Raw genomic sequence first — 144,179 nt, forward strand, 5'->3', positions numbered from 1 at the left:
AAGACCCAAGCCCTGACATCTTCTTCACGGGAGCAGCATCAACATCAATGTTCAGCAGGAGGCCACTTGTCCCTCCTTTTCTGCTTGCTTGTGGCCGCAATGGAGTGGAAGCCTGAGTGATATGCTGGTGTCACTGCCACAAGTTGTTGGGGCATGGATGGTCTGAATGGGGGGCCCAAGAAAGGTCAGTGTGGGGCATGTAGGGCATCTCCACCCTTCTGCCTTGTCTTATGGTTGCAGGCCTAGCATGTTGCTTGGCCGCTTGTTCCATTGCCGCCATGAATAACCTAAGTTGGCTAGTGGCCTGAGAAAGCAGGGACTTATTTCCATATATGGTGGACCTGCCCACAAATTAAGAAATTTTGGAACAAAATACGAATTTGGTTAGAGGAGTTGACTAAAACTCAAATTAGTAAAAAACCGGAAGCATTCTTATTAGGTATTATTGATCAGAAGGTGAAAAAACCCCAATACTATTTAACACTACATATCTTAACAGCAGCCAGAATTTCAATTACACAACTTTGGAAACATAAAGAACTACCAGACGATTCTATGTTGATAAAGAAAATTATAACTGTGCCGAAGTAGATATGCTGACGCTTAAAATAAATAACAAAGAAGATTCCGAGTATTATATAACTTGGAACAACTTTTATGAGTGGTTAGAAACAAGAAAAAAATAAAATTGACATATATACAGTGATACCTCATGATACGAACCCCTCGTGATACAAACCCCTCGTGATACAAACCCCTCGTGATACAAACCCCTCGTGATACAAACCCCTCGTGATACAAACCCCTCGTGATACAAACCCCTCGTGATACGAACCCGGGGTTCGGAAATTTTTTGCCTCTTCTTACAAACTTTTTTCAGCTTACGAACTCACCGCAGATCACAAAATGGCGCTCCGCTGGGCGCCGCCACCCGGCTGTCACCTTCTGAAACAGCCGGGGGGCCTCTCGGCGTTCTCCTGAACGCCGAACCCGGATGTTCGGGTTCGGGTTCCAGAGGCCGCTGAGAAGTGCCCGGCTGTTTCAGAAGGTTACAGCTGGGCGGCGGCGCTCAGCGGAGCGCCGTTTTTGCGATCAGTGGCGGCGTTTTCAGCCGATCTGGAGGCTAGAAAGGAGGTGGGGAGGTGGGGAATCCCAATAGGGAATTCCATGGGCGGAGTTTTGAAAGGTGACAGCTGATGTATTTTTGTTTTGTTTTATTCGTGTTCCTTTCCTTTTTTTTCTTTTTTGTATGTTACATTCTATGTTTTCAATGTTTTTTTTATGTTTTGTTTTTAATATAAATAACTAAATAAAATTTATTTTTTTAAAAAAACTTGCCTGGTGGCCACATAGGGTTCTGCTCAATGGGCCTGCTGGAGCTGCCATTGTGAGGCAAGGCAGGTTTTTGGGCATGGGTGGCCTGGCTACAAGGGCTCTGAGGGTAAGCCGACACAGGGCATATGGGGTAGCTCCACCCCCTAGTGGTCTCCTGCATTACTGCAAATAAGCAGCAGAATTGTACCTCCCATAAATGGGGAAGAATATAAGACATCCTCTGAAAATAAGTCCTAGTACTAATTTTGGGCCCAAAAGAAAATAAGATCCGATCTTATTTTCAGGAAGCATGGGATTTGGACAAACGTATATACAGATAGTCCTCTAGTTACAACCATAACTGAACATGGAATTATGGTCTTTAGTCATATTGGTTAAGTGGGGTCACCGTCAGGGTTCCGACTATTGCCCTAATTAAATAATAAACCTCAAGCCAAGCTTCAAAAGAAATCCAGGTGTTTATTAAGAGCTTCATGTTGGCACGGACCAAGTGAAGCCAACTCTGACTTCATTTAATTTGCACTTTGGCCCTGACCCTCCCTCCAAGATGTGTAATCAGTCACATCCCCAATGAAGCAAATTCATGGGTTGTAGAAGTGACTCACTTCAGCCATTGTGGGTCTTCATGGAAATGACCTTGATGTTGCCAGCTGGTATGTGCATTGTTTTGACTGAAATGCAAGTTCCTTGATGCAGCTACAAGGCTCAGTTCTCCACCCTCTTGCCTATGGCAACTCTAGAGCAGATCAAGAATGCTTCACAAGTCACCATATGACCTCCACCAATTTTACAATTTTTTCAGCAGTTGTTAAGTGATTTTTTTTACTCATTGACTGTTTTTCACTGGAAATCCAAAAGTAAGTATTAGGGAGCAGGATTTCCCCCCCAAATTGTGGTCACGTGACCGCAACGCTGACGATAAGATGTTGCAAACTGCCTTAAAGCTGAACACTCAAAATGTGATTATTTGACTATGGGACAATAGGCAGATCATAACTTCAAAATTAAATCCCAATAAACTTTTGATGTCATAAGTTTGATGATTGATAAGCAACTGGTCATAAGTCAAAGATTACCTATGTAGCAGCTCAAGGCTATTTTGGAGAAGTGGGATGGTAAAGAATATGTCTATTATTTGTTTGTTTGTTTGTTTGTTTGTTTGTTTGTTCGTTCGTTCGTTCGTTCGTTCGTTCGTTCGTTCGTTCGTTCGTTCGTTCGTTCGTTCGTTCATTCATTCATTCATTCATTCATTCATTTATTTATTTATTGTTAGAGTTTAAAGTGACCATGAAGGCCATCAAGTTCAACCCCCTGCCCAAGCAGGAACCCTATAGCACACCAGTCAAGTGGCAATTCAATCTTCTCTTAAAAATGTCCAGAGTGTTGGAGTTCACAACATCCACTGGTAGGTTGTTCCATTGGTTGATCGCTCTGACCGTCAGGAATTTCCTCCTTATCTCCATGTTGAATCTCTCCTTGGTCAGCTTCCAGCCGTTGTTCCTCATCCAGCTCTCTGGTGCCCTGGAGAATAAAGTGATCCCCTCCTCTCTGTGACATCCTCATACTACTTTCAGATGTGGATATATACACATGTCCCATGAAGAAAGAGATTGAGAATAATTCCCCTCACTCCCTATGGAATGAATGAAGACAGCAAGTTATGCTTTGCTTTTTATAGTCTTCCACAATAATCCTTTTTAGCTTAATTGTTCCAGATCGGTCAGTTGCTCACTATTCTAAAAATTATAAGTACAATATTTTTTGGATTATAAGGCATACCAGAGTATCCAGTAAGACACACCAAGATTTCGAAGAAAATGACAAGAAAAAAATAGCTTTTGCCCTCCCAGGCCCCCAGGAGCACTCCCAAGGCTTCTGTGCATCCCATTTTTGCAAAAAAGTGGCCAAAGTTTTTTTTGTTTTGGCCTCCCAAACCTTAGGAGCCCTCTGCAAGCCTCCCAAACCCTCCATGCATTCCATTTATGTGAAAAACAGGGCTGTTTTCACACACACACACAAAAAGCCCATTTTTGGTCTCTCAAATGCCCCACATGTTCGGTTTTTGTCCTCCCCAACTCCCGGAAGCACTCTGCAGGCCTCCCAAACCCTCTGCGTCAGAGATGGGTTTCTCCCAATTTGGACTAGTTCTTTAGAACAGTGTTTCCCAACCTTGGCAACTTGAAGATATTTGGACTTCAACTCCCAGAATTCCCCAGCCAGCGAATGCTGGCTGGGGAATTCTGGGAGTTGAAGTCCAGGTATCTTCAAGTTGCCAAGGTTGGGAAACACTGCTTTAGAACATTAATGGGAATTTTCCCCATTTGCCAAACTGGGAACAATTGCCAGTTGGCCACAAGGTCTCTCGATAGCACCATAGGTACCACGATCTTGGCTTTTGGCCCTGCACATGTGTGCTCGTGGTGCATGGGGTAGTGTGGTGTGGCTGTGCAGCACGGGAGGAAATGAACTGGCATCAAGTTAAGTTAGAACCCACCCATGTTCTTCACATCCCATTTTTGAAAAAAAACAGGGCCATTTTCCTGAAAAACAGACCCATTTTTGGCCTCCTGAACACCCTACACACCCCATTTTTGCCTTTCCCAGCCCCCTAGGAGTACTCTGCATGCCTCCCAAACTTTCCTTGCATTCCATTTTTGTGAAAAAGGCCCCATTTTTTTCAGAAAACGGGATGCGCGGGGCAGGGATTCAGGAGGCCGAAAAAATGACTGTATTCTGTGTTTAAGGTGCACTGATATTTCCACCCCATTTTAGGAAGGAAACAAGTGCATCTTATACTACGAAAAGTATGATACATGAAAATGACTTAGGTTAAAAATTGGCATTAATTTATGCCAAAATGGAGTGAAAGTAGGAACTGAAATAATTAACATATCTTTAAAGGGTCCTTGAAGTCAAGAAATACTCAGGCTAAATTATCCAAACCAGCTGCATTTGTTGCGGCTTGTTGATTCATATCTATGGGTCCAGGTTCCCAGGTACCTTGCCATGACGTAGAAGAAAGCTTACTTCACAAGTAAACTTTCCCAAATTGCTACATTTCTTTGGAAAAACTTACTGTTTATTTTCTTGTAAGGTTGCAAGACCAAAGATGTAAGCCAATAAGCTGTGTTACATTTTGTTTGGAAGAGCTTCATGTTTGTTTTGTTGCAGATTTACCAGAACAAAGACGTAAACAAAAGGAGAGGTTTCTTTCATCAAAAAGCTGCCCTTGTGAAAAGATTAGCCTAGAAATAAGTAGAGCAACACAAGGGGTAAAATGCAAAAAAAGGGATTGGAACAGATATCCTTTTCTAACCTGTTTTCTTTTAAAAATGCAACAGCTTGAGTAATACTGGAAAAAATGCAAGTCAAATTGCTTCATATTTCAGTGTTAAGTAACTGGAAACTGGTTAATAACTGCTGTTTATTTGGATGCCAGAAAACTCAGTGACAGGAGCATGTTTCCCAGATGTTCTAGGGCCCTGGTGGTAAACTATGGCACATGTGCCAGAGATGACATGCAGAGCCCTCTCTGTGGGGACCCATGCTGTCAGCCCAGCCCAGCTCCATCGTGTTTCTCTGTTATGTTTCTTGCCATCATTTGCAGTTGAGAGAGCCATCGTGGGGCTTCCAAGATCTGCCCACGTTTCACCAACATTCCGCAGTCTGCATTGGTTGCCGATCTGTTTCCGGTCACAATTCAAAGTGTTGGTTATGACCTATAAAGCCCTACATGGCATCGGACCAGAATATCTCCGAGACCGCCTCCTGCCGCATGAAGCCCAGCGGCCGATTAGGTCTCACAGAGTTGGCCTTTTCCGGGTCCCGTCGACCAAACAATGTCGGCTGACGGGACCCAGGGGAAGAGCCTTCTCTGTGGTGGCCCCTGCCCTCTGGAATCAACTCCCTCCAGAGATTCGAATAGCCCCCACCCTCCTCACCTTCCGTAAAATGCTGAAGACCCACTTTTGTTGCCAGGTGTGGGGATAATTACCATCTTTCCCCCTTTTTATTGTATGTTTGGCCTTACTGCATGATAGATTAGGTTGAATGTGACTGTATAGTTAGGGGTTTTATTATATTATTAATGTCTTTTTAAATAGATTTAATTTTTTATTATTAGATTTGTAATGTATTGTATTACTGCTATGCTGTGAGCCGCCCCGAGTCTTCAAAGAGGGGTGGCATACAAATCTAATAAACTATAACTATAAAGTGACCAGATTTTTTAACCTTTAAATATGCCCTCTCTCTCCTGCCGAGGGTTTCATCAATGGAGAGGACGCCCGGTTGTGGAGTCAAATGCTCCTTGAGCCCCCATTTCCTCACAACCGCCCCTTTCTCCCCCCTCAAAAACCCCAAATAAACCCTAAGCCTCCCTTGAATAAAGGAGAGGGGTCCCATTTCTTAGACTGGGGATGGGGAGGTGGTGGTGGTGGCTGGAACAACTCCCTCACCCACAAAGAATGCAGGAGGCTTTGAAAGTGGCACAGACACCGCTTGTGTCCAGGCAGTTGCACCCGTCTGGCTCTCTCTCTCTCTCTCCCTCTCCCTCTTTCTCTCTCTCTTTCGCACATACACACACACAGAGACGAGGGAGCGGAGGGGAAAGGTGGTGACAGTTGGAGTAAAATAAGGTAGAAACCTATTGTAAAATTCTTCCTCCAGTTTGCCAATCTAACGATTCTTTTTGAAGCAACAAAATGGCAATATGGAAAAATACATTACAGTTTAGTTAGATGTGTTCCAATTCCTAAGATTTTTGTTAGAATGAACAAAGTTTTTGTTAGATTTTTCTGACCCATTTGACTACATAATGGATAACAATACACATTTAAATTTGAAAAATCCATTTGCAATATACATATGCAATAAGAAGTTGAGGGCCTACAGTTTTGTTTGCTAGGTTTCTTCACCTAAGCATTTACACATAGTGTTTTCCTCAGGAACCAGCAACTTGGTTCCAAGATCTAAGAGAAATTTTGTGTGTTTCTCTTTCACTTCAACAGCCCTCTCCAAATCTCAATAAACACAAATGAAGATGACCTACTAGCAGATCTCTCCTCAGATGCACCAATGAACAAAAACTACAATCATAAGATGTATAGAAAAGGTTCACAGAGAATATGAACTTTTACATGAAACATTCTTTTTTTTTAAAAAGTAATTTTTATTAAATTGTATTAAAAAGTATAACCAAAAACGTACATTTGTACATTTGCAATATTTGTAATACACACAAAAAAAGAAAGAAAAAATACAAACCAAAACAAACAGAAAACATCAACAACAAAATCAAAACAAGAAAGATACAAAAATATACAATGGACAATTACAACAATACAATTAACATAAAAAATATCTCATCAATATCCTCTTGGGAGGAGGAACATTTCAATTCTTTCTAATATCAAATTATTTTCTGGTGAATAGAACCATCGGTATTCACTACTGTATTGTTCTTTTTGGTTATCAATGTCTTCCTTGTTATTATTATTTTTTACCGCCTTCTGTACACTCTTTGTTAATTAATTTAATTGCATAAAGATTTTGTCTTCACAAAACAGTTGTATATGCATCATATCTCATCTTTCTGTCAATAAATACATGTCTTAACACACTGTTATTATTGTATTTCAATTTAAACTTCTATTTCTCCTCTTAAACCAATCATAAAATAAGTTCCATGTTTTATAGTAATGGACGTCTTCTTTGTTTTTTAATTTAAGGGTTAAAGCATCAAGTTCTGCACAATCCAAATTTTTTAAAATTATTAGCGAGTCTTCCGGTGGGTTAGATTGTTTCCAGAATTGGGCTATTGCCATTCTAGTTGTAGTCAGTATATGTATTAGTAGGTAATACTTACTTTTGTCTAATTTTTGGTTTATTATTCCTAAAAGGAATGCTTCAGGTCTTCTGTTTATTTTAATTTGAAATATATCTGTTAGCCAATCTTGTATTTTAATCCAAAATTCCTTTATTTTTGGGCAGGTCCACCAAATGTGGTAATAGGTCCCCATGTGTTTATTTATTTATTTATTATTATTATTATTTAGATTTGTATGCCGCCCCTCTCCGCGAACTCGGGGCGGCTCACAACAAGGCATAACAAATCGTAACAAATCCAAATAAATTAAATATTTTAAAAAGTTTAAAAAGAACCCCAATATACTAACAAGCACACACACAAGCATACCATACATAAATTGTACATGCCCGGGGGAGATGTTTCAGTTCCCCCATGCCTGACGGCAAAGGTGGGTTTTAAGAAGTTTACGGAAGGCAGGGAGAGTAGGGGCTGTTCCTTGCATCTCCACCATTGTGGATTTATCCCGGTATACATTTGTGCTAGTCTTGCTGGAGGGAGGTGCCATCTATAGTACATTCTAAAAGCTGTTCCATTTTATCAATATTTATTTGTAAAAATGTATTCTTAATACAAATTGCAAAAAGGGTCAAAAATAAAAATAGCCAGAGTATTCTGCTGACACTTCAATTTCTGTGCCAAAAATATTTTTATTAATTAATGTAGTATTTTCCCCTATTCCTTAAGTTTGATTTTTAGTGCTCTGTTATCTGTATTCACTGCCTAATAGTAAAACATTTCATCTAGATGTTTTAGCATCCTTTTGTATGATAGGCATATTGTTCTAACGGCGGAAATATATAAACAGTGCTTCTTTTCCTTTCTTTAATTTTTTTGGCTTACTACTTTCTTTCTCTGCTTTGTGGGACATTGTTGAATAGAATAGAATGGAGTGGAATAGAATAGAATAGAATAGAATAGAATAGAATTCTTTTATTGGCCAAGTCTGGTTGGACACACAAGGAATTTGTCTTTGGTGCATATACTCTCAGTGTGCATAAAAGAAAAGATACACTTGTCAAGAATCATGAGATACAACACTTAATGATTGTCATAGGGGTCAAATAAGCTGGGTTTGGGTGAAACTTGACTTTGGTCTTCAAAACTTGCAAGTTTAAGGCTTGTGGACTTCAACTCCCATTCATAAGGTAGCTTGACTGGGAGCTGAAGTCCACAAGTTTTGAAGCTGTCAAGTTTGAAGTTTATAAAAAGTATTCTGCTACACTGGTATTTTATTAAAAAATATAATACTACATCATTTGGTTCATAATACTTTTTTCCTTGTTTTCCTTCTCTAAAATCTGGGTGTGTCTTATATACTGGTGCGTCTTATACACTGAAAAATACGGTAAATGGATTTATTCAAATCAGGGCTGGTTTTAGTCTAAGGCCAAGTAAAAGTGTACTATAGCCTAAAGCAGTGATGGTGAACCTTTTTCTCCTCAGGTGCTGAAAGAGTGCACTGATCGGCGTGCACGCTATCGCAAATGTGCAAGTGCCCACACCCATAATTCAATGCCAAGGGAGGATGAAAACAGCTTCTTCCACTACCTGAAGGCCCCCTAGAGGCTGGAAACGGCCTGTTTCCCAACTTCTGGTGACCCATGGATTCATTTTCCCCCCTCCAAAGGCTTCCCTGGAGCCAGGGGAGGGTAAAAACGCCCTCCCCATCTCCCCGGAGGCTCTCTGGAAGTCAAAAACACCCTCCCAGAGTCTGTGTGAGCCAAAAATCAGCTGGCTGGCACACACATGGATGTTGGAGCTGAGCTAGGGCAATGGCTCAAGTGCCAGCAGATATGGCTCCATGTGCCACCTTTGGCACCCGTGCTATAGGTTTGCCATCACTGGCCTAAAGCATAGTCTAAAAGAATAGCCTTAACATAGTCTGGCTATGTTCCCAAGCGTGGGGTCCTGAATGTGATAAGGGCTATATTTCCCAGCTGTATTGCCAGAAGACCAATTATGCATTTCTTTTTAATGTTTCTATTGTTTTAAAATGTTTTATTATTTTGATTGTAATATACATTACTAATTGTAAGGTGCCTAGAGTCATTAACTAGGACAGCTATAAAAACTGAATGAATGACTAAATGGATGAATGAATGAGCACTAGCTACCAAAGTTTGCAAATTCATCTAAAAATGTAAATCTTTCCATTGATAGGAGATGGTGCAAAGTGTGACCCAAGGTTACCATTTTCCCTTAAGTCAGTATTGGCACAGCCCTGTATCTCTATCAATAAAATTCATGATTTCACTTAGAATCAAATGGGATTTAAAAAAAGAATGTACTTCTTAGTTTGAATTGCTACATTTGAATTTAAGTACCCCAGGACTTCTCAACTAAATGCAGGTGCTTATTGCAAACTCACGTAGCAAAGTAAGAGCAAAATCTATGAGTTTTCTCAAGCAACTACACATGCATTTAAGGAAGCCTGATTCGATTTTGAAAAGTTGTGACTTTCTCTAAATTGATGGAGATTCACAAAGGGTTAGTAACCCACGTTTCATGAAGCCCTGCTTCGTGAAATAAGGCATAATATGACAAATATTTATGTGAATGAAATTAAATGCTGGGAAATAATTTCAGTACTGTACTCTGTTTACTGCTGCATGTGTGTGTGAAATCGAGATGGCAGATAGATGGCAGCAAAGAGACAGGGAATTCAGAATCTGTGCTGCCATCTAATATATTATATTATATTATATTATATTATATTATTATATTATATTATATTATATTATATTATATTATATTATATTATATTATATTATATTATATTATATTATATTATATTATATTATATTATATTATATTATATCATGTTACTTTATCTTATAATCTTATATTATCATATATTATTATCATAGTTTTCAGAGTATAAGGTGCATCTTTTAACCCCTTCAAAACAGTGTGAAAACGTGGGTGTGTCTTATGCACCAAATGTAGCCCCACCCCGACACCCCCTCCCTTTGGTCTCTGCTTCCAAGCAATTTACCTCCTTTCAGCAAACAGTGCAGAGCCTGATTAGCATAAGCAATTGAGTATCAACCTCCCAACACACAACTGATTCAGCACAGGCAAATGTTTTAGAACTGAAAGTGAAATTAGCTGCAAGGAGTCTAATTGCTGTGAGGTGGACTGCTGGCAATATTGGACAGCTGAAACTGCAAGGAAGGAAGTCAATAATTAAATGTCTACAGAATGTTCAAATTATTAGACTTATTTTTTAAAGACTGCTTTATTATTATTCTAGACAACTTAACAAAATGAAGCAGCTTTTAAAAATAAATGCTTGATCTGAAGAGGCCCATTGCTATTGTATCTTCTTTTAAATAGAGAAGAGCCGTTGTACCTACCTGAACAGTCTTCTCGATGCACTGGAAGGAGAGTCAAACATCTGTAGTTCTCAAGTCTTATTGGTAGGGACTGAGTTTAGATTACCATATTAATGAGGTACTGCCCTCATCTTATACACCAGTGCATCTTATACTCTGAGAAATACGGTATATTATTTACAATTTACACACACACACACACAAAGGAGAGTACTATAGATATATTTTATATATATACTGTAAATCTATATATATATATATATTTGTTTTCATAGATTTTCACGGGCATATGTATATAGATTGTAGTGAGTTCGTGTAATATTTTGAGTGTCTTTGCAACTTTTCAGTGAAATCACATTTGCCATCATTAGGCTGAAGTTATTGGCTTCGTGCTGCTTTGAATACCAAAACATTGCAAAGACACTCAAAATATTATATAGGAAAAACCGGACTCACAACAATCTACATATATACTTAATATACATTTACACACAAACACACACACATATGTATGTGTGTCTATATGTAGATTCATATGTTCTTTTGAGGCTTTTAAAGTAGTTGCATTTTTCATGTTCTTGCATCTTAAATCAATGATTTACCAAATTTTATTTTTAATCTGCTTTACAAAAGAGTGAAAATACATTACATTCACAATTATTATTATTTTTTAAGGCTGACTTTTCATATAGCTTTTAAAAATACATTTACTATTTGTTTTTTGAATTTTTGCTCTTTCCTGGATCAAATGAATTGGCTAACTACAATACCTCCATCCCCACTTCAATTAGGAATTTCATCAAGAAATTCCATTGTGATGGGAATTGTAATCTACCGCAGCTGGAGAATCCCAAATTGGTAGTGCTAGATTAGACACAGTACAGAACTGAGTATTATACTGCTTATCTCCACTGATTTCATCTTGTTACTTCTATAATAATAATAATAATAATAATAATAATAATAATAATAATGATGATGATGATTTATTAGATTTGTTTGCCGCCCCTCTCTGAAGACTCAGGGCGGCTCACAACAATAATAAAAACAATGTTACAGTGGAACAAATCTAATATTAAAAGAGAAAAAACATATAAAACCCCATCATTTAAAATCAAACAACACATACATACCAAACATAAAATATAAAAGCCTGGGGGAGGTGTCTCAGTTCCCCCATGTCTGGCGATATAGTTGGGTCTTGAGTAATTTACAAAAGACAAGGAGGGTGGGGGCAGTTCTAATCTCCAGGGGGGAGTTGATTCCAGAGGGCGGGGGTCACCACAGAGAAGGCTCTTCCCCTGGGGCCCACCAAACAACATTGTTTAGTCGACGGGACCCAGAGAAGGCCAACTCTGTGGGACCTTATCGGTCGCTGGGATTTGTGCGGTAGCAGGCGGTTCCGGAGGTACTCTGGTCCAGTGCCATGTAGGGCTTTAAAGGTCATAACCAACTCTATGAATTGTGACTGGAAACTGATCGGCAGCCAGTGCAGGCCACGGAAACATGGGCGAATCTGGGAAGCCCCACGATGGCTCTCGCGGCTGCGTTCTGCACGATCTGAAGTTTTCAAACCCTTTTCAAAGGTAGCCCCATGTAGAGAGTGTTTCAGTAATTGAACCTCGAGGTGATGACATACTGTATAACATACCGTTTATGTATGCTTGCCACAATATGAACTATTGTAATAGTCATAAGCCTTGTGGAATTCTTTTCACTTCCTTGCCAGCTTGTTGCTGGCAGTTTTCTAGGTTAATTCTTCGATGTTTTCCTCATTTCCCCCTTTTTTTGCAGGCTCTGATGATGCAGAAGCCTCACTTCCTAGCTGAACTTGTTTTCACAAGACAGGGTAGGGTGGAGTTCACATGAGCCAACTCATGACAAGTTGAGACTGGAAATCAGAAGAACTATTGCCAAGATAATAATTGCGTCACCTAAAAGTTTGCTCACAAATGCATATGCAGTGTATCCCTTCATTCTAGGGTTATGGATGGAGGAGTTGGGTTAGGGATGTATTGTTTTCTGCTCACGTGTTTACTTCTGCATGAACACTACAATTTGCCTTGTTTTGTTCAATCATTCTGATTTATTTATTTATTTTATATTTATTTATTTATTTATTTTATTGGATTTGTATGCCGCCCCTCTCCGTAGACTCGGGGCGGCTAACAACAGAAATAAAAAACATCATATAAATCCAATATTAAAACAACTAAAAAACCCTTATTGTAAAACCAAACATAACATGCATAAATTGAAAAGGCCTAGGGGGAAATAATATCTCAATTCCCCCATGCCTGACGGCAGAGGTGGGTTTTAAGGAGCTTGCGAAAGGCAAGGAGGATTGTTAGATGTAGTAAGTTCTGAGCAACTTATTTCCAACATTCTATTGAACTGGGAAGGTCAATAACAAGATAAGAAAGCAATAAAGTATCACTTCTTGGCTCTTTCCAATGGTTTATAAATAGTGGCTGTAAGAAGTGTTTCCATTTCTGTATTTCGGTGGGAAAAAAATGTGAACATTTCTTATAAATGTTTATAAATGGTTGAAAAGAGATCAAATGATGTATTGTGCATGTGAGAAGGATCTAAGGCGAATGAATGCATTTATGTTGGGTGTTTGTGTCTAAGTATGCATGTACACATATATTTGAAATACATATGAAAAATATATACCCTGATGAAATGCATTCTAGAATATTGGAGGAACTGGTTGGAGAGATTTTAATTAACTCAGAGGAATTCTGGAGACCTGCCAATGGACTGGAAGAGTAAATGTAGCATTCTCGAAGGAAAGAGAGGCTGTAATGTTAGGCCAGTAAGTTTAACATTCCCAGAAAGATGTTAGAGCAGGAAATAAAGCAGACCATTTGTAAGCATGTTGAAGGTAATGTTGAGACTGGTAAAAACCAATATAACTGTCAAAAATAGATTGCATGAGACAAAAGCTCATCTCTTTTAACAATTGATGAATGCAACACTGTTGGTGGTGCAAGTGACTTATCGGAGCAATTAGCAGCCTTCCTTGGTGGTTTCTTCATTGACTTTGCTGATGAAAAGCTGACTGTGGAATGCTGCAACCGTCAGGTGGCCAGATTATAATAGCAGGATTGCTGGGATGGCTTAGAAATCCAAATTATTTCTTGTCAAGAGCCATGGCGGCACAGTGGCTAGAATGCAATAGTGCAGGCTACTTCTGCTGACTGCCTACTGTCTCCAATTTGGCAGTTCGAATCCCACCAGGCTCATGGTTGATTCAGTCTTCCCAAGGTGGGTAAAATGAAGAGCCAAATTATTGGGGGCAATATGATGACTCTGTAAACCACTTAGAGACGGCTGTAAAACACTGTGAAGTGGTATATAGAAACATGGAAACAGAGAAGACTGACAGTAGAAAAAGACCTCATGATCCATCTAGTCTGCCCTTATACTATTTTCTGTATTTTATCTTAGGATGGATATATGTTTATCCCAGGCATGTTTAAATTCAGTTACTGTGGATTTATCAACCATGTCTGCTGGAAGTTTGTTCCAAGGATCTACTACTCTTTCAGTAAAATAATATTTTCTCATGTTGCTTTTGATCTTTCCACCAACTAACTTGTGTTCTTGTGTTCACTTTCTTATTAAAAACACTTCCCTCCTGGATCTTATTTAACCCTTTAACACATTTAAATGTTTCAATCATGTTCCCCCTTTTCCTTCTGTCCTCCAGACTATACAGATTGAGTTCATTAAGTCTTTCCTGATACGTTTTATGCTTAAGACCTTCCACCATTCTTGTAGCCCCTCTTTGGACCTGTTCAATTTTGTCAATATCTTTTTGTAGGTGAGTTCTCCAGAACTGAACACAGTATTCCAAATGTGGTCTCACCAGCACTCTATATAGCGGGATCATAATCTCCCTCTTCCTGCTTGTTATACCTCTAGCTATGCAGCCAAGCATCCTACTTGCTTTCCCTACTGCCTGACTGCACTCTTCAGCCATTTTGAGACTGTCAGAAATCACTACCCCTAAATCCTTTTCTTCTGAAGTTTTTGCTAATGCAGAACTGCCAATATAATACTCAGATTGAGGATTCCTTTTCCCCAAGTGCATTATTTTACATTTGGAAACATTAAACTGCAGTTTCCATTGCTTTGACCATTTATCTAGTAAAGCTAAATCATTTACCATATTACAGACGCCTCCAGGAATATCAACCCTATTGCACACTTTAGAGTCATTGGCAAATAGGCAAACCTTCCCTACCAAACCTTCCCCTATGTCACTCACAAACATATTGAAAAGAATAGGACCCAGAACAGACCCTTGTGGCACACTGCTTGTAACCTGACTCTGCTCAGAATACTCGCCGTTAACAATAACTCTCTGATGTCTACGCTTCAGCTAGCTACGCTTCCCCCCCTATTGTGTTGTGGCCCGTCTGTGTCCCACACAGCTGGTCATGGATCCTGAGGATCGAGATGCATGTACGCTGGTACCCTAGGCCTGTATACCTGGCAACCGAGTCTGATAGCGAGGAGGTTGGAGAGGATGTGATGTCAGAGACTGAAAGCCAACCAGAATGTTCTGCATCTTCCGAGGTGCACATGAGTGATTCAAGAGAAGAGGAGAAGCTTCTTCTTGATGCTAGTGTGTACAGAGTTGCCATAAGATATGAGTGGCTAAGCAAGAGGAGGTCTCTGCATGAATAGATCTCTCGAACAATTGGCCACGCCCTTAGGCTATTTAAGGTTGAGCCATGAGATGCTTCAGTGTGGAAGTCAACTTTCGTTACGTTCCAGAGGTCTGCTCAGATTTCTTTCTTGGGATATTATTATTTCAATGATGAACTACGAACTGGGGAGTTGGGCTCATTATCTCTGGGCTTCCTGCCAACCCAGAGTGAGTCCGTTAATGAGAGCTGTGGGATTAAAAAAAAATATATCTGTGATTTTCTGTTTCTGTTTTGGACTCTAATTAGCAGCTGGCACCAAACAAATCTATTTCTTGCTTTTTGCTGAATTTCTAAATCCAAACCTCCCTGCTCTAAAATATTAGAAGTACAAGCTTAAATCTTGTAAAATCAGTATGTGTGAGTCTATTTCTTGGGGGGCTCATCGCTGGGACAGAACACATTGCAACACTGAATGGTTGCTAAAAGCCACTATATACAATTAAACAAGGTCTACTTGTGTAACTACATGTAGTCTTCAGCTTATAAACATTGGTTTAGCAACCATTTCAAGATAAAATAGCATAGTAACCCTGTGGTCATGATCACTATTTGCAATCTTCCCAGCTAACTTCAATGGGAGAAGCCAGATTTGCTTAACTGTAGCAAAAATAAGCCATTTAAATCAAGCATGAATCACTTACCAACTTGCTTAGCAATTGAAATTCTGGCCCCAACTCAAGGACTACCTGTAATGTTCATGTTGAGAGCAACCATCTGGTCTCAAATATATTTCTACATTTTTGTAAGCTTAAGCTGCCAAGTTATATGTCAGTGACAACTTGAAAGTGGAGGCTACAAGGTACATTTGTTCAAAATGTTAAATAAATAGTATCACAGAAATCAAATCAGGCAATTTGCTATATAAACTTCCCACTTATCTTTCCAAAAGAGCTAGTTCTTTATCTTACTACAAGGTTTGAAAAGCAACAAATTAGACGCCAGTTCCTAAATTAACTGGTAGAAGAAAGGCATATTGGGAAATAAAAAGGCTGGCTTTACTTCAATGTAGGTAACAAGGCCCTCACTTATGAGTAAGTAGTTCCACTGCTATTTTCATTAAAGTGTTTTTCCAATAATTAATTTAAATCTCCCTGAAGGAAGTATAAAGAAGTGAGGAAAAACAGGCTGATAAATAGCAGTATAAAAGGTGCAAGATAGGATATGGATCCATGATAGATTGGATAAAAATGTGTAATTATGTATGTTTTTGAGATGTCTTAAGGCAGACGTAGGCAAGAGGCAGCCCGCGGGCCGCATCGGCCCACCTGCTGTCTGTGACCAACCCACCCGCTATCTGTGACCGGTCCGTGGAGGTCGGGGTCCGCTCCAGTGTGAGGATGAAAGAGCTCACTGCGTCCACCGGGACTCTTTCGGTTCCTGCTTTCCTGATGAATCATGAGGAAAGCAGGAACCAGAGGAATCCCGGCAGACGCGGTGAGCTCTTCCATCCTCGCACTCGAGCGGACCCCGACCTCCTACCAAGAGCGGCCGAGCACAGAAACCACGCAAACACTCCAGTGCAGTGACTGTGGTGCACCATGTTGCTGTAAAGCAAACAATTAGGAGTCTGTAGAGTGAGTCTGGGTGTTTAGGTCAGGCCAGGGTCTGGATCTTTACAGTATTGGGTGGAACTGAGTTAATTATATTAGTCCAGCCCTCTAAAACCATCCCAATTTCTCATGCGGCCCCAAGGCAAAATTAATTGCCCACCCCTGTCTTAAGATATATGAATAAGGTATATATGGAAACTCTGGGGGAAAATAATTTTTTAAAAAATACATCTCCCTTCCTGTAACTAAAATCCATTATTTATGTCAAGGACTCTAAAACATGAAAGAACAGGTCTCAATTTCTTCTACATGACTTCCTGGTAATAAAAGAGTCTTCTCATATTTTCCCAACATGTTTTCTTAAGACAAATCAGATTTAGTTAGCTCAATTTTAATTTCTTAATACCTAGTTGACCTCATTACCCTTCCTTGAATCTCATCCAACTTCCAATCCTTCTTAATATGAGATGCCCGGAATTGAGCAGAATACTTGAGGGTGATCTGGCCAGAATTATTACTTCTCATTACATGAATACCATTCTTCTGCCGAGGAACTGGATGATGAAGAATTTAAAATAAATTGGAGATTGTTTGAAAAGAAGAAAGAGGGAAGATACTTACAAAACAACTAAATTAAAACTAAAGACTCTTTACTCTTAATTCTTACTGATTTCATGGATCAGTCCAGGTAGCTTTACAGGTTAAAGGAAGTGCCACTGCCTTTTTCTAGAATTTTTTCCCCAATTTCTCAATTTAAAGTGTGGTCCAGGGATTCCCCAATGAATTCTTGCTGAGCAATCCTGACCTTGCTTGACTTTGAAACTCGAACACTACTAAAATACAAGCAGAAAATATTTGAAAGTTCCCAGTTAGTATAAAAAATAGTAAAAATAAAAGAAACATAGAAACATAGAAACATAGAAGTCTGACGGCAGAAAAAGACTTCCTGGTCCATCTAGTCTGCCCTTATACTATTTTCTGTATTTTATCTTAGGATGGATATATGTTTATCCCAGGCATGTTTAAATTCAGTTACTGTGGATTTATCTACCATGTCTGCTGGAAGTTTGTTCCAAGGATCTACTACTCTTTCAGTAAAATAATATTTTCTCATGTTGCTTTTGATCTTTCCCCCAACTAACTTCAGATTGTGTCCCCTTGTCCTTGTGTTCACTTTCCTATTAAAAATACTTCCCTCCTGGACCTTATTTAACCCTTTAATATATTTAAATGTTTTGATCATGTCCCCCCTTTTCCTTCTGTCCTCCAGACTATACAGATTGAGTTCATTAAGTCTTTCATGATACGTTTTATGCTTAAGACCTTCCACCATTCTTGTAGCCCGTCTTTGGACCCGTTCAATTTTGTCAATATCTTTTTGTAGGTGAGGTCTCCAGAACTGAACACAGTATTCCAAATGTGGTCTCACCAGCATTCTATATAGCGGGATCATAATCTCCCTCTTCCTGCTTGTTATACCTCTAGCTATGCAGCCAAGCATCCTACTTACAAAGAAAACATAGTACACAGAATGAAATAAATAAAAAGGAAAAAAGAGATGAGAAGGAAGGAAACACAGTGCATTTTCAGGTTGTATTTTTTTTCTTCGAAAAACTATGGTGTAAGTCGCCCAGAGTCTAAGGAGAAGGGCGGCATAAAAATCGGATTAATAAAACTACTAAAGGATTAGAAAATATTTTACAACTTTTATATAATATTATTAATTTCTGAGAATGAATATGAGCTGTGAGTGCTTGAAAAAGCACTCTTATTGAATTCTTTTTGTTATTCTTATTCCCACCTACTATACTTCACTTTTTTGCTTGCTATTAAGGTTTTGATTGTTTTGTTATACAATTTAAATATATCAAATGATATATTGCAGCATTTTAATTAAGTGAATAAATTAAGGTCATTGTTCATTCAACAGTTAGGAAGAATTTTATTCAATTCCCCATTAAGATCCAGCTTCACCCAATTACTCATGAACAGTAAGATTGCTGTCTTTAGCAGTGGAAGATTTTAATTTCTGCTTTGGCTGTCACTTTATGCGTGTGTGTGTATGGGTATGTATATGTGTCATTTTTATGGATTTACCATATTTTGGGGAGTATAAAATGCACCAGAGTATGACACGCACCTTAATTTGGGGGAAGAAAACAAGAAAAAAAAGAATTCTGCCTCTGCTACCAGCATCAGGGTTAGCGGCATCCTAACTTCCCCTCGGATTTTAATAACAAGCAGCACACATCTTTTTATCTGTTCTAACAACAAAAATGAATTTTGCTTTCTAAAATTACAGAAATGTGAAATGAACATATTACAAGTGGTCATATAGGATTGTATAATCTTCTATGGTTTTGCATTATTAATAAAACATATTAGTAGCAGATATGCCTTGATTTTTCAGAATCCACTTTTGTTGCATAAGATAAACCTCATATTTCTGCGATCAAAGTAGTCAATTTACTTGTATAAGGTGACTAACTAAATTTCCCGAGAAAAGCCCCTTCAGGGAAAACTTAGAAGAATAATTAGATTTCTTTAAAGCACATATTTTTCAAATCAGACTTTCTGTTTTATCATCCATCTGTTGACATTTTTCTGCAGAACTTGGGATGGAATTTAACTGGAGTGGGTGAGGTGCAGTGTGGCGGGGTATGATTTTCATGGGAGCAGAAGACAGACTTGGTTCCACTCCCAAAATTCCACGGTCTTCTTACCTACCACTGTAGGCACTGAAAGCCAGGCTTTCTCACAGCAAGGCCCGATAGCGAGGCAGCAAATCAGTCCTCCTGGACCTGCCATTTAATAAACATGCTATCATCCTGTACAATTCTTGCATTTCAGGCACCATTTTTGAAATGGTGGGAGGAGGATTCTATGCCTGAAATGCGCAGATCGTGGAGGAGAGTTTTCAGGGGGCAGATTCCCCTCCGTGTTGGGGGAGGGGGATCTGCCACCTGCAAATTCTTTCCTCCATGAACCGCGCATTTCAGGCACCCTTTTTACAATTGGGAAGGGGGATCTACCACTTGAAAATGCTTTTCAATGCAGGCTGCTTTGGGAAACTGAGGCAGCAAGGCTGTAGGGCTTGTTGGGTAGCATGTTTACGAAATGGCAGGTCCAGGAGGGCTGATGTGCTGCCTCTCTATCGGGCCTTGTTGCAAGAAAGCCCAGCTTTCAACACACTTTCCCGGGACACTCTGGGAATCAGGCTCCACCTGAAAATGCAACGCACAGAGTGGGTGGGCGGGGCTACATTGGAGTAGAAGATGCACCCAGATTTTCACCCTCTTTTTGTAGGGAAAAGGTGCATCTTACACTCTGAAAAATACAGTATGTGTTTTAACCTAAATCAACCACTAGCTTGTCTATGTATATGAATTGGTATGAATGAGCAGTATGCGTGTTGTTTAACTGTTTTTAAATTTTAATTTGGGTTTTAGTAATTACTCGCTTTCTTCCTTGACTTTTTATTGCTAATGTTATTGTAATTTTATATTGTTATGAGCTGCCCTGAGTCCTTTGGGATTGGGCTGCATAGAGGTTAAGTAAGTAAGTAAGTAAGTAAGTAAGTAAGTAAGTAAGTAAGTAAGTAAGGAAGGAAGGAAGGAAGGAAGGAAGGAAGGAAGGAAGGAAGCAAGCAAGCAAGCAAGCAAATTAATTAAATAAATAAATAAATAAATGTAAGCTTTCAGCCTTCGCCAACCCTTTGTCACTTAATGTGGAGCAGAATACTTCTATCAAGAATGCTACTATATAGGAAGGATGGGAAAAAGTAGTATTTGGAAGTTTAGTGTCTACTTACACTTAATGTGGCCTCAATCATCCCAACACCTTTGATTAACCAACCCAACTCTCAATCAATTGTTGCATTTCTAGTTGCGGTACTGCTAATTATGTGGCAAAAATAAGTTATAAATTTCTTCCACTGAGCTTTCAAAAGTCATCCAACTCCAGGAAGTTGCTCTAACTACGCATTAGACCAGTCATCTAATTTTTAAACATTTCATTCACAAGAAATCTGAAGGAAGATGCAAGTAAGCATTTTTCATTACAGTGTAATAGCTATCTTGTGTCAGCCTGAGTATATTCCTTAGGCACAGCTCCAGTCCTGAAGCTGTCATTGATGTTCTGCAGGATTTCAAACCCAACCACTGCTTCCTTCTGCATCAAAAAAGGAAGGAAACACAATTCATGGTCCAAGAGCAGCCTGTTCTTCCTAGACCCAAAGCTAACCAGGTCAAAGGATATCCCTTGCATCAAGTTCAAACCGCAATTCTTATTAAATTTCCTCATTTGGATTGCATCAGCAGTATTACTCTTCAGGGATTGGCCAACTTTTTCATGTGAATTGGCCACTGCTTAGTTGTCTCCTGCCAGCCTGCTTGCTGAAGCAAATATGATGATGACCTCATGCACCAATCAAATGATGTACAATCTGACTGGAAACCCTGCAACATTTATGTAATACTTATGTAAGAAGAAAATCCCATTCACAAATTAGGATGTGAAGTCGCAGTGGGGTTGTGGATCAGAGGACTACACTCAGGAGACATGATGACACCCAAAATGTTCTTGAACAAACATACATAGAAAATAAAAATAGAAATATTGCAATAATCATGTCTCATTTGTGGGTTGAGAATCTTATACATTATAAGAGGTGGGTTGGAGAGCAGAATGCACAAGTCACAGGTTTTTATAGACCAACAAAAACATGCATGTATACACGTGTCATGTGTGTATACAAGTGCATGTATGTACAAGATTATAAATGCACTAGAATTCTATAGTACATCAGACTAGTGGTAGAAAAAACAACAGAAAAAACAGAGAAATAACAAGAGCAAACACTTAAGTCAGGTATTATGACTATTAGATTTATTGTATATTTTAAAGTCAGCTTCAAAATGGAACTTAATAGAATCATCACTAAGAAAATGTTGGGGCTGCCAGATTATACTTAAATGTTCTGCAAAAAAAAAAGGAAAAGGAACAGCTGAGCATCAGCTCATTCTGCAAACAGAAAGGCTGGCTGCTATCTCAGATCATTCTCGGAGGAAGCAGACAGGCTCCAGGCAGACAGGAGAAGTGAAAAGAACATGGCATGTACAGTATTTCCGAAGCTGGAGCTTCTTTTTAGATGGTGTACTTGGCTGCCAAAGTCCATTAAAAACAAAACAAAACCCTAGTACATGTTATCTATAGTTATCACAGCTGCAAAATGACAGCTTATAACTATGGGGGAGTGGAACAGAATAAGGTCCTAGGTAGAATGGGACAACTCTACGGAGTCTGGAAGTCTACGGAGAGAGGCGGCAAACAAACAAACAAACAAATTAAATAATTAATTAAATAAATAAAAATAAGTAAATAAACAAATAAACAAATAATAAAAAATAAATGATAAACAAATAAACAAACAAACAAACAAACTCATTGAGGCTGCTTTGCCACCGGACAACTAATCGCAGAATTGCCGGACGCCTTGTCTTGCTTTAGGTTTGAGCCTTTTCAAGTTAGAAGTCCCTGAGACTCAGGTAAGCCAGAGCATGGAGTCCACGTGGACCGAAACAGTATCAGGTTTGTTTGTTTATTTATTTATTTATTTATTTATTTATTTATTTATTTATTTATTTTCTTATTTATTTATTTATTTATTTATTTATTTATTTATTTATTTATTTATTTATTTATTTATTTATTTATTGGATTTGTATGCCGCCCCTCTCCAGAGACTCGGGGCGGCTAACAGCGACAATAAAACAGTGTACAATAGTAATTTGGTATTGATGATTAAAAATCTATTAATATAAAAACCAAACATACATACATACATACCATATGCTACCAGTACGGGAAAATTGAGCTTTGTTTCTGCTGCGGATATGCGCACGTCCTAGCGAGATTTTGCTTACGCATGAGATTTTGATGATTTTTTTTTGCTTCTGTGCATGTTTGCCAAAATCTCTCATGTTCCTGTGCATGTGCAGAAGCAAAATCTCGCTGGGATGCACCCACAGAAGTAAAGCTGGGTGCGCAGTGCACTGGTAGCGGCGGAATCAGGAATCCAGCCCTGGGCCCAAGGGCTGCTGCGATTCTATGCTCTGGCTCACCCCTGCCACAAGGACTTCCAACTTGACAAAGTTCAAACCTAAAGCAAGTCAAGGCCTGCTGCAATTCTCCTGGTGCAAATCGGCTGCAGGAAGTTGTCCTAGACCCAGGCATATGCATGTTCTGCACCAATCGTCACATAATAGTCTATACTTGACAGCAAGAGGGGCTGTGATTCAATATGAACAACCCTGCACACTTTCATCAGCAGCCTGCTCGTTTTCTGAGAATCTTTAAGATATGTTGAATAGACATTTCTTACTGGATCAAGCCTACAATACAATCGTTTTTTCGAGATGCAATGTCTTACTAGTCAACAATCTCCGAGACCGCCTTCTGCCGCATGAATCCCAGTGACCGGTGAGGTCCCACAGTTGATCTCCTTAGGGTCCCATCGACCAAATGTCAGCTGGCGGGACCTAGGGGAAGAGCCTTCTCTGTGGGGGCCTCCGGCCCTCTGGAATCAGCTCCCTCCGGAGATTTGCACTGCCTCCATCCTCCTCGCCTTCCGGAAGAGTTTAAAAGCTCATCTTTGCCGCCAGGCCTGGGGTTCCTTAGATATTCCCCCCTGACCAATGAATGCTTTAGTTTGATTGTTGAATGAATGATATTCATGATTTTTCTTTTTTCAATTAGAATTTTAAAGACTGTTTTTAATGTGTTAATTGGATTGCTATTATTGTTTCTTGTTCGTTGTACATGTTGTGAGCTGCCCTGACTCCTCGGAGAGGGGCGGCATGCAAATCCAATTAAATAAATAAATAAATTACTTTAACCAGTATATACAGTATATTTTTTAAATATAGTATTTCTCCCCTGCCAAAGAAATTTTAAAAAATAAATATACGAGGTATATTGGGTTGCTCATGACTGTCATGTTTAAAAATGAGCTACTATTTTCAGAAATTTCCAAATTATATTGGAATTTGAGATTTTTTTCAAGCCAGACCAAAAATCTAAAACGGTAATAAAATGTAATATTGAAGTACATTATTACAAGTTTTGTAAAATTACAATTTAAATCAGAACAGTTCCGTTGATATGTGAGTTCTACAAAAGGTAAGAAATTGACAACACTAGGAATTGTGCTATTTGTATCCATTCTGTTATGTTGAATAAAATATTCTGTTATGTAAATCTTTCTCTCACTCTCTCTCTCTCTCTCTCTCTCTCTCTCTCTGAGATTTCTGGCGAAGTTTCGATGAGGTCCCACTCGTCATCTTCAGGCTGGTACTTTTGTCCTTGTGCTAGGGCAAACAAACACGTGTTCCCTTAATTTTCAAATTCAGCAAAAACATGTGATATTAGATGATAGATAGATAGATAGATAGATAGATAGATAGATAGATAGGGAGATAGATAGATAGATAGGGAGATAGATAGATAGATAGATAGATAGGGAAATAGGGAGATAGATAGATTAGATAGATAGATAGATAGATAGATAGATAGATAGATAGATAGATAGATAGGGAGATAGATAGATAGATAGATAGATAGATAGATAGATAGATAGATAGATAGGGAGATAGATAGGGAGATATATAGGGAGATAGATAGGGAGATAGATAGATAGATAGATAGATAGATAGATAGATAGATAGATAGGGAGATAGATAGATAGATAGATAGGGAGATAGATAGATAGATAGATAGATAGATAGATAGGGAGATAGATAGATAGATAGGGAGATAGATAGATAGATAGATAGATAGGGAGATAGATAGATAGATAGATAGATAGATAGATAGATAGATAGATAGGGAGATAGATAGATAGATAGATAGATAGATAGATAGATAGATAGATAGATAGATAGATAGATAGATAGGGAGATAGGGAGATAGATAGGGAGAAAGAGATTTTTTCTCAAAATTTTCTATATACAATTTTCTGTCATGTATACACACATAAACATGTATGCATATATATGTATGCATATACACATACGCACACACGTATATGCATATATACATACATGAATAAAATCTAAAGCCATTATGTTGATCCATAATTCACCAGTTCACCAAACTTTGTATCTGTGATGCAAAGTAAACAAATCCATCAGCTTTGTGTTTGGAACATAATTGTAGAATAGCCCAACATTTCTATTAATAAGTGAGACAGAGGCTGAGTGAGTTTTGCCTCATTTTATGACCTTTTTTGCAGCTGTTAAGTGAATTACTGCACCTATTAAGTTTGTCACAAAGTTAAGTGAATCTATTGATTTCCCCACTGAGTTTGCATGTCAGAAAGTTGCAAAAGGTGATGACATAACCCCAGGACAATGCAACCATCATAGGAGTCAATTGCCAAGCATCTGGATTTGGATCACGTGATTATAGGGAAATTACAACTGTCAGTGTGAAAAAGAGTCGTAAATCACTTTCTTCAGTGCTATTGTAACTTCAAATAGACACTAAATGACCTGTTGCAAGTCGGGGACAATTTATATTTAGGAAAAAGCAAAAAGAGGCTATCCTTTAGCATTGATAAAACAATTCATACTTGAAAAAGCTATAAAAATATGTAAGTTGGCAAACAGAAAAGAATGATAGCCGACTAAATTCAGGGCTTTCTTGGAAAAAAATATATTAGCAATTTTTCATAAAGATCTATGCAATTTTTTAAAAAATATGCAACTTTTTAAAAAACCAATGCTAATTTGTCAAGTTAAAAATATTTATCAACGAATTGCGTGAGTGGCGGCTCTGCCCGTGCAAAGGGGTCCCGCGCTGGAGGGATGCGGACCAAATCTTCCCCTGGAGTCCCATGTTCCCCTGCAGCTACTTCCCATGCGAGGGTTCTGATTATCCTCTGAAGTCTGTGTCGGTCTTGTTGGTTTGCAGAACCAAACCAGAGAGAAAGCTTTCAGAAACTAGAGTCATCTCGACAAACTTCCTAGCAACAAAAACTCTTGGGAGAAGAGGCCTGGATAATCTTTGTGGTCAGTTCGGCAGCTACAGGAATAGTCCTAATGAATAGAAAGCTGTTTGGAAATCAACAAGATTCCTGAGATCTATTTGGGTTGTCCTTACAGGACAGAGAAAGGGTGAAGAAAGAAATGTTAGCAAGTGAGAGAACGGGAAAAGGCCTCTCAGCTGTTCAGCCTGGCAGCTGTGGGAAGACCTGGGCAAGACCTGGGCAGAAGATCCTGGAGAAGGAAACCATCCTCCCTTCAGAGATTGAACCCTGCAACTTTAGGACGATCCAATACCAGGAGGTGGAAGGTCCCCGAGGGCTTTGCAGCCGACTCCATGACTTTTGTAGGTGATGGCTGAGACCAGAAGAGCACACCAAAGCCCAGATGTTGGACCTGGTTGTTCTGGAGCAGCTGCTGTCCCTCCTCCCCCCAGAGATGGGAAGCTGGGTGCGGGAGTGTGGAGCAGAGACCAGCTCCCAGGCGGTGGCCCTGGCGAAAGGCATTCTCCTGATTCAGGCAGAGGAGCTAGTTGAATTGCAGACCAGAGAACCTATGAGAAAGAGGAATCCATCAAATTCTCCCGGGGAGCTGTGTTCAGTGAAAGTCTATCATGATTCCGCAAATCAGGACTTCTCAGATGTGAAGAACAGAACGAATTTGAGTCCAGTTTATGGTGCTGCTGAAATTCTGGTTGAAGCTCCAAAAGTAAGAGAGGGATAATAACAAATAAAATGTACACAATGAAGGCGTTGTGTCCTTTAAGGAAGTGGCCATGTATTTCTCCAAAGAGGAGTGGTCACGGCTGGATGCGGACCAGAAAGAGCTGTATCGGGAAGTCATGCTGAAAAACCATAGGAATGTGGCCTCTTTCGGTGAGAGCGTACAAATTGTTTTTAGCAGAATAAAAACTGCAAATTTTGGAAAGAAAATAAAGTGTAAGGTGATTAATAAATAAATATATATATATTTATCAATGATATCTGGTTCTAGTCATGATGATCAAGAATGCAGCTCCTTTTTGGCGTTAGAGAATAAATAGGAGGAAAATGTTGCTTATAAAATAAGGCAAATTAAAATATTTTTTATTTTTTTCTACAAATATTAATGAACAACTTAAGAGATGTCTCACTGGCACTGTGGATGATGCTATTTGAAAGCAAACAAAAAAAGTTCAATCCTGGCAAGTTCCTTTTGAAGAGTTTTGGATTGCAATCGAAGCTAACTTGGTTATGTGCTTCATCAGAGGTGCAGCTCCTGCTTCTATGGAACAGCTTTGAAAAGAGTTTTCTCCACTGCTTCCTGTCTCCTGTGATTTTGCCTCTGGCCTTTGTAAGGTAATGGGAGGATCATAAGGCAGAAATGGCTTGGGCAGCCACTCGACGACCCAGAGGCAAGCTGAGGTCTGTGATGGCCAGTACGATTTTAGGGCTGGACATATTTGATGCTTTCACCAATTCCGAGACCTGGCCAGGAATAACAAATAAATCAATTGACCAAAGGCATACAGCAGCAAAAAGCCTCCTCCAAGTAGCCCACAATTCTCTGACAATCAATCTGTAAAAACTAAAGCTCTTATATATAAGTAATTTTGAGTTCTTATGTCAAGTTCTGGATATGTATGTATGTATGTATATATGTATGTATGTGTACTGATTAATGCATATGTAAATATTAATAATATGGGACCGGTATCATAGAAATCTAAGCATTAATAATTAAAATAAGATGTTATTTATTGAAAATATTAAAGAAAATTATGTGTGAATTTTTAAAAGAAAATGGTATGAATTTCCTGATCTGGTTTGCTTCCTTTTGCTTGCTTTTTGGTTAGTCTGAGTTTCATATGCCCCACACTGCATATTATTCAGAGTTTTATGGCTGGTAAAGAGAAAGGTAGAAATTATAGGTGTGAGTAAGAGTGGTGAAGAACCTATGTGAGTTAGTTTTACTAATAAAACCTAATTCTAATCAAGAAGATTATGAGAGCATCTTTCCAGCAAAGCTGTTTATCCTGGTAGTTAGTAATAGCTAGGATCCATCTTAATATTTCTTTTTGGGAGGAGGGGAAGTTTGCTTTCTCAGTGTGGAGGAGCATACTGTTTACCTATAGGGCAAGAATATGCTGGGATGCAAGATAATCTGAGATTTTAGTTTGCATAGAAGAACATCATCTCCCATGGGATAAAATTGTGATTTGGCTGTGTCTATGAATCATTTTTTCCTCAAAATAAAGAACTGATTGTACTGTTTCTTTAATAAATTTTATACAAATAATATTAGGTTTGTTTTGAGATTTTTTAAAAAAAGAAATTGGATTCTAGAAATATTTATAAATATTTATAGTATCTATATTATTTCCATACATTTAGTAATAACAAAAAATTATATATGGTAGGTAAGGTATGCTAATTTTTTATTTCCTTGCATTTTTAACATCTACAAAATTAATACTTTTCATTTTCTAACCTCTAAAGATTATATGAATTTTATTCTGCAACCCACTGATGTTTACCCCAAAAACAATACCCTGCAATGGGCCTTGTTTCAGGTAACACACAAATGATCCCCACTTAAAACATTCTAATTGCTATTATTTTTTTGCCAATTGACTCCCTCTAGTGTCAGAAAAATCAAACAACATACAAAGGAGACATTCTTGCAGTTTGCAAAATGCTGAAAATTTGCAAATCAGAGATGGCTGGTGTTTTAGCAGCCCATATCCCCAATAACAATGAAACCCAGAAGAAATCACTTGGGAAGTGATACTTTAAGCTAGGATTCAAATATTCAGAAATCTATTATGCAAATTTAGAAAGTAATTGCTTGAAAATCATCCCATCCTCACTAGAAGATTGTGGGCTGGATGGAGATTATCCAGCAGAGAATCTGGTGATTATTGGGGGAGGAGGGGATGTAATGGGAGGCTATTTAATTTAGTTAAATTTAATTGACTTCCTTGCTGCCCAATCCCAGTGAGACTCAAAGGGCATGCTACAGAGAGCACCATTAAGAAGAAAACACTCAAAAGGAAAGTCTGAAGAACAATGGGCGTCTGATAAAAAGATAATAGAACTGGCTTACCATGGTAAAAGGCATAAACTGTAGGATGCTGCCGCGGCTTCCTTGTTCCAAGCAATCCACACATTCCTCCATGAACCACTGCACAAACTGGGTATGTGTTCCAGCTGTCTTGGCTCCCAAGATGGAAGAGATCAGCAAGAAGAGGTTGGCTAGGGAGTAGAATGCATATGGGAAAATAAATAATAATTGCTCTTGGGTTGCCTACACAGAAGCAGATAATCCTACGAGGCATCGAAGTCAGGATAAATGTTCCATTTTTTCTTGAGCCAAGCTTCTTTTCTTGTAACTACTTAGTTAGTTAGTTAGTTAGTTAGTTGGATTTATATGCCGTCCCTCTCCGCAGCTTACAACATATAAAAAACAATGTAACATCATAATCCAATTAATTTAAAATAGTTAATCTAATCTAAATCAGTCATTCACACAGCAAACACACACTACATTCGTTTGGCCAGGGTGCTAGGGTCTAATGGCCCCAAGCCTGGCGGCATAAATGAATCTTGAGACTTTTGCAGAAGACAAGGAGGGTGAGGGCAGTGCAGATCTCTGGGGGAGTTGATTCCAGAGGGCCGGCCCCCCCACAGAGAAGGCTCTTCCCCTAGCCCCCGCCCCCCAAGCGACATTGTCTAGTTGACAGGACCTGGAGAAGGCTGACTCTGTGGGACCTAACCGGTCACTGGGACTTATGCGGCAGGAGGCGGTCCCACAAGTAATCTGGTCCGATGCCAAGTAGGGCTTTATAGGTCATAACCACCACTTTGAATTGTGTCTGGAAACCAATCAGCAACCAGTGCAGTGCTCACATTTTTGGCTTGCTATGGCCTCCTTAGGTATTTCTAGTTCTGCTTAGCTTTTTTTAGACCAGCTAAGGGGCTTAGGAGTCACCTGCTGTATTAGTGGTTCCATGTTGGTTCAAAAAAAAAAAATTACAAGTGGTGTAAGGTCAGAGCAATGAATTCAATGCAGAATTTATTTTATTTTATTCATTTTATTAATTAGATTTCTATGCCGCCCTTCTGAAAGCGACTCGAAGCAATTTAGATTTAAAACTGCTTTCTTGGATCATAGTTCTATTCTCACAAAGTATAAGCTTATGTACACTGATTCAGAAATAAGTCTGTGAAACGTATTTCTTAACTACTTACAAGCAGTTATTTGACATCCACTACATTGAAGAATTTCTTTTATTTATTCTTTCTTTGGCATGAGCCCTATGTTAAGACGCCAGTTCAAAATGTTAGGTGCTAGGATTTTTCAATTCAGAGGCAAGGTTTTACATACTTTCAGAAGTAATAGCTTGCAAAGGAAAAATGTTAATAAAATCCATCTTACTTCATTATGGCAAAACAATCATCTCCCATTTTTGTTAGTTTGGAGGAGGATGAATTGAACAATGAGTTGTTTTTTTTAAATCAGTAAAATAAAAGTTGCAGCGATTATTAATTCTAAGTACCATATATTTGAACTTCTAAAAATTCCATTCTGGTGGATTTAAAGCTAAAAAATTATTAAATTAAAAGTTTCATTCTTTGCCCCATTTTAGTTTTGTCCTATCCAATTTATATTACTGTTTTTTAAAAATATCATGTGATGTTTAAAACTATAAAACATTTCTTTCACTATTCAAAAGTATGATCTAACTGTGTAAATCACTCATTGAACTTTTGAGACACCAGCTTTTCCCCTTGATTCCAGAATTCAGACAAAACATATGAACAAAAAACATGCTTGCATTTCAAAATCAAATTGGCTTGGTAAAGATTTTAATTCCATTAATTCCAAGAAAGCAGTATCAGCTCTACATTTCCGCATGCCCTATAACCATGATGGCGAAGCTATGGCACGCAAGCTACAGGCAGAGCCATATTGGAGGACACGTAAGGCATTGCCCATGTTAGCTCCAGTGCGCATGTGTGCACCAGTCAGCTCATTTTCGGCCTTGGGGAAGGCCATATTGCCCTTCAGAGATGTTTCCCAGAAGCCCCAGAGTGCAAAAAACTGCCCAACAGGCAAACCGGAAGTTCAGAAAAAAGGACTTCCTGTTTCCTTCTTGTGCTGTTTTCTGCACTACGGAGACTTCATGGAAGCTTCCTGAAGGTCCCGGAGTATGAAAAACAGTGCAACGGGAAACCGGAAGTCCGTTTTTCTGAACTTCCAGTTTTTTCCATGTGCGGAGTCAATACTGGGGGGGAGGAGGTTGCACATGCATTGGGGGAGAGAATGGATGTGCACACGTGCTAGCACATGCGTGCATGCACATGTCCACACACCCTTTTGGTATACGAATTAAAAAAGGTTTGCCATCACTACCTTACAACAAGGGTGAATGAAGGGCTGTAAAACTGAGTGGTTAGGGTAAGTGGACTCAGCATACAGTATACCTAGCCACAAAAAATTATGCTGACCAACACAGCTTGCCATGTGATTTGGAAAACCATGTACATATTGTCACCTCAGCAAATATGAAGATGCCTCAAAAGTCTTTGCTGTACTTTTCACAGGTTATTGTTCTGAAAATTATTTATTTGTTTAATTCCAGGCCAAAATGGCATCTTTCAAATTCTGCTTTATACAATTGTTTATAATTTCATTGGCATTTAGATGTCTCACAGATTTTGCTCTAGTGCATGCGATGCTTTCTTTCCACTTTCCTGGTCTTGAACTGAAATAAAAACATTTAGATCTCTGTAACAAAGTTCCTATTTATCCCTTTGTATGGCAAGCTCCTGCACAATATGGGCTGCTGACCAAAGTAATATTTTGGCCTCCTTGGGGAATTTTATTCCTGGCACTCTTAGTAAAAGCTGAAGAACTTACCAAGAACTCTGTTAAGGGGATCACGCATGCTGACCGTGTGGAGTTGCGAGGCAGAAAGTGAAGTGCTCATTGTGCGGTCTGCTGAAAAAAGAAACAAATCCATTTCCGTAACTAGAAACTCACCTATGAAGACAAAGACTAAACGAGGAAGATTTCTTACCAGATCATGGTTAGTCAATGTGATGCCCATATATTTCTACAGGCCAGTCAGCACTCTGCCAACCTGAATTTTGTTAGATGCTTTTAATTGTAATGTTGTGTTTGTATGTGTATATTAGCATCAAGCGTAATCTTCATAAATAAAATATCTAATCCTCATTTAGTCTCATAAGCACTTTTAAAAATGACATGGTTGCAGCCCAATATTTTGCTTATAAACATAAAAAAGATACAAGTCACTTACAGTGGTCAAGAATGGAATAGTATCTGGCAAAAAACCCTTTCTCAAATTTGTCTTCTAATGCATGTTTTTGTAAACTGTAAAAGGCAACCATTTTGTGATAGCACATTCTTTCTAAAGTTCTTTCTAAAGTCTACATGTGCCTATCAGTCAAGGAGATTTGCCTAAATAGAACTTCCTGACATTTCCCCTTTTGTGGAAATTAGTCACAGAACTTTCAGTGACCAAAAGAGATTGCTGATTTCTGTTTTATCATTATTTAAACAAATCAAATTAATGAAGTAGACTGTCGTTCTGAATGTCTGGTGGTATTATTCAACTCAGTTTTATCAGTAATATTAAAATATTTCACAGTGTTCGACTGAAATCTTCTCCGTCAGAGAAACTTATACAGCAGGCTTTGTAAAAATGGAGATAACAACACTGACAAATATTTAGGGATTATCAGAAGATTTACAGAGAAAGTGGAACATGAAACTGTTCAAGCAGGTATTATATGATTCAGTCTTTGCCAAATGGTTGTCTTTTATGTTTGCCAGATTACAATTCCCAAAACCAACAGCTGGCTGTGAATTATAAGAATTATAGCCCAGCAGTTTTGGAGAGCGCTAGCTTGGGAAAGACCAATATAAATGCAAAATATTATTATGATCATTGTTATGGCTGCTGTATGTTATCAGATGAGTCTAGACTACAATCGCCTTTTCTGCTACTCCCATCTGTTGTCTCCTCCTGGAGGAAAACATGTTTCTGATCACAGATAATTTTGAAATGGCTCACAACTAAGCTAAGGTGAACCATTTTCACTTAGGCCATTTATTTGGTTGATCAACTTCAGAGAGAAGCCTTAACTCTATAACCATGAGTAGACCTATGTTCTATAAGCAAGAATAAATAGAGCAGACCTATATATTCTATAACCAAAAGGGTGGTGGTGGTAGTATGGAGAGCCAAGACATAATTCAAATTAGAAAATAAAGTTATATTTCCAATTCTGTCAGGATTCCCCCCCAAAAACATATATTTGCTCTTGGTTATATGGGCCTACTGTCTTTTGTCTTCCCGATTAAACTACTCTACATATTACAGCAGAAAAGAAAGAGAAATCTTCAACGAAAGGAAGAATCAGCACACATTAAAAACTCCCAAATTGCAAAGTTATAGAGGAAAAAGTGAAATCACAATAAAGCAAGAGGAAATCACGAATATTATGACAACAACACAAAAATTGGGCAAGAGTCCAAGGTGATGAACAATCATATTCTCCATCTCTAGGAAGCTCTGACTAATGCTGTAAATGTCTTGCTGTCATAGTAATTTTTCATTTGATAATCTTTTCCTGGGTTTTTTTTCTGCAGTGTTCTCTCTAAGGGGGGAGCGGGGAGAGAGAGAGGAACAAGCAAGCTGAGTGAGCTGAATGAAGGAAGTTCCAGAAAAGATTCCTCACCGTGATTCCACTTACTGGGACTAGACAGAACGCTGGTGTCTTCCTCGTTGGAGCTGAGCAGGCGCATGAGTTTTGATGGCTGAGTGTCATCCAGTGGAAAAAGACTGATGTAATCCTGGAAGAGTATGACAGCCCCCCCCCCCCCCCGGACAAAATTGCCGTTACTGTTAACAAAATGGCATTCATCCTCCCATTCAAGTACCAGCTTGCAGTACAATGTCAAGCAGGCTAATTAAGGATGATTCACACACTGTATTTTGATACTTCCTTCTTTTGCAATGTAGGAAGAGAAGTGAATAGAAAGCCAGTAAAAGTACAAGACAGCAAGAAAAGTTAAGAGTTGTGGAGCATGACGCTCTGATTCAAAGACCGCTGCCGCCCTAACACTCCTGCAAAAGTATTAACACAATACTGACTTATCCTGCAGGACAGAGAAGTAAAAAATTGATCTAATTTATGATGGTAATTACAACTCGTAGTTGTCACTAAACTATAATTCATAATAGGGGGTGTAGTTCAACAATAATTGAAAAGCCATAGTTTTTACAGGAAACTGTCAATTTATCATGATTCATTTAATGACTGTTTGAAGTTAACAGGATCTTGGAAAGAGTAATGAGTGGCATGAAAAGGACTTTTTGTTGTGATAAAAAATTGCATTTTACCCGCAGCATATACCTGCATATTTGACACCTGGCAACTGGCTTACATTTGCGATCTATTGCAGAGTTTCACAGTCATGTGATGAGATTAGCGACACCCACCCACCTCTGAGTCTTCGGAAAGAGGCGGCATACAAATCTAAATAAACTAAACTAAACTAAACTATACTATTTACTGTATGAATCTCTTAATGACCCTGGGATTTGGGTTTATAATGACGATTCACTTAGTGAGTGTTGTAAAAGCAGTAAAAGAATGGGTCCAGTTATACGTGTGCCTCAACTTACAACTGCAATGACTTATGATCAAAATTACAATCACAAAAATGAAAATTGAAAATTAGCACTGTTAGAGGTCTCTCTGGCCCAAATGTACTAGATGAGCAAAAGTAGTTGATGAGATGTATTAGTTAATGGCGTTGCAAATCTGAATAAAGATGTTGGAAAATTGTATATTTAATTTTTCAGGTGAGAAAAGGAAGCAGCATTTGTGAGATAATAAATACCCCAAGTAAATGAATAATTATTATACAGTACTGTAATACAGATGAAAGGTATATGATATTGTACGTGTTTTTTGAGTGGAGAGAAAAAAATTAACCCCAACAAATTCCAGTTACAATTGTGGTTGTAAGTCAAAGACTACCTACATAATAAGAACAAGGATAACAACATTATAATTACAAGAGCTGTAGAATAGTTGGGTTTGATTCTAAGCTGAGGAAGACAACATTTGTGCTCTCAGCAATCATGGCGTCATAGAGACTTTCGTGGACACAAACCCAGTCAAATTCACTCTCTAATCACTTGGGGCAATGTTCAATGTAACTATTTTATCAGATATTAAAGAACTTCAAATGGCAAGCTAAAATTTAATACCTGGTGAGAACAAATTTACACCTCCCTGCTGCTTTTACATATGAACTCTGCTACAACATATATTATTGCCACCTTTTACAGAACAGGATTCAAAGTATGTCTGATTATCTGTGCCAGAAACACCTGTTTTAAACACCTAGCTCTTTATTATAGAGTACTTGTTATATTTTTATTATATGCATTATGTTTTATAATTCTTTATAGCACACAATAAATGTTTTATTTGATTTGATATAGTCTCAAAAATTTTAAATAATATTCAATTGGCTAAAAGCAGAAAAAATATTATGATTTAAGAAAGTTTTAAATGGATCAGGAGATCCGATTTGGAATTACAGTGATCCCTCGAGTTTCGCGATCTCGATTATTGCGAAACGCTATATCGCGATTTTTCAACCCGGAAGTAAACAACACCATCTGCGCATGCGCGCCATTTTTTTTTCCCTATGGCCACGCATGCGTAGATGGTGGAGTTTGCTTCCCCCTGGCCAGATCAGCTGCTGGGTGGCTTCCCTGGGTCTTCCCCCTCTTGCCGGGGTTTCCCCTTTGCGTGGGCGGCGGGGAAACCCCAGCGTTGCTTCCCAGCTGAGTGGCGCGAGCAACGGCGTGGGCGGGCGAAAGGCGGGCGCGCGGACATTGGCACATGAGCGGCGTGGCGGCCGGACAAACGGCGGCCGCTCCTGGCGGCAGCACGAGCAACACGAACGGCGTGGCGGCCGAACAAATGCACGAGCAACGCAAGCGGCGTGGCGGCCGGACAAATGGCGGCCGCGCCTGGCGGCAGCACGAGCAACACAAACAGCATGGCGGCCGAACAAACGCACGAGCAACGCAAGCGGCGTGGCGGCCGGACAAATGGCGGCCGCGCCTGGCGGCAGCACGAGCAACACAAACAGCGTGGCGGCCGAACAAACGCACGAGCAACGCAAGCGACGTGGCGGCCGGACAAACGGATTCTCCTCCGACCTGCCCTCACCTTAGCTTCCAGCTGATGCTTCGATCCTTGGAAGAGGCCAGAGCGCCTTTCTGCACCACACTCTGCGCTCGGGTTCCTTTCCGGAAGATGGAAGTTTCTCTCTTTCCATCCTTTCTAGCAATACAATACTCGATGGTTAAAATGGTTTTAACCATCGAGTATTGCATTGCTAGAAAGGATGGAAGGATGGAAGTTTCTCTCTTTCCATCCTTTCTAGCAATACAATACTCGATGGTTAAAATGGTTTTAACCATCGAGTATTGCATTGCTAGAAAGGATGGAAGGATGGAAGTTTCTCTCTTTCCATCCTTTCTAGCAATACAATACTCGATGGTTAAAATGGTTTTAACCATCGAGTATTGTATTGCTAGAAATGATGGAAAGAGAGAAACTTCCATCTTCCGGAAAGGAACCCGAGCGCAGAGTGTGGTGCAGAAAGGCGCTCTGGCCTCTTCCAAGGATCGAAGCATCAGCTGGAAGCTAAGGTGAGGGCAGGTCGGAGGAGAATCCGTTTGTCCGGCCGCCACGCCGCTTGCATTGCTCGTGCGTTTGTTTGGCCGCCACGCCGTTTGTGTTGCTCGTGCTGCCGCCAGGCGCGGCCGCCATTTGTCCGGCCGCCACGCCGCTTGCGTTGCTCGTGCGTTTGTTCGGCCGCCACGCCGTTTGTGTTGCTCGTGCTGCCGCCAGGCGCGGCCGCCATTTGTCCGGCCACCACGCCGCTTGCGTTGCTCGTGCGTTTGTTCGGCCGCCACGCCGTTTGTGTTGCTCGTGCTGCCGGCAGGCGCGGCCGCCATTCGTCCGGCCGCCACGCCGCTCGTGCGCCCCTTGTCCGCGCGCCCGCCCTTCGCCCACCCACGCCGTTGCTCGCGCCACTCAGCTGGGAAGCGGCGTTGCTCGCGCCAGCAGCGGCGGCACGAGCGCCGCGGCGGCCGGACAAGCGGCGGGCAGGCGGGTCCTCAGCTGTTGGGCGGGGGTCTTCCCAAGTGCGGAAGTAAAAAACACCATCTGCACATGCGCGAGGGCGCGCATGCGCAGATGGTGTTTTTACTTCCGCACCACTATATCGCGAAAAATCGAGTATCGCGAGGGGTCTTGGAACGTAACCCTCGCGATACTCGAGGGATCACTGTAGTTACTTTTGATATAACAGCAATTGCACATAGTAATTGCACTTAAGACTTAGATACTGCTTCATGGTGCTTTACAGCTCTCTCCAAGAGATTTACATAGTCAGCATAATGCCCCTAACAATCTGGATCCTCATTTTATCAAATTTGGAAGAATGGGAAGCTGAGTCAACCTTAAGCTTGTCAGAATCAAATTCCTGGAGCGAGCAGTGAGTTTGTCCTGCGGTACTGAATTCTAACTACTGCGTCATCATGGTTCTTAAGAGTGGAGAAACATGCATATAATCAATATACTAAAATGGAATTCAGCCCTTCTTAGAAACTGAGGCTTGGCGAACAGATAGTGAGATAAAGAAATTCTGCATGATGCCTCTTTATTGGAAGAAACAAATTTGGATATGGAACGGCTCCAACAAAGAAATCCTGCAATGATGCTACTTCGTGCAATTTGTAAATGGGAGGTGAAAACTTTGAAGATTTCTTTTAAATATTGAAGAGTGTTGAAAAACCAAATCCTGTGACCCCATGTAAGGGTATATAAAGTTGGACTATTTGAACATGGATATGCTATTTGATATTTTTGGTGGCAGACTTTTTGATGAACCCAGATTTGCCCAGGTTCGCCTGGTGCACCAGTTGCGGCCCTATCTGGACCGGGACTCATTACTCACAGTCACTCATGCCCTCATCACCTTGAGGTTCGACTACTGTAATGCTCTCTACATGGGGCTACCTTTGAAAAGTGTTCGGAAACTTCAGATCGTGCAGAATGCAGCTGCGAGAGCAGTCATGGGCTTACCTAGATATGCCCATGTTTCACCATCACTCCGCAGTCTGCATTGGTTGCCGATCAGTTTCCGGTCACAATTCAAAGTGTTGGTTATGACCTTTAAAGCCCTTCATGGCATTGGACCAGAATATCTCCGAGACCGCCTCCTGCCGCACGAATCCCAGCGACCGATTAGGTCCCACAGAGTGGGCCTTCTCCGGGTCCCGTCAACTAAACAATGTCGGTTGGCGGGCCCCAGGGGAAGAGCCTTCTCTGTGGCGGCACCGGCCCTCTGGAACCAACTCCCCCCGGAGATTAGAACTGCCCCTACTCTTCCTGCCTTCCGTAAACTCCTTAAAACCCACCTTTGCCGTCAGGCATGGGGGAATTGAAACCTCTCCCCCTGGGCACGTTTAATTTATATATGGTATGCTTGTGTGTATGTCTGTTAGTATATGGGGCCTTTTAAATCTTTTAATTTTAAATTTGTTAGATTATTTATGATTTGTTTCCACGTGTTGTGAGCCGCCCCGAGTCTTCGGAGAGGGGCGGCATACAAATCTAAGTAATAAATAAATAAATAAAATAAATAAATAAAAAGATGATGATTTTTGGATCGAGTAGCGAAAAAGCTAAGGTATAGGGAAAATAATTTTTTATCTGTAACTTTACAAGGTGAAGAGCTAATATAATAACCTGGTGAGATGAAGTTTTGAAGACATTTATTGCTTTTGTTTTCTTTCTCTTCTATTTCTCCCCCTTTTTTTCTGCATGGTCTATGACTGTGATGGCGACCTATGGCATACGTTACACATGGAACCATATTATCCATGGACTTGCAAGCTCAGGTCCAGCACGCTAGCTGATTTTCAGACCTTCTTGGCCCATTGGGAGTTGGGAAACAGCCAGTTTTCAGCCTACGGAGTGGGTGGAGAAGGCCTGTTTTTGGCTCTCCTCAAACTCCAGAGTCTTTCTAGGAGCCCTGGGAGGGCGAAAATGGCTTTCACCCTCCGGAACCCCTTTGGAGGCCAGAAATGGCCCATTTCCCAAGTTGAAATGGATCATTTCTGGCCACGATAGGGCCTCCATGGGAGGTAGGCTGTTTTTTATTATTTTTATTATTTTATTTATTGGATTTGTATGCGGCCCCTCTCCGCAGACTTGGGGGGGCATACAAATTTTGCCCTCCCCAGGCTCTAGAAAGGCTCTGGAGCTTGGGGAGAACAAAAAAAAGTTCAACCAGAACTTGCCAAATGGGCCGTTTTCTGCCTCTGGAAGGCTTCGGGGGGGGAGGGTGTTGGGAGGGCTCTTTTTGCTGTCCCCAGGCTCTGAGGCCTGGGGCAAGTGAAAAATGGGCATGCCATCATGTGCTGGGAGCAGGCGGGAGGGATGCACGCATGTACGGAGGCTTTTCACCATCCACAGGCTCCTGAATAGGGCACACAATGGCCCAACGGGCCTACCAGAAGTCCGAAGGGGGGCAGTGGGGGTTTGTGCATGCATGCAGGGGGGGAGGGCATTGCATTATGGGTGTAGGCACGCATGCTAGTGCGCACACCCGAGCAAAAAAAAAGGTTCGGCATCATAGACCCTGCTGAAAATGAAGGAAAAAAGGAGGGGAAGTAGAAAAGGAAAGGAAACGATAACGAAGTTGGCAGAGGCAAGAAGGCCATTTCCTGTTGCCTACCCCAAGCTAGTACTATGGAATCCTCCCATTCTATTTCTGCATTTTACTTTTGAATGCAAATAGGAAAATATGTTGGAAATGGTCTTAGATTCTATTGTGTATATTCTAAGACTCTGAACCCACAACACTGCGTCTTTTCAAAATGCCTTGTTTTACGGGATTTGCAGTTTTCTTTAAGTTACTAAATTTCTAACTTATATGGCTTGAGAAGAAAAAAATAAGACATCGTTTCTATGATCAGAATTAATAACGGCCAACCTTCAACTTAACAAAAACTAATTATTTGTTTCAGTCCTATTCATGTCTTAGAACTCAGAGTGAGCTACTCTCCTTGGTGCATTTTAAGTCCCAAATCTCTATCTAATTAACATTATGAATGTACAGAATATTGAGTTGGAAGAAACTTGGATATCCTGAATACCAGAGTTGGAAGGGACTTGGATATCTTCTAGTCCAGCTTTCTGTTCAAGCAGGAGATCCTTTGCCAGTGATGGCGAACCTATGGCACACGGAACCATATGTGCTGGCACATGAGCAGTTGTCCTCGCTCAGCTGCAACGTGCATGTGTGTGCCAACCAGGTGATTTTTGGCTCGCACACAGGCTTTGGGATGGTGCTTTTGGCTTCCAGAGAGCCTGTGGGATATGGGGGAGGGCATTTTTACCCTCCCCCGGCTCCAGAGAAGCCTTTGTAGCCTGGGGAGGGCAAAAACACGAGCGTACTGCACCCACCAAAAGTTGGGAAACAGGCCAAATGCCTGCAACAAGTTATTAATCACAATAATACTGTGCTTTTTTTCAAACATTCTTGACCTTATTCTCAAGCGTTTTTATATTTTTAAATTCATCAACTTCATTCCCTCTGCTCAATCTCCAGTCTTTTTCCTCCCCCCCCCCCCCCAACATCTTAGAGCAATGGTCCCCAACTTTGGGGCTTGGCTGGTGAGGGGCGGAGGGGAACTGGGCTGTGTAAACAATGGGCTGGCGCACCTGCACATGCAGCTCAACGTGTGTGAGCTGTAGATCAGCACGCTGATGTATTTGCATACAGCTCGACTGCAAGTGGTCCTGCGCACACATGTACACATATATGACAGCCTGCTGCTCATGTGACTTGAATTATGCACATGTGCCTGCCAGGCCACCTCATACATGGTCCAGTTTTGAATAGATCACAGCCCAGTAGTGGCTGCAGCCTGGGGATTGGGGACCCTTGTCTTACATTAATTCCAGTGTACCTCTATGTCTTCTCTGTGCCTCTTTCGTTGCCAGGGAGACATCTGTCCCTTATTGTGGGAGGAGTAAGAACTGGAAGCACACCATACAGATAATCTGATAGGGGACAAAAAGAAAGTCAATTTCAAGGTTGGTGCATGCCATTTTCTTCTGTTTTTGTTTTTAAAAAAAATAATTTTAATTAAACATTTTTGTTAAAAAAGGATTTTTACAATCTACTTATTTGATAGTTATCCCATTTTCATTTACATCCATTTCACATTCATTTGTCCTTCTTTTCAATTTACATTTATGTATATGTGGATGTATGTATAAAATAGAAACATATGAACGTATAATTCAGTCTTTACATAATTTTCTCTTTAAGCAGTGGAAGTGATGTGCCGGTGCCTGGAGGCTGTTGGGGTCTGGATGGGTGTCAACAGACTCAAGCTTAACCCTGATAAGACGGAGTGGCTGTGGGTTTTGCCTCCCAGGGACAATTCCATCTGTCCGTCCATTACCCTGGGGGGGGGGGAATCACTAACCCCCTCAGAGAGGGTCCGCAACTTGGGCGTCCTCCTCGATTCACAGCTCACATTAGAGAAACATCTTTCAGCTTTGGCGAGGGGGGCGTTTGCCCAGGTTCGCCTGGTGCACCAGTTGCGGCCCTATCTGAACCGGGAGTCACTGCTCAGTCACTCATGCCCTCATCACCTCGAGGTTCGACTACTGTAACGCTCTCTACATGGGGCTACCTCTGAAAAGTGTTCGGAAACTTCAGATCGTGCAGAATACAGCTGCGAGAGCAATCATGGGCTTCCCCAAATATGCCCATGTCACACCAACACTCCCCAGTCTGCATTGGTTGCCGATCAGTTTCCAGTCACAATTCAAAGTGTTGGCTATGACATATAAAGCCCTTCATGGCACCGGACCAGATTATCTCTGGGACCGTCTTCTGCCGCACGAATCCCAGCGACCAGTTAGGTCCCACAGAGTTGGCCTTCTCCGGGTCCCGTCAACTAAACAATGTTGTTTGGTGGGACCCAGGGAAAAAGCCTTCTCTGTGGTGGCCCCGGCCCTCTGGAACCAACTCCCCCCAGAGATTAGAATTGCCCCCACCCTCCTCGCCTTTCGTAAGCTCCTTAAAACCCACCTCTGCCGTCAGGCATGGGGGAACTGAGATATTTTTTCCCCCTAGGCCTCTACAATTTATGCCTGGTATGTTTGTATGTAAGTTTGGTTTTATAAATAAGGTTTTTTTTAGTTATTTTAGTATTGGATTGTTATATGCTGTTTTTATCACTGTTGTTAGCAGGCCTGAGTCCATGGAGAGGGGCGGCATACAAATCCAATCAATCAATCAATCAATCAATCAATCAAATAAATCAAATAAATCAAATAAATAAATACTCCATCAAAATTACTATTTCACATTCCTATAAACTCAATGGAATGCACTCATTTGTAATTGTATTATAAAAATCTGATCATGCAGAACTTCCAGGAGGAAATAACACAGTACGATATTTGTCCCATTTCCAAAATAACAAAACAATCGCAAAGCCCCCTTTCCATTAAGTTTCAGCTTGTAGATATCTATTTTTTTTTGGTGTCGTTCATTGAGATCTGTCTCTTACTTGGCGAGGGCCTTGCCTGGTGGGTCCATTAGCACATGCCATTTGGAAGAGTCCGTAAGCAAATTGGGCAAAATGTGTCCCAAGAGGGTGAGTGTGAGCTGCTGCATGTCCAGACAAAAAATAGAATAGAGCAACTCCACAGCTCTTATTGCATGTTCTTTCCGTGTCTCTTTTAAGAGTTCCTGAAAAAAAGAAAAGAGGCAGCAAAAATATTGCAAATGGGGGGAAAAAGGAGTAAACTTTGCCCTTATTTTTCACTGAATGACAACAATCAGTGTAGGTTTTAACCCCTTACCATCTGAAAATCCTAATCTAGTTTACCAGTTCAGGCATTTAATACAGGGGTGAGTTCCAACTTACCTCGCTGCTAGTTTGCTTCCTCCTGCACCGCGTGGCTGTGCCTCATGGACGCACGCATGTGCATTGCAAAAAGCCCAAAACAATTTGGGGAAGAGCCTTCTCTATGGCGGCCCCGGCCCTCTGGAACCAACTCCCCCCAGAGATTAGAACTGCCCCCACCCTCCTTGCCTTTCGTAAACAACTTAAAACCCACCTCTGCCGCCAGGCATGGGGGAATTGAGATCCTCTTTCCTCCTAGGCCTTTACAATTCTATGCATGGTATGTATGTATGTATGTTTGGTTTTTATATTAATGGATTTTTAATCATTTCTAATACCAAATTACTATTGTACACTGTTTTATTGTCGCTGTTAGCCGCCCCGAGTCTCCGGAGAGGGGCGGCATACAAATCCAATAAATAAATAAATTTAAAATTAAAAAAAATTAACCTTAGAAAACAAAATGGTGACCACATGCACAGTGCCAGAAACCTGGCTTCTGTGCATGTGTGGAAGGGAAAAAAATTCTTTTTTTTTAAAGAGGGCACTGCCCATGGACCGACACCAACCGATCTGGTTCGGTGACATCATCATGAGGAATCCACCCATGGTTCAATATGTTAAGATCCATAGTTTGTCAAGAAAGAACATAAGAATTGTGATGATCAGGCCAAAGACCTATTAATCTAGTTCCCACAAAGCCAATTAAAAACCTCAGAGAAACCCATACGCATCAAGTTTCACTTGATTTGCTTTAATAAAGCAAATGTCACAGGTGGGCATTGGAGAACACAAATTTGTGGTAAGTTTACTGCAAGAACTAATGAAGCTATTCCCATGACTGCTATGTATTAAATGCAATGAAATAAAAGTTCAAAACCATGCAGCAACACAATAAGCTTGAGGCATGCCTCTTTTGAACAAAAATAACTGTTTCCTTGTTCTAGAAATAGAATATTTCTGGTTTCAAGGTATTTGCTTCTGATCTTGCCAGAACTAGTTCTCACAACAGCTTAACAACAGCCTCCCACTAATGTTTCCAAGCAGCTAATCCTGATATGAGTATGGCCTCTGACACTGGAAACGAGGCATATAGCCATCACAAATTGCAACAACCAATATCCTGATGGTCTGATAATTTAGTAAGTCTTTTTCTCAATCCTACAAATCGTTGACTGTCCCTTATATTTCCCATATTTTCCATACCTTGACAAGATTGTTGCAGAACCAATAGACACCACCCATGTGTAATAGCGTATCGAAGATATGAATAGAATGGCTGTCTACCCAGCCTTTCTCCAGGACTTTGGAGAAGACGTTCGTCAGCACTTCTTTTATAGGTTTTTTTGCAGGGAGAAGATTCCAGTAGGGCATTGGGTCAACTCCTGTAGCTGGGAATTTAATCTGTGCAGCCGTCTGCTGAACAACATCGGCACACATGTGCTCAAGGATTGAACTCATGATCACCACTCTGGATAGGGAAGGAAGAGGGTAAATATTCAGTTATTGTTTTTCTTTTATGGCTTGCTTGGATGTGGCTATGAAAATTAATGTTCTAAAACAATCCTTTCCAAAAGGTAGTAGGAAAAATCTTTTAAAACAATATAGCAGTGATGGCAAAACTTTTTCCACTCAGATGCCAAAAGAGTGCACATGCGCGAGTGCCCACACACATAATGTAATGCTCCTCTCACATGTCCCGTCCCTTGCACATGCGCGCATGGCCCACCGTGCATGCACGCGTGGCTCACCATTTTGGCCTCACACTCCAAAACAGTGGTGGGAGAGGGGGGAAAGCCTCCCATCCCCAAATAGAGCTTTTTGCATGCCCAAAAAGCACGGGGGTGGAATCTCCAGAGATCTGGGAAGGCACAGGCCCCCAAAGTGAGGAGAAAGCATGAGCTTGTCTGACCTGAAAATCAGCTGGCTGGCAGGAGGCAATTGTATATGTGCAGTGAACCTGAGCTGGTCAATGGCCCGTGTGACTGCAGAGATGCCACCATGTGCCACTTGTGGCATGCATGCCATAGTTTTGCCATCACAATACTATAGCCTAGAATTGGGGCAATCATATCAGATGTAGCTTGGGGAATGGAATAACCAAAAAAATGCCATTGCTTAACTCTTTAGAGATTATCCTATTCTATATGCTACAGTTTTTATACGTCAAACAACACAATGTCATAAATAATGGCAAAATTTGAGATTCAGAATTCAATTCTATATAGAATAAATTACTACATTGAAATGATAAACATGCCAATAAGGAGAAAATAGGGATTGGTGCAAAGTAGAACAATAAACAAAATCTTGCAGCTTTCATCCTATATTTTAAAGTGCTGTCAAGTGCCTCAAATTCTTAGTCATAGGCCATGCTGGCTGGGAATCATGAGGACTGTGTTCCAAAACAATGTTGGAAAAAGCCTGATTTAAATACAGTGTACAATGTTTTCTTCTTGAAGAGATCAAGATCTGCTGTTTACCTTTCACTGTAGAATTGCAGGGTGTTCTCGCCATATAGGGGGTTGCCCAGCTGTCGAATCATCTGCAGTGACTTCTCTCGTTCATCTAAGCCCAGCATTCGGACATGAGCCACAAGCCAAGCCACAGCACATACTGCCATGCTACATACCTTTCCCTTGATGTTATCTGTGATTTTCTGGGATAGGAAGAGAAAGTTGTCAGGAACATAACTGAGAATTTTAATACGTGTTGTGGTTAGCTCTGGCTCAGCTCCTGCCCCAAGGAATGTGGATGTGGGGGAGACATCCACATGCCGCAGGCCTGTTTTGCTCCCAATGGAATCTGCCGACGAAGCCTCCTCTGACCAAGGAAGCGTGAGTGACAGGGAAGAGGGGAGTTTGGCAGACAGTCTAGGAGGAGATCAGTCATCCGTATTATCCCTGGATTCTGAACAAGAATTAATGACACATCCATGCATGCGTAGAGTGATGCATAGGAGACAACAACTGAAGGATTATTACAAGAGCAAATGAGGCCACCTGTAGTTGGGTGGGGCTGCTGTAATTAGTGCTACAGATAAAAGTGCAGCCTGGTGTTTTAGCCTCATGGCAGTTTATCTGATTCATTGTGTCGTCAAGATCGTGGTTTTTGTGCTGTTCAAGATTGTGTGTGGACTCTCTGGACTTTAGAATTGGACTCAATTTCCCAGTTATTGGGTGAGCAATTGGATTGCATTTCACCTGTGCCTTGTGTGTACCAGAAAATCCCTTTGACATTTAAAAAGGGAACTGTTTCTGTTTTTCTGTTTATAAAACTTTTGGGTTTTCCTTTTATCGTGTGGTGTGTGTCTTCCTGGACTAATTACCCTGTAATTATGGGCGGTTGAGATACGCCGGCAGAACAATATGGAGGATAATTTTTTCTTGCTATGGAACAGAGAGGAGAAGACTTAAACCGGGACAGATATTTCAGCGGTATTCTTTCTTGAAGGCTCATGTATGTAAGACAGGCAGCCAAATACACTGAATAAATAAATAAAATAAATTTGGGCATGGTGAAATAAGGAAGATCTTGGATTCTGGTTTCCAGAATTATTTTGTTAGAAATATGGCAGAATGTAGTCCTATAATGAATGTCAAATAAAAGTGATCAGGATTAAGGGTATGCCTATCTTTTTTCAGATCTTATACGGAGCTGTTCATAATATTAGCCGCTCCGAGTCCTCGGAGAGGGGTGGCATACAAATCTAATTAATAAATAATAATAAATAAATTTTTTTGTTTAATGTATTCACAAGGGAATTATAAGCACATTCGGCTGAACATGCTTATATACTACATTTATTTATTTATTTATTTATTCATTCATTCACTCACTCATTCATTCATTCCACCCTTCTATTATAATAATATTATTATTATTTATATAATATAAAAATTATATGTAATTTTTACTGAACCTTAATTACAGTAGTAAAAGCAAACACAAACCAAATTCAGAGAGAAACAGAAACAATATAAAGATCTGACTCAAAAAGCTCCATTTTGGCCTGCAATGGGCTGGAGGAGGCCCAGGAAGGGCCAGATATGGCCTGCAGAGGTTCAATTTTGGCCTGTAATGGGCCAGGGAAGGACCACAGAGAGCCAAACAGAGCCTTGGAGGGTCGGATTTATCCCTCAGAAGTTCCATTTCGACCAGCAAGATGGAGGGCAATACGCAGCTGGAGAGGAGACTGCTTGCTAGAGCTTCACAAGGTAAGTGATCCAGCATGGCAAGTTGGGTGGGTGAAGCAAATATGGGGAGCATGAGATATTTCAGAGGGTCAGGGGAGGCCTTGGGTGATCTTAGGCAGGTGGCCTGTTCCATCAGTAGGCCCTCCCATGGCCTTTGCCACCTTAAAATATCTCAATGAGCCTCACATTCGGTTAGTGAATGCGAAGGTGAAAGGAGGGAGTGATCCTCTGCAAGGTACGAGATTCCAATATACTTAAACTTAAATTTATGCTTTTCCCCATTTTTCCTCTTCTACCTAGTCTTTAGTCCCCTTTAGTGCCCAACTTCTAAAATCATAAAAACTTCACATCTTTGTTATGACTTGAAATCAGCATAGAACTTACGGCTGTTGCAACATTCCAGTGGTCATGTGATTGCAATCTAGGCAATTCCACTTACCACAGGTTGCACCACCACCTGCAATCTTCCCAACCTCATTGTCCCAAAGGTGTTTTCTTTCAAGAGGGAGGCAATTGGACTTTCTAGTTTTTCTTTCGGTTGAGGAAGCTTCTTCGATTAGTAATGGAACATCTTCAAAGCAAAACCAGAAAGTCCAGTTGCTTCTTGAAAAAAACACCTTTGGACAACTCTGACCTGGATGACTGAGAATCTCCACAGACATCAACCTGGTTGGTTACTGAGTGAAAATGGTCCCTCAAGAAATCCATCCTTGGATATTGTTCTGTCGGGCTCTCTGGTAGAATCCTCCCAAAAATTCACAGGTACAAATTTCAGACACACACACACGTTTGAAAATTCAAAACAATGTTCTTTATAATGAAAATTCACTTAAACTAAGCCCTCTTTTGGTATAGCAAAGAGCACTTGTCTCCAAACAAACTGGTAATTTATACAAGTCCCTTATCAGTCCTGTGATACTTAGCTTGCAGCTGTGAGGCAATTCACAGTCCTTCTTCTTTCACAAAGTGAAACACACTTTGCTCTGGTTTAGTTTCAAAGCAGGGAAAAATCAGCACACAAAAAGTCAAAGTCAGCAAAGCAGTCACGAAACACAATGATCAGATAATCCTCCACAATGGCCAAACCCGCAGGCTGCTATTTATAGCAGCCTCACTAATTACCACAGCCTCACCCAACCACAGGTGGCCTCATTTTCTTTGATAATAATCTCTCAGTTGTTGTTGCCTATGCATCGCTCTCCGCATGTGTGGCTGTAGCATTAACTCTTGTTCTGAATCCAAGGAGGAGCTAGATAATTGATCTCCTTCTGAGCTGTCTGCCACACTCTCCGCCTCCCTGTCACTCATGTCTTCTTGGTCAGAGGAGCCTTCATCATCAGATTCTACCGGGGGCAAAACGGGCCTGCAGCATGTGGATGTCTCCCCCACATCCACAGTCCTTGGGGCAGGAGCTGGGCCAGAGCTAACCACAACAGATATCAGGGTGCATCTTTTTCAGCCATCTTCCCTGAAAGCAAAAAACCCTGCTTGTTGGAGAGTTTTCATCCTGCACCAGGCAGAGGCTCTTCAAAGCCGTTCTCTAAGTAGTTGTTGGAACTCTTTTCAGCCAACCTCCTTGAGAACAAGAAACACTGCTTGCCAGAGGTTCCACCATGTGTAGGGTAGTTTTTTCAACAGGCAGGAGAAGAACTGCTATGCTGTGTTGGACAGAACCTGGATCACAAAGATCACAGTTCTTCCCCCTATTTCAGATGGCGAACCTATGGCACATGTGCCACTAGTGGCATATGGAGTCATATTTGAGGGCATGCGGGGTACAGCCCTAAGTCAGCTCCAGCACGCATGCACACCCTGGTTAGCTGATTTTCGGCTTTCTTTTTGGCCATTTTTGCTCTCCCCAGGCTTCAGGGAAGCCTCCTGAACCCTGGTGATGGCAAAAAATGGACCAGCCAAAAGTTGGTTTCCGAACTTCCAGCTGGCCCGTTGACCGGAAGTTCAGAAACCAACTTTAGGAGGCCTTCCTGAACCCCCGGGAGAGCAAAAAACAGCCCAATGGGCCTACTGGAAGTCCGTAGGCTTCAGTGAGGCCTGTGCACATGGAAGGGTTGTGCATGAGTGGGGGGATGTGTGTGGGTTGTTTGCATTACATGGGGGGAGGGCATTGCATTGTGGGTGTGGGCACACGCGCACATACTATCAAGTGCATGCACGTCCTTTTGACACCCGAGCTAAATAGGATTCGCCATCATTGCCCTACACCCACTTAATGACTGCATCTAGGAAAGCTAAGATGCAGTCATAACGTCAACTCAGGTCACATGATGGCCTGCTTTACAACTGCCATAACTTACGCCTATGGCAACTCCTGGCTCAACTAGCCTCAACAATGGTAGAGTACCACCCATATTTTCCAATTCTTTAAATTCTTAAACCTATTGATTTTTCTTTTGTTCTGTATTACAGGGGTAGGCAACGTTGGCTCTTTTATGACATGTGGACTGCAACTCCCAGAATTCCTGAGATAGCATGATTGGCTCAGGAATTCTAGGAGTTGAATTCCACAAGTCATAGGAGAGCCAACGTTGCCTGCCCCTGTTCTGGAATAAAGAAAACTAGAGGGCTTTTCAAACTTTTATTCCGAAGATCTCCAATAGCATTAGATAAACAAATACAGCGGGCAATTTGCAAAAGTAATTAGAAAGTAAAGTTAGCAAACTCAGTATCCTTTTAAAGTTTCCACTGTACTTGAAAGCATGATGGCTTGATCTCTTTGTCTCCTAGCCTACATGCCAATTCTTTAATCTTTGCCTCAATTTGTCTTCTCTCTTTTATAGATATGCTTATTCCACATACCTCCCCCAGAAGCATGCTTTCTTAAATTTCACATCCCCCAGACTACCCAAATCAACTATGGAGAATAATGCTAATTTTTCCAATTAAAAATCAGGCCAAACAACCCATTGCTCTTTTATCTAGTGTTTCCCTTCAAATGTTTCGAGTTTTTAAAAGTTCTAGAACAGTGGTTCTCAACATTTCTAATTCCGCAAGCCCTTAATACAGTTCCTCATGTTGTGGTGACCCCCAACCATAAGTCTAGAGCCAATTCTCCCAACAGAGCTTTAAGCTGATTGACAGGAAAATTAGAGGGACATCCCTCCTGTAAACGCCTGATTGGTCAGATTGTAAAAATATGTTCCAAGGTGCCACAATAGAAGCTTTACATTTGTCTTTTCCCATGGTCTTAGGCGACCCCTATGAAATGGTCATTCGACCCCCAAGAGATCCTGACTCCCAGGTTTGAGAACCACTGCTCTGGAGTGTCATATATGTGTGTTGATACAATTTCTGGGTAACAAAGATACCTGGACAGATTCAAAGGTGAGAACTCCGTTCTCCCAGGCATTCAGAATCTCCAAGATGGCAGCAGAGATGCTTAGACATGCTTCTTGCCATTTCATCTGCCTTCTCAGTAGTAACGACATTATAGGAGGAGGCAAAAAAGCAAAATAAATATAAGAATGAGTACAATCCAAGGCATTGTTCTCCCTTATTCAGCTCCCCACTTACCCTTATTTTGTTTCACATTATTTTATTTTCAAATTGGGTTTTTTTTTTCCAAAGCCTAGGATGTCCTCACTAAATACTTACACCAACTTCATTTCTGAAGAATTATTCAGCAAAGCAACCAGTGTTTCCACTTTGGTGGAATCTGGTCGGAAGCAAGGGTGGTCAGGGTTGAGAATTTTCCCTTCTTCTGGCATGCAGGTCTGCATCCAGGTCTCAAAGAAAGGCACTTCTCCTGGAGGGCTAGCTTCTGACAGTATTACCTGAAAGCAGCCAAGCAAGAAATAATATAGCATAAAATTCTTAACTAAGGACAATAGCACCCTCTAGCGAATAGTTGGACAACCATAGGATAATTCTGAAAATATTTTCACAGTATGCTAATTAGACTGCATTGTACAAATAGCACATGGAAATAAAAGAAAAATTTATTTCATTTTAGAAAAAAAGGGAAGAGGCTTTAAGACGCATATATAAAAGAATTCCCCAAATGAACATAATTTGTGGGACCAATTTAGAGTTAACCACATGCAGTAATTAAACTATCTCTATGTCTGTAACATTTTATTGCTATGGACTTTATTTCTCTTTAATGGCTTTTACGTTTACAATTGCTTTTATTAGTATGCATAATAAATTTCCTTGAGCAGTCTATTTGGAAATGTGACTCACTAACAGCAAACAAGAAATTTAACTTTTATTGAATAAAATAAATGAAACATTCAGTGAAAAAAATAGTACAGTCATGAACAACAGAACTTTATATTGTTGCCTGGTACAATGCCCACTACAGATTAATAATTTTGGGGTGACAATAGTTTGGAAAAGGGAGGCAGAGAAGGCATTATCATCTGCTTTCCTATTTTGTTTGTCTGAGGGTCAATCTCAATATCAGAGGTTTTGCAATTGCAATTTTTGCTTTATTATTTCCTTGCCAATTTTATGGACAAGAAGAGAATCCCAGAGATAATTTAATTCCCTAATTCCCTAAGTCTAGAAGACAGCAGAGAGGACAACAAACCTTTGATTACACACTTTGATTATACCATTCTGCAAATACACGAAGATGAAACTTCTGGGTAATGCTTCATTTTGCAATTTTAAATAAAGTTATCTACTCCAAAAGTTCATTTGTGTCAGGGACCTTGATAATTTGTAAAAATGTTCTCTTCCACATGTCCATACCCTCTCCTAGGAAGCCCATTTTAAGCCAGATGACATAATTATGAATATTGATTGTATACAAAGTGCTTGAGGTCTGCAGGTGGTTCTTTATGATTTCCTGAACAATTTTATATTTCTCTCTTGGAATAATTTTGATGACATTTTGGAGAAAATTCACTACTGCCCCAAGTTATCTTCAATTTAAGGCTGTCTGACAGTGGATTGGTAGAATTCCAGAATTTTAGAAATTGTACAAGTTTTTCTAAACTGATGGGCACAAAACACTACGCTCTAATTTTTATTCTTTTAAAAAAAATATTGTGAGCCGCTCCGAGTCTTCGGAGAGGGGCGGCATACAAATCTAAATAATAATAATAATAATAATAATAATAATAATAATAATAATAATAATAATAATAAGAAGAAGAAGAAGAAGAAGAAGTAGTAGTCAGCCATTTCAATCTGGTACTGTGCAGAGGTTTTGGAATATAAATCCCAAAATCTCAGCCAGCATGTAAGGAAGAATGGTAAATAATATTCTCAGCAATGCATGTTCAAGGACAAATATCTGAGCATGATCTCATTATTTTCTCTATGTGATGTAATACAAAAGTCAAAATGTTCCTACCTCAGAGCCATAGGTCTGGGCTACATGACACAGCATAAGAAATGAGATGTCGAAGAGAAGTGCTCGGACTGAGGCTCCCTTAGCTTGGTTTCAGATGGAGAAGGAAGAAATAAAAATCAGAGCAATTGTCATATGTAAATCAACATGTATCAAGATGGGCTAGAGGTGTATTGTAGTCACCACCACACTAAACAGTAGCATTAATGTAATATGCCAACCCACTCGTTTTTATTTATTTATTTAAATAAATCAACATCTCAGCAACAATGGTCCTTCAAATAAATGGAAATTTGATTTCCAAAAAATTTAGCCATCACAGTTCACACTCTGCATATAACTTCATTTATTTATTCATCTATAACAGTGATGGCGAACCTATGGCATGGATGCCACAAGTGGAATGCAGAGCCATATCTGCTGGCACCCAAGCTGTTGCCCTAGCTTAGCTCCAAGGTGCATGCGTGTGCCAGCCAGCTGATTTTTGGCTCACAGAGGCGCTGGGAGGGCATTTTTAGTTTCCAAAGAGCCTCCAGGGGGCTGGGGAGAGCGTTTTTACTCTCCCCCACCTCCAGGGAAGTCTTTGGAACCTGGGGACAGCAAAGCAGTAGCCTATTGGGCCCACCAGAAGTTGGTAAACAGGCCATTTCTGGCCTCCAGAGAGCCTCTAGGGGGCGGGGGAAGCTGTTTTCGCCTTCCACAGGCATTGGATTATGGGTGTGGGCACTCACACATGCACAATAGTGCTCGCCTATGCTCTTTCGGCACCCGAGGAAAAAAAGGTTCGCCATCACTGTTCTATAACAAAACATTGAAATTTTGCATCTAATTCTACCAAAGGAAAAAGGATTCTAAAGCATAGGGCACCAAACATTTTTGGAAACAAACAGTTAAACACTTCCATCCATCCCTTCCCCCAGATTTCAAGTAATTTTTAATAATATAAATAATAAAGTTGGTATCTTTTGCTCTAATTTGTGTAATCCCAAAACAAGTATTAAATTATATCATTATGCTAAGTGACAAAGGAAATAAGTGCTATTAAAATACATGGAAAATTGGAAAAGCAAAGCAATTTCCCCTGAAGAAGACATAATAAAGAAAATGTTGATTTGTGCAGAAATGGACAGGCTGACTTTAGAACTCAAAGACAAGGGTGAGATGGAATATTACAAAATCTGAAATAAAATGTATCAGTGGTTAGTAGTGAAGAAGAAATGTGGGGACAGAGAAACATTGATAAGTTGAGAGTAGAAAAATATTGTAGCATTGTGTGATATGTAGGAATTGTAGACCCATTGAACATAACTCTTATAGACGAAGGGATATTTGTGTTTGAAGCTTGATAGATTATACATATTTAAATAGCAGGTATGAATGGTATTTGTCGTTAGGTAAAAAATGTTTGAACCAGAAATTTATTTATTATTTAAATTTGTAGGCTGCCCTTCTCCTACTGGACTCAGGGCAGTGTACAGAAATAAAACAAAGATACAAAATTTAAAACCCAATATATATTTAAAAAAACATTCATCCATCAGTCATCCATTACTACTAGTATACTACTGGCCGGAGTAGAGTGTTATTGCTCAACAGCCCCAGGCCTGCCGGCAAAGTCGTGTTTTAAAGCCTTTCAAAAGCCCAGGAGGATGGGGGCAGTGCGGATCTCTAGGGGGAATTGATTCCAGAGGACCGGCACCATCACAGAAAAGGCCCTTCCGCGTGGTTCCACCAGCCAGCATTGCTTGGCTGATGGGACCCAGAGAAGTCCAACTCTGAGGGATTTAATCAGTCTCTGGGATGTGTGAAGCAGAAAATGGTAAATAATCTGGTCCTAAGCTAGGTAAGGCTTTATAGGTAATAACCAACACTTTAAATTGCGTTCAGAGACTGATCAGAAGCCAGTGCAGCTCGTAGAGTGATGGAGTTATGGGTGTATCTGGGTAAATCCATAACAGCTTGCGCAGTTGCATTCTGGACTAATTGAAGTCTCCGAACATTCTTTAAAGGTAGCCCCATGTAGAGTGCATTGCAGTAATCAAGCCTCGAGGTGATGAGGATATGAGTGACTGTGAGAAGAGACTCCAAATATAGAAATGTTGCACTATGTCCAATGTTTTTAATTGTTTATTCAATAAAAAATTACTTTAAAAAGACAGGGAAATCATGCTCAGTTCTATTTTTCTGGATTCTGAAATTTTATCAACCTCTCTGGAATGGTTTATGATGAAATTATAATTCTAAAACAGCCTTCCCCAAAGTCTGTTGGATTTCTACTTCCATAATACTTGGCTGGAGGATTATAAGAACTGAAATCCAATTTATCTTGAAGATAAATCTAGTCTGAGCAAAACTGCAACATTCACACAAACGAAAACAAAACAACTCTTTCAGCAACTGAAAACTTCTTCCTGATTTGTCCAGTGGAAAGTCAGAGAGCTTTTGCCTGTGTAATCATATGCAAACATATTCAGACTCCTTATCTTGGGCTGAGTGGGATTCAAAACATCACTCCTTCCAAAGGACTTGAACTACATGGGTGCACAAAGCAAGATTGGGAGGGGGGCGAGAAGGAAGCAGACACACAGCTGCAAATTAACCCTTTTTCTTCAGGGTTGAACACCCCACCCAAAGCACACAAAGTCACTATTCTTGGGATCGGAGGAAACGCTGGTGCACGTGGTAGCCAAAAAGACAAAGAGACCCCAGTCATAACTTGAATGTCCCCCTTATTGCATCAGGAATGCTGAGCTGGGCCAGCCTACGCTGCCAGGCACCATGCTCACTTTCAACTCTTCCCTGACCCAGGCCCCTTCCCTGGCAGCCTTTTAAGGTTAACCCATGAAAGCCTGTATTCCCAGGGCTAGCTACGCACACTTGATGGCGGGGGGGGGGGAATAAAAGACAAAAGGTAAGAGGGACTTACAGCTTTCTCCACTGATATGTTTGGTAAATTCATTGAGCCTGAAATGGGTAAACAAAAAAAATACGAAAATTTCACTTAAACTGTTCTTTAACCAATTAAATTTCTTTTTTAAAGCTGGTATCTTTAATGTGCAAAATAACATTTAAAAATCAGGTAGATCATAATTATTCCCACCTTCCAGATGAGGCAAAAGTAAAATCAGAATACAGGAATTCTGCATCTTCAGGCTTTAGTAGACCATTATTAGACATTATTTTGCTGTAGTTATCCTCTACCCCAGTGTTTCCCAACCTTGGCCACTTGAAAGTATCTGGACATCAACTCCCAGAATTCCTCAGCCAGCATTCGCTGGCTGGGGAATTCTGAGAGTTGAAGTCCAAATATCTTCAAGAGGAAAAGGCTGGGAAACACTGCTCTACCCTATAACAATTATACTAAAGTAAAATCTTCCCAACCCCTAGTAAGCTGCAATGTCACAATTGTATAGGGGCCTCTGGACTTTTCTTTTCTAAAATTGGGAAAATCCTGGCTTGGTAAAAAAAAAAAAAAGAAGCCCTTCATTAGATCATTCTTTGGCCTCTTCCTGAAACTAATCTTCACCAATATTGTAAATTACCAAAGACACAAATGGTGGCAAGATTATAGCACTGATCAAACCAATAATTCCCCAGATCTTTAATGTGCTCTACGCAGGATAAGTAAGAGAAAATGGATTAGCTAATAAAATTTTGCTCTTACACTGCTCTGAGAAAGGACATCAGAATGCATGCCCTATGAAATAAAGAAATTTGATTAAGGTACTTTTCTTATGGATTCTTTATGAATATTCTCTTTGGTTTCTTCAAAATGTTACTCCTTTAATTATTATTCATTATATTCTTTTCTGATTGTATTAAATTAAATACAGTATCGATGCATTATTTTCTGATTGTATTAGCATTATATTTTTGGTTGTACTTTATCATATCATCTGGTAATTATAATTCACCAATACATTTTTTAAAGGCATCTCTAAAGCCAATTAATCTGGTAATAAAGTTACTCAAGAGTTGACAAAGCATTATTTCGAGAAGTTCAAGGCCATACTGTGTCCACCACCTGGGCGGAAGAGGAAAGAAAAGTTGCACAATCTGAGTAGGCAACATGACAGGTTTGTGGGTGGGGGAAAGAGATGTGAAATTTCAACTGGGTGGGAAGCTCAGATTTGGGTTTCCCAGCTGTAGGTGCCAGCATGGCTCCAGTAATAAATTGGAACTTTGAGGAATACTTTGATTTGGACTCTGATTTAGTTTGGATGCTACCTGGAACCTTGACAGCAGAATTATTCTACCTTCTTTAGCAAAAATGGGAGAAGCAAATAAACTCTACATTTATTTAATGATTTCTATATTATCCATATGGTAATAGAATGCTTGTGAATCTTTTTGAAGCTTCTGTAAACCTGGAACACTATGACCTACAGTGTTATCTGAGTTCCATCTATGACCTATTACTAAATAAAAAGACTTGGTTAAACAGATGGCACATGAAAGAATGTCATGTCGTTATGGAATATATTAAACCAACATTCACTGACTTCTTGGAAAACATATGGAACATTCTAGATTTATTAACTTATGACACTAGCAGCAATCCTTTAAAACAAGCATTTCCAGTACCTTTTGAACATATGAAATTTGAAGTATTTTGGCCCACTGCCCTTTACAGAACTGCTTCAACTCATTAATATGTTTGGCTATCTTGCATAAGCAGCACTTCTCAGATATTGAACATTTCTAATCAGTAATATTCAGAACTTTGATTCAGCCATTCCAAAATATTAAATTGATTCTGCTTCAGCCATTTGATTAAAGATTTATTTTTGTGGGCTACACGACCCACATTTATTTAAACTTCAGCTCACAAATGAATTCAATACCCTGACACAATTTGCTGATTCATTCTAGAATCTATTATTCACTCAAATCACCCCAAGGCTGTAAAGCAGCCCCAAACCATAATATTCTCATACTTCACAGCTGAGATGAGGTTCTTATCGGAATTACAGCATCTTTGTTTCTTCCAACATCACGTTTTTCATTACTTTCCAAAAGTTCAACTCCTCTATCTAGAATGATATTTGAGACAGGCAGCAATCTTCTTTCTGGAAAATAGTGGTTTCCGTTTTGTTTTCTTCTGCTCAATTATGTCTGATTCTCAGTGACTCTCAAGCTTCTGCAGTTCTTTCCCAGTTCTGGGAAAGTCTTGGTAAGATTTTTCAGAAGTAGCTTTCTAATGTCTCCTCCCTAGGGCTGAGAGAAAGTTACTAGTCCAAAGTCACCCAGGTACCTTTGTGTCTAAGGTGGAATTAGAACTTGCGGTCTCATGGTTTTTACCTGGTGCCTTGATCACAATGCCAAACTGGCTTTTTTGGCTAGACCTTCTTATATATGTAGACACATAAACACTCTTATTCAATCTTTAATTTATTGTGAATGAAAGAACTGCAGAAGCTTTGCTATTTCTCAGTCTCCCATACTTTGTTCTTGGGTTGACTTTTATGGTACAGTGATCCCTCGATCATCGCGAGGGTTCCGTTCCAGGACCCCTCGCGATGATCGATTTTTCGCGAAGTAGCGGTGCGGAAGTAAAAACACCATCTGCGCATGCGCAGATGGTGTTTTTACTTCCACCGCCGCCCGCCCTTCGCCCGCCATTGCCAGCTCCGCTTCCCAGCTGAGAAGCGGAGCCGGGGGTGTCCCGAAGCGCGCGCGCGCTTGGGGACACCCTAGCTCCGCTTCTCAGCTGGGAAGCAGAGCTGGGGTATCCCCGTGCTCGCGCGCGGCGTCCGCCATTGCCAGCTCCGCTTCCCAGCTGAGAAGCGGAGCCGGGGGTGTCCCGAAGCGCGCGCGCGCTTGCGGACACCCTAGCTCCGCTTCTCAGCTGGGAAGCAGAGCTCGGGTATCCCCGCGCTCGCGCGCGCAAAAAGTTGCCGGGGAGAGGGGCACGCCTTCCGCCTGGGAAGTCCGGCCCCATCATCCCAGAATGCCGGAATCTTTTTGCCTTGGAGGGAAAGCGGAACGCCACTCGTAGCAGCTGCTACGAGTGGCATTTCACCTTCCCTCTCAGGCAAAAAGTTGCCGGGGAGAGGGGCACGCCTTCCGCCTGGGAAGTCCGGCCCCATCATCCCAGAATGTCGGAATCTTTTTGCCTTGGAGGGAAAGTGGAACGCCACTCGTAGCAGCTGCTACGAGGGGCATTTCACCGTTCCTCTCAGGCAAAAAGTTGCCGGGGAGAGGGGCACGCCTTCCGCCTGGGAAGTCCGGCCCCATCAACCCAGAATGCCGGAATCTTTTTGCCTTGGAGGGAAAGTGGAACGCCACTCGTAGCAGCTGCTACGAGGGGCATTTCACCGTTCCTCTCAGGCAAAAAGTTGCCGGGGAGAGGGGCACGCCTTCCGCCTGGGAAGTCCGGTCCCATCAACCCAGAATGTCGGAATCTTTTTGCCTTGGAGGGAAAGTGGAACGCCACTCGTAGCAGCTGCTACGAGGGGCATTTCACCGTTCCTCTCAGGCAAAAAGTTGCCGGGGAGAGGGGCACGCCTTCCGCCTGGGAAGTCCGGCCCCATCAACCCAGAATGCCGGAATCTTTTTGCCTTGGAGGGAAAGTGGAACGCCACTCGTAGCAGCTGCTACGAGGGGCATTTCACCGTTCCTCTCAGGCAAAAAGTTGCCGGGGAGAGGGGCACGCCTTCCGCCTGGGAAGTCCGGTCCCATCAACCCAGAATGTCGGAATCTTTTTGCCTTGGAGGGAAAGTGGAACGCCACTCGTAGCAGCTGCTACGAGGGGCATTTCACCGTTCAACTCAGGCAAAAAGTTGCCGGGGAGAGGGGCACGCCTTCCGCCTGGGAAGTCCGGTCCCATCAACCCAGAATGCCGGAATCTTTTTGCCTTGGAGGGAAAGTGGAACGCCACTCGTAGCAGCTGCTACGAGGGGCATTTCACCGTTCCTCTCAGGCAAAAAGTTGCCGGGGAGAGGGGCACGCCTTCTGCCTGGGAAGTCCGGTCCCATCAACCCAGAATGCCGGAATCTTTTTGCCTTGGAGGGAAAGTGGAACGCCACTCGTAGCAGCTGCTACGAGGGGCATTTCACCGTTCCTCTCAGGCAAAAAGTTGCCGGGGAGAGGGGCACGCCTTCCGCCTGGGAAGTCCGGTCCCATCAACCCAGAATGCCGGAATCTTTTTGCCTTGGAGGGAAAGTGGAACGCCACTCGTAGCAGCTGCTACGAGGGGCATTTCACCGTTCCTCTCAGGCAAAAAGTTGCCGGGGAGAGGGGCACGCCTTCCGCCTGGGAAGTCCGGTCCCATCAACCCAGAATGCCGGAATCTTTTTGCCTTGGAGGGAAAGTGGAACGCCACTCGTAGCAGCTGCTACGAGGGGCATTTCACCGTTCCTCTCAGGCAAAAAGTTGCCGGGGAGAGGGGCACGCCTTCCGCCTGGGAAGTCCGGTCCCATCAACCCAGAATGCCGGAATCTTTTTGCCTTGGAGGGAAAGTGGAACGCCACTCGTAGCAGCTGCTACAAGGGGCATTTCACCGTTCCTCTCAGGCAAAAAGTTGCCGGGGAGAGGGGCACGCCTTCCGCCTGGGAAGTCCGGTCCCATCAACCCAGAATGCCGGAATCTTTTTGCCTTGGAGGGAAAGTGGAACGCCACTCGTAGCAGCTGCTACGAGGGGCATTTCACCGTTCCTCTCAGGCAAAAAGTTGCCGGGGAGAGGGGCACGCCTTCCGCCTGGGAAGTCCGGTCCCATCAACCCAGAATGCCGGAATCTTTTTGCCTTGGAGGGAAAGTGGAACGCCCGTATCCAGCAGAAGCGGCGGGATTCAAAGGGGGCCAAGGGAAGCTCGGCTGCGGTCGAGAGAGGAATGGCTCGGGCTCGCGGCAAGAAAAAAAAGAGAGAAGGCTTCTCTCGACCGCAGCCGAGCTTCCCTCGGCCCCCTTTGGCCCCGTCGCCTCCTCCCCGCCTGCGAGACACTTCTTCTCCGGCTTTCGGAGCTCCTCCGCCGTCACCCGGCTTCTGGCAGAAGCCTTCTCTCTTTTTTTTCATGTGCTTGGTGAGGAAAACAGGCGGGGAGGAGGCGACGGGGCCAAAGGGAGCCGAGGGAAGCTCGGCTGCAGTCGAGAGAGGAATGGCTCGGGCTCGCCGCAAGAAAAAAAAGAGAGAAGGCTTCCCTCGGCCCCCTTTGGCCCCGTCGCCTCCTCCCCGCCTGCGAGACACTTCTTCTCCGGCTTTCGGAGCTCCTCCGCCGTCACCCGGCTTCTGGCAGAAGCCTTCCCTCTTTTTTTTCGTGCGCTTGGCGAGGAAAAGCAGGCGGGGAGGAGGCGACGGGGCCAAAGGGGGCCGAGGGAAGCTCGGCTGCAGTCGAGAGAAGCCTTCTCTCTTTTTTTTCTTGCGGCGAGCCCGAGCCATTCCTCTCTCGACTGCAGCCGAGCTTCCCTCGGCTCCCTTTGGCCCCGTCGCCTCCTCCCCGCCTGCTTTTCCTCGCCAAGCGCACGAAAAAAAAGAGGGAAGGCTTCTGCCAGAAGCCGGGGTGACGGCGGAGGAGCTCCGAAAGCCGGAGAAGAAGTGTCTCGCAGGCGGGGAGGAGGCGACGGGGCCAAAGGGGGCCGAGGGAAGCTCGGCTGCGGTCGAGAGAAGCCTTCTCTATTTTTTTTCTTGCGGCGAGCCCGAGCCATTCCTCTCTCGACTGCAGCCGAGCTTCCCTCGGCTCCCTTTGGCCCCGTCGCCTCCTCCCCGCCTGCTTTTCCTCGCCAAGCACATGAAAAAAAAGAGAGAAGGCTTCTGCCAGAAGCCGGGTGATGGCGGAGGAGCTCCGAAAGCCGGAGAAGAAGTGTCTCGCAGGCGGGGAGGAGGCGACGGGGCCAAAGGAAGCTCGGCTGCGGTCGAGAGAAGCCTTCTCTCTTTTTTTTCTTGCGGTGAGCCCGAGCCATTCCTCTCTCGACTGCAGCCGAGCTTCCCTCGGCTCCCTTTGGCCCCGTCGCCTCCTCCCCGCCTGTTTTCCTCACCAAGCACATGAAAAAAAAGAGGGAAGGCTTCTGCCAGAAGCCGGGTGACGCCGGAGGAGCTCCGAAAGCCGGCTAGCGGCTTTTCCCCCGCAAGAACTCTTGAGAGGAACAGCAAAAAGGCCACTCAGGCGTGTCTCCTGAGGGGAAGCCAGCATGGCAGCGACGGAGCGGCATGAATGGGCGGCCACAAGGGCACTCTGGGTCCCGGACGCGCGCGCTCCCCGCCGAGTCTCCCAGCCGCCCAGCAGGATCGGGAGCCCGGGTGAATTGAAGACGGGCAGCTCGGCGGACGCCCTCATGAAGAGGAACCCTGGTGGGGCGGAGCGCCGATCCGCTTCCTCCTCTACCTCGACGGCGGCCGGCGTCGCCTCGTCTTCCTAGGCTCGCCACCCTCCCACGCGCTCCCGAGGCCGGCGGGGAGATCCTTCATGCCCCTGCCCGCCGAGTGCCCCAAACGGCAGGATCCGCTCGGTCGCCCGCGGCTTTTTTCCTGCGGACTCGGATGGGAAGCAGCGCTGGGGTTTCCCCGCCGCCCACGCAAAGGGGAAACCCCGGCAAGAGGGGGAAGACCCAGGGAAGCCGCACAGCAGCTGATCTGCCCGGCAAACTCCACCATCTACGCATGCGTGGCCATAGAAAGAAAAGGGCGCGCATGCGTAGATGGTGTTGTTTACTTCCGGGTTGAAAAATCGCGATATAGCGTTTCGCAATAGTCGAGATCGCGAAACTCGAGGGATCACTGTATCGTATGGCCATCCATAGAAAGAATATCAATGATGCTTTTTCTTTTTGGTCTGGTGATGAATTGCTGAAAGCCAAATGCTCTAGCAAGAGTTCTTAAACTCTATCCATATTCTTGAGCACTGACATTCTTTTTCTAAAGATCTACAGAGATCTCTTCCATATGGAGTATTGATGGCTTCCATAAACATACCTTAGGAAAAAGACTCTTATGATGATGGTGATTTTTTTAATTATGGACTATCTCCTCATGTTCAGATCTGATTGTTATCTCTTTGATTGGAAATCTAATTCATCTTACACTCTCAAGAGAGCTGATTATTTAAGGCTTTACATAAGGACGGTTAATGTTGGCCTGAATACATTCAATAAAGCTGAGAACACAGCAACCTGTTCCAGCTGTTGTTTATTTAACTGGAATATCTTAGATAAAATTCTAATCACAGTGTAGGTCACAGTGTAATCTTTGAGGATGACACATAGACCTGTAGCTGTTTTGCTCACAACATTATAGCCTTTCAGTTAAGGCTCTAAGGCAGAGGTCCCCAACCTTTTTTGCACCAGAGACCGGCTTTAAGCTAGACCAGTTTTCCATGGCCCGGGGGGGGTGGGGGGGGGAGAAGTAGGACCTTCCTAACTCCCCCCCAGCCAAAATCACAACGCCAGGCAGCCCCCAGCCGCCAAAGGAGCCTCCTGATTCTCCCTGCCCTTCTGTCCCGCTCATTGCCCGTGTCTGGCAGAAGCTGCTGCCCGAGTGCTCTTGGCCGGCGGGATTCAAAGTGCTGGGGTGGGGGGTGTCCCGACAGCCCCCCCACCCCAGTGCTTCGCCTCCCGCTGGGACACCCCCACCCCAGCACTTTGAATCCCGCTGGCCAAGAGCACTCGGGCAGCAGCTTCTGCCAGACATGGGCAATGAGCGGGACAGAAGGGCGGGGAGAATCAGGAGGCTCCTTTGGCGGCTGGGGGCTGCCTGGCTTTGTGATTTTGGCTGGGGGGGGAGTTAGGAAGGTCCTACTTCTCCCCCCCCAGCCAAAAACTCAAAGCCTATCTGCTGGATACGGCCGATGAGTGGGACAGAGCGGCGCGGAAGCCTCTTGCAGCAGCTGCCACAGCCACCAGCTTCCGCGCCGCTCGTCCCACCCATCGCCCGTATCCAGCAGCTGCTGCCCGAGTGCTCTTGCCCAGCGGGAGGCGAAGCACTGGGGTGGGGGGGCTGTCGGGACACCCCCCCACCCCAGCACTTTGAATCCCTCCGGCCAAGAGCACTCGGGCAGCAGCTTCTGCCAGGATTCAAAGTGCTCCGCCCCCCTCCCAGCCTCCGGGCCGCCGCTCGGCTGTCAGAGAAGCGAGAAGCGGAGGAAAAGCTGGATGCTGGAGGTGGCGGAGGAAGGTGAATGCGGCCAGGAGGCTGGGAGGGGGGCGAAATATGGGAGGAGGAGAGAGGCAGCCTCCACGCGAGCTCTGACCAGGCGCAGGGCCGCAGAGCTAGCTGTCAGTGGCGCCGCGGACCGGCTGAAAAACCTCAAAGGCCCGGTCCTGGTCCGCGGACCAGCGGTTGGAGACATCTGCTCTAAGGCAGTGATTTTTCAACCTTTTTTGAGCTGCAGCACATTTTTTACATTTACAAAATCCTGAGGCACACCACCAACCAAAATGACACAAAAAACACATTGTGATGCATTGTATATCACCCTCTGCGGGGGCCTTTTATAAAAAGAAAAAGGTCAAATATCTATATACATCATCAGGATAGACATAACCAGCTGAGGCTGAGGCTTCATCTAGTGGTGGCAACATTTACCTCCGGTCCTGACCAGGATTAGAAATCGGGACCATGGGGAGGAGTAGCAGCTTCAACTACTCGCCACGGCCACACAATAGACAAGTGTGCAGCAGCCTGAGTGGGGACCTTCCTGGGTGTGGATGAGAGGCAACCTGCTATTGGTTCATCGGTAGTGGTCGGGATGAATCCTAGAAGATGATTGGTCAGTGAGCGTTCCCTGTGCCTCCACTCTTCCTGTCGCTGATAGCTGGAGGGATTGTGAGGGGAATGTTTATGTTTGGATGGAGGCGGCTGGCGACGGGCCAGATAAATGGGCTTCGCGGGCCGTAGTTTGGGGACCCATGTTTAATTTCCCCACGGCACACCTGACCATGTCTCACAGCACACTGGTTGAAAAACACTGCTCTAAGCCTGGCAGGAATGAGCAAGAAGCAGCCCCATTTTCGCAGTTCCCAAATATTTTGTACCTTTGAATACCAATGAGGGTTTTAACTCTTATGATTTTCAGGGGGGGAAATCCTTAGGTAAAGTACATTCTTAACTTTCTAATAATTAGGCCAATGTTACTTAAAACCTCATTAAAAGGAGGAGGGGAAAGAAGTAAACAAAAAATTGTGTCCTCTTCCCATTCAGTAATGCTGCTGTTTAACCACTATAGCCCTTAAAGTAGCAGTAGTTGTAGCTGCTCTCAGCAATAATTTTTGAAAATGCAATCCTGAATCCCCAAAAGGTTGCCACTTACTCAAGCAAAATGAAATTGTTGCATTGTAATTTCCATAGGCAACTCCACAGCCAGGAGCAAACAACCTCACCAAATGAGAGTACAGTGTTCCCTCGATTTTCGCAGGTTCAAACTTCGCGAAAAGTCTGTACCACGGTTTTTCAAAAATATTAATTAAAAAAAATACTTCATGGGTTTTTCCCTATACCACTGTTTTTCCTGTCCGACGACGTCATATGTTATCGCCAAACTTTTGTCCGCCTTTAATAGATATTATTTTTAATAAACTTTAATAAATAAACATGGTGAGTAATGATCTAAATGGTTGCTAAGGGAATGGGAAATTGCAGTTTAGGGGTTTAAAGTGTTAAGGGAAGGCTTGTGATACTGTTCATAGCCAAAAATAGTGTATTTACTTCCGCATCTCTACTTCGCGGAAATTCGACTTTCGCAGGTGATCTTGGAACGCATCCCCCGCGAAAATCGAGGGAACACTGTATTACTCCACATTCTTTAGTTTATCGCAAGATGGGGGAATAACAGACAACCCTGACTTTCAACAATTCGTCATATATACTCACTTGATGAATTTTCGAGCAAAGGATTTCAGCTTTCCTGTAGCTGCTGCAGCTGCCAATAATAGGTCCAAGCTCTTTCCTGAAAGCATATGGCCCAAGACTCCAAGTAGTCCTTCGGGGGATTTTGAGTGATCTGAATCCATAGTCTGGTATAAAAAGAAATAAAATAAAGGTGGTGGATCTAGATGCACAAAGCATAGAGATTTGACTAAAAGAAAAATCAGTTTCCAAATCTTTAATAAAATGACTATAGCTATGTGTAACCAGGAAACAAGCACTGGAAGCTGGTATCCAGCCCAGATTCCTTTCTTCTTTAAAATATTGTAATCTAATATTGTTAGGTCTGGGGACCAATTTTACCTTATCTTTGACTACACTTGCAATGATATGAATTTTGTAGCTAGAGAGAAGCCTCCACCATAGCTTGCACTCATTCCTCAGCCAGCCCAGATTTCCAAAAGTTGCCAAGAAGAAAGAAAAGGAGTACAAAAGAGCCCCAAGGAGAGCTCGTCAGGTTTCCGAGAGAGAAGAGACACAGAGAAAGAGAGATACACACACATAGCTTTAAGTTCCCCATGCACGTTTTAAAGCCGGAAGTGGGCGCCGCAGGCCATCCCCCTTTCTGTCATCCCCACATCCCAATTCCCATTCCTACCACACCAGCCCTTGCAATAGTGAGGCTGGTGTCAGTGGAGGCTGGGTCAGCCGAGTGTCTCAAGCTGGCGAGCAAGCTCTGCATCTACTCAAGCATGCCCAGCATCAATAAGAGCTGGAAAGAACCTCCAGAAAGAATGAGGCACCAGAGAAACAGCCCCAGTTGCTTCCCCATCTCCCACCGTTATCCTTATCTTCTCAGACTAGGCAAGGAGTGCCTGCAAAGGGAGGGCCCAGCCAAGGATGGGATCACCCAACAGGAAGCAATAGCAGAGGGCCCAAAGAGCCACATTTGTCTCCGGAGCCGCAAGTTGCAGACTCCCAATTTATATCATCACATTCAGGAATTTGGACTATGTTTGTCTGAACTGCTCACAGTGCTAAGTGATAATGTCCTGTAATTTTGGTTTAATTCTATGGGAAAACCAAGCCACCATGGCTTTTCTCACAAGTACCAATACTATCCTGGTATTATTGTAAATTGATTAATTAAGAATTATAAACTACAATTTCAGATTATTTTATAATCTACAGGTGATCTGTCCAAGCAAGCTTCAGCATGTTTGTTGAGCGGATAAAATGAATCAATTGCTTCATTCTCAGAAATTGCTAAAATGTTTCTATGTCTAGAATTAACTCTACTTTACAATTAATACACAATCAAAACAAACCTCAAATATCCATTTTGAAAAATCATGAACCGAGCAAAAGAGTAATTAAAACAAATAAACTTTTAATGTAAATTAACATAATGTTATAAACCATCTAGTAAAATCACAATCAATCACTTTGCAGTGATATATACCAAACATTAATGTAATCCTATTATACCAAAAACTGCTGACTTTATTTTTTTTAAAGAGACAATGTCCAAGGATAGCTGAAACAATTTCTTTACTTGGAAAACTTTGGTTTGGACTCCTTTTAACTAATAGGCCTACTATTAATCACAACCATATAACAATCCAAAAATAACCCTATAAAAATTGCATTAAACTTCTTGAAATAAAGCCAAAGAATTGCACGTCCTAGCTATGTCTACTCAAAAACATGCCTGTGTTTAAAATACTTTAATCCACGGAAAACATGCACAGGATCAGGATCAAAACAGGACCTACTTTTAAGATATTGGTAACAGTAGGTTCTGCTCGCAAGATAAGGCCTGGGTTGGGTTGAATATTAGCATTTTCTGCAGATTTTAAACATGGTGCGTGTTCTCGATCGGCAGCCCTGGTTAGGAAAGAAGGAAAGGCATACAAGGTTTTATAAGTGTGGTGAATTTGACACTTTTCAATGCATTAGTAAAACTCAACACACATATTGTTTCTTTATCTTGTAATTCTAGCGTCATCTTTGTCATTTCTGTGCATTCTAATATCTTACTGATTAAATTTAACATTGAAGGGGTTGAATCCATTTTCCAATTTTGAGCATAAGTTATTCTGGCCGCTGTTAGTATGTGAAGAACTAGGTATCTATCTTCTTTTTCTATTTTTTGTATAAATATGTCCAGAAGGAAAAGTTCCAATTTAAAGGGGATCGGTTTGGAAATAACTTGTTCGAGGCAATTTTTAATCTTTGTCCAGAAATTTTCACTTTTGGACACGTCCACCATAAATGATAGTAGGTTCCTACATCCTCTCTACATTTCCACATTTTGGTGAAACATTTGGGAACATTTTCGCCAGGTGTGCTGGGGGAGGTACCACCGGTAAAACATTTTGTAGATGTTTTCCTTGCATGTTGTTGCCAGTGTTAATTTGTAATTAGTGGTCAAAATTTTACCCCATTCTGATAGATTTATAGAGTAGCCAAAATTTTGGGCCCATGCAATCATGGTACCTTTTACTTCCTCCTTTAACATTTCATGTTGTAACATAAGATTATATAATTTGGAAATTATTTTTTCATTGACACCCAAAAACAATTTATCGAAAATATTTGTTTCATGAAAACCGTATTTAGTTTTATCCTCAATATATTTAGATTTGACCTGCAGATAATGTAGCCAGTTTGAGTTTGATTCTCGCTTTTCTTTTTTGCCCAGATGAATTTGTGAATTATTTTGTTTAAATTGGCAAAAAAATGTTTTGGGGCTGTTTAGAATAAGAATAATATATTCAATAGCCCATTCATTTTAATTGTTGCAATTTTACCCATAAGGAATATGGGTAATTTGGACCATCTTTCAAAATCATTACTTATACTGGTTCATAGTATTAATATTCTTGTGAGCCGCCCTGAGTCCACAAGGAGAAGGGCGGCTTATAAATCTAATAGATAAATAGATAGATAGATAGATAGATAGATAGATAGGTAGGTAGGTAGGTAGGTAGGTAGGTAGGTAGGTAGAAGGTAAGTAGGTAGATGGTAGGTAGGTAGATAGATAGATAGATAGATAGATAGATAGATAGATAGATAGATAGATAGATAGATAGATAGAATAATTGTGGTTAACCTTAATCATATTTCTACATTTTTATTACACAAAACAAAAATCACATGACAGATTTAGAATGAGATTTTACACAGAAAGGTATTTTATTTGAACTTGCACTTTCATATAATAAATACCTTAATAGTCTCAAAAACATGAAAAACATGAACACTACTGGATTAAAACAGAGCAATTTGCTTTGAAGATTTTATTCCTGAAGCAGAAATATTCAAAAGAAGATATTGTTTTCAAAGATTAATATTGCTGTGATTACACAGTCAAGAATATGAGAACACACTAATATTAAGAAATTTGGGGAAAATATATGATTCCTGAAAGCCTGAGGAATGGCCTTGGGCTCTAGCAACGCAGACCCAACTTAGTTTCTAATTCTATTCCAATTCATGATGGAAACCTAATACATTTTTGATGACCATCAATGTTGTCTTTTTACTTGAACTTGCTCTTGTTCTTTTCATGAAAAGTTTTTCAAACAACCATACCTTTTTGCTATGAGATTATTCATGTTGATTTCAGACAGCAGGCCTTGCTTGCTACATTCCTGGAGGAGGAAGTTTGTGCAGTCGCAGCTAGAACAACAGAAGAAACTGATGTACAAATTTCTGAAGGAATATGGCAAAGACAGGTAAATGTCATCAGGCTTAACTGCCTCCCGTAATAGACAGTTTTGCACATCCTTATGAATTTTCTTAAGAAAATAGCTCCACTTGCTTTAAACAAGGTTATAAGAATGTGTGATCTTACACCTTCCATCAATATTTAAAAGCCATTTGCAAACATTCCAGATTGTTGGTAAAACTTAACTATACTTCTTCCAGCAGCCTGTCTTTGGAGGAAAAAGTGGGGGGAAATGATGGAATGGAGTTGAGAGAGTAACAGACCCATTCAAGTTCTATCTTCACTCACTGCTTGCCTTAAGCCTGTGATTGCAAACTTAGGTACTGTTCTGCCGGGCTATCTTATAGGAGCCTCCCGAAAATTCAAGAGTACAAATTTTAGACACACACACACACACAAACAAACAAACAAACAAACACATGTTTGAAAATTGAAAACAATGTTCTTTATCACAAAATTCAAAATAAACAAAGCACTCTTTTTGTATTGCAAAGAGCACTCTTCCCAAAACAACCCAGTAGTCTGTACAATTTCCCTTAAGCGGTCATTAAGTACTTAGCTAGCAGCTGTGAAGACACTTCACACCCCTTCTTCTTCCAAGGAAGTGAGACACACACACACACACACTCTGCTTTGGTTTCAAAGGCGTGAAAAAGCAATAAAGTCCAGGAACACAAGATTCCTGACGAACTCCAATCAGATATTCTTCCACAACGGCCAAACCCACATGCTGCTATTTATAGCAGCAGCCCTAATTACTGGAGCCCCACCCAAACACAGGTGGCCTCCCTTATTTGCTGTAATATGTTCTTATTTGGTCTCTTCTACGCATAATTCTGCGCTTGCGTGGGTCCAAAACGTCATCATCTGAATCAAGGGAAGATAAGGGAGATTGACTGCCTGGGCTGTGTGCCAAGCCCTCCTCTGCCGAATCACTCCCACCTTCTTCTTCGTCCGAGGAAACTAAACTCTGATCTGATTCTGTCGGCAATAACACAGGCTTGTGACATGTTGAATTTTCCCCTACATCCACCTCCCCATTCCCTGGGGCAGGAGCTGGGCCAGAGCCAACCACAACAGGTACGCACAGCCATATCTGCTGGCATGCGAGCTGTTGCCCTGGCTCAGCTCCTGCACAAATATGTGCACCGACCAGCTGATTTTCAGTTCGCACAGAGGCTCTGGGAAGGTGTTTTCGCACTCTGGAGGGCATCCGGGGGTGGATAAGGGGGTGAAAAACAAGCCTATCAGCCCACCAGAAGTTGGGTTTCTGGCCTTCAGGAAGGTGGGGGAGGCTGTTTTCACCTTCCTCAGGCTCCAAAAAAGCCTCTGGAGCCTGGGGAGGGTGAAAAATGGACCTACTGGGCCCTCTGGAAGACAGGAAATGGGACGTTTCCGGCCAGCCTCTGGAGGGTTTTCAGGGAGTGGGGAAGACCGTGTACCAGGCCCACTGGAAGTGGACAAACAGGCGAGGGGGTTAAGTGCATATGCACAGGGGACAGAGAAGTACGGGGGGGACATGCACATGCCTTGGTTCTACTAAATCTGTCAAAAGTTTCTGATACATCAATTCTGGAATTCTTCCAGGTAAAGTGCAAAACCTGGGAGTTGGCAGTTGAACCATACAGCAATTGGTTCTATTTGGTGGACTGCCCAATCTGCTTAGCCCCATCTACATTAAGTCTGCTGGCATCAAACGAAGTATCAAAAATACACTAACACTATATTTTTGTATATTTCTGTTCTGGACCAAGTAGACAATGCAAAAGAAGTTCCTGGAGGTTGGTACAGTTTGATGCTTTGTAGACTGACTTTCTTAATATATCTGTAAAATATGAATTTCTGCCTTACCTAGTATTAAATACAGTGGTACCTCGGTTCTCGACCACAATTCGTTCCAGAAGTATGGTCGAGAACCAATTTGGTTGAGTACCGGATTAATTTATCCCATAGGAAGTAATGGAAATGGATTTAATTGGTTCCCAGCCCCTGTTGACTCGCTGGAAACCAATTAAATCTATTTTCTTTATTTCCTATGGGATAAAAATCTGAGGAGCTCTATAGTCTAACCCAGAGGTCCCCAACCGCCGGTCCGCGGACCAGGACCGGGCCGTCGGGGGTTTTCAGCCGGTCCGCGGCGCCAGGGCCCCCTCGGCCTTTCCACACCACCAGCGGTGCTCCCCCCGCCAGCCAGCCAAGCCCCACGCCCGCCGGAACCGGCTCCTCACTCTCCCCCCGCCGCCCGCCGCGTTTGCAGGAGGTGGGGAGAGTCGGGCGGCCCGCCAAGGCCGGGAGGGACGCCGCTGCCCCCCCTTCCCTCTCTCCGCCCGCCGCTGCGCCTCCTTGACGCCGAGGGGAAATGCTGGCAAAGGTTCTTCTCAGCGGAGGTCTTCAATGTCGGGGGCGCACGGGCGGTTGCGCGCGCTCCCTATCTCCCTGCTAGCCCACTCGGAGTATTCAAAATAAGAAAAACCTTTGCCGGCGAAGGCTTTTCTTATTTTGAATATTCCGAGTGGGCTAGCAGGGGGATAGGGAGCGCGCGCAACCGCCCGTGCGCCCCCGCCATTGAACATTACCTTCGCCGGCCCCACCTCTCATGCAACCCCCTTGCTGAGAGCCCGGGACGAAAGTGCTCTCGCAAAGGTGAGGCGGGCAGGGCATGCGCGCGTCACCGCTGAGAAGAACGGAGAGAGAACGACAGTGAGAGCAACAGACAGCAAGATAGAGAGAAAGTGAGAAAGAGTTAGAGAAAGGGGGGGAGAGAAAGAGATAGCAAGAGAGAGAACAAGAGAGAGAAAGAGCCTGAGAAAGAAAACAAGAAAGAGTGAGAGAGAGAGAAAGCAAAAGAGACAGAAAGAAAACAAGAGAGAGAAAGTGAGAAGAAGAGAGAGAAAGGGGGGAGAGAGAGAGAAAGAGAGAGGGGGGAGAGAGAGAAAGAGAGGGAGAGGGAGAAAGAGAGAGGGAGAGGGGGGAGAGATAGCAAGAGAGGGAGAGAGAGAAAGAGAGAGGGAAAGGGGGGAGAGATAGCAAGAGAGGGAGAGAGGGAAAGGCGAGAGAGGGGGGAGAGAAAGAGAGAGGGAGAGAGAGAGGAGATAAAGGAAGAGGAGAGAGAGAAAGGAAGAGAAAGAAAGAAGGATAGAAAGAGAGAGAGAGTGAGAGATGCGCAGTGAGCCTTTCTTTGAAGTTGCCTTTCTTTCTTTCTCTTTCTTGCTTTCTTTCTTGCTCTTTTTCTTTCTCTCTTTTACCTTCCCTTCCTCTATTTCTTCTTTTCTTTCTCCTTCCTACCTTCTTCCTTTACTCTCCCCTTTCATAAGTTTCCTTGCTTCCTTCCTCTGTTCCTGTCCCTTCCCCCCTTCTTTCTTTCTTTCCTTCCTTCCTTTCCTCCCTCCATTTCTTGCTTTCCTTTTCCTTCCTCCCTTCTTTCCTCCCTCATTCCCTTCTTTCACTCCTTCCTCTCTTACTCTCCCCTTTCACACCTTTCCTTGCTTCCTTTGCACCCTTCTTCTGTTCCTGTCCCTTCCCTCTTTCCTTCCTTCCTTCCCATCCTCCGTCCATTCATTCACCCATTCCTCTCTTGATCGCCCCTTTTACGGCGCCGCTGACAGCTAGCTCCCCCCCCCCACCGGGCCATGGAAAACTGGTCTAGCTTAAAGCCGGTCCCTGGTGCAAAAAAGGTTTGGGACCTCTGCTCTAACTGCTCCAAGGTGTAGGAAGGGTGGGGGTGGCTGCAATACCGGCAGCTTCGGGAGGTTCCTTTCCGCAGTGCTTCGTCTTGTTACCTGTAGGCAGCTGCACCAACTTTCTCCTTCCTGGAGGCGGTGGCGGCAGCTTCCCTTCGAGGAGCAGCAGCGCCGGGAAGTTACGTAATGAAGGGAAGCCTCTGGAGCGGCGGCAACTGCTGAGATGGCTCCGGCGGCTTCCCTTCATCACATGACGTTCCTGGCGCTGCTGCTCCTCGAAGGGAAGCCGCCGCCATCACCGCTGCTGCCGCTGGGAAAGAAAAAGTTAGTGCAGCTGCCTGCAGGTAACAAGAGGAAGCACTGAGAAAAGGAGTCCCCTGAAGCTGCCAGTATTGCAGCCGTCCCCACCCTTCCTGCAGCTTGGAGCGGTTAGACTATAGAGACAGGGAGGCTGTTAAGCAGGCGGACAGAATGAGCATGTCGGATTCCGACTCCCATTCCGTCTTACCCCGTCCCCTCAGATCTTGTGGCAGCTGTTTTGCCAAGTCGCCCTGGGACTCATTGGACTCAGCGCCCACCCCATGTTGCAGAGAGGGGGTGTAACATGCAGGAGGCATAGACATTGGCAATTTTGGATAATAAACAAAATTTTCTGTGGCTGTTCGGTATCTGAATTTTTGTTCGGGTACCAAAGCAAATTTTTGCCGAAAATTTTGTTCGGTAGCCGAAAGGTACGAAAACCAAGACGTTGGAGAACCGAGGTACCACTGTATATATTCATAAGCCCCTCACCATGATACATAGGTTTGGAGTCCAAGTTTCCTTTAAATCAGTCCTTTACCTAGCCCCATGATGGAGAACCAATGGCAACGTGCCATAAGTAACACGCAGCACCCTCTCTGTGGGCATGCAAGATGTCATCCCAGTTGAGCTCCAACCCATATGTACACGCTTCCCAGCTGATCTTTGGGTCTCTGCCACGCATGCACGGGGGCAGGATACGTGTAGAAGGTAGTTTGTGCATGCGCAGGGGCTGGGCGCATGCTGGCACATGCAGGGGTTCATGTGTGCATGCACAGGGGGCTGGGCGCATGCAGGGGACATGTACATTCATGCACGCTTTGGGCACTTGGTCTAAAAAAGATTAGCCATCACTGACCTTGCCAAATCCCTCTCCCCTTAGTTGTTCCTCCCTCCAGAATATCAACTGAGAAGACGTGTTGTGATTGATATTTAATACCCATTCACATACCATTATCCACAGCTTGATGCTACATCATCCCACTCTAAGCATCAATCTGAGGGAGTCTGAATTTCAATACATTATAAAGTTTCCGTGGCATTTGCCTGCTCAGGTAAATGCTGCAGCAACTTCACAATATATTATTTTAAAGACCAACTCAAAATGATTTATCTAGAGAGCAGCTGGCCAGACAGTGAGTGGGTGTACACTTATCTTGGGGAAAAGGGGAAAAGAAGGGGACATGTGGAGTAGCAAATCTTCCTCTGATCTCAGGCAGCTGTTGATGATGATTATTATTATTAATAATAATTATTATTTATTTATTTTTATTTATTAGATTTGTATGCCGTCCCTCTCCGGAGACTGATATCCTGTCTCTTCAAAAATGCATAATATACAATACTGCCTTTTCAGATGTTAAAGAGCGCCATATTTTTCGGTGTATAAGATGCACCTTTTTACCTCTAATGGTACGTCAAAAAATTGAGTGCGTCTTATACACCGGATGTTGGGCGGTGGTCAGCTGCTGCCACGGCTATCCCCAAGGCCGCCCAGCAGTTGTCAGCTGGAGGCCGGCGGCTCGGCCCCGGGGATGAGTGGGGCGCGTGGCAGCAGCTTTTGAGAAGGGAGGGAGGCAGGGAGGGAGGCAGGGAGGGAGGGAGGGAGGGAGGGAGGGAGGGAGGAAGGAAGGAAGGGCATTTTGGGGGGGGGGGGGGATAATTTTTTTTATTTTTCTCCCAACATACATTTAAACAATACAGTGTACCATCTAATTTTCCATGAATAAAATGCAGTATTTTGTTAGCAACTAATATGAATCATCAAAAAAGTTGCAAAAGTTTTTTTTCCTAATTTTGTCATCCAGTTACATACATTTTCTTTTTATTAAATTTCCTCCTTAATGTTCCTTCAAAAAGTACAATGCCAATTATATTTCTAACTTATTAACCATTATTCCAAAGTGCTTCCTTCTTTTTTTATACATTTTCCTATAAACCAAGAAAATCTTGCATAGCCAATCAGATGTTAACAAAAGAAAATTAAAAACACAACATAGACATACGAATTTCAGACTTCTTCCCCCCTCTAAACAGTACATTTACATAATCCCAAATTTAAGAATTATTTCAGCCCATCTAACATTTAGCCAATTAATAATTATCTACATTTCTTACTTAATTACTAAACTTAAATTTCAGTCAATTTAAGAAAAGAAAAAAAACGGAAAAAAATGTCTACATATTCTCTATTTTCAATCAATTAAAAATCATTAACGTCATTAATCTCCCCAACAATTCTTAATTCAATTCCATTTATGCATTAATCCAAATCAGTATCACCTACTACATATCTTATTATATTTAATACTTCTAACTTTATTAAAACAGATCAGCAATTCCTAAATTCATATATCCAAATAGAAAAAATAATTGAAGTTTAAAAAGAGCAAACAAAACAATACTCCAAGCTTAATCAACCCTTCTCAAATTCCAATTTCTTTAATCTGAACAGAACTTTGAACCGAACCCTTTTTTTTTTTTTGAATCGCCTTTTAATCCCAATTTATTCTTTCTATTCTTCCTTCTAGGAAGGAAGGACTTTGTTAGAAAAATAAAGGAGTTATTGGATCAAACTTTGGACACTTGACAACTGGTCCGTAGTTATGATGAGGGCCACGCCCCAGGGTTATGTGAACATTTTTTGGGGTCTTCTGACAGCAACTGCAGGGATTCACTTAACGACTGTGGCAAGAAAGGTGGTAAAGTGAGGCAGAACTCACTTAATAACCGTCTTACTCAGGAGATAGAAACATTTGCTCCCATTGGAGTCAGAACAGAAGTTGAGGATTATCTGACCAGTGCACTCTTTTAGAAGCAGATCAGGAGTCCAATTTGAAGCTCCACAGAAAACATCCAGGGGACAAGGCAGGTTGTCCTTGACTTACAACAGTTCATTTACTGACGGTTCAAAGTCACAACGGCCCTCAAAAAAGTGACTTATGCCCCTTTTTCACACTTACGACCTTCGCAGCAGCCCCATGATCGTGTGATCAAAACCTGGCCGCTGTTTCATATTTATGACCATTGATGTGTGTCCTGAGCTCACGTGACCTCCTTTTGCGACCGTCTCAGAAGCAAAGACAATGGGGGAGGGGGGTGGAGATGCCAGATTCGCTTAAATGTGCCACTCAGACATTATACTTTTCCGCCCACACCAAAAAAAAATTAGAGGGAACATTGCCCGTGGTGCGGCGCTGATTTTCCCACGGGAGGGGGCTTGGCTCCTTCAGCCCCCACCCCAATCTTCCGCCTTTGGGGGCATTCCCAGGGCTGAGCTTCCCGCCTCCCCCAGGGGCTACCGGGCTGCCTCACAATATTCTTAAGCTACAGAGAACTGGACAAAGCGTCCCCTCATTGCATCTTGGGGGCAGAGCCCGGCCAGAGACAGATAGCAGTGCAGAAGAGGCGAACCTGTTTGGCCGGCAGTAAAACCCGGAAATGGTGCAGTTCTGCTTGAAACCGGAGGATAAGCTAAGAAATGAGGTTGGCTGTTGGCTTGTCCCCGGAGATGGGAAAGAGAGGGGGGAGGGAAGTGAGAGGGGGACAGAATGTGAAAGAAAAGGAAAAAGAGAAAAATGAGAAATTGATGGAGGGAAAGAACGGGGAACAGGATGAACAAACAAATAAGAGAGAAGGGACTTTGATATGGTCGATTGACTAATAAAATAAAGTTGATATTGATTGATTGAGAGAGAAGGGATGAAAAGGAAAAAGAGGGAAAGGGAATAGAAAAACAGAAATTAAAGGAAGAGAGTGAGAGAGAAATGAGGGAAAGATTGAGAGAGAATGAGAGAGGGAGAAGAGGGAAACAAATGAGAGAGAGAAGGGGAGAGAAAGAGAATGGGAGAGGAAGAGGAAAGAGAGAAAAACAGAAATGAAAGTGAGAGAAATGAGGACAAAAAGGGAGAGAGAGGGGGAGAGGTATACAGAAATGAGAGAGAGGGGAAAGAGAGAAAAGTGGAGAGAAAGAAAGAAAAGGGAAAGAGAAAGGGAGGGAAAGAGAAGAAGGAAGGAAGGAGGAAGAGAGGGAAGGAAGCAAGGAAAGAAGGAAGGAAGGGAGAAAACACCAGGAGCCACAAGCTCACCCCCTTGTGGCTGGAGAGGTTATTATTACACTTTACACCAAGACAACTAGACACAAGAACAGTTTTTTCCCGAACACCATCACTCTACTAAACAAATAATTCTCTCAACACTGTCAAACTTTTTACTAAGTCTGCAATACTATTACTACTAGTTTTTTTCTCATCATTCCTATCACCCATTTCCCCCCACTTAGGACTGTATGACTGTAACTTGTTGCTTCTATCCTAAGATTTTATTAATATTGTTTCTTCATTGCTTATTTGACCCTATGACAATTATTAAATGTTGTACTACATGATTCTTGACAAATCTATATTTTCTTTTTATGTACACTGAGAGCATCTGCATCAAGATAAATTCTTGTGTGTCCACTTGGCCAATAAAGAATTCTATTCTATTCTATTCTATTACTACTATTTAATACTGCACCATTTGGTTCAGAATACTTTTTTCCTTGTTTTCCTCCTCTAAAATCTAGGTGCGTCCTATACACCGGTGCGTCTTATACACCGAAAAATACGGTAGTTTTACACATACCCTGTTTCCCCCAAAATAAGACATTCCCTGATAATAAGCTCAAATTGGGCTTTCAAATGCATGGCAATAAGGCCAAGCACGTATTTCAGGGTTAAAAAAAAATAAAAGACAGGGTCTTATTTTTGGAGAAATGTGGTACCTACTACGCTATTATCTCATTAGCAACTGAAATAATTTTAGTCACTCTTGTTCTATGCCCAATCACAATCAACAGTGTTGGGATAAAAAAATGTAGAGGTTTAGGGATTCAACATAAAACGTGGCCTTTTAAGGAATTATGTAGACTACCTTTAAGAGCTATCTGTAAAAGGCCTTTATCTGAATGCAATTATTTTAGTCTGTAATTAAAATTTTCAAGGTTTGGGTAAATGCTGAAACCCAAACAAAAGATATAATATCAAAGCTGTGTCACTTCAACCTTCACAATGGGGGAGATATCCCAAACAGATGGAAAACATCAACAAGAAATAGCCTTGGATTAAGAAAGACAAACTTTGCACAACAAGGAATTTGCCAGGACTAAACAACCTCCACAAATATAAAAATAGAAAAACAAGGAGAAAGTTGTACCGAGCAAAAAATATCTATTTTTTTATTCCCTTTTCTAAGGGAATTTTTCTAAGCCTGAAAAAGAAACATAATATTGATAATATATTATGAATTAAATTGTTTTCCAAAATTACAAAATTATTTTGCAAAATATTTCCAAAATTATTGTAAAGAGCTTACAGTTATTATTCAATAATGATATTGGGCAATCATTTGTTGTTAAAGACAAATCGTCTCCCTCCTTTGTTATTGAAGATGTATTACCCACTTTCCTCCTTTATAACTTCTTTCTCCTCCGTAAAAAAGGATTCATTGTATTTTGTAGCGATCGTAAAAATTCATCTTCCTAGCATTTCTGGCAAGAAGTCAGTAGTCTTCTGTTCTAGGCACCTTTCCTATTTTAGTCTTTTTTATATATAGTTTTGCAAACTTCTGTTATTGTTATTAATCCATTCATCTGTTTCTTGTACCTATGACCACAACCTCACATAACCTTTTCACAGTGTGCCCCAATACCTGAAAAGAAGTGGCAAAAAGATAATAATAAACTCTCTATGGAAATGCTTTAAGAGCCATGGAGAGAAAGTCGCCATTAATGCTTTTTAACAACAGGAAAAGACTTATGTTATTTTCCACGGCCTTTCAACTATGAAAATATTTCATGCAGTAAATATTGCTGTGCTGTTCTACTTGTTGCTTCAAATTTTTATTTATACTTTAATCTTTTCCTGATACAAAGGACTAGATATAAAATGGTTTTTTTCCAGTTCTTTCATTGTCAACAACAATAACAATAAATCCAGAGGATTTCAATCCTCTTGTTGAAAATGAAAGGGCTGGAAAGAACCAATTTTATAGCCAGCTTCCAGCACTTGGTGGAAATTGAGTCAACAAAAGTTTAAATTGACTTTATGATGTTCAGTTGCTTCCTGTCTTTCCAGGTGGCTAATCCAGAGATAATGTCAAAGTAACCTCCAAAAATGCCTTGTGCAGTTAGGTTGAGATATGACACAGCCAAGCTAATTCAATGTTTTCTGACTCACAAGGACATGTATTCTTGCCTGTCCAATCTTCCAAATGCTAAGCTTATCTACGATTTTCATCTTTCCTAATGCTTTCTAAATGTATATACTGAAAACTCTATCGTTGGATACCCAAATTGCCAATCTGTCTATTATATTATATAAACAAGGTATATTTGTATTGTGTGCTTGCTTTAGATACAGTATTCCTTGCTTACTGGATGCCTTTTTAATGACTATATAAAGTTATGATGGTGTTACAAAATAGCAATAGCATTTAGACTTATATACCACTTCACAGTGCTTTACAGCCCTCTCTAAGCAGTTTACAGAAAGTAAGTATATTGCCCACGACAATCTGGATCCTCATTTTATCAACCTTGGAAGAGTGGAAGGATGAGTCAACGTTGAGCCTACTGAGATTTGATTTGCCAAACTGCTGGCAGCTGGTGATCAGCAGAAGAAGCTTGCAGTTCTGCACTCTAACCACTGCACCACTGAGGCTCTTATAAATAGAGCTTTGCAACCAATCCTCACAATTTGGGCCTCTAGTGTCCTGCATTTATGTGATCACCATTCAGGCACTTTGCATCTGCAACATGCAAATGGAGCCTTTGAAAATGGAGGGATTTTCTCCATTTTGAAACAAGGCCTTTGAAAACGGAGCATATTCCTCCATTTTCAAAGGCCCCATTTGCATGCAGATGAAGCTTCCAATCTCTGCCAGGTCTATTTGACCAGACATAGACTTTTTGACCAAAGTCTCCTGGTGGTGGCAGAAAGGAGCTCAAGAGACAGCAAACACTTTTCATGCCAACAATGAAAGTTTCTGAGGTCCATGACCTTGCGAGGGTTCAGGCATCAAATCTCTGCAAAAGATGGGTGCCTGAAATCGCACAACATTACAGCACCCAGGAGGTTCCCTCAACTCTCTTTTCCCTCAAAAGAAAAGAAACCTTTAATACAGTATTTTAAATTGTCAGATTATTTATGATTTGTTCCACGTGTTGTGAGCCGCCCCGAGTCTTCGGAGAGGGGCGGCATACAAATCTAAGTAATAAATAAAAATAAATAAATAAATAAACCGTAGCAAAGAGAAGACAGATCTTCTAAAGTAAGGGAGACTAACGTGGCAGGATGGGAGAGGGAAGCAGTTGTGGGGAGCGGAAGCGGGGGAATAGGGTGCTGTGGTGCTGCAACATTCGTAATTTTGGGGCTTGCTTATAAACAAGGGAGTGGAGGCTTATCTCGTAATTTTGAATGGGCACTAAATCAATGCTCATAACCTGAATTGGCTGCAGAAAGTTCTCTGTCTTTTATTTGTGATGTTGCCACAAAAGGGACTTACTTGCACCGTTGGTCAGCTTTATCCAGGAGGGGGGTCAGCTTCAGTAGGAATTCAAAGGCACAATTCACATCTTCTGTGAAATCCTGCAACAGCAAAATAGGACAGCATATTCTCCCTTAGATCTTTAAAAATCTAGGAATTGAGCCCTGGTAACTCTACTCCTAATTTGTTATAAATTTTAAGCTAAGGCAGTGCATTTCAGTAAGGTATAGCGCTGAGTATTTTAGAATAACTGGAATATGCAATTTTTAATGCTTAACAAGGTTAAAAATAATTATTGCACATTTGATCCCCTGGTAACATTTTCTGTGTCTATTTGAAGTGCACAGAGTGAAATTTTATAAAGGGGTTTCTTATTTTCCCATACCTTTGTATGTGGTAAATTGTTACCTATATTTTATGCAATTACCTTGGATTAAAAAACGATTGCTGCTTTGGGAAAGGCACTTTTAATGGTTTCTAGCTTTCAGTGGAATTTAATTACGAAAGGTAGGGTGGGTTTTATGTCTGGAGGAGGAGGAACAGATATAACAGCCAATTATAATGACTTCCAATTTCAAAAGGGAGAATCTTAAGAAGTCAAATAATAGCTGTTAGTAAACATTTAATTTTCTTTTAAATTTCTTAAAATAAATTTATTCAAAACTATACTGCTTGTCAGTATAGGGACTTTACTCTTCATTATCACTGACATGGGTACTTTCACTGTTTATATGATCACCACTAGCCTAATTAATAATTTTCTATTTGTTTCTGTTTCCCATGATTTGTTTTATTTGTTTTCCATAATTTAAAAAAGCAAATATAAGAAGCAGAGCATTAAAATAATGCTCAAATGTCACTCTGATATATTTTTACCTTTTCTCCTGGAGAATACTTTTTCAATTTCACCAAAACTTGTGGTATCTAAAAAAAAGAAAAGAAATAAAATTAACCATTTAGGAATCTTTGTTCCTAGTCTTTACTCCTCTGTCCTCCTAACAATACAAAGATATTCATGTCCATTTAACATAGTTTCTTCCATATAAATCTATTCTGATTCCTCCCATAAAGATAGCCTCATTTTTCAAGATTCCTCTCATAGCAATTTTTATTAAAAACTGCAATTAAAAAGATAAAAACTAATGCAAAATAGAAAAAATAAAAAATAGAAAACACAGAAAACAAAAATAGAAAGCAAAATAAAAATCAAAGAAAAAATAATTTAGTAAGGAATTTATAATTTCTCTCTGGCAAAATCACTTTGGACATTGTTAAGTGCTATTGATAACAGCTATTAGGAAATCCTTGGTTTGGAATAAGCACAGAAAGAGTGATTGGATCTTAGATTTTGGAAAGTTACAAATGGACTAAAGATCCAAATGGATTTGAACTAAGATTTTGGAATTCATTCAGATAATCCTGCCTTTGGGGAAATGCTTGTGTTTTGAACTACTTTTTAAAAATAAAATAGGATAAACTTTGAAAGTAGTACTTTGGAGGGAATCAAAAGGCATTAAAGATTACAACTAAAAAATAAGAATATTTAAATTTGACTTATTTAATACAGAAGGATGCACAATATTTTAATATTGGACATACTGAATGACAATTTTTGAATAATAAGTTCAGAAATTGATTTTAATAGTATCTGCCTTTATAGACAGACTATGCTTAAAAGATGTCAATAAATAGGATATGTTATATGTGACAAAATACGAAAGTGGATTAAAAAAGATAGGCTACAAGAATGATGCACAAGTAAAAAGAGGCAGCTGATGTTTTAGCAATTAAAAGGGATATATAAATAACAGACCAAAATTTGCCTAATTTTCCTATATTGGATTTGCAAAAGAGGTTTGTCAAAGTTCCTTTTGTGAGAAGAACAAAGAAAAAAAATTAAAATAAATCAAATTTGAGAAGATTATTTGAAGGAATTAAAGATTAAGACTGTTAGAAGTAAAAAGATCACATAAAATTTATTTATGTGATCAAGGTTAAAACAGATATGATGTTCTCTCTAGTAACCCTTAATGGACTTTTGGTGATCAAGACTAAAATAAAACTGTTCCTTTTCTTCCTTCATCAAATTTATATGCTGCCTGACTCCCAGCAATTCTGGGTGATTTACAAATTATTAAAAACATTTAAAAGAAGAAAAGAACTACAACAACAAATGAAGAGTAAAGATGGCAAAATGACAAAACCAGATGGGGAATAAAGAAAACACTGCACACAATCTAAAGAGAGTTTCAGCCACTCACAAAAGACCTGGGCAAAATGACAATATTTGTGAACATTTTGTGACATTAAAATAGCTAATGCCTCAATTAGAACTCTATTATACGCCATGCAATTGTAAATGTCCATATTCTTGGAAGAAATCTGAAGTTCTTCTGATAAGATTCAGGTAGAAAGGGCAGATTTAATATCTCTGCTTAGCTATGACATTGGCTGAATGTGAATACAGTAATCCCTCGCTACTTCGCGATTCATCTTTCGCAGATTTGCTGTTTCGCAGGTTTTTTCAGAAGGAAAAGAACGCTGGGCAAGGACGGTTTGTGTGTGTGGGGGGGAACTGCAGCGGCGACCTCCTTCAGTCCATGCGGTAGCTGAGAGAAGCTGATCTTTCTCAGCAGTCAGCAGTGGTGGGTTTAAAAGTCCAAATACTCGTTAAATATATCTTTCCTCTACTTCACGGAAATTCATTTTTCGCGGGTGGTCTTGGAATGCATCCCCCATGAAAAACGAGGGATCACTGTAATCATTTGAAGACACAGCAGTGACACTGTGGAGAAGATCCAAAAAAATTAAGGAAAGCTTTGATGTTTTTAATCTGATTTTCATGCTGTTTCACAAGTTAACTATCCAATCTTTTATTCCACAATATTCCAATTTGTCCACGGGCTGAGCCTGTGTATATCTGTTTTGTCTTTTTCATGCTTAATGTATTCATCTCTGCATGGACAATTGGATACATGATGTCCTTGAGCTGCAGTAGTGATTTATTGAACAAGCTGGGAATGTTAAATTGCAATTTGTTGAGTCTCTTTTGGGGAATCTAGTAGCGTCATGGTGTGTTTACCAAGAAAGCCAGGAAGAAGAAAGACACAGCCATCTGGCTTATGTTTATATTACAAAAAAAATATTATGCAGCTAAATGCAGACTTTTCCATACTCTACCAAAAGACACCAGCCCAAAAGAAAGTACAAAGAATAACCTGGGCTTCAGGTCACTATTATGTCAACAAACGTCACCAGCTAAACAGAGAAAGAATAGATATGATAAACATGTATTTATCCAGAGTCGAAATCAAGAATTAACATGGCTGTAGTTTTCTGCCACAATTTATGCCAAAATATCTGAAGAAAGGTTTTCCACGTGGATTAGATAGGTCTGTAAATATCTTTATATTTTAAAGAGAACATCTAATCTTTGGTATACTGCCCCAGGAGCAGCTAATCCTGACCAAGGTACCCAGAACAATTTGACCTGAAGTTGCCAAGAGAAGTAAATAATTCCTCCTGTGTTGGGGAATTCACGCAATCAATGATTAGGGTCATAGACAAAATAAGTAGATAATTCCATGTTCCTTCTCTCTTCATATCATCCCCTTTTCCCCTCACCTTTCTGCACCCACGCACTACTCCTCACAGAGAACAAAAAATATTTCCTTAGAACAGACAACTTGCAGCAATTTTTTAAATTCCCACTGAAGGCCAGAGGAAATCAAATTGCAGACCCTCCTGGTATAGAAGCTAGCACGGAATGATCATGTACTTGAGCCGTTCTCCATTTTCATTCTTATTCCTCTAAAAGTAACTTATTTTCAGTTGCAGAAAAAGGAAAAAAACCCAAACTTACAAACACTCCCATAGGCCATACAGAAAACTAAAGAGCCATTTGAATGCATTCCCAACACTGCTATCATTCTACAATGAATTTCTTCTACACTCTACAAGTAAGGAGAGAGAAAAAAATCCACAAAAGTAACTAAACAAAAAGAAAAGATGTATATACGTCCATAGCTGAATGGGTATGAATGGGTTAAAATGCAAAAAAGATTCCCTGGGTATTTGTTCAGATTTGTGCAATGCCAGAGAATGTAAGACAGCTTGCAGAAGATGTAGAAAAAGCAAACAGCACTGAAACCATATTTGTAAAGCAGTAATGCAGATTTTAAAAAGAGTTCTTATTAAATTATTTCTGTTCACCTAAATCATACCATTGGGATAAACAAAGACAAGTGATAAACAATGCTCTCTATTAGGAGTGAAAGAAATTGCTTTGTATCATTTCAGACAATTGGTCTATCCAATTTGTATTTGCCTGTAATAATTACAAATTTCATAAATAGTTTTTTGCCATTGCGTGTGTGGAAATATCAGGAATTGAACCAAGGACTTCTTGCATATTGTCTTCTCTGACGTTTGAAAACCAGATATTTATCATGAATACGCCTTCATGATAGCCTTCCGGTCAGAATCCTACTGAAGGCAGCAAAGCCCAGCTGTCTTTCCCTGACATTTAAGCTTACCTTGAGGAAAGTGAAGGCTGTCCATTTCAGCTCTTCCGTCCCTTCGGGAGATTCAATCAGTCCCACAAAGCAAGCTTTCCAGATCTCCAAAATAAAGAGTGGGGTTGGGATACGCTAACCAAGAACAGAGAAAAGGAATAACAGAAAACTGATCAAATGGAAAAAACCTAGAATACAAAATGATCTAAGCTTCATCATAAACTAAATATGTACATGTATAGTCTATCCACAGTTTTTCTAGAAATTTCATTACATCCCAACCTCAACCAAACAGTGCAGATTCCTGCTCTATGAAAATGTTTCCTACTGCCAACAATCCCCAAATTACTTGATAAACAATGATATGTAACAGTTTCTGAAAAGAGAAGCATTTTTATTTTCTTTTTATTAAGCCAATTATACCTCTTTCATTCCACAGTAGGAAAACTTTCTGTTAGGTCTCCAACATTTGAGGGCTTGCAAAAAAAGGTAAAGAAAACCTTTACCGTTTAAAAAACTCCAGCTGAAATGATAAAATGGCAAGTTCCATACCACCACTATTCCCAAAAAGGAGACAGAACATGGAAACCCAAGAGAATCAATAGTATGTAGTAGCCAAGCTTTCCTAATTTGTTGGAAGAAAGGTACAGTAGTCCCTCGCTATACCGCGCTTCACCTACTGCAGCTTCACTTCATCGCGGGTTTCAAGAAATATTAATCAGAAAAATCATTCGCGGATCTTCGCTGGTTCGCGGGTTTCTGAGGAAGTCGATCGGCAGATTTAAACAACCCGCCAAACTCGATCGGCAGGTTTTTAAAAATATATATATCTAAAATTGTAAATACTGTATTTAAATACTGTATCTAAAATAAATACTGTGTGGGAAGGGTTTATAAACACTTAAAACAATGAAAACTTACCAAACAATTACAATATAAATACTTAAATAAGTACTATCAGTCGATAAATTCCCCATCGTGGATTTCACCTATCGCGGCCGGGTCTGGAACGTAACACCAGCGATAGGTGAGGGACTACTGTAACTTCAAAAAAATGGAAGATCAAGGTCAAGTATCTAATATTTCTCCATTTCTGGAAAGGAGATTGGATATCTGAGATACCAGATGCAGAATGGAGACATAAACAGATACATGATTGTGCCATGGTCATATTCATCAGCATATCTACTAAGAAATTCCTTAAATAATTACATGTCATTGTAGTCCCACTCAAAATGGTGGGTCACTCTAGTCTAGATAGTTATTATATAGTAAAATCATATTGGGCTGTACCAGCTCAGAATGAATACTAGTAAAATATCCTAACTTGATATTCAATTCAATTCAAAACTCGGGGCGGCTCACAACAATAATAAAAACAATATTCCAGCAAAAACAAATTTAATATTAAATATTAAAAAGCACATAAAACCCTATCATATTTAAAAAAGCAAACAACATATACATACCCAAATATAAATATTAAAAAGCCTGGGGGAAAGGTGTTTCAACTCCCCCATGCCTGGCGGTATGGATGGGTCTTGACTTATTTACGAAAGGCAAGGAGTATGGGGGCAGTTCTAATCTCCGGGGGGAGTTGATTCCTGAGGGCCGGGGCTGCCACAGAGAAGGCTCTTCCCCTGGGGCCCACCAAACGACATTGTTTGGTCGACGGGACCCAGAGAAGGCCAACTCTGATATGAATATGTTCTGCATATAAAAGACTATGGCTATATCATATTGTGCGTCTTGTGCGCCAGTTCCAGCCCTACCTGGATAGGGAGTCACTTTTCACAATCACTCATGCCCTTATCACCTCGATTACTGCAATGCTCTCTACATGGGGCTGCCTTTGAAGAGTGTTCAGAGACTACAAATTGTGCAAACTTCATTCATTCATTCATTCATTCATTCATGATTTGTATGCCGCTCCTCTCCGTAGATTGCAGCCACGCAAGCTATAGTGGGACTGCCAAGATCTGCCTACATTTCAACATCACTCCGTGAGCTGCACTGCTTGCCAATTGGTCTCCGGGCCCAATTCAAAGTGCTGGTTATGACCTACAAACCCCTACATGGCTTAGGACCAGATTGTCTTCGGGACTGTCTTTTGCCTCATGTATCCCAGTGGCCAGTTAGGTCCCATAGTCGGCCTTCCCCAGGTCCCATTGGTCAGACAATGTCGACTGGTGAGGCCTACAGGAAGAGCCTTCTCTGTGGTGGCCCTGGCCCTCTGGAACGAACTCCCTCCAGAGATACATACCACCCACTCCCCCTTAGTTTTTTGTAAAGCTTTAAAAACCTACCTTTGCCGGCGGGCATTGGGGCCGTGAGTGATGAGACTGTCTCCGGTCGATATGAGATATGATTGGACTGGAAGAATGTGTGTGAGTGTACGTGGGGTCTTTTAAAATGTTTTAGTAAATTTTCATATTTTATAGTTATTAGATTTCGTATATATTGTTATATTTAATGTTGTACACTGCCCTGAGTCGCCTCGAGAAGGGCGGCATATAAATCTAATCTAGTCTAGTCTAGTCTAGTCTAGTCTAGTCTAGTCTAGTCTAGTCTAGTCTAATCTAATCTATCAATCAATCAATCAAGCTATTTAGGTGCTGTATATTGTTGAACAAAACGAAACAATAGGCTCACACATGATGATGTGCCATTTGGTTGGGTTCAACATATGCTACATCAGGCCTGTCAAACTACTGGCCCATGGGCTGGATAGGGCCCACGCAGGCCATGCTCACGCTGGTGCCGCAAAGGTATTTTCTTCATAGGAGGCCAAACAGAAAGACAAGTACAGAGTTACTGAGAATTCTTCCATGATCCACCCATTACCTGCATCCTTTTCACCATCATCAGCTGTTCGACTAGAGGCTGTGGCTCTCCAGTCAGATTCATGGTCCCTTCTAGTAGCACCACAGCATGTATGGTGGGGAAGCCTGTTTTGTTTAACTGTTCTGAATGAATTGAGAGCATGGTAGGGATACTGTATAGAGAATTGTGTAAACAAAGAAAGAAGAGGTTAGTTTAACTTTACTTGCCTATGGAGAAGAAAACTATTTATTCCTTAACCCGTGGCTGTTGTTTGCTCACCTTTTGACAAGATTAATGCACTCTTCCAATTGATTCCGCAACTGATTATTGTTAATATGTCCCACATTGTCTGCTAATTTGGCAAGGGACTGTTCAATTGCACTCCAGGAAGCTAAACAAAACACCATAAAGGTTACATTTTAATCACTTACTTTGCCCAACAACATAAAATGTATCTTGTTTATTTTTCTTCTAGAAAATTATTTATATATACAGTGATCCCTCGAGTTTCGCGATCTCGAGTATTGCGAAACGCTATATCGCGAGTTTTCAACCCGGAAGTAAACAACACCATCTGCGCATGCGTGCCCTTTTTTTTCTATGGCCACGCATGCGTAGATGGTGGAGTTTCCCCGCCGGGCTGAGCGGCTTCCCCTGGGTCTTCCCCCTCTTGCCCCGGTAAGTGGCGCGAAGCAACAACAACGGAGTGGGTGGGGGAAGCCCCGGCGGCGCGCGCGCAGAGCCCGCTTCCCAGCTGGGAAGCAACAACACCAACCGGGTGGGTGGGGGAAGGCCGGGCGGCGCGCGTGCGGATAAGCGGCAGCAGCGAGGCGGCGGGGAAACCCCAATCTTCGGCTCCTCGCTGCTGCGGTGGAAGTAAAAACACCATCTGCGCATGCGCAGATGGTGTTTTTACTTCCGCACCGCTACTTCGCGAAAAATCGATCATCGCGAGGGGTCCTGGAACGGAACCCTCGCGATGATCGAGGGACCACTGTATATCTACACTCAGTTTCTCACACATGGGCAGTTAGAAAATGGCTTGAAATTTGGCAGACTGCAACCTAGGTGGAAAAAAGGCTCAGTAATAAATGTGAATTTTATTAAGTATATTTATTGCTTCTTAGCCATGAATAGTGATGAACACGATCAGGGACAAGGATAAGATTTCTAGTCTTCCTGGTTTTACTAATAACCTCACCTATTTGCAGGCATATGCAATTTTACTCGATTTTAAAACATCATATAAAGATCTGTTTTATATCAATTCAGCCTACTCATCTACAGCTGCTATCTAAAGTCCTAACTTCATCTTAATCTAACCAAGCATATGCATCTATATTAAGTATGCTATTGCTTCCTTGATTTTCAGAGAAAGGATGGGAATAATGGTTAAGTTTATAAAGTTTTGTGGATCCACCACCTAAAACAACACAAAAAAGAGGATCACTAAGAAACTTGTATTGTTTCAAGCCTTATATAAAGAACCTCAACAAAATACTTCTACCATCAATTTAATTCAAACGAGTGCACACGTGAGTTTGAAGCCTAGAGACTAAACGTTTTGTGTTAAAATCTACAGTAAAATTTTCTTTTCATAATTTTAAAAGATAATCTCTTCCAAACAACACTGGCCACATACATGTATCTTCCAGCTTGGCAATGTGAACCAGGGCCCGGTTTTTGGTGCTCCCCAAGATTTTCATCAGACGCTCCAAGCACATGTTGAGCTGGTTCTCTGCAGCCCCCTGTTCCAACAGTTCTTTCAGCTTTTCTGTATAGAAGGCAGCACACCGCAGCATCCAAATGAGAACACTCATCAGGGCACGACAGAGGCCAATGCATTCTTCTGCCTTGCCATGGCAGCTGCAAGTGGAGTACGGAAGGGAGAAAATAAGTCGTGCCTAGGAAAAAGACTATCTTGCTTGTAATGCAGACATTTACTGCAGAATTTCCATGATCTTAAGAAACATAAACATAATCCTAGCTTCTTTGGAGAGATGAGAGAGAAATGGAAAATCTCATTAAAAATATCAGGGAAAGATTTCCCCTATTTGAACATGGGCTGTAATTGAAAGAAAAAAAGAAAAAATAGGAGACAATAGGAAGAGGAACTGAAAGCAAGCCCAGGTTCTCATCATTATTCAATTGTCATGGTGGCCAGATAGATCTCAACTGTGAAGGAGAAAAGACAGGTGATTTTATTTCTGAAAGCTCCAACTGGTTTTTATAACCTTCTTTCCATTTGCCTGCCTATTACTGACTTCCCAGTTTCATAGCCGCTGCAATGGCTATGAAAGGCCGGAATGGCTACTGAAAGGCCATATTGCTGCATTACGTCTTCTGGCTATTGAGTCCAATCAAGTTTAGTAATGGACATAGTTTCCTCTAGCTACACCACAGTTGTAATTTAGCAAGAATAAACTCCCTTTATGGAAATGATGAGCCCATAGTGAAAGCAGTAGAGCAAAATGGTGCAAGAGTACATGCAGCAACATCGCATTCAACACAATAGTTTAAGCCACAAAGACCTGTAAGCACCCTACTATGAGAATAACTTCCAATTAGAAAATGACCATTTCATTCATTTATATAAAGCGCTGGTGAGACCACATTTGGAATACTCTGTTCAGTTCTGGAGACCTCACCTACAAAAAGATATTGACAAAATTGAACAGGTCCAAAGACGGGCTACAAGAATGGTGGAAGGTCTTAAGCATAAAATGTATCAGTAAAGACTTAATGAACTCAATCTATATACTCTGGAGGACAGAAGGAAAAGGGGGGACATGATCGAAACATTTAAATATGTCAAAGGGTTAAATAAGGTTCAGGGGGGAAGTGTTTTTAATAGGAAAGTAAACACAAGAACAAGGGGACACAATCTGAAGCTAGTTGGGGGAAAGATCAAAAGCAACGTGAGAAAATATTATTTTACTGAAAGAGTAGTAGATCCTTGGAACAAACTTCCAGCAGACGTGGTTGGTAAATCCACAGTAACTGAATTTAAACATGCCTGGGATAAACATACTGTATATCCATTGTAAGATAATATTCAAGAAATAGTATAAGGGCAGACTAGTTAGACCATGAGGTCTTTTTCTGCCGTCAGTCTTCTATGTTTCTATTTCAAATCTTACTTCTGTGCTTAATCTTAGCCTTCCATCTACAATATTAGCATAGTATTGTTACAGCATAGGTGTAATCTGAATAGTCCAAAATATAATATAATGCAAAACGCTATTATGGTACTTGATTTTTCTAACCAACTTCCTGTCCATTGCTTTTTGGGGGGGATTTCTCAGGAAAGAGCAAAAAATCAGGAGGTTTATGTTATCAACCAGGGATATCAAAGTAGTGACATCAAACATCTTGCATAATGCGGTACCACAGTGCAGGCTGTAGCTTTCATTACAATTCATGTCTTTATTTAAACAAATTAAAAAGAGAAAATATTCAATTATTCAGTGATTAACATAACTGGGCCCAAAAAGCAGATGGGGACTGAGAGAAAAATCTTGTTGATGGGACAAGTACTTTTTCAACAAGCAACAATAATCTCGGAGCTGAAGGGTTCTGATCAAATTAAAAAGCAGAACATTGAATTAAGCAGAGAGAGGATTAAGCATTGGGCTTTGTACCTGGCTGTAACAGGTGTTTATCAGTGTTCTGGTAACAATTAAATATTCATTGTATTTTCTTATAGGAAGAGAAAATTTCTGTTTCCTCACATTTCAATCCACTTCAGCACCCTCACCTGTTACCTCTATATAACACATTTAATCTGAATTTAGAAAGGTAAGATTTTTACAGAGTTTTAATTTTTTTTAAATTAAAAATAAAATATTTAAAAAGTGCCTTATCTAACAAGTATGGTTCTCCCAGGAATATTGAAAATAATGTAGAAGAAATTAGAGTACATGATAATTCTATATATATTCAGTTGCTAATTGTCTGGCTTTTTAAAAAATCCAAATGCTTCTCTTTACATACACAGCATAGAAACATATTTATCTTATTTCTTCTCTTTTTTGTATATTAAATGTTTTTTTAATCTAACTCACTAGCTTAGTTAATTGTTGAATATATATATTGCTGGTAAGTTAGTGGCTTTATAAATGCTTGAACATTGGACCTGACTAGCTAGGTAGCTTCCTTTTATTCAGATATGCTATCACAATCTCTCAGATGGATCAAGAATGTGCTTGAGCAAAGTTATGGGCAAAATGTCACTGTATGTTCTAAGGTACATATAGTTTGGGATTCATGTGTTAGAAGTACATGATTTTTAGAGTTATGAATTCCATTTATTTGTATTGAAATTTCAATAATTTTTGAAAAGTTACAAGAATGTATGACTGTGTGTTATTAAAATATCATTAATAGGATTTGAGTGATCTAAAATATATGGCCTTATTTCAGAACATAAGAAATCTCTTGCTCAGATTATGGCAACTAAGCAGAAATTGAACAGTTTACTTACATGCAAGTCATTTACTAGAATATTAAATGGATCACTAATAAAGGAGAATTTTGTAACTCAGGATTGACATGAGGGGTTCTTGGTGCTCTCTGAAATTGCTTGTTTTCTTGCAGACATTTTATTGTTAACAAAAATAACTTTCTTGGCTTCAAAGATTGCAAAAAGGATTTTGCTTTTGAGACGCTGAGTTTTATCAAGAGTTTATACTGTGAATAGGAAGGACCAAAGAGACCACACCATCTGGGAACTGAACTCAGTGCAAATACTCATACATAAATACATTTTGTGACTGTAATATCATAGTTAAAAGACTGATCCTAGCAACCAGCAGGCATTTGATAAGCCACTGCCAGCTAATACCAGTGTCTCAACTGTTCAACACACAGACACCTGAACATACAATTCATTCCCTACCTGAGACGATCACAGAACATGTCCATAATTTCGAGTAATGACTGGACACATAGCTCTCGGGAGAAGTCATCAAACTAAAACAATGGCCACAAAGAAATTGTAACTGATTTTAAATAACACAAAAATTAAGGCAGGCATGGGCTTGAATCTTGCAAGATTGATATTTCCTACCATTTTTTCTAAAGCACTTTGATGTTTCAAGAGCCTTATACCAAACATTATCAATAGATAATTATGTTCTCATTATATTTTATAAAAATGTCTCATACTTTTATATTTTACAATTAAGTCTCCAATGGAAATATGTTTTCTGATTTAACAAAATATCAAGTATGGCCTTCTTAAATGGAGATGTAGTCCAGTCTAAAATTCGAAGATTACCACCTACCGATTCTTTACCTTTTATATATTTTTAAATTCATTCTACCTGGTGTATTATTTTAAAATTTCAGCCACATCTGATTTTAAATCTTCCTGCAAAATGGATGATCTCAGACAACAGGGAAGCAGACTAGTAATTTTAACCAAGCCTTGCCTCCAGCCTTCAATGCAAAATTTTGAATTAGGTGCTAACTAGCAAATTAGAAATTCTGAAAATAAATCCTAGAGGAAATATAGAGGCAGTCCTCAACTTACAACTATAATTGAGCCCAAAATTTGCTTTGCTAAGTAATGTTTTCATTGTTAAGTCAATCATGTCCCATTTTAGAAGGGTTTTTTGCCATTGTTACTAACTGAATCACTACATCAGTTAAGTGAATTATGCAGTGAAGGGAATCTGGCTCCCACATTGACTTTGCTTGTCAGAAACCTTCTGGAAAGGTTTGCAAGTGATAATCCAAGGACCCCAAGATGCTACAACGAAGCTGACCTAAGTATGGCCATTTTCTTTTCTGTAGCTTTCCTCTAAAGTTTCTTTTCACATTGCTTCAGGGTTAACACAGTCTGGAGCTAAAGGACCAGGAGAGGGGGTGTTGTAGCCAAAATAAAATTATTTATCCTGGGAATCAAGAACGTTTGTCCAGGTATTCAAAAGGTGGAGACTGAGATCACCTAGCAACTCGACTATATGCTGAATGGACCATGTGACTGGAGACTCTGAGAGGAAGTGACAAAGTTTTACTTTTAATAGGGTGTAAATGTCTTTATCACCTCGAGGTTCGACTACTGCAATGCTCTCTACATGGGGCTACCTTTGAAGAGTGTTTGGAAACTTCAACTTGTCCAAAATGCAGCCGCACAAGCAGTCTTGGGCCTTCCAAGAAATGCCCACATCTCACCATTACTCCGCGGACTGCATTGGCTATCAATTAGTTTCCGGGAACAATTCAAAGTGTTGGTTATGACCTATAAAGCCCTACATGGCACAGGACCAGATTATCTCCGAGACCGCCTTCTGCCGCACGAATCCCAGCAACCGGTGAGGTCCCAGAGAGTTGGCCTCCTTAGGGTCCCGTCGACCAAGCAATGTCGGTTGGCGGGACCTAGGGGTAGAGCCGTCTCTGTGGGAGCCCCAGTCCTCTGGAATCAACTCCCCCCAGAGATTCGCAGTGCCCCCTCCCTCCTTGCCTTCCGAAAGAGCTTAAAAACTCATCTTTGCCACCAGGCTTGGGACTTTTAGATCTTCCCCTGACCACTGAATGCTTTAAGTATGACTGCTGAATGTTTGGTTAATAAGTTAATTGTTTGGTGAATTTTTTTCTTTTAATTGTTTTTAAATTGTAGTATTAATTGGATTACATTATTGTTCTGTTTTTATATATGCTGTGAGCCGCCCCGAGTCCTCGGAGAGGGGCGGCATACAAATCCAAATAAATAAATAAATAAATAAATCCAACGGAAACTTAGAGTCGGTTTTCCATCAATTTGAGAGCCAATTTTATATGCCCCAATAAATTTTCTTTGAAGAATATGCCTGTCTTGGAGTTCTTATTGGGATGTATTACTTGGATCCTTGACACAACCCTTATAAATACATGCCAGTTGCCAAGCAATCACATGGCTATGCTACAATGGACATAAGTGTGGGAACTGATCATAAATCATCTTTCTCAGTATCATTGTAACTCTGAACAGTCATTAAACAAATGGTTGTAAATTGAGGGTTACACTCTACATACAGTATTTTGATTTTGACAGCCAACTGCTAGTCAGTTACACTTAGGATAAGGTTCCCTCATTTTGTTATATCATTGTGTAGGTAATGTTGCTATGCTTTAATAACTCACAATTAACTGGGTTAATTGCTAAACATATACAGTGTTCCCTCGATTTTCGCGGGGGATGCGTTCCGAGGCCACCCGCGAAAGTCGAATTTCCGCGAAGTAGAGATGCGGAAGTAAATACACTATTTTTGGCTATGAACAGTATCACAATCCTTCCCTTAACACTTAAAACCCCTAAACTGCAATTTCTCATTCCCTTAGCAACCATTTAGATTATTACTCACCATGTTTATTTATTAAAGTTTATTAAAAAAAATATTTATTAAAGGCGGACAAAAGTTTGGCGATGACGTATGACGTCATCGGGCGGGAAAAACCATGGTATAGGGAAAAAAACAGCAAAGTATTTTTTAATTAATATTTTTGAAAAACCGTGGTATAGCCATTTCGTGAAGTTCGAACCCGTGAAAATCGAGGGACCACTGTATTGTACTGTGACTTGAAAACTATAATGACCAAGTCTATATAATAATATAAGATGAAGTGTATAAACTGTATTAGGATCAGGATTAGGCATGAAAGCCAGCTGGGTGAGCTTTGCTATTCACCTCATAGGGTTGCTGATATGGGGAAAATAGGAGGAAGAAAGCATGTTGGCTATGTTTGCCGCCTTGAGTTATTTGGAAGAATAATAAAGGCAGCATACAAATCAATCAATCAAGAAATAAATAAACTTGCCAGAGTGTATGAATGCAGCTTTAAAATATATTTAAAAATATGATTCTAGGTTTAAAATTCAACATTTAATTCTGGGAAATGGCACAAATAGGGGATTTGCCCAGCATAAGCTGACCAGAATTGCTGGGCGTTGGACACTGTAAGCACTATGTATTTCTCAGGAAAGGAAGAGGAAAAACTATAATGATTATGGCATGTGAGGTCTCTATTTTCACATGCCCAGTTCTGCAAGGGTTCCAAGACTATGACATGAAAATCAATCAGGCTAATGAAATATACAGTGATACCTTGTCTTACAAACTTAATTGGTTCCGGGTCGAGGTTCTTAAGGTGAAAAGTTTGTAAGACGAAACAATGTTTCCCATAGGAATCAATGGAAAAATGATTAATGCGTGCAAGCCCAAAATTCATCCCTTTTGCCAGCCAAAGTGCCCGTTTTTGCGCTGCTGGGATCCCCCCTGAGGCTCCCCTCCATGGGAAACCCCACCTCTAGACTTCTGTGTTTTTGTGATGCTGCAGGGGAATCCCAGCATCGCAAAAACGAGCGCTTTGCTGGCAACGGAAGTCTGGAGGTGGGGTTTCCCAGCGAAAGGAACCTCAGTGAAATTGCAGCATCGCAAAAACACCGAAGTCCTCGAAACCCCACCTCCGGACCTCTGTGTTTTTGCGATGCTGCGATTTCACTGAGGCTCTCCCCGCTGAGAAACCCCACCTCCGGACTTCCGTTGCCAGCAAAGCGCCCATTTTTGCGCTGCTGGGATTCCCCTGCAGCATCACAAAAGCACGGAAGTTTGGAGGTGGGGTTTCCCATGGAGGGGAGCTTCATGGGAATCCCAGCAGCAAAAAAAGGGGGGTTCGCTGGCAATGGAAGTCCGGAGGCGGGGCATCCCAGCGGTGGCAGTAGGTTTGTAAGGTGAAAATAGTTTATAAGAAGAGGCAAAAAAATCTTAAACCCCGGGTTTGTATCTTGAAAAGTTTGTATGACGAGGCGTTTGTAAGACGAGGTATCACTGCATATGCACTTATTTCTATGATTTTTTTAAAGTGAAATGCATATTTACAGTATTTGGGGTTTTTTTGTTAAATGGCTGAAGAAACAAAAAGTTTGTTGAAGTCAGGTCTACAAAACCAAGCAGATTGCAACTAGGCAATGGTGCCAAGTGAATAACTTATACCTTTAAATCTTCCTCTTTTTCTTCTTTTACAAAACTTGTCAAAGTACATATATATAGACTCAATATTCATGGTATTATATTTTGAAGCTTGAATAATAGAAACAGTGGTAAAATGTTGCACTCAATCATATGGGCTAGAATTTGCTGCAAAGCTCTAAGGGAAGCTAACACTTTTTCCTGGCTCACAAAATCTGCTAAATTGCACACCTGGTGTCATATCTGAAAAGGTTTCTGGGGACTCTGAACATACACTGGTGCCCTCTATATGAGCCAAGCTTGCAAAGGGCAGAATGACAAAATTCAGAGGAGGAATACAGAGAAATGTTTGAATACTACCTTGCTGATGGCCATCAGAACAGTAGAATATGACACCATCTGTAAACAAGAGAAAGGAGGAGACGGTTACAAGCTAAAGCTAATATTTAATCAAACCGACAAACAAGGCCTGCCATTTCAACTGCTATGTGAAAAGAGTGAGGGACAGCAAGGTCACCTATCAGCAATACAGCTTTGCTGATGCACTGGCCTGGCACAAATTTAAACAGACATTTTTAGGCAATGGTGTAGTTTCACATCAACATTAGAGTGAGCAGCCCAAGAAAAAAAAGAGAGAGTTTAAAATGAAACCAAAAAGCTTTTCTTATGGCAATTTTTACCAAGAATCTCATAGCAATGAGGCAATTGATAGCAACAGAAAAACAGTCACTTGTTTCGTTTTGGGAATAATGATAATAATCACCACCACCCTCATCATAAAACTTGTACAGGATATCTAACATCCTTTTTCAAAGTAACAGATGCATCCATTATAGGGGCAGGGGATCCATGTTAGCCCAAAATCAATTGATTAGCACCTTTTAAGACAATTTCTATTTTAAGGCATAGGATTTCACAATAAATTTTATTCTTTTGGTCATAGAAGATTTTTTTTAAAAAAAATTGGCTGCAAAATAATGAATTAAGTATTAATATTTAATTCATTCTCAAATATTTGAACCCACTCCCCACAATAAAGCCAAATATCTGCGGCAGTTCTGCATATCAGCAGGAAACAATGGACAATGAGATTCATTAATTTCACTTAAAGAAATATTTTCAAAAGTTAAAGTGGGCATGTGAATAAAATCAAGGGAATAAATGTCTATGGAGATTCTCAGTCATCCAGGTCATGATTTTCCCAAAGGTGCTTTTTCAAGAGGAAACTGAACTTTCTGGTTTTTCTTTGAAGATGTTTTACTTCTCCTCCAAAAAGCTTCTTTAGTTCTAATCCGATCTCAGAACTGAAAAAAACCTCTTGGATGAGAAGCCAAACGTCTTCAAAGAAACATAGAAACATAGAAGACTGACGGCAGAAAAAGACCTCATGGTCCCTCCAGTCTGCCCTTATACTATTTCCTGTATTTTATCTTAGGATGGATATATGTTTATCCCAGGCATGTTTAAATTCAGTTACTGTGGATTTACCAACCACGTCTGCTGGAAGTTTGTTCCAAGGATCTACTACTTTTCAGTAAAATAATATTTTCTCATGTTGCTTTTGATCTTTCCCCCAACTAACTTCAGATTGTGTCCCCTTGTTCTTCTGTTCACTTTCCTATTAAAAACACTTCCCTCCTGAACCTTATTTAACCCTTTAACAATTTTAAATGTTTCGATCATGTCCCCCCTTTTCCTTCTGTCCTCCAGACTATACAGATTGAGTTCATTAAGTCTTTCCTGATACGTTTTATGCTTAAGACCTTCCACCATTCTTGTAGCCCGTCTTTGGACCCGTTCAATTTTGTCAATATCTTTTTGTAGGTGAGGTCTCCAGAACTGAACACAGTATTCCAAATGTGGTCTCACCAGTGCTCTATATAAAGGGATCACAATCTCCCTCTTCCTGCTTGTTATACCTCTAGCTATGCAGCCAAGCATCCTACTTGCTTTTCCTACTGCCCGACCACACTGCTCACCCATTTTGAGACTGTCAGAAATAACTACCCCTAAATCCTTCTCTTGTGAAGTTTTTGCTAACACAGAACTGCCAATGCAATACTCAGACTGAGGATTCCTTTTCCCCAAGTGCATTATCTGAAGATCCAGTTGCCTCTTGAAAAAGCACCTTTGGGAAAATCAGGGATAGAGTTTCAGTGCCCTACACAAACCTTTCTTACAATTTAGCAAAATGAAAATACACAAATTTAAAAAGATTAAAATTGAAAGATTATTTTAAAACTGCTCCATGAGCTATTTAAGACTAGATTAGCGCAGACTTTTTCCAATTTTTTCAAAGATACTTCAATCTTTCAGATACTTCAAAGATACTTCAGTCCTATAGCTAAAATGATATTTAATCCATTAACATTAATTTACATCCTCTGAAATTGAAAGATTTATGATGGGGTTATTACCTGAGAACTGATGGCATATTTCAGATAGGATAGGAGTAATGGATTTGGCGATGGGCCAATCATAGCCTGTTCAAGAAGTGCTTCTGTAATTTAAAAAAAAAAGGAAATTATTTCTAGAAAAGTACAATCATTTTCACAAAGAATAATAACAGCCATAATTTAGTCCACTAACATTGCTCATGAAATTGGATCACTTTCAAGAATCACCAAATTCCTATACTTTTGCAGTGTTTTGTGTTAATAGAAGCAAATACAGTGGTCCCTCAATTTTCGCGGGTTCGAACTTCGCGAAATGGCTATACCACGGTTTTTCAAAAATATTAATTAAAAAATATTTTGCTGTTTTTTCCCCTATACCATGGTTTTTCCTGCCCGATGACATCATACGTCATCGCCAAACTTTCATCCGCCTTTAATAAATATTTTTTTAATAAACTTTAATAAATAAACATGGTGAGTAATAATCTAAATGGTTGCTAAGGGAATGGGAAATTGCAATTTAGGGGTTTAAAGTGTTAAGGAAGGCTTATGATACTGTTCATAGCCAAAAATAGTGTATTTACTTCCGCATCTCTACTTCGCGGAAATTTGACTTTCGCGGGTGGTCTCAGAATGCATCCCCCGCGAAAATCGAGGGAACACTGTAATTCAAGGGAGAAAAGGAAAGTATAGTATCCTTTGTTCAACTAACACTTCTGAGAAGGAAATGGACCCTGCTGCCACCATTCTCTCCTCACATGCTAGAGCGATGATGGCACACGGAGCCATATCTGAGGGCACATGATGCGTTTTCCTGTGCACATGCATGCGCTGGCCAGCTGATTTTTGGCCTTGAAGAAGACCGTTTTCGCATTCTGGAGGCTTCAGGAAGCTTCCCTGAAGCCTCCAGAATGCAAAAAAACAGCCCTATGGGCAAACCGAAAGTTTTTTTAAATATATGCATGCGCTAGCCAGGAGTGAAGAATAAATTTAAACCAGAAAACTAGCTGCCAGGTTTGGGGCTAATTTCCATAATTTCTTTAAGAAGGTTTATTGAAGACCTAAGTATAATGGTTTAATCAGGAATTTACGATTACATGGGTAAATATGGCTAAGTCATTCCCAACAAAAGGGCCCAGCTACCTTATGTAGATATAGTCATTAACCAATGCATTAACTTATGTGTGGGCACATATAACTTCTGCTTGAGCAGGGGGTTGGACTTGATGACCTGCAAGATCTTTCAACTCTAATAAACAAACAAACAAACAAACCATGTCTCAGATCACCCCCAAATTGTGGACCAGATGTTTAAGAGGGAAAATACCCTCTTTTGGGATTCAAAGTATTCCTTCAAATTAATCAACCCCTTTCTCCAACCATCAAATCTTCAGGCTTGTCTGGATTTAATTTTAATCTCAAGCTGTCTGTAGCAGTCTTGGCAGGAAGCAATCAAATCTGGTAAAAACTGAAAAGGAAGGTGCATAAAAGTACCACTGAATTTTACCACTTTTTACACTTTTTACTACTCTCCCAGCAGTCTCGTAAATATGGTAACTAACCTGGAGAATAGAACTAACTCTTGTAACAGTTATACCCTTAAAAAAAAAGAGTGAAATGAAAGTCCCCTAGTACTACTGTGTCACACCTACTCTTAACTTGGGAGCAGGTCCACAACATATAACTCCCAAGTCTCAAGGTGGTTCAGAAGTTAATAATGTCAGAAGCTATCAAGGCATTCACAAGAAGAGACAAGTTGTCCTTATCAGGCTCTGTTAATAAATAATCCATCAGGTAACCCATACCATTTCTATGTCATTGCCTGCCCTGAAATAGATTTAGATAATTTGAACTTGAAGTTATTCATCCTCTAGGAAATTGAAAATTCAAAACTGGCCTGAAATAATTAAAAAGCAAACAATCTATTATTGATTTTGTAAAAGATGGCATACCACTAGTACTTCCAAACTGCTGAGATAAATATTAAGGATCCCTATTTGATCTCTCGAGGATATGTGTTTGCATAGGCTCATCAAAGCACCATGTCCATAGACTGAAACTGATCCAACAATCCAGGACTAATCAATGCAACATCATTCAATGGTGTTGTGAATATAAGCTGATGCTTATATTCATGGTTAATGGTGAATATGGGCAAGAATTCTAGCAACTTTGTCTATAAACACAGTATTGTATATAAAGATATCACAATTTGCTACCAAAGATTCAACAGGACTTCATTATCTAAAAGGGCCACATTAGTCCCCAAATCAATTGAAAAAATAATTTATCAATCCCAATTCATATAAATACTATAATTTAGGAGCAACTAAATTCCATAAAACCTTTCTTAGTACCATAACTTATAAATTTAAAGCTTTATAGATAATAATATGGTAACCCATCCAAGAAGATATATCAAATTTCAAGAAAAATTAGCTGTAAACTATATTTATTCTTCTCTATATATGGGGATTTTTAGCCATATATTATACCAGTCTTAATCTGAAAAAAGATTATTAGCTTCCAGCAATGAAGACATTTTTCAGGTATACATTTCAAGATGTTTAAATAAATCTATGAATATTTTAGTACTAGTAGGCAGTATATTAAGTTTATTAAAATTAACAGAATAACCTGAAAGTTTACCCAAATGTTTTATAATGCCTATAAACAATACGTCTCACACAATTCCAGATAAACCTATATTGAATTCTTAGCTTCTTCAAAACGTTGCAAAGTGAACAGAATACAGTATTTAGCAATGATATGGCCACACCTTCTTCCCATCCCACTTCCTATTTCTACTTCTGAATTGAGATATTGGATGAACAGCTGCATCCAGGTGACATCACTCAGTTTCTCCAACTGGGTTTCTGGCATACAAATAAGATCAGTCTCACAATCGAGGATCAAATCATCTAGATCAGAGGTAGACAAAATTGGCTCTTTTATGACTTGTGAACTTCAACTCCCAGAATTCCTGGGCCAATCATGGAAGCTCAAGAATTCTGGGAGTTGAAGTCAACATGTCATAGAAGACCCAACTTTGCCTAGCCTTGATCTTCTAGACGATGACCTTTTTAAAAGTTGAGCTAGAATTCAAAAGAAGTTAAGAAAAGGAGGGATGGATGTATCTTTCCATTTAGCTGGAAATCAGGCCAAATGAAAGAACAGGAACAATCTTCTTGATTTTTTATTTCTTGAAGGAACCATTTCTAGTCCAATTATGGAACTACCATCTACTCCAGAAGCTGATAATCAACCATTCCTTCTCCAAATGCAAATCCTATTTGATAAAATGAAGCAACTCTACAAAATCCCACCCAAATATAAAAGCACCAGCTCAACATCTTAAATATCAATTCAAATCCTATTTACAAAACCAGTGAAAAAACTACCTAAAATTACTTTACCCAAATAGCAAAGAAAAGAGTTAATGACAGCATGAGAATAACCTTGGTGACAACTGTTTTTTCCCTACAAGAAGTTATATGTCAATAGTATACCATATTATATTCTAGTCATGGCAGTAACAAAGACAATACAGATTTAAAATGGCATAAAATTCTAAAGTTTTTAAACATAAACAGTAAATATATTTTGTAAATAATATGTGAACAGTTCCAAAGAAATCTTAATAATCGCCATAAAATTGCTATTTGCACCATTAATTCCCAACTCATAGCTGAAAACCCAATCAACTAAGCATTCTTTCCTGCCAGTTCCACAAATCAAAAAATGAACAAATACTATTGTGGTTGGAATGCGCCAATCCATATCCTTCACAAATCAGCTACTTTCCTTGTTATGCACATTCTTTTCAACTACACAATGATGTAGTATAATAACAACTGTGTTATTATAGCCTATGACATTCTACTTTGTCCACTTAACATGTTTCTTACAAGTCATGCATCCATACTGCATGACTTTTTCAGTCTCTTACTTCTATTTTCCTGTAAATACTGGACATTGCCTTTTCTTCTGCTGACAATTCTTTCACCACATACGCCACCATTGTATAATTACAATGTGGTTTTAATATCTATTCCATTGTTCTTTCCACCACTCACACACATACACCAATAATTTGCATGTCTTCCTCATCAATCTTTTAAGGAGAATGCGAACAGATGTTAACATTCTTCAGGACAAGGTCTCAATAAAAAGAAGTTACCAGAATACCAAACAACCCTAACATCCAAGTGTCTTTCCTTTTTATATGTACATCTTGTGCATTAGCTTTAGTTATTGGAATAACAAAGGAAAAAGTAGCACCCAGAAAGTTTTCTCTGGTATAAAAATAACGAACATCATAGCATAGAAAAAAAGAAAGAACCTCTGCACATGGGAACGGGTATTTCAAACTCTAAATCTTTCTGAGAGTTAGTGACTCCCCTAACAATTGTTCCAATGGATTATTCCATGCATCTATCTGTCATTTTTCCAACTCCAACTGTTAAGAATTTCAAATTTTCAGTAATCAATAGGCCTTGCCAAGGGTGCTATATTTAGCAGCCATTCAGCTCGAAAAATCCCACTTCTTATACGATGTATGCTGGATTGCCTCGAAAGCACTTTCAGAGAAGCCATACTTGCTGTGAATTCTGGCAGTTACATAGAAACATAGAAGTCTGACGGCAGAAAAAGACCTCATGGTCCATCTAGTCTGCCCTTATACTATTTTCTGTATTTTATCTTAGGATGGATATATGTTTATCCCAGGCATGTTTAAATTCAGTTACTGTGGATTTATCTACCACGTCTACTGGAAGTTTGTTCCAAGGATCTACTACTCTTTCAGTAAAATAATATTTTCTCATGCCGCTTTTGATCTTTCCCCCAACTAACTTCAGATTGTAGTCCCAATAAAGTTTCTACTGTTTTAAATCTATATTATGTGTTATTATGCACATTCTTTCTATGTAAATTAGATATATTTGCACAATGTCATTTAAATTAGGAAAATTTATGGTCCTTGATGCTCTCTGAGCTTTCTTGCTTTCTTGAAGATGTTTCATTTTCCTAACTAGGTAAGACCATCAGTGGTAGCAAGAAGTGCTGTTTGCTGCCAGTTTATATTTTTATGTCTTGCCTGTTTTGTGTGGATGTGGGTAGTCTTAGAGATGTTTTGGTTGGGCTGTTTACCAATGTCTCTTTGGCAGTTCTTTGATTGGGGTATTGTTTACTTGATTGTTGGTCAGAAGTTGACCACAGATCAATCTATGTTGATCTGAGTGCTGATTACTGGTGAAGAGGTGCTGCAATTTTTGGGGGGCTGGTTGATTGTCTCTTTTGCATAGTCTATAGATCTCGTTAATATTTATAGGCCTATTGATGGCTGAGTTGTCAGAGGGCTGGACTTCTAGAAATTCTCTGACATTTTGGGGGTTGGCCTGGTCTAGGCTTGTCACATTTTCCTACACTTTCCTATCTCCCTCTTCCTTCCTCCCTCCCTCCCTCCCTCCTTCCCTCCCTCCATCTCTCTCTCTTTATTTAGGCAGGCTTATATGCTGCCCTACTCCCAGAGGACTCTGGGAGGCTCACAACCAAACGGACAGAAAATACAATATAAAACCCCATTAAAAAACAGTATAAAACAATTTAAAACCTGTGACGAACAACCAAAACAGTTTTTAAAAACTCTGTATATCTTTCCAAGTCGGATCTTGATCGCATGTCATCCGATCAACGACCCCAGGCCTGCTGGAAAAGCCAGGTCTTTACGGCTTTTCGGAAGGCCAGTAGGGTTGGGGCAATCCGGAAATCAGTCAGTCTCCAACCACTCTTCAAGGGTAGCCCCATCTAGAGCCAATTGCATGGGGTGATAAAGGCATGAGGGACCGTGAGAAGAGCCTCCTGATCCAGATATGATTGTAATTGATTATTTATTTATTTATTTATTTATTTATTTATTTATTTATTTATTTATTTATTGGATTTGTATGCAGCCCCTCTCCGTGGACTCGGGGCGACTAACAACAGTGATAAAAACAGAATGTGAAAATCCAATACTAAAACAGCTAAAAAACCTTTGTTATAAAACCAATCATACATACAAACATACCATGCATAAATTGTAGAAGCCTAGGCAAACCTGTGCTAAAGCCCCCTAATTAAAACTATGGTTAAATTTGTCTATATGTTGTAAAATTAAAGCATTTTCATCATGTCTTCTGACTGCCAATTAGTGTTCATAGATGCATTCTGTCAATGTATGGTGCCAATTGAAATTAGGATGGGCTAATAACATAGCCTGGTTTTATAGGCAACTTCTCAAAAAATACATATAATTTATCTTAATACTTTTAGAGGGTAATCAATCAAAAGACAGGAAACCAATTTTGACAACCTTATTACTGCCTTCTGGTACCAGGAAACATACTTGTGATATCCATTCCTTTAGTTCTTAAGACATTCCCATGTTAACTCCATACTTAATCTCCCATTTCTACAAATTCACACTTTTGATAATTACCCATGGTTTTTACAGGATGGATTGTTTGCATAATTATGCAGAAAAAAAGTATTCTGTATAAACAAAGAGCTAAAATTAATAATGACCATGTTTGTTTAGATTTCAATATTAATCCAGATGGTATGTTGCAAAATTAAACAGAACAGTACAGAGCTTTAAAAGCTTTATAGCCTTAAAAATGTTGAGCAGACTTTGAATTCCAAGCTTGCACCATACAAGAAATTATACTAGGATCAGTGGTGAAATGTACTTTTTTTTTGCCACTGGTTCTCTGGGCGTGGCTTAGTAGGCATGGCTTGTTGGTGGGGTCATGTGACTGGATGGGCATGAACTTAGGAAAAAAAACTAGCACTTTTAACTAAAAAAAAATTAAAAAAAACAGTTACAACGATCAACTGATGCTTCCCCAGGTTAGGGGTTAGCAGCCTCGCGGGAAGATAACTCCCTCCACAAGCCTCGCAGGTGGGCTTCTCCAGCTCTTCACTCGCCAGCCTCCCAGACACCGCCCTGCTCTTTTTCTCGCCCACCACATTCTGGAAAGAAAACATCTAGCAAATTCAGCTTTGGCGAGTCCAACGTGCATCTGGCCTGCGGAACAATGCCTCTTGAGTGCTAGGACCTGGCCACAACACTTCAGAGCGAGGTGCCATTGCCATTGCAACTGGTGCTTCCTCTGAGCCTCTTGGGCAGCTCGAATTATATCGCCGAGCCCAGCCCCTTTCACCGCGCGTATGAGGAAGAGGAAGCAAGCTTTGTTTTGGGGATGGTCGCGCAGGCCGGATGCAAACCCAAAAGGCAGGTGAGTCTTGCCATGTTCCTCTGAATCAGTTCCTCGGACCAGCCCAGTGGATCTTCCTCGTCCTCCCCTACTGCCAGCATCAGTCTTATTATTATTATAGGGATAACACAATATTTAATGCAGAGTTCCAGAACTTCCACAACTTACAACCATTAGTTTTGTGACTCTTCAAAGTTACAACTTTGGAAAAAGTGATTTATGACTTTTTCATACTTATGACCATTGCAACATCCCTGTGATCACATGATAAAAACCTAGACACTTGGCAAATGGTATAATTCCTGGTTGTAGTGTCCAGGGCTCAAGTTATCTCCTTTTGTAATGTTCTGACAAGCGAAGTCAGTGGGAAAGCCAGGTTCACTTAACAATTTGACTAATTTAATAAATGCTGTGAACGATTCAGCAACTATGGCAAGAAAAGTCATAATCTAGGACTTCACTCATCTTAGCAATAGAAATTTTGGGCTCAATTGTGGTCGAGCATTACCTGAAATTTCTAATGCTTTTTTGAAGTCTTGTAAAGAAGAATATCACAAGGCAATGAGTAACAAGAAGGAATACCTTCACTGAACAATTAAACCATCTTAATTTTCACTGAAATGGCACTTTTCGTTGCATAAATTAGTCATATAATTTCCTTTTCCCAACTTTCTATATGAACATTTTAAGTATCGTAGCTCCATTTTAAAATAAGCACTGTTTTATTTCTCCAAAGGAGTAAACCACAATGGGTCCTAACTATGATGAGACAGAAATCTATTTCATTAATGACAATTATTTCAAATAATCATTAATTATATTGTTTCTCTAATAGCACTTTGAGATAATTATGTTTTATCTGTCTTTAGCTGAATCTAAAATTTATTAAACAGAAGTAGAAGCTTTTAATATATTTTTAATACAAGAAACTAAGAAAGAAATTGGAAGCTACAAGCTCTGGCTATATCTCCTAAAAACCTATCAAGAACTATAATTTTATGAGAAAGTTAAATTCTTCTTAACTACATATTTGTTCCAGGACCTCTTAGCCTTTTATTGCTAAAGCTAAAACAATCTTAAGGGGAAAAATGTGTGGCAGGAAAATAGAACATATTGAGGATTTGTAAGAAGTGTGAAAGATAGAAAGACATACTAAGAACCTATCTATAGTACAAAAATGAACTTGTTCCAAATCAATTCTGTAGATTAGAAGATTTCCATTAATGTATTAAGTCATATGGCTTTCTCTAAATGAGAGAAGAAAGCTTTGCATAAACTATAACTTATCTCCAAACTAGAGTGCTTTTATACTAAATCTGAATAAAACATTGGGGCAGAGCCAGAAAATGTTTATAGTTGGGCAGCCAGGCTTCAAGCCAGATTTTGCACACATATTCAGCAAAGCAGTAAGAAATTTTTCTTTGGGCATCTCAGATTGGCAGCTGAGCTGTTTTCAATCACAAAGACACACATTCTTATGTGTTTCCTGACAAACTGTCTCCTGCTTTTTCAAACCCAAGTAGGCAATTGCAATATGTAGAAGCTTATATGGACTCTGAGTACAAAAAAAGATGCTAAAATAATTCCAAGGTAAGAAAATGTCACTAGATGTAGCTGAAGTGTTGGTCAAGACATTTCTAGCCACCCTTTCTCAAAAGAATCCCAAAGCCAGGAATGGGGCTAATTGCAGAAAAAGTTGATTCACAATATCTAAGCAAGAGTAAAAATTAGTCAATTTCCTATACCAACTATTATTTAAGAAATATAGTTTTGTATTTCTGTTTAACAGTTTCTTCAATGGCAAAAATAAATAGAAATTATACATTCTGCTGTTCTGAAGTGTTTAATTTTAGATTAATTGGATGTGTTCAAATGGCGTGTCAGTGGAAAAAAATATGGCTTTAGTATAGTAAATTATAGTGTTATATCCAACTCTCTGTAATAAGGGCAGAGAAATGTTTTGCTGCTCTTATTGCCATGATAAGGGCCTTAACAATAGCTTTAAATCATGCACCATCTAGGTCATCCTTTTGACCTCCGTAGAAAACATACGTTAAATAATAAATTTTTAAAGTCATATTTTGTTTTTATCCAATGTCATGTAGGCATCTTTTAACTTGTTTTAAACCCCAGTTTATTTATTTATTTGATTTCTTCTCCTGAGACTCAGGGCGGCTCACAACATGTAGAAATGTAAATAAAATTTACAGATTAAAATCCCCGTAATTAAAAAGTTAACAACAGATTCATCCATCATCCATCAATTCATTGAGTGGGGCAAGGTGTTAAAATTTCAATGGCCCCAGGCCTGCCGGCAGAGGTGGGTCTTTTAAAGTTTAAGGAAGGCAGGGAGAGTGGGGGCAGTACAGATCTCCGAGGAAAGCTCATTTCAGAGGGCTGGGGCCGCCACAGAGAAGGCTCTTCCCCTAGGTCCCGCCAGATGACATTGTCTGGCTGACAGGACCTAGAGAAGGCTGACTCTATGGGACCTGACCGACCGCTTGGAAGACAGTCCCATACGTAATCTGGTCCCATGCCATGTTATAGTGCCTCTGTAAACCATGGGGAAAGAGAACTCCATAGACACAAACCTGTCCAGAATCTCAATGGCCTTTTGATTCCAGTTTATTACTAAGGCTTTGGCAGGGCCTTTAGGATATCCTCCAGTTCCTTCTGGAACCCACTTGGGTACATAGGCCTCTGGAGCAGATCGTACAAATGAGTCCAGTCTCCCTGCAGAGTAGAGTGGTTTAAGAGAGCCTCAAGAACCCAAGTGGGTGATCTGATCATCACAGATTCCTCACCAAGTCACACTGATATTGCTCCAATTCCAATAAGAATATCAGGTCTGGCTTGTATCCGAAGTCAGACCAGTGACAATCTGGAATAAAATCTTGGCTGTCATGCTCTCTTGAACCACTTCTGAGGCCAAACTCAGGAAGGCAGATTGAAGTCACTGAGAACCATAAGTCTAGTGAACTTTACCGACAACCCTGCAGGGGCCTCTAGCAAATTGTCTGTAACTGTGTTACATCTGCCACAGCAACTATTAGTCTCTTTTTGAGAAAAACCACACCAACTCAGAATGTGTCCTCCTGTGTCCTGCATCGCTCCTTGTTATCTGAACTGTGATTCTTTGATCTGACTGGCAGGCTATCTGACATTCTGAATTCTATCAGAATTTGAGTCTCTGAACCAGTGCTTCACTGGCTCTCTACTAAAGTTTCTAACCATTCAGATTTCTGGCAAGACCTATATTTCTTGCTCTTTGTCTTGTGTTTACTTGCTATTCTATTTGCTGCACTCTATACTTGTTACATATAATTTAGTGTATACAGCCTGAAATAAGATACCACACTTTCTACAAGATACTGAGCAATCAGAATTTGACACCCTAATGATGATGATGATGGTTGTTGTTGTTTAAATTGGTTGAAGGTGTTTCACTGTGTAAATCTTCAGAAATGCTGGTCTATTAGCTGTTTCACACATTTCCCATTCCGTGAAAGTTACATAATGGAAGATGAGGTATGAAGCACTACCTGAGTGCTTCAGCCAGCATGGATTGCATTTATTCATACACTATGAAAGTGAAAAGCAGTGTTTCCTATTTTGCTTCATACAGACTCTTAGTGTGGTGCCTTAATATTATGCTTTAGTGGGACTTTTAAAGCTCCAAATGTAAAATATTAAAATAATTACCGTTTCCCCCAAAATAAGGCATCTCTTAATAATAAGCCCAATTGGGATTTTGAGTGCATGGCAAAAGGGCCTAGTGCTTATTTCAGGGTTCAAAAAAATATAAGACAGAGTCTTATTTTCGAGGAAACATGGTAGTAAATTCAGGATATTCATTTACATAGCACACTGTTACAAGTCCAACTATGTTTAACTACATCTTTTGCTTTTGGACACCTGTAATCCCTTAATTTGGGGTAGTTTTTATAACGTTTAAAATGTTTGACCATATTTAATTACCCAGAGGCATATTTCCATAGTGGTTCAGGTTTATAAATCAAAATGTATTGATTTCTTCACATACCATGAGGAAAAAGACAAACATTTTAAAAGACTGCAACCCCCATTTTTTAATTGATCTGCTTCATAATTCATAGAAATCTACTTACCCAAAACTCTAGGTAGTAGGCATAAGGAGATTATAGGACAAAGATTTCTTTTTCAAAGGAAAATAATAGCTACTTTGAATACTTGGCAGCACCCGCATAATGACCCTTTGTCTTATAGTAACTAAGCTTGATTTAGCACTGCACTTACTAGCCTCTGGAATCCACTGTAAGACTTGGGTTGTCTAAAGCAGTGTTTCCCAACCTTGGCAACTTGAAGATATTTGGACTTCAACTCCCAGTATTCCCCAGCCAGCATTCGCTGGCTGGGGAATTCTGGGAGCTGAAGTCCAAATATCTTCAAGTTGCCAAGGTTGGGAAACACTGGTCTAAAGTACCAGAGTGGTCAAATACTAATGCATGTGCTGCTAAACAAGAAGTATTTATCATTCATATTAATTTGTTTTTCACTGAAGACCACATCGTTTAGGATCAACCCAGAGTTTAACATTTATGATGTACAAAAGTTATGAACCACACCTGCTAAGTTCAGGATGTCCCAGGTAGTCCCCTTGGGGAAAAATTTCTTCATATTTATGGCCCATTGATAATCACTCCACCTTTCCTTCCATGCCTGGAGGATGGCCTGTTTGAGATTGACTACTTTCATCATCTTCCTTTCCTGAAAGGAATAGAGAAAATGTTTATAGTATGTATGTCCAACCCATGGACCATTTGGACAGCTAATAAAGCAGGCTGACAAGATTGTAACCTTTTAAAATTATTACGTGATTTTTACCAATATTTTTAGCATTACTATATATTTTATATGCAGCTAAAGACAATTCCTCTTCAAGTCAAAGTTGGACCCACATGGTTTACAGTATCTCTCTCATATCTTCATCAGGTTTCTGGTTTCAGAACTATATAACTATATAACATTGCATTATAAATAAACAGTGTAATATTGTATGTTATAAACAAAAAAATATCTACTCCCATGACTTTTTGTCCAGACTAGGATACATATGGCCAGAATATTCAGGAAGCAATTCTCAAAGAAAAAGTGAAAAGAAAAAACATTAATATGTCAGATCAGAAAACAAAGAATCATTTCACACATTGCTCTGAGGAGAAACAATAACACTTGTAAAAATTGTCATAAATAGAGGACTACCTGCATTTTAAACAGAGACAGTTTAAAATACAGATAATCCTCTACTTATGACCCCAACTGAGCCCAGCATATCTGTTGCTGAGCAAGGCAGCTGTTAAGTGAGGTTTGTATCATTTTACATACTTTTTCCCATTTTTCAGCAAATCATTGCAGTTGTTAAACAAATTATGCAGTCGTTAAGTGAGTCATGCTTCCCCATTGACATTGCTTGTCGGAAGCCAGCTGGGAAGATTACAAATTCTGATCACATGACCCAGGGACAGTGCAACTGTCAAAAATAAATGCCATTTGCCAAACCTCCAAATTTTTATCACATGACCAAGGGGATGCTGCTGAGATCCTAAGTGTAAAATCAAGTGCCAGCTTTTTCAGTGCTGTTGTAATTTTGAACAGTCACTAAACAAATGGTTGCAAGTGGAGGACCATACACCAGTACATATTTTGAAATGTAAGCTTGTGGGGCAGAGATTCATTCTATATAAAATATATTGGATCAGTGATACCTTTATTAAAAACATGTCCCCACTTGTTTTGCTTTACATTTCAAAATGTATGTTATGTTTTGAGAATGAATCCTTTCCATCACATTTACTTGGAAATAAGACCCATTGAATTCAGTTTACAGTATAGTTACACACTAATTTAAAAAGTTTTATTAATACCACTTGTGAGGCCGAAGCTACTATTTTGTGTGTGCAAATACATTACATACATACACACACACACACACACACACACACACATATACGTGTGTGTGAAACATATTTTTGCTGATAATGAAAATGAAGGGAAGCAAAAAGGAAGCAATATACTGTACTCCCTCCCATATTTGGGTATACCAGGGTTATTCAACCGAATATGTATGTATGTTTGTATGTATGTATGTATGTATGCATATACGTACGTACGTACGTACATGCATATGTATATATACACACACACACATACACACACACAAATAATATATACAGCTTTTTAATCAAGCACTGTGGCTTACCGTATTGGTTCGCAAAAGTTGAGGCTTGCAGTCTACAAAAAAAATTTGATACAAGACCCAATCCTAAACAATATCTATTTGTATATGTATGTATATGCTTATTTATACTCTTCAGCTTGGAACATCATGAGAACACTTTGAATAGATCTTACACTGCTTAAATATTATAGAAATGTACCTTTATTTGTATAAAAAATTGAAAATAAATACTATGGTATGTATAAAAACATACCAAATTAATGCAACTTAACTGAAATCAGGAAAAATATTTTCTGTTCACTTTTTAAAAACTACTGTCAATAATCATTTCTTTTCATGATTAAGCAATTGGGAAGCACAAAGCCTTGATTACAAGCCTCTTAGGGTCATTAACTTTAAATTCAGAAATCAGAAAAAGTATATTTTGCTCACTTATTAACAAGCAAGCAAGTTAAGATCCTTTTATTCAGTTATAAATATTACATTCTTTACACTTCTTGAATTTTAACATGATCTCTAATAAGATCCTTAAATCTCCTCAAATTTTTCATATGCCTGCTAATGTGCAAATCTGCATTACAGATTATGATGTACTGGAATTGTCAAAACACAAACAATTTATATTACGATAAATCTTGATTTGAATCGAAATCGCATGGTTCAAGGATGAGTGCTAACAATGATAATTTTAAAAACATACATTGAAGTAATTTAGAATACTTACTGCCAAGCAGTCATATATATCACTAAAATCCCCCCTTTTACGGATGCCTTGGAATCCCTTAATAACACTACGATATTAAATTTCAAGCAAATGGGCCAACTCCGGAAACAAATTAATAAAGTTCCAGAACTAAAATACATTATCATCACTTAGTTTCTGTTACCGGTTTTGGGACATGAAATGTGATGCACTAAAGCAGAAAAATTAAACAGCGACAGAGACCCTAAAGCTCATTTATGATACCGAAAAGACAAAGATGAACATCCTACATTAGACTTACCAGCTCCCATTCACATATAAAGGGAACACACAGCTTTTACCTCCTGGGATCCGCCATCTTCGTACCTTAGAAAGAACCTCCCCCGGATTGGCTAGAACAAACTTCTGCAGTGCAAAGGCTGTTGGGAGTTGTAGTTCGAAAGTGACAATTGTTTAACGTATATATTAAGCTCAAATGGTCAGGGAAGATGGAATTTATTTCTGCCTATACATACATACATATTACATTATTACAAAGAAGATCACTAAAACATTAATTTCATAGCCTGAGATTATGCTTTATTTTTCAGAAACTAGGAAAGCATGTTTATGAGTGTGCTTAATTATATTTAATCTTGTTTCTCAGAATTTTATTGCATTCTTTAGTGCCTCATTTTTACTACTGAAGTTAAAATCCAGGAGCCAGAACAGACGTTCAAATAGAGAAAATTCTGTTGTCACTAATGTATTCAGATATTGTAAAACAATTTTCTTAAATGAACTTTGTCCTGAGCTTCTGCTCTTATCCAGATCGGGAAGGGGAGGGTTGAGGTTACTCCTCTGTTCATTGAGTCAGGAGATTAGGGTAATATCTCGAGGCTTATTTTTTTCTTTTTTTTATTGCTACTGGTGGAAGTATGGGAAGATGAAACAGGAAGACAAATGGCATAGAATAGAATAGAATAGAATAGCACAGAATAGGATTCTTTATTGGCCAAGTGTGATTGGACACACAAGGAATTTGTCTTGGTGCATATGCTCTCATTGTACATAAAAGAAAAAGATACATTTGTCAAGAAACATGTGGTACAACGCTTAATGATTGTCATAGGGGTCAAATAAGCAATGAAGAAACAATCAATATTAATAAAAATCTTAGGATACAAGCAACAAGCTACAGTCATACAGTCCAATTCTAATCTAATCATAATAGCAATATGCAATAGCACTGAAATTTATATACCATCTTTACAATGGTAAATTTTTTTAAAAAATACATGACATAATGACCACTGTAAGAATGCCTGACATGTTATTAAAGATAGCTACTCCAGGTTTGATTAGGGCAGTTATGGATTTCTTGATCATCTGACATTGGATGACCAGGAAAGTAATGTATACCTGGCTCACACCAGACTGACTGAAAAATGCTATGCAAACATATAATATTATCCTATGCTAGTTGAAAATCGTCACCTTCATTAGTTAAATGAAATATGAATTTTCATCTTATCGGAACTGAGCTTCAGTTGCTGTTTCACATCCACACAATTACCACTAGCAGTTAGTTAAAGCAGTTTCAGTTCTAAAAGTGAGCTAAAATGGAGAGTATATATAAAAATGTTTTATTAGTAGATTTTAGATGTTAGTGCTAATCGGAAATGGCAGGAACTATATATTCTTTGCTACACTGAGTCTTGCCTTGAGCATGACTATATTTATTTTGCCAATTTTTTTTACCAAAATCAAAAGTATTAGACATTGATTGATTGATTGTATTTTTATGCTGCCCCTCTCCAATGACTTCATATTACCCATAAATGGCTTAGGGACAGACTATCTATAGGACCATCTCTTATCACATACCTCCCAGTGAACAATAAAATCGCACAGTATTGACCTTCTCCAGGTCCTGTCAACTAAGCAATGCAGGTTGCAGAGCCATGGAGGAGAGTCTTCTCTGTGGCCGCCCCGGCTCTATGGAACCAACTCCCCCCTGATGTCCATATTGCACCCACCCTACTGGCCTTCCAAAAGGCTGCAAAGACCTGGCTTTGCCAGCAGGTCTGGGGGCCATAAACATTTACATCTGTCATGGCCGAATTGTATTGAATGGTATGCATGTAGCTATTGACTGGCTGCATTATTATCACTATTAATCTTCTCATTGTTCCCATCACCCATCTCCTCCCATTAATGACTGTAACTTGTTGCTTATATCTTTACGATTTATATTAATATTGTTTCATGATTGCTTATTTGTACCCTATGACAATCATTAAGTGTTCTACCTCATGATTCTTGACAAGTGTATCTTTTCTTTTATGTACACTGAGAGCATATGCACCAAAGACCTAGCCAAAAAAGAATTCTGTCTGTCTGTCTGTCTGTCTGTCTGTCTGTCTGTCTGTCTGTCTGTCTGTCTGTCTGTCTATTCATTGTCTATTCTATCTATCTATACCAGCATGGCTTTGCTATCCCCATTGCAGGCCCTCTTTCTTTCTCAACAAATGGACCTTGAACTATAATCATAGTTCCATTTTAGTGATCAGATGAAAAGGGGGATTTAGGGATTTATGACTGCAGTTATGATGATTTCTGTGGTTTGGAAACTACAGCACATCTATAACGGTCACAGTATTCCATAGTCACATGATAGCAGTTTGAAACCTTCCTAGCTGGCTTGAGACAAGCTAAGTCCAAAAGGAATCTGCTAGGAAAAGTAATAAATTGTGTTCACAGGATATTTTATTTAACAACTGAAGAACTGTAAAATAAATCTTCCAATCCTTATAGTGTTCGTATCTCAAGGAATACCAATGTGTTTATTCCTAGTCACTCCTAGATCTTCGAATCCCCTCTAGGGCAGTAAAGGCAATCCATTTTTGGTTTGTGTGCCAAAAGGGTAGGTGGGGGCGCTAGCATGCGTACACATGCCCACACCCCTTCCCTCCCCCTGTGCTGCCCCCACACATGCGCACAATCCCCCCCATCCCCGTGCATGCACACAGACCTCACTGAAGCCTGGGACAGTGAAAAAACATCCAAACAGGCAAACCAGGAAATGGACTTCCGGTTTGCCCGTTATGCTGGTTTCTGCACTCTGGAGGGTTCAGGGAAGCTTCCTGAAGCCCTGGAGTGTGAAAAACAGCAAAACGGGCAAACCAGAAGTCCATTTTTCCAAACTTCCAGTTTTCCTGTTGGGTGGATTTTTGCACTCCAGGGTTTCAGGGGAGCTTCCCTGAAACGTCCAGAGAGCAAGACCAAAGATCAGCTAGCCAGTGTCTTCCCCAAGACTGAAAATCAGCTGACCAGTGCTGATATGGCTTCCGTGCCACCTGTGGCACACGTGCCATAGGTTTGCCATCACGGCTCTAGGGCATCGCTTTCCAAACCTGGGTAAATTACCGTATCCCAAATTGGGTAAAAATGGTTTTTCTTTGGGTAAGGACATACACACCAATCATAATAGGAGCTTTTAAATTGATTTAGTGTTTTATCTATATTGGGTAAGAAGGGATTTCTGATAAGTGGTTTTGAGAAATAAAGGAAAGATTGCTCCAGGGTGTCTGCGGTAATGGGTGACAAAGTCTGACATTGCATTTTTGGAATGTGCTGCTGAATAATATCAAAATAATGGGGAGCACATGCATAGCGCATGCAGTGAGTTACAAGAATAATCTAGAGAGACAGAAGGAAGAGCCGCAGCCTAGACATCAGTCTGATAAGAGTATGAGTCCAAAGCAGAAATGGGAGGTGGAAAAAATATCTCAGAAATCATTTTCCCTATTGTTCTGGAACTTTGGAGTCCTTGGAGAAGGGCGGCATACAAATCAAATCTAAATAAATAAGTAAGAAAGTAAGTAAGTAAGTAAATAAGCAAATAAGCAAATAAGTAAATAAGCAAATAAGCAAATAAACAAATACACAAATACACAAATACACAAATAAACAAATAAACAAATAAACAAACCAACTTAAAGGCAGGGAAGAGGAAACATATTTTTGGATTCCAAGGTACTGCTATTGCCACTTTACAATAAACGTGTTTTTATTCTTGTTTCCTGGTCTGGACTACTTTGAATATCTAATTTGATGTGTAGAAAATAAATTGATTGATGGTTTTCCAGTTACTTCTTTCCTTATCGACAGGAAAAAAAACCCATCTCCTGTTCTAAGCTGCCTTTAACCCTATTCAAAGCACAAAAACAAAGGTCAACTATTCTGCTTTTAAATCAGGTTGTCCTAGTTGGCAACTTTAATACCTTTGGACTTCCACCCTCAAATTTCCCCAACCATGCCTATTTAAAATAATATTAATGACAACTAAGACTAAAATAGACAGATGTCAGTGATCACATGGCAGCAATTCTATAGAATGCAAAATTGAAAGCAAAGACAAGAAAGCAGATTGAAGCCAGGTGAGCATTCCAGAAAAGCCACACAAAGCAGTCATGCAAGAAGTTATACTGGTAGGAAATAAAACAACAGCTTGCTCCTTGTCAATTCAGATAGTTGCTCAAATCTAAATTAGTTGCAATGCTAAATGCACGACGTCTCTCAAAGCTCACTTCCCAGAACTAGCCAAGATAAAGGTAATTAGCACCACTCTGGTAATCTGCTTTTTAGATTGGAGCACAGACTGGCTAAATTTGTAAATTGCAATACCATATTCAGTAGACACAACCTGTTTGTTGTTTTTGCTGCAAAAACCAAAACAAAATGCCCTAATGAAGCTCTCTTCTGGAAGCTTTTAAATAAACAGAAGATTAGAACTCCTCCTCTTGAGGAAAAGATTGTAGTGCCTAAATTCATATGATTACTTTGGTGCTAGCATTGAAATAGGCAGCCTCCAACTTGCAAGCTTCATAACTCCATTCCCCATTTTTTGTAGGTGAGTCCCCCCAATTCCACCATAATTAAGATTTTAATGATTTTTCATTTCATTTCATTTTATTGGATTTGTATGCCGCCCCTCTCCGTAGACTCGGGGCAGCTCACAACAGTATTAAAAACAATGTGCGACAATCCAATACTAAAAACTAAAAACCCTTAATTTAAAACCAATCATACATACAAACGTACCATACATAAATTGTGGAAGCCGCGGGGGAAAGATTATCTTAATTCCCCCATGCCTGACAACACAGGTGGGTTTTAAGAAGCTTGCGAAAGGCAAGAAGGGTGGGAGCTATTCTAATCTCTGGGGGGAGTTGGTTCCAGAGGGCCGGGGCCGCCACAGAGAAGGCTCTTCCCCTGGGTCCCGCCAAACGACATTGTTTAGTTGACAGGACCCAGAGAAGGCCAACTCTGTGGGACCTAATTGGTCGCTGGAATTCGTGCGGCAGAAGGCGGTCCCGGAGATAACCTGGTCCGATGTCATGAAGGGCTTTATAGGTCATAACCAACACTTTGAATTGGGACCGGAAACTGATCGGCAACCAATGCAGACTGCGGAGTGTTGGTGTGACATGGGCATATTTAGAAAAGCCCATGATTGCTCTCGCAGCTGCATTCTGCACGATCTGAAGTTTCCGAACACTTTTCAAAGGTAGCCCCATGTAGAGACCGTTACAGTAGTCGAGCCTCGAGGTGATGAGGGCATGAGTGACTGTGAGCAGTGACTCCCGATCCAAATAGGGCCGCAACTGGTGCACCAGGCGAACCTGGGCAAACGCCCCCCTCGCCACAGCTGAAAGATGTTTCTCTAATGTGAGCTGTGGATTGAGGAGGACGCCCAAGTTGCGGACCCTCTCTGAGGGGGTTAATAATTCCCCCCCCCAGGGTAATGGATGGACAGATGGAATTGTCCTTGGGAGGCAAAACCCACAGCCACTCCGTCTTATCAGGGTTGAGTTTGAGTCTGTTGACACCCATCCAGGCCCCAACAGCCTCCAGGCACCGGCACATCACTTCCACTGCTTCACTGACTGGGCAAGGGGTGGAGATGTAAAGCTGGGTATCATCTGCGTATTGATGATACCTCACCCCATGCCCTTGGATGATCTCACCCAGCGGTTTCATGTAGAGTAACCTAGAGGTCGACCTCTGACCCCCCCACTAACACTGAGTGCGACCGACCGGAGAGGTAGGGGGAGAACCACTGAAGAACAGTGCCTCCCACCCCCAACCCCCCCAGCCAGCGCAGAAGGATACCATGGTCGATGGTATCGAAAACCACTGAGAGGTCAAGGAGCACCAGGACAGAGGATAAACCCCTGTCCCGGGGTCGCCTCCATGTTTTGTTTTACTTTTGTTTATTTTGGCAAATTACTATGCTCTAAAAGAGATAGTTGAAGTTTCTGAGAGTCATTAGAATTAAACAGAGATAGATTTGATTAGTAGTTGGATCAAACCCAGCCAGAAAATACAAAGGTTTCAAACTGGTTTTACAAAGCTCATCCTTATCTCATCCAATACTTGGCTGAGCATCCAATCAAATCAACAGCTTAGGTTAAATTCTAATGTTTTTCTTTCTTTCTTCTCCCTCAGCAGCTCCAAATGGTAAAATATATTGAGCAGCCAAGGATCCATAACAGTTATGAATTACTAGGTAGGAGAAAACAATATTTTAAGAGACCAGTCCACCGCTCTCCTTTCACTGAAACTGAAGCAAAATGTTTACTCAGTTGCAAAATCATGATAGGAATCAAGAAAAACATTACAATTTACAAAAGAAGGAGGGAGATTTTTCTATGTTCCAGAGAAAAAAAAATGTAGGAAGACTTCTGTTTTTAATACAATGAGGATGGAACACCCATTGTCATATGGAAATATCTTCCAAGGATAGTGGTGATGGGAGGGGTTATGTACGGATAACTGGATGAGAGGGAGAACAAGCAGGGGTTGACATCATAATATAACAGCACAGAACAGACCAAAAAATAAACCCAATTTAGTCTGCAGCCCACTGGTACAACGTATGTTTTGCAGGCATTAAAACTCAATGTTTTAATCATCCCCTGTTTTTGCAATATCACAGTTAGGCTTAGAAAAGCCTTTAAGTGTCTCAGGCAAGGAAAGTAGCCAAGTTTAGAGAACTAAACTGTTCTAATGATTTTGAAAGAAAGGAGCTTTAAATGTTAATTAAACCAGAAACCTTAAGTGCACACCCAGAATTTAACTGATACATGTTTTGCAGGCACAGAAATAAATAAGCTGTACCTGTTAATTTGCTGTATTTCAGAAGATATTTAAAAAGCCATAGGAACTAGGCAATCCCATCTTTAAACTTTATTTTATTTATTTGTTTGTTTGTTCATTTTGTCAAATACGTATTGGTAGTATACAAAGATATAATAATCTTTATATACATGATACTAGTAGGAGAGAAACATTAGGACAGGGGACAGGAGGCATGCTGGTGCACTTATACATGCCCTTCTTAGGAATCGGGAGAGGTCAACAGTGAATAGCCTAAGGGTAAAGTCTTGGGGGTTAGGTGATGATAATAGAGAGTCAGGTAGTGAGTTCCATGCATTAACTACTTGGTTACTAAAGCTTATTTCCTGCAGTCAAGTTTGGAGCGGTTTACTTTAAGTTTGTATCTGTTGGGTGCTCCTATGTTGTTGTGGTTGAAGCTGAAATAGTCGTTGACAGGAAGGATGTAACCCTGTAATCTACAACTCTTACACTGTAAAAAACATTTGTACCACTCAACTTGACCAAGGTAATTCAATTGATGCAATCTATATTGACTTTTGCAAAGCCTTTGACTCAGTTGTCCACGACAAACTTCTTCTGAAACTCAAATCCTACAGCATCTCTGGACTACTACACAACTGATTAACAGCATTCCTATCTAACAGACAACAAGTGGTCAAAATAGGAAGTGCCACTTCTCTTCCTGCTCCTGTTAACAGTGGTGTCCATCAAAGTAGTGTTTTAGGACCCACATTATTCATACTATACATAAATGATATTTGCGATTGCATCACTAGCAATTGCGTTCTCTTTGCAAATGATGTCAAACTATTTAATACCACCGACAATACTGCTACCCTTCAAAAAGACCTTAACCACGTAGCAGAATGGTCTAAAACCTGGCAACTTCAAATCTCCACCACTAAATGCTCTGTCTTACACATTGGTAAAAAGAATCAGAATACTAAATATAAACTTGGAGGAATTGAACTTATTGATAACCCTCAATCTGTCAAAGACCTTGGAGTACTCATATCCAATGACCTAAGTCTTAGAGCCCAATGCAACATTGCCAAAAAGGCTTTAAGAGTTGTTAACCTAATCCTTCGCAGCTTGTTCTCTGGTAATTTTGAACTGCTAACAAGAGCTTACAAAACATTTGTCAGACCAATCCTAGAATACAGCTCCCCTGTATGGAACCCACATTGCATATCTGATATCAACACAATTGAGAGAGTCCAGAAATAATTCACAAAAAGAGTCCTTCACTCCTCTTCTCACAACAAAATACCTTACTCTGCCAGACTTGAAATTCTTGGTTTAGACAACTTACAACTCCGTTGTCTCCGTTCCGACTTAATTATATTTCATAAAATCATATACCAAAATATCTTACCTGTTAACGACTACTTCACCTTCAACCGCAACAACATACAAGCATGAAATCAATTTAAACTAATCCAAACTTGACTGCAAAAAATACAACTTCAGCAACAGAGTAATCAACGCCTGGAATGCACTACCTGATTCTGTGGTTTCTACTTCTAACCCCAAAACCTTTAACCTTAGACTATCTACAATCGACTTCTCCCCCTTTCTAAGAGGTCTGTAAGGGGCGTGCATAAGCACACCACTGTGCCTACTGTCCCTGTCCTATTGGCTTCTTTTGTTACTTTTTATCATTACTTATCTAATGTTTTATTTGTACAAATTACCACCCTATAATTGTTTGACAAATAAATAAATAAACAAACAAACAAACAAATAAATAAATGGATGTTGTAGCATATGATTTTATTGGCTATGCTTAGGTCATGTTTAAGGCAATGCAGTTCTAAACTTTCTAAACCTAGGATTGTAAGTCTAGTTGTGTAGATTATTCTGTTACAAGTGGAGGAATGGAGGGCTCTTCTAGTAAAGTATCTCTGGACATTTTCTAGAGTGTTTGTGAGTAGGTTGTTAATTTCTAGGCGGAGGACAATTGATTAGCTTGTGATTGATTCCATGAGTTTGCATGTGATGCAGCATAGAGAGATTTATTTATTTATTTATTTATTTATTTATTTATTTTGTCCAATACACAATGAGGGTTTTAGTGGGTATATATCAATATACACATAGTAAAATACATGATGGTTATAGAGGAGATACTCATAGTAAAATATATCTAAGAAATAATAGAAAAGAAGATATAGGAATAGAATATATCAATGAAAGAATAGAAGAAGAGATATAGGAATAGAGGAAAGGTATAGGAGATATAGGAGAGCAATAGGACAGGGGATGGAAGGCACTCTAGTGCACTTGTACTCGCCCCTTACTGACCTCTTAGGAATCTGGATAGGTCAACCGTAGATAATCTAAAGGTAAAGTGTTGGGGGTTTGGGGATGGCACTATGGAGTCCGGTAATGAGTTCCATGCTTCGACAACTCAGTTACTGAAGTCATATTTTTTACAGTCAACTTTGGAGCGGTTAATATTAAGTTTAAATCTGTTGTGTGCTCTTGTGTTGTTGTGGTTGAAGCTGAAGTAGTCACCGACAGGCAGGACGTTGCAGCATATGATCTTGTGGGCAATACTTAGATCTTGTTTAAGGCGTCTTAGTTCTAAACTTTCTAGGCCCAGGATTGAAAGTCTAGTCTCATGGGGTATTCTATTTCGAGTGGAGTGAAGGGCTCTTCTGGTGAAGTATCTTTGGACATTTTCAAGGGTGTTAATGTCTGAGATGCGATATGGGTTCCAAACAGATGAGCTGTATTCGAGGATGGGTCTGGCAAAAGTTTTGTAAGCTCTGGTAAGTAGTGTGAGATTGCCAGAGCAGAAGCTACGTAGGATTAGGTTTACAACTCTTGAAGCCTTCTTGGCTATATTGTTGCAGTGGGCTTTGGCACTTAAATCTTAGTTTTCAACTAGGCTGGGATCTCCTTTTTTGAAGATGGGGATGACTGTTGCTTGCAACCATAGCTTTGATAGTGAGCCGGTCCTGAATGATTTTTTAAAGTTTATGTTTAGTGGTTCGGCTATGGCTGTTGAGAGCTTTTTTAGGAAGTATGCACATAGACCATCAGGCCCAATTGATAGAGAAGGTTTAAGATCACATAGTGCTTTTTCAACCTTGTCTTCTGTGAAGTCTATGTATGTCAAGTCATTGTGAGTGTTAACTTTCCTGACCTAACTTTCCTAACCTAACTTTCCTGGAAGTGTACCAGCTTCCAGGAAAGTTAGGCGTATTCCTACTCTCTGTAAAGCAGATGAAACAGAGGCTGAAAAAGTGAAACTAACCACACAACCATATTATATTGTGACTCAGCTGTCTAAACCAGTTTACTTAATTAATTCCTTTTAAAGGAAAGATTGATACCAGGAGAACACTGATTTATAATTCATTTTTCCCAGTATCCTCTATCAGAAATATGTTTGCTTGAAACATTAAGCCTGGTTTATTCAATTAATCTAATTTTCTGGGTTTAATGAACTTGAAAGATAACCTAGCAATATGCCTTAAATGTCTATGTTACACTAAATACAGTTGTGATTCATTCTGTCTGCCAAATGCAGCCAAAGTGGGGGGGGGAGGAGAGATGTTTGTAAACAAATATAGATTTATTTATTTATTTTTGCTAACCAGGAAGTTTGCTATACTGTACCCCTAAAACAGCAAAATAGTCAGATATTCAATAGAAAAAGAATTAATTGTCATGACAGGAAAAGTTCAGATGCTGGATTTGTCATTGCTAGGAAATTATTTTAAAAATGAAGAATGTTTGCAAAGAGTAAAACTGGCAAAGATCATCCACAAGCATTAAAAATTTAGTCTGGAAAAAAACATAAATTTTGCTCCAGGTGAGCTGATGGAATCCAGGCCAGGAATTCTGAAGGCTTTACTTTAGCAGGTATGGGCAGGGGTGTGGAAATGAGAGAATCTAATCAGCAGGAATGTGAGTTAGAGACCCCACCCAATACCTTGAGGCCTAATATTCTTCAATTTGTTGGAAAAAAGCCAAAGAAGTTGGTTTGGACAGGGTGGGAGGTTAGGAGATGAGATAAAGGAGGCAGGGTGCAAAGAGGTTTGCAGTATTGAACATTTCTGAAAACACATCATAGTCCTAATATCTAAGGCAGTGTTTCCCAACCTTGACAACTTGAAGATATCTGGACTTCAACTCCCAGAATCCCCCAGCCAGCATCCGCTGGCTGGTGAATTCTGGGAGTTGAAGTCCAAATATCTTGAAGTTGCCAAGGTTGGGAAACACTGATCTAAGGAATAAAAATGATATGCCATTGTCTTCCCCACTTCCCACTTCTGCTTTGCCCCAAGTGTTTTCCTCTGAATAAACATTTTGCCATTTATAAAAAAACAAAATGTGTACAGTGCCACTATAGCAATATAAATAGTATGTAGAGGGATTTGTGTTTTACAAGAATTCCTAGCAGGTTAAGGCTAGCCACCAAATTTCAGCAGGGAAGCGATTGCATTTTGGCAATGTCTAATTCTTTAAAAAAAGCCAGATTAAATATGGTTTAACACATTGTATTATTCCAGGGGTGTAAAAATTATGGCCTGCCTACACTTCTAACCCTAAGTGCTCAACTAATATATTCCATAATTCAACTCTGTAGCTTTGAATGGTTGTGAAGAGACCAGTCATAAGTCAAGGAATACCTGTATTAAATTTCTTCTCTGGCCTATGTATCATCCCTCTGATAGTAAGAACAATTAACCAGTGGAATGGCTTGCTTTCAAAAGTTGTGGGTGCTCCAGAACTGGAGGTTTTTAAGAATATATTGGACAGTCATTTGTCTAGAATGGGACTTCTGCTTATGCAGGGTGTTGGACTTGAAGATCTCCCAGGTCTCTCCCAACTCTTCTATTATTCTGTTACTCACCATTTTGGTACTTCACAAATATGCTATATAACTCAAAGAAATTTTTATCTCAAATGCTGAAGGACTTTATATTATAAGCACTTGTAGGGAGAGCACCAGATTGATGAAGACCTAAACTCTCCAAGGATGATTTTGATCCCAGATGTTGAAAACCATTGGCATAATTAGTTTTTAACTGGTCCCACTCATTGTATTCCCAAACTATTTAAAGCAGTATTTTTCAAAGTTGACAATTTTAAGATGTGTGTACTTCAGCTCTAGAATTCCCCAGCCAGCATATTGGCTGGGGAATGTTGGATGTTGAATTCCATACAGCTTGAAATTGCCAAGCTTGAAAAACGTTGATTTAAAATATTCAAGTTTGATCTTGGCTATCAAAGGATTCCCACTCTTCTTATACAAGATTTTAGAGTTTCAGAACAGAGACAGCTATAAATTGCATCTATGTTTTAGCCAAAATTCACCAAGTTCCTTTAAATGGGCTTCAGCAAATTACTAATTTAGTCACAGTCCCATCAATGATTTTAGCTTGTTTAAGCTGCTTTGGTTTTGGATGCATAGTTGATGAAGGATTTATTCTACCTTGCTAACATGGGCAAAAGACCTTCTGCTAACCTTGTGACTCAGTTTCTATTGCATCTCCAGCTCACTGCAGATTCAGCTTACATTAGTTCTTTGCTATTCCATTTTAACTCATTTTTTTCCTGTTCTCCCAATAGTATAAGACATTTTGTACAACGTTCTGTGATGTCAATGAGAAAATTAGAAGATTGTGGCCTGGGATCTTCTCAGCCACTGGTCACTTGAAGATGCTATCATATGCAACTCCCTCTCCCTTGCTCTGTTTTTTGGGCTATGGTTTTCTCAGATATTTTGGCCTTAGCTTCAGGAGAGACCACACAATTACTTCTACAATGACTTCTGTCTACCTAGTGCCTGAACAACACTTCCTAAAGTGCCATTTAACCATTGCACAGTTATTGTTTTTAGGTACATAGAACTAGCATTTTCCAGGAAGAGTGTCAGATCAATTTTAAAGATTTTTAACTATGTTTTGAAAAAGAAGCAGCAGCAGACCTGTATTTATAACACAGAACTAATATTCTCTGCCTCCCTTGATTTTACTGTGTCTGTCCCAAATGATGTAAGTGCACAACTTAATATCAGAAGGGAGCCCAAAATTTCTGCTGATAAGCAAGGCAGTTGTTAACTGACCCATTTTAGACTTTTCTTGTCACAATTAAATAAATTCCTGCAATTGTTAAGTTAGTAACATGATTATTAAGTGAACCTGGATTCCCCATTCATTTTGCTTGTCAGAAGATTGCAAAAGGTGATAACTTGAGCCCTGGATGCTGCAACCATCATAAATACAGGACAATTGCCAAGCATCTTAATTTTGATCTCATAACCATGGGATCTACACCAATTGTGTAAAAAATGGTCTTAGGTCACTTTTTTCAATGTCATTTTAATTTTGAAAAGTCACTAAATAATGGTTATAAGTTGTGGGCCACTTGCATTATAGTTTTTGTTTATACTAGTTTTTCATGGCTAATATTTCACTCCAATCTTGCCACAACCATTATGCAAATATTAGGAAACATTGATCTAGAAGTTCAGCTCTGTTTCATAAAGCCATTGGAAGAACATTTTTATTTTCAAAATCTACTACAAGTTGGATAATCTTCTGAATATAAGTATAAAGGTTTATAAAGGGAAAATATAATACTCCCTGCTCCCTGAGAAAAATCTTCGGCTGGATGCCAGCAGAAATGACATATCTTTAATCATGGGGTTGCTTCATTCATATGGAAAGCAGGAAGGGGGGGATTATAATGTTTACTGAATGGGAGTGGGGGAGAGTAGCTGAACCCTTCCCATTCCTCTGCTGTGTCCTGCTCCAGGCATTTTTCTCATGAAAAGTAAGCAATGTGGTGGGGGAAAATTCCCAGGACAACTGTGACAGAATTGGGAAGGATTCAACAGCCTCACCCATGCATCCCAGGTTTGAAGTTAAAATTAGATACACCGATATATGCCATATTGCCCATCTAGACAAGTTTAACACAAACCTGTGCAGAAATAAAACAAGACCTTTTTTTACAGTAGTTAAGTGGTATGTTAGAAATACGTAGTAAGATTTTTGGACCATTCCTGCCAACTTAAAAGAAAAATACACGATAGACACCTCAGTTAGTTATTTCAATAGTAATTTAATTCTTTCTTAGAAATCAGTAATCTAAAAGAGAGGTGCATAAAAGAATCCTCAGAGAGGGGCAGCCCTATATATCAAGTAAGTAAGTAAGTAAGTAAGTAAGTAAGTAAGTAAGTAAGTAAGTAAGTAAGTAAGTAAGTAAGTAAGTAAGTAAGTAAATAATCTTTTTACAGAATTTTTTCTGGGGGTTTCCATTTAACACTTTGAGAAATCTAAATGCTTTAAAAGGTATTGAGTGAGGGGAATCATAGACATGAGACCAAGGCCAGAATTTTTCACTTTTTCGGGGGCAGGTAGGGGAACAGGTTGTGGAGATTAGTTTGCACTATGTGATTCATTTTAAGCTAAGTGGAGAAATTAGTTTTTATCTGTTTCTGCTTCATAATGTCAGGAGATGATTAAGTTTATTAAATTTATAAGCCGCCCTTCTCCAATGGACTCAGAGCGGTGTACAAAGCTAAAAGGTACTGTTCCGTTTCAGCAATAATCCAGAAGTAGACATTGTCATACAGTAGTCATTCAGAAGTAGACCTTGGAGGTCATCAAACAGGGTTTCTGGGCCCAGAAAGATCCCCAGTATCTGACAATGTTTATAGAACAGTTCTACTCACTGGTTTTGAATTTGAATTTGAATTTTATTTATTATTTATTTATTTATTTATTTTGTCCAATACACAATGAGGGTTTCAGTGGGTATATATCTATATACACATAGTAAAATACATGATGAAGGTTATAGAGGAGATACTCATAGTAAAATATATCTAAGAAAGAATAGAAAAGAAGATATAGTAATAGAACATATCAATGAAAGAATAGAAGAAGAGATATAGGAATAGAAGAAAGGTATAGGAGATATAGGAGAGCAATAAGATAGGGGATGGAAGGCACTCTAGTGCACTTGTAATCGCCCTTTACTGACCTCTTAGGAATCTGGATAGGTCAACCGTAGATAATCTAAGGGTAAATTGTTGGGGGTTTGGGGATGACACTATGGAGTCCGGTAATGAGTGCCACGCTTCGACAACTCGGTTACTGAAGTCATATTTTTTACAGTCAAATTTGGAGCGGTTAATATTAAGTTTAAATCTGTTGTGTTGTTGTGGTTGAAGCTGAAGTAGTCGCCGACAGGCAGGACATTGCAGCATATGATCTTGAGGGCAATACTTAGATCTTGTTTAAGGCGTCTTAGTTCTTTAGTATTGGGACTTTCACAACCTCCGCTGGCAGGCTGTTCTACTGATTGATTGCCCTCACCATTAGAAAGTTCTTCCTTATTTCCAGTTGAATCTCTCCTTGGTCAATTTAATCCATTGCTCCTGGTCTGGCCCACTGGTGCCCTAGACAGGCAGGACGTTTCAGCATATGATCTTCTGGGCAATACTTAGATCTTGTTTAAGGCGTCTTAGTTCTAGGCTTTCTAGGCCCAGGATTGAAAGTCTAGTCTCATAAGGTATTCTATTTCGAGTGGAGGGGTGAAGGGCTCTTCTGGTGAAGAATCTTACTTTGAATTTTATTAAATCTATATGCCGCCCAATTCCTGATGGACTTTGGGCGGTGTACGGCAGTAAAACGATATACAACAATTTAAAACCACAATACGAAAAAACATTAATCACTTCTAGGCAGGAGCAGAGTGTTATAGCTCAACGGCCCCTGGCCTGCCAGCAGAACCACGTTTTTTAGGCTCTGCCAGCAGGCCTTAAAAAAGCAGGCCTCAAAAACCAAAAATGATGATGATGTTACCATTTCACATACGTTCTCTTCAGTACTATCTGTAACCTCTCAGACTAATTCTAAAAACAGAGCATTAGGATTTCATAATAGATGTTTCTTAGCACCTTCTTTAAATTCCTTTAAATTTTAGAAGACTGTTGTAGGACTAGCTTGGATGCATTTTTTCAAATGTATCCAGATCAGGAAAATGCAGCATTCATATGTGACGTATCATTTATAGGAGCTGGCCAGATTGAATTTGGAGTCAATTCTAACACAGCTAATGAGTTTGCATAATTATGTTTTCGTTAATCCTTAGTTCTGATCTGGTGCTGTAAAATTCAGGATGGGGAAAAAAGTTACTCCAAAGAGTAGGTAAGTACAGAATTGTAATAATTCCTGATTTTCAATGCATACTGACTCTGTCTATATATAGGCAACAGTTTGGAGAACTATGGTTTATTATAAAACTCCACCTGTATATGTTAAACTAGAATATTTAAATGCAATTAAGTCTTGGTTCATTTAACCGTGGTTGGTTAGCATCAAGAGTGGTTTCACTCAGTGCAAAGATATTGATAATAATTTATAACTTCAGCAATTGAGTTATACATACACTGAACATAGTAATTTGGCTTCTTTAGTTCCATGCACTGTAAATATAATAGGTGCAAATAAGGAGCAGTTCCATTTTTTTTCTTCTACAGCTGTGCCCCTCTTCTCTGCAGAACTCAAGCAGGCTGCTCATTTAAAAGATTGTCTACACAGAGACATTAAGCATACCACTGTTTTTTTTATCTGAAAAACGGACCAATTTTTTTGATGTTCAAAATTGATTGACAAAGAACAGGAGGAAGTTTATCTAGCAACTTTTCCAGTTTCCAGCCAATCAGTAGCTCCAACTGCAAACAGGATGAACCGGTTTCTCCTGAGCTTGATTCGGGGAAGAATGCATGTCTAACCATAATAGTAAAAATAATTTAGGTTTTAACTCAATTCGTTGACTCGTGATTTCCTCTAACCATTTTCTTATTTTGGTCCAGTATTTCCTGGCTTCTGGACTCGACCACCGCATATGAAAAAATGTACCTTGATTGTGTTTGCATTTTTTAGCATTCTGCAGATCTTCTTGGAAACATTTTCGCCAATCTAACTGGGGTAAATGCCAACGATAGAACATTTTATATAAATTTTCCTTCTAGGCTGCCAACATTGTTAGCTTATAGGGTTTTTTTCCCCATAGTTTTCCCCAATATTCTAATTCAATATTATAACTGAAGTACTTTGCCCAGGTTATCATTGTTCCTTCTTCCATTTTAAATCTCAGGAAATAGTTATATATCTTTGTTATCATCCTCCATCCTCTGTATTATTTTATCAAGCTCTTGTTGTTAGATCCTTTTTATATCTTGCCTGAATTTGCAAATACAGCTACCAAACTGCCCTCATATATCTATTCCTTGTTGTTTTAACTCTTGTTTTTAACTTTTCTTGGGCATCTAATGGTTCTTTGTATCTTACAATTTTATTTAGATCCAATTCTTTTGGCTGTATCACTGCCTCCATAGTTGATAACCACCCTGGTATTTTAGTATAATATTTTTTTCTTTATTTCCCCTGTACATGTAAAAGGGTTTCTCTCATTTGATGTCTCTGAAAATAAGTATGGACTTTACTTTTCCCTTCCCAAATAAATCCACACTTATTTCACCCACATTTCTAAAGAAGTTAGATTATCCACCTGATTCACTTCTTGCACTTATTAATTGTATTATTATATCTAGCATTTATATTCTGCCTTTTTTTCTTAGAGCTCGAAGTAGTTTTCATGACAGGCAAAATGTCTCTTAGTTTTTATACAGTAGGCTAACAGAATAGCTATCTTAGAGTCAACCAGGGAATTCTGTGCTGAATGTGAATCTGCTATTCCTAGTGCAATTATTGAATCAATATTCTATATTAGAGTCTGTAAGGAGTTGGGCGGCCTACAAACCTCAATAAACAAACAAACAAACAAACATTAACTTTAGAGAATATACTAGCTGTATTGGCATAACACACTAACTCTAATAAACTATAATTAGGAAATGACAATGCATATGTACACTTAATAATAGCAAAGTACTGTATATGTTCACGCAACACACTACATCCAAAAGAGCAAGTTATCCTATAATTTGACATGATAGCTTAGTAGTCAACACAGCATACAAGAGTTTAACTGTTGAAATTTGTGGAAATATAACAAAGTATTTTGAGAGTTATATGTGACTGGATTAAAGGTCATAACTCGCCTGGCCTTATACCCAATAACAAAAAGATGTGGAAAAGGTGTAAAACCTGTCTTTTTTATTTCTGAAATGCATTTTATGAATTTGCTTATTGCAATTACAGTATATTCTTTTTCTCAAAGGAAATCAAGTCAATAATGCTCTCTTTCTGTTGTATCCCCGTGCCTTACTCATTCTGTGGAATACTGTACCTCATAAAAGAAAATTTCAAGGAACACACATATATTTGGAAACAGAAATAGAAAACAGAAACTTTTCCTACCATGAATTTCTTTAATATACCAAACCAATATTTACATTAGGAAAATACTGCTGGCAATTTTCCAAAAAAATCCCCATACCAAAAAAGGTTGTTATCCTTTTTATTAGCCTAACTCAGATATTTTTGATAAAATATTACAAAATTATCAGATAATAATTTGTCCACTCCTTCCCAGGAGATATGGGGTAGGGAGAATTTTTAAAAAAAACATAGACAAGTTCATTTGAGTGTGTACCATATGTTTATCTTAGCAATGAGAATGTTAGTTGCTTGGAGATTGCTTGGATAGTCTATGAAATCAAGCATCTTTTAAATTAACTTACGGTATTTATTGACATAGAAAATGACTGTACACATGCTGCACTGATTGATATATATTCAGCTAACAGATAGATACAGGATTTGCTAAGCGGGCCAATAATGCATGTGCTATGAAATTACTCTGAGTGCTTCTTGCAGCTTAATGCAAGATGTTAAAATCCTAATCTGCATTTGTAGTATGTAGCTCCAGATCACATATACAATAGTGGTATTGGGTATGTCAAGCATGTGCTGTGATACACAGGCACATGAATAATAAACAAGTCTGGATACCCTTCAAAGATGCCCAGAAGCCGGTGAAATGGATGAGAATGAGAAGTGAGCAACTTAATTCCGAGAAAAGGGATGCAGTACTGGCTAAAAATATGGCTGATCTCAGTGGTAATTTGCAAATGATTATAGAAGGGTGTGCTCAAATTTATAATTTGGAGTTACTTCTGGTCCTGTAACCATGTAAGTTATAATGATAGCTAGAAATGTGCTTTTGTTTGGATACGTCGGTTTGCCTGGTAATCATATATGTATGGTTATCTTCCAGGCTAAACAATTGTAGTTGATTGTCCAGAAATCTCAACTTTTCTTACTAACTTCCTAAGTTTAACATGCTAACTTTCTAAAGCTTTTATGACTGGGAACAGATTATTTGAAGTTGCCTTTTAGCGGAATTGTTGTTCCTAGTTGTTGTTAGCATGTTAAAGCCAATAAAGACATTGGGTTAAATCCTGTCTCACCCCAGTTTCTGAAACCCCCTTGTTCTCTTGACAGAGCAACTGTTTTGTCAGATCTTTCATTAAATTGTCTCTTGCTTTCCTCTTCCATCCCCAAATGGTTCTGTTGCTGTTTATAGACATTCAAAATACATTTCTATTGTCTTGTTTAAATGCTATTTTCCTGTATGCCACTTTCAAAGGACGTACCTTGAAAGGCAGCTTATATGTATTTTTTCCCCCTCTTTAATACTGCAGTCTCTAATTTTGGCAACTGCCTAAGATTGTTACAATAAATAAATTGACCACTGGCCAATTGACCTTGTCAGAAATATTTTTATCTAAGTACTGTACTGTCTTTGTAGCAAGCATCCAAGTATTTAAAAAATGAATACTTAAAGGAGTCACCCCAAAACAAAATATATCAGCTAGCAGAAGCTGCTGTCTCTGCAGACCGTATATTTAAATAGTTCTTTTTAAAAAGGAGGATTTCTTGCTAGTAACATTCTCATGCACTTTTTTTGTACAAACCGCTGGCTTCCCTCTTCTATTTATCAAGGTCAGCTTCTCTTAGCTGCATCCTGTCCATTGTAGTGCTCAAGTAGCTTATGGTCTGGCTTGAGATTGACACTTAAAGAGCCATCAAGCCCCATCACGCTGTTCTATAATATTATTTCTCTCCAAATTTCTTTCCTGAATTACTATTTAGACTTATTTTCTCCTACTGCCTTCGCTGAATAAATTCGGCAGGGTAGCCCTTCAACTGTTTGAATAGATATTGATTTCAAGCTTAAATGTGGAATTTTTAAAAAGTTACTTTGCACTGTTAGTAACAAAAACAATTGAAAATACACAAACATAAATACTGGGAGGCAGCAAAAGGTTATGGGAACTGTTTAAGTTTGTTTGTTTTTTTAGCAATCCTTTGGCTTTATCAATAAATGTTTGCTAGCTGATACAGACTTCATATTCTCAGAAGCTCTGTACTTTCCCATCTTTTTCCTACTTGGGCTAAAACTTTGTTTTATATTCTGGTTTTGAAATACAAAACCAAAAATGTCTTCTCTATTTCTACTACATCACAGCCCCTAACCTTTTAAAAATCCTATTGCTAGACTATATGAGTTAATCAATACCCTATCCTGATTTTTATTCCAATTATCTCTTTCTATACCTGCCAACTTTTTCAGATTGAATCTTTGATATACTACTTGGAGTGAGGGGTGGGGAGGAGATTCCACAGAAAAATCATATCGTAGAAAATCATAGACTGCAATGAGTGAAAGAATTTATATAATCAGCAAGTGAGTTATCTTACCTCTTCATGCAAATTGATGTACAGCAAGATTGAAAGGATGTGTTGCAGCTTCACAGGTTTGAACGAATCCAAAGAATAAAGGGGCATTTGAAATAGGCTATGATGGTGGTAGATCCAAAATATAAATAAGAAATTGAACTGGTCTGAATGGTCACCAGCTACAGATCTAATCACAAAAGCAAATTCTGTTTTGTATATAAATTTTAAGACATGAGCTGGTCAGGTTAATTGCAAGATTTGGTTCACGTTCAGTTAGCTCTCATTTCTTATTTGGATATATGGTTTGGTTTGAGATTAGAGAAGGCTTATTACCAGAGAGCCAAATGCTGGTTCACCTCCAGCAGGCCCAATTTTAGATTCACATTGAAGAAGTGGAGGTATAGGATGCTGAAGGAGAGGGGTCCCAATGACTCACCTCCTTCTGAAACATTCTAAAAATGCATACCTTTGCATTGGCAGAAGATGGCACCATATGGTGGTACCATATAAAGTACCCTTGAGATATCAATGAACCCTGATTAATGCATTGTTATTTTAGATGCATCCCTTTAAGAGTTTGAGATCAAATGTATATGGAGCTGGAGGATCAGTGATGAGCAATATTATGTGCTTATTTCTGATATTGATACATTCTGATATATGTTTTCTCTGCCATCAGAGTCTATTCCTTATGTCTGGAACACAAAACATCTTCACAAAGGCCACCTTCCTTCGCCTGTCTCCTTAAGTCCCCTCTTTTTTTTCTTCTTTTCTTCAACTGAAGGGGAACCTACTTGAATTATTTCTCATTCCTACTCATGACTGCTCACTATTGAATCTGAGCTGTCAGAAATAGAAGCCACCATCATAAGATCTCTGTTTCCACTACAAACTACTTATATTAACACATTTTAACTCAGTATATTGTGCAAATACAACCTATGATCAGACTGTAAACAAATGAAGAAAAATGGGTTTAATTCAGCAGTGGGTTGCTTCCAGTTCGGTGAACCAGTATTGGCAATGATGGGAAGCACATGTGTGCAAATTGTTTATTTATTTTATTTTATTTATTTATTTTGTCCAATGCACAATGAAGGTTATAGAGGTTATACTCGAGTAAAATATAGAATAGAAGCAAAAACGTAGGAATAGAATATATAAATTAGAGAATAGAAGGATATTATGAGAGTAGTATAAGAAGAATAGAAGAATAGTAGATACGATATATGAGATACAGCAGAGATAATTTATTTTTTTTATTGATTGATTGATTGATTTTGTCCAATACACAATGAGGGTTTTAGTGGGTATACACATAGTAAAATACAGAATGAAGGTTATAGAGGATATACTCATAGTAAAATATATCTAAGAAAGAAGAGAAGAGAAGATATAGGGATAAAATATATCAATGAAAGAATAGAAGAAGAGATATAGGAATAGAAGAAAGATATAGGAGATATAGGAGAGCAATAGGACAGGGGACGGAAGGCACTCTAGTGCACTTGTACTCGCCCTTACTGACCTCTTAGGAATCTGGATAGGTCAACCGTAGATAATCTAAGAGTAAAGTGTTGGAGATTTGGGGATGACACTATGGAGTCTGGTAATGAGTTCCACGCTTCGACAACTTGGTTACTGAAGTCATATTTTTTACAGTCAAGTTTGGAGCGGTTAATATTAAGTTTAAATCTGTTGTGTGCTCTTGTGTTGTTGTGGTTGAAGCTGAAGTAGTTGCTGACAGGCAGGACGTTGCAGCATATGATCTTGAGGGCAATACTTAGATCTTGTTTAAGGCGTCTTAGTTTTTTAGCATTGGGACTTTCACAACCTCCGCTGACAGGCTGTTCCACTGATTGATTGCCCTCACCATTAGAAAGTATTTATTTATTGATTGATTTTGTCCAATACACAATGAGGGTTTTAGTGGGTATACACATAGTAAAATACAGAATGAAGGTTATAGAGGATATACTCATAGTAAAATATATCTAAGAAAGAATAGAAGAGAAGATATAGGGATAAAACATATCAATGAAAGAATAGAAGAAGAGATATAGGAATAGAAGAAAGGTATAGGAGATATAGGAGAGCAATAGGACAGGGGACGGGAGGCACTCTATTGCACTTATGCACGGCCCTTACTGACCTCTTAGGAATCTGGAGAGGTCAACTGTAGATAGTCTAAGGGTAAAAAGTTGTGCATTAGGGGAAGATACTACGGAGTCCGGAAATGAGTTCCATGCTTTGACAACTTAGTTACTAAAGTCGTATTTTTTACAGTCCAATTTGAAGCAGTTAATATTAAGCTTGTATCTGTTGTGTGCTCTTGTGTTGTTGTAGTTGAAGCTGAAGTAGTCGTTGACAGGCAGGACATTGCAACATTGGTAGTGATAGGATTTAGAGCCCCCTACTTGTTGAATATGGATTATATGAACACAAGGGAAGCTTTTTGTTATTATCTTAAAGATGTGTGTTTAAAAATATTTAAATTCCCCATATTTCTGTGGAGTTATTATTAGAACAAGCTGCCCAGAGAGTTATGGAGGGAAGTTTACAAATGACAATCACATGATTGTGAGATGCTGCAATCATGGTAAGAGTGAGCTGGTTTGCCAAGCTCCTGGATTGCACGTGAGTGCAGAGTTGCTGAGGTGGTTGGAACATCAAGAACTAATTCAAGTCCCATTCATTAGCACTGTCAGAGCTTAAAATGATTGTTATAAGAGTTGTCATTAAATAGGGTTTATTTATTTGTTTGTTTGCTTGTTTCTCAATTACAGGGTGATAATTTGTACATATTAAACATTAGATAAGTAATGATAAAAAGTAGACAATAGGATAGGGACGGTAGGCACAATGGTGCACTTATGCACGCCCCTTACAGACCTCTTAGAAAGGAGGAGAGATCAATTGTAGACAGTCTAAGGTTAAAGGTTTTGGGGTTAGGAGTAGAAACTACAGAATCAGGTAGTGCATTCCAGGCGTTGATTACTCCGTTGCTGAAGTCGTATTTTTTGCAGTCAAGTTTGGAGCAGTTGACATTTAGTTTAAATCGATTTAGTGCTCGTATGTTGTTGCGGTTGAAGGTGAAGTAGTCGTTAACAGGTAGGACATTTTGGTATATGATTTTATGAACTATAATTAAGTCGGAACGGAGACGACGGAGTTGTAAGTTGTCTAAACCAAGAATTTCAAGTCTGGCGGAGCAAGGTATTTTGTTGTGAGAAGAGGAATGAAGGACTCTTCTTGTGAAATATTTCTGGACTCTCTCAATTGTGTTGATGTCAGATATGCAATGTGGGTTCCATACAGGCAAGCTGTATTCTAGGATTGGTCTGACAAATGTTTTGTAAGCTCTTGTTAGCAGTTCAAAATTACCAGAGAAGAAGCTGCGCAGGATTAGGTTAAGAACTCTTAAAGCCTTTTTGGCAATGTTGTTGCAGTGGGCTCTAGGACTTAGGTCATTGGCTATGAGTACTCCAAGGTCTTTAACAGATATTATTGCTTATCTTCTGCTTAAACTATTAATTTAACAACTGTTCAAAGTTACAATAGCATTGAAAAAAGTAACTTACGTCCAGCCCTCACACCTATGATTGCTGTAGCATTCTCACAGTCATACAATCAGATTTTGGCACTTGGCAAACAGCATGTATTTGTGATGCATTTGTGATGCAGAATCTTGGGATCATTTAATCACCATACATAACCTTTCCAGATGGCCTTTTGATGAGCAAAGTCAATAGGGCTTGCCAGATTTGCTTAATGACTGTATGATTCATTCAATATCTGCAGTGTTTTGTTTAACAATCATGGCAAAAAATGATCAAAAATTGGATGTGACTTAACAACAGCCTTGCTTAGCAATGGAAATTTTGGTCTCAGTTGTTGATCGAGGACTACTTATACACCTGTAATGTAACTTCTTTGTCCTCACTGCAAGTTATTAAAGGCATGCAAGTTAAAACTTGATGAAGTATGAACCTTGGATCTAGTGTAAAGTTAAGCATTAAAAACACAGAGATTCTGTTAGAAAATAAAGTACAATAGATAACGTTGATACAAATAGGATAGATCTAACAAAAGGAAGGAAGAATGGCGACTGAAATCCCTTACATCTTTAATACATATTTCCTTTTAGGAAATGCAAAATGACAGGGTAAAGTTGCCAGATGCTTGGCAGATTTTAACTGGCAAAGCTCTCTGCTAGATGGCTGTCCATTTGATCATTTGTTAAAGTCTACAGAATTATGAATCTACTATTACATGAAATCAAAGTTTGTTGGTAATCATAAAGGGGTTGAGGAAAGCTATAGACATTGTAAAAATTAACTGATAGGTAGATGGGAGAGCAATTTATTGTAAAGAGGCCCCGTGGAAGCTTGCTGAAAATTTCTCATTATTTCTAAATGACAAGGTCTCCCCCACCCCATCACCACACCCTGTCTTTCAGTATTCAGTTACAGTCATTGCTGCTGACAAGCAGACTTGAAATTAAAGACTGATGTATTTGCAGAAGAAATTGTAAATACTAGGTGGGCGTTGGGGGGGGGGAGTGAGGGGGTGGTAATTGCATGAAAGTCAGTTTTAACAAAAGCCAGCTAATTCTCATCATTAGCTATGCAACAGGTTATGAATCTCCTGGGGATCAGGGAAATGTGCAAAGGGTTGGGTGAGAGTTGGACATAAATTGTTGATCTGAATAGAGGAGAATGTTGTTATTAATGACACTGAAATAAAACACCCAAGTCTCTTAGCCATTTCCAGGAACAAGAGGAATACTATTTTGGCATCTCGGGTATAGGACAGGTAGAATATTCATGACAATATTTAAACTGAATTATTCAATTATAAAAATATAATGTAGCCTTTTTCTCTTATTATTACCAGGAGAGCTGAAGAAAAGACAAATAATACAGGTCAGGTCCTCTTTTCATACAAGTAAAATGCAAAATAAAACGGTATGACTGTATTTTTCATAAATGGCAAAAGATGTTATTTAGGATATGTTATATCCTTTAATACTTGAGCTAGGAGGCTCAAGTGGGTTCTGTATTTCAGGGCATTGAGAAGATTTATTTATTTGTTAGAATTGAAAGAGACCTAGCAGGTCATCTAGGTCAACCCTCTGCACAAGCAGGAGTCCAACCACACCCCATTCAGATGGCAATCCAATCTCTTCTTGAATGTGTTTATTTATTTATTTATTTTATTTATTTTGTCCAATACACAATGAGGGTTTTAGTGGGTATATATCTATATACACATAGTAAAATACATGATGAAGGTTATAGAGGAGATACTCATAGTAAAATATATCTAAGAAATAATAGAAAATAAGGTATAGTAATAGAACATATCAATGAAAGAATAGAAAAAGAGATATAGGAATAGAAGAAAGGTATAGGAGATATAGGAGAGCAATAGGACAGGGGACGGAAGGCACTCTAGTGCACTTGTACTCGCCCCTTACTGACCTCTTAGGAATCTGGATAGGTCAAACATGGATAATCCAAGGGTAAAGTGTTGGGGGTTTGGGGATGACACTATGGAGTCCGGTAATGAGTTCCACGCTTCAACAACTCGGTTACTGAAGTCATATTTTTACAGTCACGTTTGGAGCGGTTAATATTAAGTTTAAATCTGTTGTGTGCTCTTGTGTTGTTGTGGTTGAAGCTGAAGTAGTCGCCGACAGGCAGGACATTACAGCATATGATCTTGTGGGCAATACTTAGATCTTGTTTAAGGCGTCTTAGTTCTTTAGTATTGGGACTTTCGCAACCTCCGCTGGCAGGCTGTTCCACTGATTGATTGCCCTCACCATTACAAAGTTCTTCTTTATTTCCAGTTGAATCTCTCCTTGGTCAATTTAATCCATTGCTCCTGGTCTGGCCCGCTGGTGCCCTAGACAATAGTGTAATTCCTGCTTCTCTGTGGCAACCCCTCAAGTACCTATATACAGCTATCATGTCCCCCCTGACCCTCCTTTTCATGAGACTATCAATGCCCAGTTACAGCAACCTCTCTTCGCATGTCTTGGTTTCCAGTTCCTTTATCATTTTGGTTGCTCTCTTCTGTACCCTTTCCAGAGTTTCTATGTCCCATTTGTACTGAGGTGATGGTAGATAAGATGGTAGATTAGGTTATGCTTTTATAGATAGACACATAATAAACAGAAATATAGTTTTCTCATTCAGTAATATCATCAATATACTACTTTTTTTCCCTTTAAAGATGAAAATTGCCATGCTTGGTGTGACAGCAGTAAGCTGTGTTCAGTTTTGTTCAATGTATTCTATTTTTTAAATAGTATTCCTGATGTCCACCAGATGTTTACTTATATAGATTCCATTTTCTGGCTGTATACCAATGATGATACATTTAGTTACATATAAGATAGCACTAACATCCTTAACAAGCTGGGTGTACCAATGACCAGAATAAAACAGCTGCCTCATTGACTGGTATTGGCTAATATATGTTTGTTGGCATATACTTATGTTAGCAAACAAGTACAAGGGCAATTGGTTTTTCCAGGATTTCTTTCTTCAAGAGCCCCAATGGGGAGTTTTAGTGTCTGCATTTCAACAAAGATAAGCCATTTCTTGATGCTTTTTTTCAGATAGCAAAATGTCTTAGGCCAAACCTGCTCTGAAAAAACTGCTGTACACCGACAATGTATTAAAATGTACACTATCTATGTATCAAAATCTATGCCACCAAATAAAGATTGAATGCACCAATTATCACATCAACCAAGAAGAAAACCTTATGCGCATGAAATCCACCCGCACCTTCTATAACCTTGTAAACAAACAACTCAAAGATTAGAGGTCCACCCTACTCCTTAAAAGACCAAATGGTAAAGAATATAATGGTGAAGCTGTTAAAGCCAACCTCTTCAATACATTATTCAGCTCAGTCTTTGTAAACAGCAATGGCTCATGCCCAATATTTCCTAGTTGTATCATAAATAACTGTAAGGATCTAACACACCCCGATTTTACAGAAGATGAAGTTAAAAAGGCATTATGCAACCTAAAACCATCTCTATCTATTGGACCTGACGGACTATCTTCATACTTTTTTAAAAAATGTTTTCCACAGCTCTCTAAGCATAATTTTTGAAAAATCCTTCAGGACTAGCTTGTTTCCCAACTTATGGTCACTAACCATTAGTCATCCCTATCTTCAAAAAGAAGATCCAAGTAATGTTGAAAATCACAGACCAATCTCATTATATTGCGTCACCTGCAATGCCATGGAATCAATCATAAATCAATCCATTACCCTCCACTTAGAAACTAGAAACCTACTCTCTAACAAACAATTTGGTTTCAGGAACAAACTATCCTGCAATCTACAACTCCTACACTGCAAAAATATATGGACTACACTACGCAACTCGATCAGGGTAAAGCAATAAACGCAATTTACATAGACTTTTGTAAAGCCTTTGATTCAGTGGTACATGACAAACTACTAGTGGTACATGGCAAACTAAATCTTATGGCATCTTTAGACCCCTACAGGACTGGATAACTGTGTTCCTGTCAAACAGACAACAAGTGGTTAAAATAGGGAATGTCCTATCAAATCCTATACCTGTCAACAGTGGTGTCCCTCAAGGCAGCATTCCAGGACCAAAACTCTTCATCCTTACATAAACAACTGTGTTCTCTTCACCAACTAAACTATTTAACACCACCACTGGCAATGCTGCTACCCTTCAGAAAGTTCTTGACCATGTATCAGAATGATCAAACAATTAGCAGCTTTAAATCTCAACCACCAAATGCTCTGTTTTACACATTATAAAAAAGAATCAGAACACAAAATACAAGCTTGGAGGATACTACCTTGTAGACAAACCTCACTCTATCAAGGACCTTGGAGTACTCATATCTAATGACCTAAGTGCCAGAGCTCACTGTAACAACATTGACATTATTGATCTAATCTTGTGTAGTTTCTTCTCTAGCAATTTATTTGTTTGTTTGTTTGTGTTTGTTTGTTTGTTTATTTTATTTGACTTCAATGCCACCCAATCCCGAAGGACTCTGGGCGGCTTAAAAACAATATAAAAAATACAAACACAATAAAAATAAGTCAAATATTTAAATATTTAAAATGATAAACCTCAGTTAAAAACCCACAACTCAAACAATATTACAGTGCTAACCAGAGCATATAAAACATTTGCTAGACCAATAGCTCACCTATCTGGAACCTGCACTGCATATCAGACATTAATACAACCTAGAGAGTCCAGAAATATTTCACAAGAAGATTCCTCAACTTCTCTGCTCGCAACAAAATATCTTATTCTACCAGACTTGAAATTTGGGTTTAGACAATTTAGAACTATGTTGCCTCCGATCTGATCTACGTTAGTTCATAAAATAATCAGCCACAATATCCTAACTATCAATGATTACTGTCTACAGTTGACCTTACCCCATTCCTAAAAGGTCTGTAGGGGGTGTGCATAAGCGCACCATTGCGTCTACCATCCCTATCTTTATGTCCGATTCTCATTTATCTCTACTTACTTTGCTTATGTTTATGTTTATACAGTATTTATACTGCTATCTTATACATGTTCGACAAACAAACAAACAAATAATAAACTGTCATAAATGTTGCAGCCCTGAACAGTACAATCTAAGCAACATTTGCAGGAACTATTACATCAGTTTTATAGGATGTTCATACGTTTCTCATTTGTTGGTGGACAGAGTTTTAGATGATGGTGTTAATTTTCAAAGCCCACAATTGCTTGGGTTCTCAGCATTTGCAGGAATCCAGAATCAATTTTATAAGGCTTGTTCAGCATGTCTTGTGGAAATGGGCTTTTCTAGTAATTCTGGATTGCTGTTCCCAAGGAAGTATACTTGGTGCTAATGTCATTATCTTTCAGTACCAGGTAATGTCAGAGTTCTATTTTCTCCCCATTTTAATATATCTGTTAAGTATAAATGTTCACACTGTAGAATAATTTTTGACAATTAGGATGGCAGTCGTAATATATTTTATTTTTGATTTACTCTACTTTTGAGTTATTTTTTGTAATTTAATCAGATGTCAATGTTTTGTATGCCACACTGAAAACATTTAGGCTGGATTTTTTTTTTCATAATCGATTTATAGATTTACATTCCCAAGAAGGGTTGTGAAATGTTACAGAAGGGTAATCACTGTTCCATATCAAAAAAGCAAATATCATAGGCACCCCGTATGAGGATGCAACCTGGAATGTGTTTGGTTAATTACTTCTACCTATACATTCCTCTGATGCCCACAGTTGTATCCAAATCACCTTTTTGTATTAGCAAATCTGCACTGGCTTACAAAAGGAGATGTTTCAGTAGCTTTGATTATAAGCATGTCCTAAAGAATTAATTTTAAAGAAGAAAGAAAAAGTCCAAGTCAGCCATGTGCATCACAACTAGAACATTTGGGAGAATAATGTGGCTTATGACCTGACATATAAAATCTTTGCTTTGTTTCTGTACTGTAAAGCCACAGAAATTCAAACATAAACAAGCTGTCTATTGCCCCCTTCCCCAAAACGTCTTCTCAGCTTGTAGTGGATTTTTAAAAAAAACAAATTATGCAACATCCTGAATTCCATAACCACAAACTTTGGGACTGAAGGAAAGATAAAAGAGAATATGATGGATTAAAACAAAAGATAATCAAAAGGGGGGGAATCAACCTTATAAAGAGGGTTTAATTGTGCTAGCAGTTAAGATTGATAGGGACTATGGTGCCTTAATCCAGGCATACTGTATTATCTCCTCTATAAACCTTTCCCCCCCCCCCAACTAAATCTTCCTGTCTCTTTAGCACCTTCATTTCAGGAAGAGGTACAGTAGATTTAAATCTTTCTGTTGGGCACCAAGATGCAATTACAAGGAAATTACTGCACCTGTTGAATATTTGCCTCTCATAAAACAGCTTATTGCCAGAGTCATCTTTCCTGGAAATGTAATTAAAGTGTGGAAGTCTTAATTTTATGGGAGAAGC

General features: G+C 39.9%; 1 protein-coding gene across 5 annotated transcripts; it reads right to left on the bottom strand.

Annotated features, from left to right (window-relative positions):
• Positions 1-26,915: 26,915 nt before the first annotated feature.
• Positions 26,916-113,679, bottom strand: LOC139155464 (mediator of RNA polymerase II transcription subunit 24-like). 5 transcript variants are annotated; one of them, XM_070730603.1, is made up of 26 exons: positions 113,603-113,679; positions 110,986-111,127; positions 99,144-99,226; positions 97,087-97,125; positions 92,673-92,746; positions 89,418-89,641; positions 88,055-88,166; positions 87,797-87,947; positions 84,974-85,087; positions 81,315-81,362; positions 80,457-80,539; positions 68,796-68,882; positions 66,974-67,085; positions 65,205-65,347; positions 55,332-55,369; positions 52,409-52,491; positions 50,701-50,879; positions 50,415-50,514; positions 45,379-45,554; positions 44,102-44,366; positions 42,557-42,738; positions 40,937-41,030; positions 33,615-33,714; positions 31,753-31,830; positions 28,936-29,084; positions 26,916-27,317 (listed from the first exon to the last, which is right to left on the bottom strand). In XM_070730603.1, exons 2-26 carry the CDS (start codon positions 111,116-111,118, stop codon positions 27,201-27,203), a joined length of 2,964 nt encoding a protein of 987 aa, XP_070586704.1. In that variant the 5' UTR covers positions 111,119-111,127; positions 113,603-113,679; the 3' UTR covers positions 26,916-27,200. The 5 variants fall into 5 exon arrangements, 4 of the variants coding, with proteins under 4 accessions (XP_070586704.1, XP_070586703.1, XP_070586702.1 ...); XM_070730602.1 differs by having other exon boundaries at positions 31,753-31,833; XM_070730601.1 differs by having other exon boundaries at positions 33,600-33,714.
• Between the last annotated feature and the right edge of the window lie 30,500 nt (positions 113,680-144,179).

This window comes from Erythrolamprus reginae, unplaced genomic scaffold (genome assembly GCF_031021105.1).
Source record: "Erythrolamprus reginae isolate rEryReg1 unplaced genomic scaffold, rEryReg1.hap1 H_2, whole genome shotgun sequence".
Taxonomy (NCBI): Eukaryota; Metazoa; Chordata; class Lepidosauria; order Squamata; family Dipsadidae; genus Erythrolamprus; species Erythrolamprus reginae.

Bases quoted from the DNA above. Each gene is read 5' to 3' on its own strand.
- LOC139155464 (XM_070730600.1), bottom strand. From the start codon at position 111,118: ATGATGAAAGTAGTCAATCTCAAACAGGCCATCCTCCAGGCATGGAAG. The intron at 67,086-68,795 runs GTATGGTTGTTT...TTTCCTAACCAG, and splicing joins AATAATCTCATAGCAAAAAG to GGCTGCCGATCGAGAACACG. The intron at 33,715-40,936 runs GTACACTGGAAT...ATACTCTTCCAG, and splicing joins GGCACAGAGAAGACATAGAG to GATTACATCAGTCTTTTTCC.